Source organism: Pelodiscus sinensis, chromosome 4 (genome assembly GCF_049634645.1).
Source record: "Pelodiscus sinensis isolate JC-2024 chromosome 4, ASM4963464v1, whole genome shotgun sequence".
NCBI classification, from domain to species: Eukaryota; Metazoa; Chordata; order Testudines; family Trionychidae; genus Pelodiscus; species Pelodiscus sinensis.
This window is the reverse complement of record NC_134714.1, coordinates 55534803-55678981: the sequence shown is the minus strand read 5'-3', so window position 1 is coordinate 55678981 and position 144179 is coordinate 55534803. Positions and strand designations below refer to the sequence as shown.

Below are 144179 nucleotides of genomic sequence, written 5' to 3'. Positions count from 1 at the left end.
TTGAATTTAAGTCTTCTCAGTCGGTGGGTTATTCCCAGAGACCTTCACAGGCATCCGGCTTTCCAGAATTTGAGCTGATTCAGTCAAACCAGGCAGCTGAAATCAAAGTTGAACTAGAGTCTGGGGACTTTGTTCTTGGCACCAGCAGTAGAAACTCACAGCCATATTTGTGCAGTAAATTGTTGGAAACGGAGCAAAGCCATTATAGTCACTGGTATGATTTTTCTGGGGTTATGGAAAAAAGTGAAGCTATTAAAAGATTTTATCAGTGTAGTGTCTGCTTAAAAACTTTCAAATCACCTTCCAAACTTGAAAGACACTATTTAATGCATGCTGGACAGAAGCCATTTGAATGTTCAGTTTGTGGTAAAACTTTCAGACAGGCCCCACATTTGAAAAGGCATCACCTTACTCACTTTAAAAAGAAATCCTAAAGATAGAATGGCTGCTGGACTTCCATTGAGTGGAATAACAAACACTAGAAGATATTTTGTGTCCAGCAGAAGTGATGGTGTCCAATGACATTTTTTTTAAATCTAAACCTTCAGGATTACATAATTATGAACTGGTTTACAACAGATTAACATAAGTAGTCACTTTCCATAAACCAGTCAGAGATGACCTGAAGGAAGGTTAATGTACTGTTTTTAGACTGTCTACTTAAAAAATGCTTGTGATAAATAGGGGTTGATGTTTGAAAATTTTCAGCAATGTTTTTTTGTGAATACATGTAGTTACTGCGTAAAAGTATTTTGGCAATCTGTAGTGCAATATAAATCACGTGCTTAAAAGTTGTGCCTCTTCCCCATCCAGAAGAGTTATTTTATGACCATATGCTTTCTGACTGCACCTACCAAAAAGCAAATGTAAAAGGACTGTCCTTGACACACTTCACTTTGTCTCCATGTATGTTGAAAGTATAAGATGAATACTGTGCCTGATGAGTACTAGATCTTGCATCTACTTTACCTTGTCTATTCCCAGCAAGTGAATATAAGAGGAAAAAGAAAGGAGTTGGAAGAGGAAAAAGTGGAGGAGAAAGCGTGGGGGAGGGATGAATAATTTCCACAACAGTAACATGTGGTTAACAAAGATGATATTTACCTACTTTAAGATCTATGGATGAAGACTGCTATGTAAGAGCTAGGTATTTTATTGAACATATGCACATAAAAATAGTGAAAAGTTTGTTTCTGAATCAGCACCATCCTCTTAACTTGATTTGACTATTCCAGTCTTACTCCCTGCCTCTTCTAGCTTTTTTGGAACAATCTAAACAGTACTCAGAGTGTTTTTAAATCAAGAGTAGTGAATGAGGCTCTTAATTAATCCGCAAATGTAGTCTCCCTCCCCTCCCCGCCTTTTCATATAATGATGACATTAATGCATCCCCTTCCCACTCAGACACTTTATATATATTTCCTCTGAAAGGCCAAAATTCTGAGTAACAGCCTCCTTGTTTCCTGGTATTGAGCACTACACAAATTAAGGAAATATTCCTTAGGATGGGATAAGGTGATAACTGACAAACAACGTTGTCAGGAAGTCATTCCTTTATAATGTGAAATAATGGGACTGTAAATGACTACTAGCTCCTATGAAATAAATTCATTTTTGTATTCATGAAAGCTGTAGTTAACAGTATTACATTTTCTTGTGGTATATGCTCACTTTTCTCCTTGTGTTGAAAGAATGGGTGAGCAAAAATACTTTGGACATTCTGGGAAAAGAGACTCTGGGAACTTGTAGATAAAGAATTTTTTTTTCCTCAGAAAAACTTCCTGCTAAGTTTGTCTTTGTTTAACTTCTGAATGTTTGAACCCTAAATTTTCCAACTATTCCAAATAATAGAAAATTGGTGAGAAAGTAGATCCAGATTTATGTAAATGAACTTTGACTTATATTTGTAGTCTTTGAAGTGATTAAGTTAAAAACTATATAATATTTTATCTGAATGAAGCAAGAATTTCCTCTTATCTTGAGATTGTCTGTCCCTGCGAGGGTGCATCTAGACGGCAGGGTTTTTTTTCGGAAAAACAGCAGTTTTTCCAGAAAAACTTCACTTACATCCACACTGCTATTGAGTTCTTTCGAAAGAAAATCAAAAGAACAAAGGGTTTTTTCTGACATTGGTAAACCTCATTCTACTAGGAAGAATGATTTTTCCTAAAGAACTCTTTCGGAAAAAGGCGTCTATGGACAGGGAAGAGGGAGTTCTTTCGAAAGAAGAGGAAAGAAGAAAAAGCACTAGTACCCTAGTGGCTACTCCATCCATAGTAATCACAGCTTAAATGTGAGATAGTATCTACACTGAATGGATATTATCTTTTGAAAAAGCAGATCTTTTTTTTTATGTGTTTTGGCACTGTGGACATTCTCCTTCGGAAGAAGTTTTTTTGGAAAGTCTCTTCTGGAAAAGCTTCTTCTGAAAGAAGCCTGCAGTCTAGATGTACCCTGAGGGGAAGTAAAACTAGAAAAATGGTGTTTCTGGTATGATCTCAGACTTGGCTATTGATTATATTTTTAGACATATTTCCCCCTTGTCTCCCATCTCTCTCCCCCCTCATTCTTTCAGATTGTTCATATTGAAAGACAGAATACTGTAAAAAAAAAAAAAAAGTGCTTTGGAGGTGTGCTGTGGGGCTCTTTTGAAATACCTGTAACAAAACTTTTTATTTATGTAGTACGTACTTTTGTTATGCATTTCATTTGAAGACTCTAGAGGTTTGAAGACCAACTGTCTGAAACTTGACAAGGAGAAGGTAAAAGATTAGATTTCACAGTAACTAACATACTGCTGCATGTTAGAATAAATAGGATTGTTTCTGAAACCATTTTTATGCTTTACAAAAGAAATAAACTTTTCAATATATATTTAAAAAGAAACAGACTTCTCATGTTTTAAAGTTTTGAGAGTCACTCACATTAATGACCTGAAACAAGGTTAAGTTAGAGAGTGTTGCTGTTAAATGAATCCAACTTGAGGGTGAGTTTAGGGAATACAACCATGATAACTTCTTAATCTTCTTGTACAGACCTAAGCACACTAATGGAATATACAAAAGAAAATTGTAATAACTATTATACAGACACCGATACCAGTATTCTATTTTATACCAGATATTTTATTTTCCCCATACATCAGTGTGTTTAAATATTATGAAGAGACAGTCTCATCCCTCCAAATGAAAGTATCATTCACTTAGGCTGTGTCCAGACTCAGGGGTTTTTTCGGGAAAAGTAGCCTTTTTCCGAAAAAACTTCCCCTGCGTCCAGACTCAAGCCGCGTTCTTTCGAAATTAAATCGAAAGAACGCGGCTTTTCTTTCGATGGCGGTAAACCTCATTTCACGAGGAAGAACGCCTTCTTTCGAAAGTTCCTCTTTCGAAAGAAGGCGTTCTTCAATGTAAATAGGGCTTCTTCGAAAGAGAGCATCCAGACTCACTGGATGCTTTCTTTCGAAAAAGCAAGCCGCTTTTTCAAAAGTTCAACGTGCAGTCTAGACGCTCTCTTTCGAAAGAGGCTCTTTCGAAAGTATCTTTCGAAAGAGCTTCTTTCGAAAGAGGCTTGCAGTCTAGACATAGCCCCACTGTAAGTAAGATTCTTGCCCCAACACAGTTAAAGTTTTTCTTCCCTTTTCAAATTCTGCATATGTGATCTGTAGTCACTGGACAATTCTTTGTCCAAATTTGAGATGATGCGAATGAGCTGATTTTTATGGGAATGGTGTTCAGAAAAATGGGTATTTAATCATGTTTTGAAACGTGGATGCTTTTTTTGCTGTGCCTTATGTAAAAAAATAGCTTTTCTTAGTTTCGATAGAGATTTGAAAGATCTTGGAAGGACTTAATGCACAAACCCAGTTTTGAGATCAGGAAAGGCATATTTGTAAGTTATTTTTGCAAGTATAGAATAATTGTTAGGGCTCTAGGGAACATTTTAAAAAGGCACGCAGAGATTTTTCCCTTGCTTTAGTGGGAATTTTATTCACCTCAAATTAGTGATGAAGACTCAGAGACTGATTTTTCTCTCTTCTCTTGTACCAGTGGTATTTCATGAACCCTCAGAGGAATTATGCAGTGGAGTAAAATGGAGGATCAGACTTCTAAAACTGAACTGGAAAAATTTAAGTGTGAAAAATTGGCTGTTTTGAAGACAATGGCAACATTCCTATAAGGCCAGGATTTTGCCTTTTATCTCTAGGTGTTGCAAAACTAGCCTTCAGAGTGGCAACTTAGGTCCAGGAATATTAACTGCATTTCCATTCATGGTGATCCAGGAAGTTTTTAAATTTAACCTTCATTCTAGGCTTTGTAATGATTGCTCAGTTTAACTTTTGTTTCTACAGGTGATGTTATCCTACCATTAACGGATGACAGGTGTACAGTTGATGTGAATTACTAGCTGTACCCAGTAGCAGTCCCATCTGAAGGAGTGTTCTAGAGTAGGAACAAGTAGGCAAACTTATAGGATGATAGATTCTGCAGGCTTTATGCTGCCAGGAAAACCAGGAGAGGAGCCAGGATGCTTTTAGGGAAGCAGAGAACAATGTCTGCTATTTAAAAAATGCTTAATCATACTTCATATTGCTCATCAATATGCCATGGACATTTCGCATCATGCTTCATGGCAAATTCAAGCCCTAGTCATTGAAGTCTCTTTAGGAGCATTGCCATTCTCCTCTAGTTCCATGAACGGCGAGCTGGTCTAATAGTAATAAGCTGCTAGCATTCAAGCAATTATTTTAAAAATAGCTAAATGAAAGGAAATTGTAAACAGGCAAACAATCAAACAATGGGTCTTTAACCTTAGAGTTGAGTTACGCCCCCAGGTACCTAGAAAATTGAATGTTCAGTTTTGAGACATATACTTCAGGACTAATGATGTAGCACAAGTAGAGAAAAGAAGGAAAAACATATTTTGAAAATAATACAGAAAAAAGTGTGTCATTTCAATTAAATGGATCTTGGCTTGTTTGTGGACTAGCAGCAAATGCATTACTGTGGATAAATACATTGAATCTTTAGGCTGGAGAGGCAGAATGACACTGTAGTCTGGTATTTCGGGCACCCAGCAGGGAGTTTAGAGAACCACAGTCCTGTCTCCCTGCTTCATTGACTGTTATCCTTGATGGAAACAGCTTCAGTTGTTTGAGGGATTGAGGGAGCCCTGTTTCAGAATATCCTATAGCTCAATGGTTAGATCACATTCCTGAAGAGGTAAGAAACCTTTGTTCAAATCCTTTCTCTCCCTCAGATTGAGCCAGGGAGGAAATTGAACCAAAGTCTTCCACATCCCAAGTGATGTTCTAATAACTAGAATAAAAGCTATAAGAGGGGCACCACTGGAAACAGCTCCTCCTCCAGTTATATCTTGAATGGGACTAGATCCAGTGGGTAACCTCTGAGTAGGCCTACCAGATAAGACCCTGCACAGCAGAGATGTAGGCAATGACTGAGTTCAGGCACTAAAGGGTTAGGTGGCAGCTGAGTGGGAGTTTTGTGGATCACAGTGGAGCCTAAACTTGGGACTTACAGAGTCTAGGCAATTAAGTACCTCAGTAAATCTGGACCAAATCCAAAACTCACTGAAGTTAATATGACTTTAAATTTCAAACTGGGAGTTCTGTTCTAATACTCAATTACTGTGGCTTCTTTCTACAATATATGTAAACCTCTGTAAATCTTAACCCTGCCCCTTTTACATGCTTCAGTAATCCTTACATGAGCACAGTGGGACTGCTGTCATCAGGAAAGACTGTAGGATAGCTCCCTGTAATAGTCCCTTGTAGTAATGTGTCTTTAATGTTCAAAATGGCTGGGTCTACTAAACTATAAAGAGGCTCGTGTTCATATTAGTTTCACAGGAGTTTGGGGGATTTTTAAATGGTGAGTTATAACTTAATAGACTTATTTTATGCTTTGCTGGCTCTGGGTAATGTATGTCTGAGAGGCAGTCATTATAAGGAAAATTGAATTACAAAGTGACTTTTTTTATTACCAGCTACATTATTTCCCCCAGTCTGAATGGATAAATTGTACTGTCTTATGTGATAACTATGCAATAATTTTTCTCTAGCAACTTTGAATAGTGCATTTTGTTTTTCTAATAAAATTTTAAACTTATAGTTTGCATAATGAAGGATTAATATGTTATAGTATCTTGAGCCAAGAAACTTGAGTGTCCCAGTAAATGCTTCCTTACGTAAAAATCTCAGAGTTAACCTGATCCTGTCACTGTCAACCCTGAGTCCCCATGTCCCTGCTAACCCTGCCCTGTATCTCCCACCATTACAGTTTTGTTCCCTTTCAAAGATCTGTGAATACAATAATCCTGAGCTATGTATTTCCAAGATTACAAAATATCCTTCCACCCACAAACTTGATTCTCCTTGTGTATCCCACTCCTCATCTGTATACTAGGGATGTAAAATACTGTTTAAAATGTTAACCGGTTAAATTGTGTTTAACTGGTTAATTGGCCTGATGCGCTGCACCAAGGGCAGGGCTGTTCCAGCCCAGCCAGGTGCCAGTTAACCAGTTATCCCCAGTAAGCATGCCAGTAAGACAATGCTTACTGGGTAACTGGTTAACTCTTTATATCTCTACTGCATACCTTCCTCTTTCCAGTCCTTTCCTGTCTACCATGATTTTGCTAATGCACCTAATTCTGATCTGTAGACACCCACCAGTTGTTTCCACATCTGGTGTCCCATTAGTGCCTAACACACCTGTAGCTTGATCCAAATTCCACTGAAATCAATCAACTCTGATGGATTTGGATTCACCTACAGTCTTGATCTGCAGGCCCTTATCATTCCAGTCTTGGACCTTTTGAGCAGAGACCAAATGTTTGTGTTGTTCACAGCTGAATTTTGTGATGCACAGAAACTAGTGTGAGAGCCTTAAATTCCATTTTACTTTGAACATATGGGAATGATCCCACAAACACCATTGAATATAGTGTTGTGAGTCCCAGTATTACCCTGTTTAGTAGTATGTGCACTGTTGGGTCAAATTAAAATAGAAATCCATTGTGCCTTCTAGCCCCAAAAAGTTTGTTATTTTTTAGTCAACTTTTTAGCATGAAGCAAGTCGATATTACAATTTTTGTAGGGTGCTTTAGTACATCTCAGTTTATCTGGGCAATTTTATTTGTAGTACTATACATTATCTTTTTTCTTTATATTCTGGGTCTTAATTATGACACCTGTGAAAGTGAAGAAAACAATATCTTAAAAATTCCTTCTGATTTAGTGCAGTGATTCTAAAAGTATGGTCTGCGCACCCCTGGGCATCTAGAGACTATGTTTAAGGGGACTGAAAGGCATAACTTGGCTCAGTCAGTTTTCAGTCTAACAATATATACAGAAAATAGATTTCTAAAGCAATCCATATCACCAGTTTAGATTTGTTAGGAGCCCACAAATGAAAAAAAAAAAGTGCATGTGATAGTGGTGAAATTAGCAGAAGGAAAAGGAGTGAATTATTAATTTAATTTAACCAATTTAACCAATAATTCCCCATGTGGTACTGTATCAAAAGCCTTACTAAAGTCGAGGTAGATTTTTTAAGAAAGGGAAAAAAGAGACCCGGGTAACTATAGGCCTGTTAGTTTGACATCTGTAGTATGTAAGATCCTGGAAAAAATTTTGAAGGAGAAAGTAGTTAGAGACATTGAGGCTAATGGCAATTGGGACAAATTACAACATGGTTTTACAAAAGGTAGATCGTGCCAAACCAACCTGATCTTACATACTACAGATGTCAAACTAACAGGCCTATAGTTACCCGGGTCTCTTTTTTCCCTTTCTTAAAAATCGGAACTATATTAGCAATTCTCCAGTCAAATGGTACAACCCGAGTTTAGAGATTTATTAAAAATTTTTGCTAATGGACTTGCAAGTTCATGTGCCAGTTCCTTTAATATTCTTGGATGAAGATTATTTGGGCCCCCCAATTTACTCCCATTAAGCTGTTCAAGTTTGGCTTTTACCTCGGATATGGTAATATCTACCTCCTTATCCTTAGTCCCATTTGTTAACTTACCATTATCCCTAAGCTCTTCATTTGCCTCATTAAAGACTGAAGCAAAGTATTTGTTCAAATATTGGGCCATTCCTAGATTATCCTTAACCTCCACTCCATCCTTAGTAATTAGTGGTCCTACTTCTTCTTTTTTTGTTTTTTTCCTATTTATATGGCTATAAAACCTTTTACTATTGGTTTTAATTTCCTTTGCAAAGTCCAACTCTACCTGACTTTTAGCCTTTGTCACTTTATCCCTACATGCTCTAACCTCAATAAGGTAGCTTTCTTTACTGATCCCTCCCATTTTCCACTCCTTATATGCTTTCTGCTTTTTCTTAATGACCTCTCTGAGATTATTGCTCATCCAGCTTGGTCTAACACACCTGCCTATAAATTTTTTCCCTTTTCTAGGGATACAGGCTTCTGACAGCTTCTGCAACTTTAACTTAAAATAATTCCAGGCCTCCTCCACTTTAAGATCCATAATTTCTTTAGTCCAATCAACTTCCCTAATGAATTTCCTTAATTTACTAAAGTTAGCCCCTTTGAAATCAAAAAACCTAGTCTCAGATTCATTTTTGTTTATCCTTCCATTTAATTTAAACTGAATTAGCTCATGGTTAAATTGGAAAAGATAGGGATTAATATGAAAGTTGAGAGGTGGATAAGCAACTGGTTAAAGGGGAGACTACAGCCGGTCATACTGAAAGGTGAACTGTCAGGTTGGAGGAAGGTTACTAGTGGAGTTCCTCAGGAATCAGTTTTGGGGCCAATTTTATTTAATCTTTTTATTGCTGATCTTGGCACCAAAAGTGGAAGTGTCCTAATAAAATTTGCGGATGACACAAAGTTGGGAGCTATTACCAATTCAGAAAAGGATCGGGATATCATACAGGAAGATCTGGATGATCTTGTAAATTGGAGTGATAGCAATAGGATGAAATTTAATAGTGAGAAGTGTAAGGTTATGCATTTAGGGATTAATAACAAGAATTTTAGTTATAAGCTGGGGACACATCAGTTGGAAGTAACGGAGGACGAGAAGGACCTCAGAGTCCTGGTTGATTATAGAATGACTATGAGCCGCCATTGTGACATGGCCGTGAAAAAGGCTAATATGATCTTGGGATGTATTAGGCGAGGTATTTCCAGTAGGGATAAGGAGGTGTTAGTGCCATTATACAAGGCATTGGTGAGACCCCATTTGGAATACTGTGTGCAGTTCTGGTCTCCCATGTTTAAGAAGGATGAATTCAAACTGGAACAGGTACAAAGAAGGGCCACTAGGATGATCCGAGGAATGGAAAACCTGTCTTATGAAAGGAGACTCAAGGAGCTTGGCTTGTTTACTTTAACCAAAAGAAGGCTGAGGGGGGACATGATTGCACTTTTTAAATATATTAGAGGGATAAATACCAGGGAGGGAGAGGAATTATTTAAGTTTAATACCAATGTGGACACAAGAACAAATGGATATAAGCTGGCTAGTAGGAAGTTTAGACTTGAGATTAGACGAAGGTTTCTAACCATTAGAGGGGTGAAGCTCTGGAACGGCCTTCCAAGGGAAGTAGTAGGGGCAAAAGATCTATCTGGTTTCAAGATTAAACTAGATGGGTTTATGAAGGGGATGGTTTGATGAGATAACATGATCTTGATAACTAATTGACCATTCATTATCAGTGGGAAATAGGTCAATGGAGGGATGATAGGAGTTACTATAGAGAATTTTCTGGGTGTCTGGCTGATGAGTCTTGCCCACATGCTCAGGGTTTAGCTGATCACCATATTTGGGGTCGGGAAGGAATTTTCCTCCAGGGTAGATTGGCAGAGGCCCTGGAGGTTTTTCGCCTTCCTCTGTAGCATGGAGTACAGATCACAGCTAGAGGATTCTCTTCATCTTGGGGTCTTCAAAGTATTTGAAGGCTTCAATAGCTGAGATATAGGTGAGAGGATTATTCTAGGAGGGGTGGGTGAGATTTTGTGGCCTGCACTGTGCAGGGGGTCAGACTAGATGATCATAATGGTCCCTTCTGACCTTAAAGTCTATGAGTCTATGAATTTGGTTGTTTGCACTATTTTAATTTTTAGCCTAGTAGAAGACAATTTTCCTGAATGAAAAGTAAGTATAAAGACACCAACTCAAAATATTTTTGCAAGTGTCACTGTTTCTCATAAAATTCCTTTTCTTTTGCATTTATAATTCTATTAAAAACTTCTCTACCACATCTAAAGTCTGAATAATATAGACAGTGTCCAGTGACCTCACTTTAACCAAAGCTTAAGTAACCAATTGCTTGAATTGAAAGAGCTTGGGGTGTGTGTGTGTGTCTGTCTTTCTGTCAAACTCCAGGTGGGGCTGTTTGGAAATCCTGCAGATAGCTCTCTGAGGCAAGTGAGGGCCTCACTTTTGTTACAGACCTCACTTTTGTACCCAGAATTTGTTCTAGCTACCATGGGCAAAGTGGTATTGTATGATATACTTCAGTCACTGCTTCATTTTTCTATATGGATATGGCTAGACTGCAAGGATCTATCGGAAAAAGATACGCAAAATGCATTCTGCATTTTGCATATCTTTTTCCGATACTTTTGTTGGAAGAGGCTTTTCCAAAATTTGGCTCTTCTAGACTGGGCCAAATTTCAGAAGAACTCCCTCTTTCAAAACCTCTTTTCTTCCTCGTGGAATGAGGAATATGGGGGCTTTCGAAAGAGCGCATTTGCACTTCTGCAACAACAAAAAAATAAGTCGAAGAGCAAACATGTTCCCTGGACATGGCGGATTTTTTTTGGAACCCGCCCCCCCCCCCCACAGTCTAGCCGTACCCTATGACCTGTCTTCCTTTCTGTAATAGCTGGCAGGGGCCAAGATTGTAAAGCTACTTTTCAAATAACTTTGTGAATAGCCTCATCTTTCCATAGTTTTTCACTGTATTACTGGAAGTGTATGCGTATGATTTCTTGAGAGTGTGTTCTTTGCAATAAAGGCCCTATATATCTGCATGAAACAAATGTATGCCTGTATTTTTTCAGCGAGAAATCTTTAAGCGATGGGAATTGTATTTAGAAAGGGACCAGTTTGATAATACTGTAGTGTTAGAGTAGTTTGAGAAAGCAAGTGTAGGATGTTAAATGACATTTAATGATTTTATTTGGCTGTGTGGTATATCTACAGGTTCCAGCCCTGCAGATGAAACGTGGATGTTTATGATGCCAAGTGATGGATTTTTGTTTGTTTGTTCACAGTTTGCTTTTTTTTTTAAATATAAAAAGTACACATAAACATTGTATTGTAAATGAATGTTCAGGTTCCAAAATCAAACACTCAGAAGTTAAGTAATGCCTGAAGTAAGGCTGCCTATGAAAATTTAATTGAGCCCTCGTGTGCGTATGAATTGTGATACTCATCAATTATATGGTCACATTTTTTCCACATGATCCATGTTTCGTTCAATTGTACTATAGAAATTGCTACTTTAATGAGCAGCTTTTCAATATTTTGTTTTTCATTGTTCAGTGCATGGTCCTGTGCCTGGTTTACTGTACACTACTAAAACCCTGCTCTGAGTAGAGAATTAATTTCCCCATGGGCATTTCTATGTCACTCAGGGCTATTGTATTGGAATGATTCAAAACTATTAATTTATTTATTTATTTTCACACACCCCGATGAGATGAGATGGTATTAGCCCCATTTTACAGATGGGAGACTGAGTCTTTGACAGAGTGAATTCTCACTTGGGGGGAGGGGTAAAATTGAGGTGTGGGTCGGGGACAAGCTTATTAAAATCCAAGCAGTTGTAAGTGGTCCAGCTGGCCTCAATCAACCATAATCTGTTTAGGGACTGCTGGGACTAGCAGAGATCTAGAATATATATAAAATAGACCCAGTTTATTTTGACAGGATGCATGAAAAGAGAAATTTTAAAAGTTGTGCTTCCTAATAGATGATATAATGAAAGCTGGGAGTGCAAGGTTAGCAAGTACCCTAAAAAAGTTAAAGTGAAGCTGAGGAGCAGGGTGCCAGGTTCTTGAAAAAGAAAGTGCTGAACCAGCCAGTGTTTAGGCATAGGTTGGGCCTTTCCTCTTTTCAAAGGTGCCTTTGAATTTGAACTTTGGCTTCCTGAGAAAAAGGACATACAGAACTTATAGAATCATGGACTAAAAGTAAAAGTTGTGAAGAGTATCTGTACTGCTACTTTTTTTGGGAGGGGGTGTATTCTCCTCATTTTCCAGGTCATCCTGATAGACAATACAATGATGATAAAGAGTCTAAGTCAATGGTGCACAAGTAGAGTAGCTGCAGGTTGTCCTTAGTCTAGCTGGCTACTAGACTCACTTGAGTAATAGTAAGGACTGGCAACTATAAAGCCCACAGCAGAACGTGTGTATGCATGTGTGTGTGTGTGTGCTTGTGTTTTATAAGTATAGCAATTAGATTTTCTTGATTTAAAAAAAACTACTGTATATTGGTAGGCATTTTACTTCCAAGATTTTTTTTTAAAGTGTGCATGCATATGTGATCGGCTTGTCCTCTTGAATATTATCACAGATGGAGTTCCCTTCTACTGTAGAGCTTCTCAAGGGAATGCTCTTCAAAGAACTTATGTCCATGTCTAATTGCGAACAAGATCGAGCTAGAAGCCTACTTTAAAGAGCGCAAGTTTCCTGGCCCCTGCTGTCTTGCGTCAGGTAAAGGATACTAAACAGATGGCATAAGCTGAAACTCATTGAAAATCAGTTTGACAAACATTCACTATCCATTTTTTTCTGAAATTTGAGAATTAAGAAATTAAAAATGGGATCCAGATGAATTACCATATAAAGATGAGCATAGCAGTTAGGTGATTTTTGACTACACTTCATAATTCTTTAGTCTCTTGTGCACTATGAAAACATGACTATTACAAGAAAGCACCTTGTACTATTGTAAGTAACATACCATGGAGGAAAACACTTTTGATAGTTCATATTTCTTTGGCACCCCTAAGGATTTCTGTTGCTGCCACTGAAGGATTATGGTATTTTAAAAACTGAAACAAAAACTACCAATGTTTATACAACAGATAAGCCAATTTATTTGGCTGGAATTGGTGTCTGCAGGTTGTGTGTTCCCACATCTTCTTTTAGTTGTTGTTGCTTTGAAAATACACTTATCCCAGAAGTCTCTTGATTGCTGTGTAGAAAATATTTTTTTTGCTTCTACTTCTTCCTTGCAAACATTATTCAGGTAAACATTTTTAATTACTCCCCCCATCCCACCCCATACTTTATTTTAAATGAACTGAAACCAGATGACTTGTAAGTGTTTTTTAAAATAAATTGTTTACACTATAATATCTTTATGCCACATTATTATCTGTGCACTGAGATGGGAAATATATGCTTTCCCCAAGTTAGTCTTATAAAATGATATTCCACAGATCTTCAGTGAATTGCTGAAAACCATTTTCAGCACTCTGAATTAGAGGACTGCCAAGTCCATTTGATGAGGTTAAGTCACTTGCAAGAGGTATGTATTCTGCATGTATTTGTTTTAACTGAAAATGGCAGACATGCCAATTCCTACCCATACACCTACTATTGCACTATATCTATATACATTTGTGTCCATAATTCATTGTATCTTTCCATTTCTCTGACACCACAATTACTGCATAATGCACTTGAAAAAGTGTTATATCAGGGTGATTATCAGTTAGGCATCATTCTGTATAGCCATATTTTACTTGGATGTGCATTAAAAACTCATGTCATCTAACCTCATTGGTTCTATTTTATATGTACTGTATGTCATTAAAGACTTCCTTGTGCAGGCTTTCCATAGCACTGATAACAGCATAGGAGAGATGCTGCTGCCACTGGGCTGATACTCCTAAAAGGCAGAGAAGCAGATAGATAGAGCCTGGACTGTGGAATCCACCCCAATAAGCTGCTCAGTACAGAAGGGGAAGCAAACTTCAAGAAAAAAGCCCCCAATGAGCCAAAGGTGGAGGGCTCATTTGTGACCCTCAGAGTTGCAGTTCTGTCCCTAATTTCCTCCTGGAATAGTAGAGCTTCGCTCTCTCATTTACTTGGTATTGCATTTAAATAATCGCCGCTTCATTTTCCTATGTCTGGTAGCCTAATCTACATGCCTCTGGTGACAGAGGCATGTAGTCTAGACGTACCCTAAATGTGAATAGGCTCACTATTTGGCTCTGTATTCCAAATTTTGTTGTACAATCGAAGTCAAATTAGGAATCTTACATTATTATTGTGCATTACCATAACAGCTAGGTGTCCTACTATATTTCCAGATCTGTTGGGCTGTGTCTACACAGCAACATTATTTTGAAATAACTGGAGTTAGTTCAAAATAACCTAGTCCACGTCTCTACAGCAGGCAGTTATTTCGAAATAATGTCAAAATACTGTCAAGCTGGAGGACTTCTTACTCCAGCTTCTGTAACCATCATTGTACAAGGAGTAAGGGAAGTCGGAGGAAGAGGGCTCTATTTAGAAATAAGTGCTGTGCAGACGCTTTCAATTTTGAAGTAAGCTGTTTTGAAATAAGCTACGCAATTGATGTAGCTTAATTTGCGTAGCTTACTTGGAGTTAAGCCCTGATGTGTAGATGCACACTGAGGGTGTGTCTAAACTACATGACTCCATTGATGGAGCCATGTAGATTAGGCTGATCATCAAAGGGAAATGAAGCCGTGATTTAAATAATCGTGGCTTCATTTAAATTTAAATGGCTGCCGCGCTGAGCCGACAAACAGCTGATCAGCTGTTTGTTGGCTCGGCGTGCTAGTCTGGACGCTCCCGCGCCGACCTGAAAGCCCTTTATCGACCTCCCCGTTATGCCTCATAGGATGAGGTTTATTTAAATCGCGGCTTCATTTCCCTTTGCCGAACAAACAAATCTATATGGCTCCGTCGATGGAGCCATGTAGTTTAGACATACCCTGAGAAACAGAAGATGAGGCTTATTAAATGGCTGATGGTGCATCTCACAGGTTACGTCTACATTGCCCAGTCTTGTGCAAGAACGTATGCAAATGAATGTGCAGTTATATGCAAATTTGCATACTTAATAAGCTGCCATTTTTGCGCAAGGGGCTTTTGCACAAGAAGGAGCAGTGTAGACTGCTCCTACTTGCGCAAAAGCCCGTTGCCCTAAAAAGGCGGCTCATTAAGTATTCAAATAAAGTGTGGCAATATTCATCGCAAGGCAAAGAAATAACTCACTTCTAAAGGATAATTCTGGCTCTGAGGTACAGTAGTATGTGGTAATATAAAATGAACAGGTAGGACTGAAATTTAAATAAATGAAGTGATATGATTTAAAAAAAAAGTTTAAGAACATTAGGAAATTTAAAGTTATAGCTTCACCATGAGTTTAAATTGCTCACACACAATTCATGTGTCATCACTTGAAATATTTATTCACTTTAGAGGTGAATTTAATCTCAGTTTTACATCAAGCATCTTATTTACATCTATATCTTATTATTTTATATTTTACATTACAAATGCAAGAATCAAGAAACAGACTTAAAATTTTAATTGTACTATACCATTTAATATCACAACCTTTTAAGATGCCAGCACACTTAGTTTTATTCTGAACTTAGTGTTGATGTATTGAAATTTTTTTAAATGTACCATTTAATACTACAGTAATTAACGCAAAATAGTGTACAGTATATATAATACAAGGTTCAAAGGGGTAGCCGTGTTAGTCTGTAACTCAAAAAACTTTAAAAAATAACAAATAATCTGGCAGTAACTTAGAGCCTAACAAAAAATGTAGATGGTATCATGAGCTTTCATGGGCACAACCCACTTCTTCAGATGAATGGAGCTTAAAGGGTCCAAGTTCCAAATAAACCAATGAAGAGGGAAAGGAGAGGGGAAAAAATGGGATAAGAATAGTCAATTAGAGTTTCCATGCTAAATGAAGCTGATAGAGAGGGTTCTAAGTGTTCTTAAGTACATGGTATTTGGCCTTTTATATCATTAGGATGTGGCATGCAGGTGGTAATCTAGTTAAGGTCTTTGTTTAAACCTCTGTTGTAGGTATCAAACTTGTAAATGAAATTATACTCTGCAGCTTCCATTTCAAGCTTTTTTTTTTAAATTGGCTTGCAATAATATGGTGACGTTGTGATCTATTAGTGAGTGCCTGGGCAAGTTAAAATGTTTCCCAACAGGTTTCTGTGTGTTATCTTTGTGAATATCTGATTTGTGTCAATTAATCCTTTCTTGTAGAGACTGGCCAGTTTGGTCAATATACACGGTAGGGGGTCATTGCTGGCACAGATCACATTGGTGGATGTGCAGTTATATGAGCCTTTGATGTGGTGGTTTATATGGTTAGGTCCTATGATGATGTTGCTTGTATAGATGTGTGGACAGTTGGTGTAGACATACCCTCAGTGTGTGGGTTACACAAAAGAGTTTTGTCAGAAAAACGGCTGTTTTTCCAACAAAACCTGCATTACATCCACACTGCAATCACATTCTTCTGAAAGTAAATCGAAAGAACAGAGGGTTTTTTCTGGCATCGGTAATCCTCTTTCTATGAGGAAGAATGCCTTTTCAGAAAGAACTCTTTCAGAAAAAGGCGTGTGTGAACGGGGAGGAGGGTGGTGGTTTTTTTGAAAGAAGAGGCCTCCAGGAAATAACATAGGTTCCCTGGTGGACACTCCATCCAAATTAATCAGAACTCTATAGTTCCTGTCTCCTGGCCCCTCTTAAAGCTGCAGGCACCCTGGACAACCTTGTGGTAGGAAGCCAGCCTGAGAACAGCACCTCATTGCATGGCTCTCACTGCCACAGGCCTTGCCACCCATGGCAGAGCTTCAAGCCCCCCGCAATCTTTCTGGCCACCCAGGGGGATCAAGAAGCAGGCATCGTCCTGGTCCAGAGCAGAGATCCTGTCCCTCCTTGGGCTGTGGGGCAAGGAGGACACCTTGCAGGATCTCTGCTCCAAGCAGCAAAAAGCTGACATCTATGAGTGCATGGCCAAGTCCCTGGCGGAACGCGAACACCCACCCCAGACCTTGGAACAGGTCCAGAGTAAGGTCAAAGCACTCCATCAGGGATACATCCAGGCCAGAGAATGCAGTTTGCGCTGAGGGGCAGGACCCCACACCTGCCCCTATTACCAGGAACTGCACCATTTCCTGGGAGGTGGGGAAACATCTTCCTCACTGGTCGTTGTGGACTCCAGCCTCCTGACCCCGTCGTCGCCTGGCTGGAGGTCATGGTGGAGGAGGAGCAGGACGACCAGGGCCAGCGACAGAAGGACAAGGAGGAGACCGAGACCATGACCCTGTCCCTGGAGCCGGTACTGGTCAGACAGAACATCTCCAAGGTCTCTTTGGATGCCAGGGACGTATCTTCAGGTGAGTGATCTCAGTTTGTCACATACACAAGCCGGAGGAGGCAGGCACAGAGAGAGAGGTGTGCGATTGTCACTCGGGCTGGACATCGTGCTGTGATCTGCGCACATGCAACCACGTTCAGTGTTAGTATGCGGCACACGGACGCAGCAAACAGCCTCATAGCACGGGTGGGATCCTGCTGCCATGCTCATGGGAGGTCACAGATGTCCTGTCATGGCTGGAAGCAGGCTAGCCTCAAGGGCATGGCACGACCCCGGACACACCGAGGAGTGCCGCACACAGCACATGGGCATGCCTGCACGTGCGAGGCACCACCTGCTCCCGCGGGCAGCATTGCAAGCCGCAGGTATGTGTGCAGACACCAGGAAGGGCCAGGCTGCTCCCAATGCTGAGTGGCGGAAACATGCATGGGACCTGCTCATGCAGCGGTGTAATAACGTGTTGTCATGTTGTGCATGATGGCACACTCGCTTGCTACCGCTGTTCCTGGCTTCCACCCTCCTTCCCCCCTGCTCATACCCTCTCTGCCTGCCCCCCATGCAGTGCCTCTGCTCCCTCCCCAGGTGATGCTCATGTTCCCTCCCCAAGTGATGCCCATGCCTCCTCCTTCTTCCCCCACCCCCCGCCCTCACCATTCCTGACCCTGCTCCAGCCTTCCCTCCTGCCTAACCTCTTGTGTTCCCTGGACCCACCCAACCCAAACAAGGTCCCTTCACCCGAGGTCTTGCCACCCCTCCCCCTCCGGGTTATGAATCCCCTTCCCCCTGCCCATCTTTTTTTATTGTAATATAAATACAGACTTCATTTTTTTGGAAACAACACAGGTGTTTTTATTGAGATGTCAGGGAAGGGGCAAAGGGAGGGGTTGTGGTGGGGAAGGGATAGGGCAGCAAGCCTGAGGCCCCTATTGGGGAAGCCCTGGGGAGAGTTACTGGGGTTCTTGAGAGAACCTCTCCCTCAGGACCTCCCGGATGCACACCGCAACCTGATGGACCTGACAGATGGCAGCTGTCCACGACTGCTTGAAGGCTCACCTCTTGCGGCCGGCATCTGCCCCCCCACACCAGGAGAAAGGCCTCCCCCTTCCTCTCCATAATGTTGTGGAGGACACAAAATGCTGTGACCACCTTGGAGATGTTGTGCTCCCCCATGTCCAGGTGGATCAGCAGGCATCTGAACCACGCCTTCAGGCACCCAAAGGCGCACTCAACTTGTATTTGGGCCTGGCTGAGGTGGGCATTAATTTGGTCCCTAATAAGGTCTGGGTGGCCTGTGTACAGCTTCATTAGCCATGGCATCAGGGGATAAACCACATCCCCCATGATGCACAGCGGCATCTGCATGTCCCCAGTGGCAAGTTCACAGCAGGGGAAGAATCTGCCCACCTCCAGCTTCCCATACAGGCTAGAGTTTCTGAAGCTACAATCATCATTGCCTTGCCTGACCACCCAACAAAAATGTCCATGAAATGTCCACAGTGGTTGACCAGGGCCTGCAACACCATTGAGAAGTAGCCCTTGTGATTTATGGATTTGGTTGCTCAATGCTCTGGTGCACGGATCAGTATGTGGGTCCCGTCAATAGCTCCACTACAGTTCGGGAACCCCAAAGCAGCAAATCCGGCCACGATTGGGTCCTGATCTCCCACCCCTACTCCATCCTCCAAAGCCCTCAACCCCCCTTTCCAGATGGTCCCTCTTTTTCAGAACTACTCTTCCCCCAAGGACTGCAGCCCGTGAGTGCCTTACCTCCATGTGCACTTCCTCACACCAAACTGGTTGCCCACCAACTGGTAGCTGTCAGGGGTGACGAGCTTCCACAGAGCGATTGCTACCCAGTTCTCCAGGGGGATGGTGGGCTGCAGGTGGGTGTCGCATCTCTGGAGGGTGGGGGCAAGCTAGACACATAACTCCAAAAAGGTGGCCTTCCACATGGATGTTTTGGAGCCACTGCTGGTTGTTCCACTGCTCCATGACCAGCCGGTCCCACAAGTTGGAACTGGTGTTGAGCCTCCAGAAATGCCTCTCCACAGTGGGTTGTGGTTGCCAGGGTGTAGCTCCCACACTCAGGAAGAGGGTCCCCAGAATGACTTTGGGATCAAGCTTGGACAGGACCAAGAAGGCAGCTGGCACAAAGTACTGCAAAAACTTCAGCATGATCGTGTGGGGTCATCACATGCCCTGGGGCAGCTCCAGCTCCATGGCACAAAGGAAAAAGCTGTGGCATCTACAAAAGCAGGGCAACCACAGCAGGAACTGTGAGAGCTTTGCTGTCGCTGGGAGAGATAGGCAAGCACGCAGCAGAAGCAGAGAAACGGCTGTCCGGAGGAGGGGTTCCTTTAAGCGCATGTCTCTGCAAGGCTCCAGCAACAACATTCAGAAGCAACTAGTGATCTAAAGGCCTGGTTGAAGTGGTTCTGGGTGGCCTTTTATGTGAGAGAGTGTCTAATCAGTGTGGATGCTCTCTTTCAAAAAAAGCGCATTGCTTTTTCCATACGCTTTTGTATGTGGACGCTCTCTTTCAGAAGAAGCCTGCAGTCTAGACTGCACACTAGACCCGAGTATGGGTCACTGTCTCATGGAGTGGCACTTAGACCATGTACCATGATAGATAAGAACAAAGGAGCTCTATAGCCTAAGCTGGGAGCCAGCTAGCTTTATTGCTCAAGCTGTAAAGGCTCCTACACTAAGCTCTGGAGGTTTCAGGTTCATATCTGCCTGGTGGTGGTTACATTGGTACTGGTCTTGATTGCAGGGGTCAGTTCCTGGATGAGGTATATTGTGTGGTTAGTGAAAAGGATTTGTTTTAGGTTAAGGGGTTGTCTGTAGGTGAGGATTGGCCTGTTCCTCAACACCTGTAAGAGTGAAGGGTCATTTTTCAGGATAGGTTGTAGATTGTTGATAATGCATGGGAAGGGTTTAATTCAGGGGCTGTAAGTGATGACAAGTGGTGTCTATTGTTTTCTTTTGGGGGCCTATATTGAAGAAGCTGATGTTTGGTTACAAGATATATTTACTCTGAAGGCAAAGAGTTGGCAGTTCCTGGGCCATTTCTGTGCTATGAATTCCTAATCAGCTGGAAACTATCTTCTATCCAATCCTGCACAGCCACAGCTGTGCTTTGCTTTGTCATCATCACAGCTGTACCTGCATAACTGAGATGAAAAACTGTTTTTACTGTAGAGCTTGTAAAAGTACTTCTCTATTGTAGTATTACTGTTTTCCTCCTCTGAAAGAGGTCTGTTGGTATATCAGACTCTATTTGTCCCAACAGAAGTTTGAACTGGGGATACATCATCTTCCTAAACATTTTAGTAATGTGCATCTGTCTGTTCATCCATCTGAGTTGGTTTATTCAAGAACTCCTAAATGGTAAGAGCTATGACCACTAAATTTGGTGTGCAGCTTCCTCTTATCATAACCTAAAGCACAAGGTCAGGGGTTAGTTGGCTCAGGATAATGCGATGTGCATGGAATTTGATTTTTTTCTCATAAAATGGAAAGGGTGGGGTCTGATAGGAGGGAGTTATACTTCAGAATGACCACAGGGGAGCAGCAAGGCACCAGAGATGGGGAGAGCTATAACTGCATTGGGTCAGCAGAGCAGAGGGATGGAGAAAGGGAAAACTATCTACTATATATTTCAGAGAGTTTATCTGTGTGTCTGTCTGTTCCCCAGCTGTGAGACATGCATCCCTCCCCTAGCTGTGCCCGCTGCAGCTGCAGTGGCCATGGACAGGCACTTTTCATCTTGCCCCAGTATGCTGCGATGAGAGAGTGTGTTGGGATTATCCTCTTTCCTTGAGGCAGCCTGCATACTGAACCTCTCACACCCCCAACTCCACCCAGAAAAATGATTTAAATGAAAAAAAAAAACAAAACTCATTTGACTTAACACCAGGTAAATTTTCTAGTAGTGCAATAAATATGAGCCTTTACAGTGTGAACTGAACTACTGGGTCTTAGTTGGCTGCTATTGCTGACTCATTAAGATTCTTACATTATCTACTCAGTGGGATGGTAGTGGGGGCAAAGGTGAGTGTGATTTACACTGCCAGTTCTCACAGAAGAAAATGAATCACTTATACAAGAAAATTGCTGTTTTGAAATAAGCTAGAGGCCACTGAGCTCTCCTGTTTCTCTCCCTCACAGGTGTTATCACTAGCTTCTAGGCTCATTGCTCTTGAGGGGTGAAGGGTGAGGTGCTGTCCACATCTCCCTTGTTGCCACTGTCCCTTGGGCACTTTTTGCTTATTGCTCATACTTTGGCCTCTGGAGTTTTGTGATGGGGTTCAGGGGCGATTCTAGGACCTGCTCCCAATGCCAGGATTGGAGCAAGGAGGAGCCTGGGCTGTGCTGCATAACAGGAGTACTCTGTCTCTGCTGCACTCCTTCCTGGCTCCCACAGCAGCACAGGCTACCAGTTCATTGCAAAAGTCTCAGAGGGGTAGCCTGTCACTCTGTCACTTTTTTAAAACAACCAGCAGGCCTGCGGCATCTTAGCGAAGACTAACAAATACATTGCACCGTGCGCTGTCCTGGGTAAAACCCACTTCACCAGATGAAAATACAAACAAACCAGGACTATGTAGCACTTTAAAGACTAACAAGATGGTTTATTAGGTGATGAGCTTTCGTGGGCCAGACCCACTTCCTCAGATCAAATAGTGGAAGAAAATTGTCACAACCATATATACCAAAGGATACAATTAAAAAAAAGTGAACACATATGAAAAGGATAAATCAAATTTCAGAACAGAAGAGGGATGGGGGGGGGGGGAAGGTAAATGTCTGTGAGCTAATGATATTAGAGGTGATAATTGGGGAAGCTATCTTTGTAATGGATAAGATAATGTCTTTGTTTAAACTTAGGCGTAAAGTGTCGAATTTAAGCATGAATGTCAGTTCAGAGGATTCTATTTCAAGTGTGGTCTTAAAAGGTCTTTGAAGCAGGATGCAGGTAATCAAGTTGTTAAGACAATGTCCCTTCTGGTTGAAATGGCAAGCAACTGTTTTTTCTTTGTGATCCTGTCTAATATCTGTTTTGTGGGCACTGATTCTTTGGCGAAGTGTCTGAGACGTTTGTCCAATGTACATAGCAGATGGACACTTTCGGCACATCATAGCATAGATTATATTTCTGGATGAGCAGGAATATGTATTCTTGATCTTATAACTCACTTGGTTAGGTCCAATGATGGTATCAGCAGAGTGAATATGTGGACAAAGCTGGCAACATGGTTTGTCGCAAGGGAAGGTACCAGGGTACACCCTGCTTCAAAGACCTTTTAAGACCACACTTGAAAGAGAATCCTCTGAACTGACATTCATGCTTAAATTCGACACTTTGCACCTAAGTCGTCCGTCCCCCCCCCCCCCCCCGCATCCCCCTCCTGTTCTGCAATGTGATTTGTCCTTTTCATATGTGTTCATTTTTTTAAATTGTATCCTTTGGTATATATGGTTGTGCCAATTTTCTTCCACTGTTTGATCTGAGGAAGTGGGTCTGGCCCACGAAAGCTCATCATCTAATAAACCATCTTGTTAGTCTTTAAAGTGCTGCATTGTCCTGGTTTTTGTTTCGGCTACACCAGACTAACACGGCTACATCTCTATCACTATTCGTCAGATGAGTTACACTGAGCGCCCAGCAAGGGGCGCAGCCAACCACTGTCTCCCAGTAAGAGACGCTCTAGCAACACGCGTCCAGTCTCTCTGACCTCGTCGGTCGGCCTCTCTAGTCGCGGCGATTGGAAGATCCAGACGCCAGTTCCGCTTCCGTTTTTTGCCCAAACTTCCGCTAGTTTGACTCAAGGGGCTGGTGCGGCTGAAGTCAGCGGGAACTACTGAGGCGCTGGGTGGGAGAGTCCATTGTGGGGGGCGGTGGGGGTGAACGGAACAGACCAATCGTGCGAGAGCGGTTACAGCCGGGTGCGCGCGCCGCTGGGACCTCTCACAGCCTCGGCATGGCGGCGGCGGCAGCTTCTTCCCAGCCTAAGAAGATCGTGGCGCCTACCGTGGCGCAGATCAACGCGGAGTTCGTGACTCAGGTGAGGGCGGGGGATCTACCCTCTCCAGCCCGTTCTGCGGCCGAGCGCCGTGGGGTGGGTGGGAGCCGTTCGCTGCCCCGCCCGCGCCCGCCGAGGTTGGTGCTTAACGGCCCCCGGCTAGAGAGCCCCGCCCCCTCCCAGTGCCCGGTGTAAGCGCGGCCCCGCCCCTTGGCCTTGTCAATCTCGTCCCGTTGGGCTTCTGGCGTTGGCGGCATCCCTGGGCAGCGCCCTGCTCTGGTGCATCAAGCCTGGCGCCGAATAGTGCCCTGCCTTGTCCGCGTGTCCATCTGCGCTCCCCGAGCGCCCGCCCGCGGGCCCCGGAATCCCAGGCTCCCCGACGTGCCCTGGCCGAGTCTGAGTGCACGCTGCTCAGCGCGGGCTGGCCTGGGGTCTTGAATCGCCTTCTGTGTATCGAAGCTGTGAGAACATAAGAAGGGTCATGCTGCGTCAGACCATCTCGTCCAGTATCCTGTCTGCAGACAGGCCAATGCCAGGTGCCCCAGAGAAAGTGAACAGAATAGGGAGGCATCACGGAGTTGCCTGGCTCTTGGGTTATTGTTACAAGCACAAGGGCTAAAATTCTGTTCGTCAGGTGAAAGCTTTACTTATTTCTGCGTATTGAGTCTTATAAGGGCAGCATTGTAGTTCTGCTATGTTGGCATAGGTGCTTACTAGAGTGATGGAAAGGGTTTTCCATCACTGTAATAAATCTACCTATGGATGTTAACTATAGTTTAATTGACTAATCAAATAGTCAATGGAATTTCCATTGACTACTCAATTAGTCTGGTGGGGGGACACTCTCGCTGTGGTGCTGTGCTTTAAATGTAGTAAGAGCCCACCAGGCTTTTACTACATTTAAAGCATAAAGTCGCAATGTCCCAGGGTGAGCAGAAGCCGATGCTGGCTTAAAAGCCCATTCCCACCAGCACCATCTCTGCGGGGTCCAGGGAAGCAGGGGGATAGTGGGGACTGGGCGCAAGCTGAGAATCAGCTGATTCTCCTGATCAGAAGCATAGCAATGGGGACCCTGTGCGAGCTGGGAATCAGTTGTCCCAGCTCGTGCAGGGTCACCTCTGCTGTGCATCAGCCTTTTAAATGTATTAAGAGCCATTTAGGCTCTTAATACATTTAAAAGGTATAGTCACAGTGGGGTTACCTTCTATGGCTCCCTTGCTTATCCATCCGACTAATCAATTAGTTGATTAAACAAGATTTAACATCCCTAGCTGGAACTGTTCAGTCCTGGCTTGCACTGTCCTGGGAGCTAACGCCAGAGTGGGTTACACTGCAGTAGCTCTTAGGACAGCACAAACTGGGACTGAACAGTCCTAGTTTGTGCTGCCCACAGGATGCAGTGGCTCTGAACTTTAAATGTAGGAAGAGCCTGCTGAGTTTGTAGGATATTTAAAGTTCAGAGTTGCAGCAGAGTTAGCTTCCTGGTTTGCACCACCCGTGGAACCCTGAGGCTCTGCACTTTTTAAAAGTAGTAAGAGCCCAGCAGCCTCTTACTACATTTAAAGCGTAGAGTTGAGGTGGACTTAGCTCCCGGGGGTGGCTCACATTGCCCCTGGGACCTTGTGGCTCTGCCTCCCCTGCCCCCCTCCTGCACCACGGAGATTGTTGTGGGGGGAAGCCAGCTTTTAAGCAGTGGGGAGTGGGAGAAGCGAGTAGTCAACTGCTTGACTAGTCGCTTACATCCCTAAATCTAGCCCATTAAAAGTCATAATTTGCCCATTGTTGCAGCAGTGTCTACACCGGGATTACATCAGTTTTAACTGTCTTTTTCATACCCCTGACTGACTTAGTTGGGTTAACCTAAGTTTTGATTGCAGTTTTTAACTCAGGAGATATTCACAAAACATGTATCAGAAGCTGTCTGTTTATTGTAGGCAAGTGGATTTTTCACATTCTTGTTGCATTAGTATATGCTACTGTACAAGATCTCTGACAATCAGTAATATATCCTCTGATTTGTGAAAAAAATTGTAATGGTACAAAATAAGCAAAGCATAACTGGCTGAAGCTTCAGTATAATTGCAATATATCATGAAATAGGTGGGTTGTGAGGGTTTTTGTGTGAATTTCTGCTCCACTCTGTCAAATGTATTCTCCCTTGCTTCACTCAGAATGAAGCTTGCTCAATGATGACCATGTATCCTGTAGCATCATTATCTCATTAACTTTGCTGAGTCAGGGGATGGGGAGTAGTGAGGAGGTGCTAGGTCTTCAGCAGAAATCCCTTTCCCTTCTCTGAACATCCACACATCTCTGAAATTTCTCAAGTGGTCTTAGAATAGCTGTTTGGGAGGAGGCTCATGATGTATGCATGCATTGTGGGGAGCCCACCTGCCCTTTCTTTCTCACCATCAAGATGATTTAGGAGAAACATGTAGTCCTCAAGTGCAAGAGCTTTTTTTCCCCCCAGCTTGGGCCTTTCCACAACATCTGTGATGGAATGCATGACTTAGCATCATTTTTCGAGGTATAATATGATTAGGTTAGTTAGGAGATTAAATTTAGTGAGCATGTGGAATAAAAACATAGTGCACTATAAAATAGACACACTGTAGTTACCACTCTTCATGTATTTTCTTCATATATTTTATGAAAATACTTTTTTCTTACAGTTGGCAAATAAATACTGGGCTCCACATGTGAAGAAAAAATTACCTTTTGATTTAAAGGTAAACACTTGGATTATTACTTGCATTGATATTAATAGATGTAATAGAGTTAAGGATGCTTATAAAATACTTGGCTAATAGCATATAAGAATGTTTTTTTGTTTTAGGTTTTCAAGAAAATGGAAAACCCAGTAAAATATACTAGATAACCAATGTCGATACTCTATCTTTTGTTGCTATCTCTTGAAAATTTCCCAAAACAGCTTAGTTAACTTATCATGGTAATATTTCTGATTTTATTGGCAAATTCACTTGCATGTTCATACAGCTCCAATCTTTCAAATGCACACGCTTAATGTTGTGTAGGATTAGGAAGTGGTACTAAACCCATTTATTCATGTTTCAGTATTATCACTCATATCACAGCAGAATTTTCTGAGGATTTTTCAATCCATTGCTAACTTTGCATACACAGCAGCTTACCTAATAGTTATCTATATAGTACATCAACTGTTCCTTCAACATGTTGAAGCACTGCAATTTTCTACGTATCAGCAATGTTAGTTTTTTATGTAAGGCTACTTGTGTAAAGTTAAATATGCGTGTTTGCAGGATCAGGCATTGTAGAGCATCCATAACTACTTGTGGGGGATTATATGCCATAAAATATATGTGCACAATATTTTTTAGTTCTGAAAAATTCTGCAAATTATTTTATTTGTTAAAATAACCAATATAAAGTTCCTGCTGTGAGCCTTGTACAACTGGGGCTGTGAGTGGGCAGGAAAATCACAAATTCTGCTGTGTGACACGGGGAGGGGTAAAATTCTATGGGGAGAATATCAGTTCTGTGTAAATTCTGCATTACACAGTGGTGCAGAATTCCAGCAGCAGTAATCCAAACCAACTTCGGTTCTGTGTACCCAATAACTCTAGGTGAATAAGTGGATCTAATTTCGGTAGATTACACAATAACATTTCTCGGGCTTTAGCTATGATTTTGTCTGCATTATAAATAAATTGAAACTGAACTGTTATTAGCTCATGTATCTGTTATAATTGTATAATAGATGACTCCTTAATGTTCTGGATGTTTTGATGCATCGAATTATCTTTGATGCATCAAATTATCTCCATCTGTAAAATTCTTTCCTACTTCAAAATGATGTTGTGGGGACACATGCGGTGAAAGATTGTGAAACTTTAAGATTCACCAATGAAATGCATTATGTAAAACATTGGTATATATTATTAGCATTACACAATTAAATTTAGAAATATGTGCTCAGGAGTGCTAACATTTTAAATACTCTTTGTCAACATGACTAGCAGTGTCTGATATCTATGGAAGCTTTTAAGCCGGCTCCCTCCAGCACCGGCTCATGTTCCTCCTCCTCCCTTTGCTGTTTTTCACAGTGGCAGCAAGGCTGGGAGGAGTGAGTAGTCAGTACTCCAGTCAACTACTCAATAAGCTTTTGCTTATAAATGTATAATTATGAACTATTACAGGTAGCTTCTGTGTGCTTTGCAGGGATAGCCCTAACATTCAATCTTGTTTAAAGGAAGCAAAAATAATGAAAAATACAATGTGTGGTTGCTGCATGAAGTTCTGTAGGGACAGTATTGTCTAGCATACAAATCATGTGTATGTTTACACTACTTGAAAAAAATCTTAAAGGGGTCTGAATTTTTGAGGGCAATTCTGCAATACTTTTTGAACATCAGTCCTCTTTAAAATATCTCAGGATCTGTGAATGGAAAATGCAATAAGAATACAAGTTATTATTGATGTAATTGAGGACTCACAAATGTTAAATGCATAGCATCTAGTGAATGGCATTTCTGATTTTAGAAACCTTAATGCCTGGAATATAAAATGAATACAACAAAAGTATTAACTCTTAATTAATACAATTTTTAAATATCATTTGCAATAGGTTATTGAAGAAGTGTATGCAAAAGAAATTGTCAAATCAAGGTCAGTACAATGTTGCTCCTTTATTATTCAGAACATGCTGAATACATATATCCATGTTGATTTAAAGTACAGGCAGTCCCCGGGTTATGTACAAGATAGGGACTGTAGGTTTGTTTTTAAGTTGAATCTGTATGTAAGTTGGAACTGGCGTCCAGATTCAGCCGCTGCTGAAACTGATCAGTTTCAACAGTGGCTGAATCTGGACGCCAGTTCTGACTTACATACAGATTCAACTTAAGAACCCCAGGCATCCCCAAGTCAGCTGCTGCTGAAACTGATCAGCGGCTGATTCCAGGAAGCCCGGGGCAGGGGCTTCCTGTAGTCAGCCACTGGTCATTTTCAGCAGCTGCTGACTTGGGGACACCTGGGGCAGAGCAGCTGGGGTGCTGCTTGGTTGGTCCAGTGGCGCCCAGAGCGGCGCTACGGGACCAACCGGCAGCACCCCAGCTGCTGTACCACAGGCGTCCGGAGCAAAGCCGCGGAGCACGGGGGCAGCAGGACAACCCAGACGCGCCGTGGCTATCCTGCTGCCCTCGGGCTCCGTGGCTTTGCTCTGCTTTGCTCCCCGTCCCCCTAGTCTGCAGACCAGGGGGACAGGGAGCAAAGCGGCGGAACACGCGGGCAGCGGGACAGCCCAGACGCGCCATGGCTATCCTGCTGCCCTCGGGCTCCGCGGCTTTGCTCTGCTCCCCCTCCCCCTGGTCTGCAGACCAGGAGGAGGAGGAGGGGGAGCAGAGCAGAGCAAAGCCACGGAGCACGCGGCCAGCTCAGACGCGTCTGGGCTGTCAGCTGGCCGCGTGTTCCGACGCTTTGCTTCCTCTCCCTGGTCTGCTGGAGACCAGGGAGAGGAAGGGCCCCGTTCGTAACTGCGGATCCGACATAAGTCGGATCCGCGTAACTCGGGGACTGCCTGTAGTTTAATAATATGAATGTTAAAAAATGATTGAAAAGTGTATTAATAGTCATTGGTCGATTTATGTGATTTCAGAGATTAAAGGCAAGCTTTCTTTATATCTACATTTCTTTAAGCATGATCTAACTAAGGTCCGATATAGTGAATAAATCGTACTCTGCATTCCATTCTCTGTTACCTTCATGTGATTTGTAGCATAAGGTGGTCTTTGTAGCAATTGTTAATTTTAGCCCCACCCCCACTTGGTTCCCATTTAATGGGGAAATGAATCTCTCCTTACTACCCTCTGCTCTTCCTGCAATTTATTCTTGTTTGAGATTTGTAAAGGAGCTGTCAGTGAGGGAGAACTCATTTTCTGGTTGTTTCATTTTCTTAGTTTATGAATAACTGTTTGCTAAAGAGAATGTATCATGTTCACAAACAATTGAACATATTCTAATGAGCATTAATGTTAAATAGAGAAGAGGATGAGGCAAAGCATTGTGTAAGGTTAACAACATTTCATGGCTGCATCCAGAGAGGAGGGAGCAGCAGCTAATAATATCCTTGAAGAATAATAGAGCCTTATAACATAACATCTTGGAGATCTCAGATTTTAAAACCTGGAACATGAATGCCTGATGTATAGTTACTTTATTTTTATCCCCTTTATCTATAAATTAACCAAAATCATTTGGATTAAAAATGACCACTTCTAGTTTTTTATTACAATGAATTCATGAGTTATTTCTTAAAAATCTAATCCATTACCTTTGAAAAATAGTTACCCAAGTTAATTTGGAATCCATGTAGCTGTCATTGCAAAGCAATGTCTGAAAGAAGTTGCACAGAAATTTTAGAAGAGAACAATATGTAAAGGGAAAGCTTTGCACTTCTTTTTCTGAGTCATCTACAAATAAGTATGAAAGGTATTATTTTTTCTGTTTCACTTTTTCTCCTTTTTTCCTTTTTAGATTTGCCATTAGGAAGATAATGCTTCTTGAATTTAGGTAAGTTTTAGAAAGAAATAAAAATTAGCTCTCTGTAATAACTGGTGAAAATAAAGGTGAGATGAAAGCTGATTTACTTTGCTGTAAGGCAGTATACTTCATCTGTTCCCACCTGCTGTGTGCTGCAGTTTAGGGACAGTAGCATGATTTGTTCACCAGGCAGGAGCTACAAATCTGATATTTAAAAATGGGTAAGAAAGTCTGCTTTATTGTTTCAAGTTCATTGTGATGGATTTAAATATAGACCACAGAAAAATTAAAAGTATGAAATGCCAACATTAATTGTAATTAATGTTTTATTTCACTGAGATTTCTCTAGCTCACCCACTGGGGAGGTAGCATGAAGTGGCACTTCACCAACACTAAACAGTCTCTTCACCATTGTGAATCACAAGTGTTTTTTATCCCTTTTTTTGCTAATGAGTGATGAAGGGAAGGAATGTAATGTACAAATGCAGCCATTTATTGGAAAAGTAGGATAAACTTAGAAACAAAATGGTCATTTTTTAAATGTTGGCATTTTCTCCTTTTTTTTTTCCTTTTTATATAGGAAAGTAAAATTCTGGTTTTGAATGGGATTTTTAAGTAGCTTCTTACTTCATTTCCAGCTGGTATAGATATCCTTATAAAGAGAGTTTCTGTAGCATTCACTATTCCAATAACCCCATTCTTTAAATTGTGTTAGAGATTCTTCATGCTGATACTGCACAGTATATACTTTCCATTATTTCCCTAAACCCCATGTCTTTTCTCTCTCTCTTCCCTCCCCCCCCCCTTCCACTCCACAACCCTATCAGAGCCTCAGTCTTTTTTCCATTTTCATATTTTTTCCATTTTCATATTTCCCTGTCCCTGGGGCCACATCAACTATCATTCTATCAATTGAGGATGACTATAAGCATCTTTGCAAGAAGCAGAAAATATTCAAATAATGGAGAGAATTTCTGAGAGGTGACGTGAGGTCACTTACCTTTAGGGACACTCTCCATACCCTGTACCCAATCGTGCAAACTGTCCATATGTGCAGCTTCTAACCAGTTATTCCGGGAGGACTTGCAGGATCAGTTGTCCATTTTTAGACTGGCCATGTACAATTTGTCCTTGGAATACAAGTCCGTTTGGTCAAAGAAGTTGTTTCTAAGGCACAGCTCTTGGTGTGCAGGACTGTATATACTAGTGGTCCCCAACACGGTGCCCACGGGTTCCATGGCGCCCGCGGGGGCATTTGTGTGCGCCCGCCAAGTGCTCGGGGCTGGCCTGGCCCCGGGCACATGGCGCATGGTGAGTACCGGCCCCGGGAGCGCCGCGGATTGGCCGCCCGCGCTCAGGGCGTGTGACGCTTGAGGGGGGAGGGGAGCGCCGGCCCCAGGCGCGCGGCTATGGGGGGGCCCCGCACTCTGGTGCCCAGCAGGCGAACGGCCCCCCTGGCGCCCGGCAACCTAAAATGTTTGGGGACCTCTGGTATATACTTATGATACAAAATTGGGGTGTTTTTTGGTGTTCTTTATAACTATTGGTATAGTTCAGCTTGTATCAGTGGCTAGCCTGAAGTTTATTTTCAGATGGATAAGTATTTGTTTATGAAATATTTGTAATGTTTGGGAGGAAAAATTACACATATACACTCATCTTTATATGTAAGTAAATGCTGCCTAAAATAATAAAAATATAAGAATGCAAAAATAGTTGTTAATTGCAAATTAAGTAAGCAGCATTCCTTTATTAAAACCATTCTATTGCAAACTGTTATATTTCAAAGCTTATTTATTTTTGATAAAGGGCTTTAGTGTACCTATAAATTATAAGCAAGGTATGGATTTGTGAAGTTGAAGACCACACTGTACCATATTAATTGGAGGGTTTTTAATTGTAAAGGTGTTAAATTGTAATTGACTAATCGAATAGTTGATGCATTTTGCATTGACTATTTGATTAGTCAGTAGGGCGCCTCTGCCTTTGCAGTGTGATACTTCAAAGGCAAAAGCACTGTGTGGAGCCCAGGGTCAGCAGGGGACTCCCCCACTGACCCTGGCCTCTATGTGGTGCTGCTGCTTTGAAACGCTGTGTGGAGTCCGGCATTGGGCTCCCGGTGGCATTTCGAAGCAGCGGTGTTTCAAAGTGGCAGCGCCACGTGGAATCTACAATCAGCTGGGGACTCCCCTGCTGAAACTGAGCTCCATGTGGTGGTGCCGCTTTGAAACACCATGTGCAGCCTAGGGACACCCCAACTGGCCCGGGCTCCATGTGGCACTGCTGCTTTGAAGTACCCCTTCTCTTCCCCCTCTTTCCCCCCCTTGTTGCCTCTCTCTGATAAAGGCAGCAAGGGCAGGGGAAGCAACTAGTCCTTAACATTCCTAGAAAATACCTAATTTGATATCCTTTTAAAATGCAAAAGTTAGAGCTCTGTTTCATGTTTAATTTTTAGTGGTTTGAATCTATTTGTGGAATTTTTGTAATTAGTACTATTAATGGTTTTACTTAAGTACTTAATTTGGGCTCATGTCCTATCCTCTCAAAGAAAAGCCTGGGGGTCTCAAATACTCTGTCCTCCATTCAGTTCACTATGCCACATTTCCTTGTATGCTTCCCTCAGGAGTGAAGGATTCAGCAGATTGGATATTGCCTATTTTGTAGTACTCTGTCTTGGCTACCATCAAGAATAGAGACCTGTTTTTGTCAGAAGTGACCCTGATTCATCTCTCTTGACTGACATCTATTTTTAGAGTTGTTTTAAAGTAGAAGGCTTTAGCCTATCCGTAAGGAAGGAAAAAACAACCTCCCAGATAAGACTTTACAAAAAAACCAAGCATATCAATACTTTCCCTATTCCTCTTGAGTCCAGTTGTCATACACACCACGGGGGCGGGCTTGCAGTCTTTGAAAGGAAGTTGGAGAAAGTAAGGTCAAATCATGGCACTAAGAAGGTTTGATTATTATTCTGGACTCAGCCACTGTGATCCTGGGAAAATCACTTAACTATTCTATGACTGTTTCCCGTCTGTAAAACTAGGATAATTATACTTACCATGTTTTAATGTATATAACCTGCAGGTTATGCAAAGTTTTACAAACCTCCCCTTCTCCCCCCACCCCCATGGCTATCAGTAAAAAAAATACAGGTTTTTTTTTTTTTTACTGAAAGTACAGGAAGACAAGACTGACTCTTATTTGATAAAAGTAGCATATTTTAATTTAATAATTAAGGCAGTTATGTTAAAATACATTAAAATACATTCTTTTACTGTGCAACTAGTAATAGAATAAATATATGGTAAAACTATTTAAAAAAAAAAAGCCATCTTCGCATTGTCATAAAATACATAAGATCATTCACTCTGATCTCTAGAATCAGCGCCAGCAGCATCCTCCTCAGCATCTGAGTTTTCAGAACCATCAAAACTTTCATCGTAGTCACGGTCCACAAAAAACATCCATAAAATCCATAGCCAAGGCTAGGTAAGCTTCAGTGACAGTTGAGGTCTGTGGTTTGTTGAATCACTGCCATAGTCGGATTCAGAGTGAGAAGAGTCAACATCGGGAAGAATGTCACATTTACGGAACCCATTGCGAGTAGTAGCTGGTTTTATTCTGTCCCAAGTAGCCAAAACCCATCTGCAAACTTCCAGTTGCACGGTGCAGTGAATTTGTTCCTCATTTGTCATCCAATTGTCCCATTCCTCTCGGACGAAGCACTTGAACGGGTGGTTGACAGCCACATCAAGTGGCTGCAACTTGCCCGGTCAGCCCACCTGGAATTATGGCAATATGTGCACCCACAAAGTTTATATGTTTCTGAACTGAAGTTTCTTTGTGGGCGGCCAAGGAATCTAAAACCAGCAGAGATTTTGGATTCAAAAAACTACGTTTTTGTGCACGAAAGCAGCTGTCTGTCCACATCTTCATAACATCTGTGTTCATCCAGGCCTTTTTGTTACAAGCCACACAAATGCCAGCCGCAGTTTCTCTCTAGGCATTGTTACCCTCTTAAAAATCACTATAGGTTTTAATTTATCACCATTTGCCGTGCATGCCAACACTACAGTAAAACAGGTGCGTTCATGACCGGTGGTTGGTACACAGACTGTTTTTGTTCCAGTTTCCGCAACAGACCGAGTAGGGGGTATATCAAATGACATGGGCACCTCATCTATGTAAATAATGTTGCTTGGTTTCAAGCCCAGCTGGTGAATTTCTTTATGTACAAAAGTTTTTAAAATCATCCATTTTCTTTTCCCATTTGTCGGGAAGCTGTTGGCCAGGAGATGTCCGTGCGTGAACTGACAGTTTCTCCACATAAATTTGTACACCCAATTTCTCGAGCCCCCCCTTAAAATAATAGATTTTCTGCTCCATAGCCGTTAGTCGAGCTTTGAGTTGTATGGCTACTGTTGACACCACCCGTTTGCTCTCTCTCTGTGTACGAACCCACTTCAACAAGTTTTCTTCCAGATTTGGCCACTTGACTTTCTTTCCGCATCGCACTCTTTTCCTAGGGTGTAATTGTTCAAGTTCTGCTTCTTCCTTTCTCTACTCCCGAACAGACTTTTTGTTCACAGAGTATTTTCTCCCTGCTGCTCGGTTTCCATTGTCCTTTGCATATGTCACAACACGCAATTTAAAATCGGATGTGTAGAGTTTGCGCTTAGGCATGTTTAAAAAGTTTAAAGTACTTTTTAAAAATTCAGTACAAGTTAAAACTACTAAAGGAATACATGGATAGTAAAATAGTGTGGTTCAAAGGGGTTATATGCCAGCGATAAGGTTTCTAGCATACTTACTACTCATCGTCATCAGCTTCGGCTCATTAACACTTCATTACTGTTCATTAACAGTACATGCGGGGGGGGGGGTATGTAAGACTATTTTTATTCAGTCAGGAAAAACTGTGGGTTATACATGGGTGCAGGTAATACTCGTGTGCGGGTTATATACGCTAATTTACGGTACCTACTTCACAAGGCATAATGTGAGGCTAAATCCATTAATATTTGTGTGATGCTCAGGTGTTGTTGAATTAGAATTGCTGTAAATAAATAAAAATGGGCTCGTGGAGTTTTTGTGGGTTCTGCAGTTGCAAAGTCAAACAATTTAGGTTTTGGGATCTTATTCAGTCTAATATGTTAATTATTTTAGATTGCTTGCCATGTGGAATTACGCTACAGGCAGTCCCTGGGTTACATACAAGATAGGGACTATAGGTTTGTTCTTAAGTTGAATTTGTATGTAAGTTGGAACTGGTACATATTGTAGGGGAAACTCTAGCCAAACATTTCTCCAGAGTTCAGTTTTATTCTCCTATACCTCACTTCCCTCAGTCCTTTATTCTCAAGCTGAGGTGTCTGCTGAGAAAAGCCGCTCCGCGTCTCCCTGGTCTGCTGGTGGGGGCGCTAGCTTTGCAACTCCCTCGTCTGCTGGGAGGAAGCAGCTAGTGCGGGGTTGCCCCACCCCGTTTGTAAGTAGGGATCTGATGTGTAAGTTGGATCCATGTAACCCGGGGACTGCCTGTATTTTGTTTCCTTTGTAGAGCAGTTATATGTATAATCTATTCTGATGCTTAATCATTTTCTGTTATCAAGTAAAATATATAAATAATATTTTTCATAAAGTGTAGTGCTATGCCATAGCGTATTCTGTCATGAGAGAAAGTTGGCATTTATATCCGAGTACTAGAGAAGATGTCTGAAGCATTCATCATATGCAGGAGATTGAGTTATTCTATTCTATTGGCAAATCAACATGCAATATTGTCCGTCTTACAGTATGGTGCTGTGAGCACCTAAGGCATATAAAAACTCTTTAATCAACAGTCTTCCAACTGAGGATAGTTGATCTTTCTTCATAGGTTGTGCCCATCCAATACGTTTTTGCTGCAATGACCTAGATTAGATGTAACTTCAAGAACTACTCACAAGTTGTACAGATGGATTTTAAAAAAATCTGTAGATAATTATGCTTCCCCCCCCCCCCCCCCCAGATAAGTGACAGAGTAGGTGGGTTGTGGAAACTAATGAACTATTTCTCTTCGCAGCCAGTACCTTGAAAATTACCTGTGGATGAATTATTCTCTAGAGGTGTCCAGTAAGGCGTATTTAATGTCAATCTGCTGTATGGTGAATGAGAAGTTCAGAGAAAACGTACCTGCATGGGAGGTAACCAATTTCAGTTGCAGTTGGCATTGACTTTGATCTACAAGTTACAGCTTTCACACTGTGCCCATTTAAATTGATGGAAGGTAGCAGAGCTTACAATGTTGAAAGTAAAAGGTGGATTTTCTAGGTTGTCTGCTAGAGCACTTTAAACACTTGCAAGTTCTTTTTTGAGAAAAGCAGTGGATAGGTAAATGATTTCTTTTCATAGGGATTTCTCCTTTGAAATGAAATCATTTGTTCTGCTGTGTAATACCTTTGCATTTCAGATATCTTTCTCTCACTCCCTCTCTCCGGAATTCGGTGAAGGTTTATTTTCTGGTAGTAGGAAAAAATGCTGAGAGGAAATTACATTTGTGTATGTCGAAATGTGTCACTGAAAGTAAGATGACTATTTTATTGGTCAGTTTCTTGTTTTAAATCTTAAGTATATTTTTGTAACTTATAAACTGAAAATGTTTTATGTATAATATACTTATTAACTAGTACAGAATATCATTTCTAAAGTAAACCTCTTATTTTTAAACATATATAATATAAAAAATAAAAGCAGGTATCAGTATAATTCAGATTAAAATATAATATGCAAACCTTAGAGCAGAGCCATACATCCCACCTAATATAATTTGCTGATTTAAAAAATTTTTTTAAAAATTAGTGATCACCATTAAATGTAAACATTTACCATGTTTTTTTTTTTTTAAACAGAACACTAATCTTATTTTACCTTACTGCTTTCTAAATATAGGCGATAGTACTGTAGTCAGTAGTGTATTAGTTTACTTTTCAATAGTGCCCATGGTATTGATCTTACAAGAGAAAGGGAAAGGAATTACTTTGATGTTAGTGAAACATGTTGGATGAATAACCTGGAAGAGTGAAACTGTTTGCCTGAGTCTCTGGAGTTTCTGAATCATGAGAAATGACAGGTGCAAGCCTCTTCACACTTTTCTATCCATTCACTTGAACCTGGAGGGCATTTGCTTTTCTTTGCTGAGATTGTTGATAAGAGTGCCCCATTATAGCTTTATGGAGGTAGGAGTTAGAGCAAGACTGCTACCATTTCCCTGACCAGCACACAGCTGTCAGTTTTTTAAAGTCGGAATCTACTTGTTTCCCTGATACTGCCTGGCCCTGGGCACAGATTACAGTGGTGGTGATGGGCGTAGGAGCCGATTTAACTGGTACCAGTTGGTAATAGTCCCTCAGGAACATCTTCTAGCTGAGCCTAACTAGAACATGAAGCACTCCCACAAGGTTCTGACATACTTTGTCCCCAGCACACCATCTGTGCCAGATCCTGTGCTCTGCCCTGTGAACTCCCTCGCAGCATGGGAATTCTGGAAAAGTTGCATCTGGCCAATCTCTGCTCCATTTGTTTTGTGTGACAAGCATAAACTGATCAAAATAGGGCAGAGAACCAGCACAGTTTTTCATGTGTGGATTTTGTTGAGACCTTGTTCAAAATTGTGGGTTTTTTTTTAATAGACCGTAAATAGTTTTGACTGGAACTAATTGAAAATACAACTTTCCCTTGTATTCCTAGACATTCAAAAAGAAGCCAGAACACTTTCCTTTCTTTTTCAAATGTATATTGGAAGCATCATTAGATGAGAGTGACAGTGAACTGTCACTACATGAACAGACAGTTCTCCTGCTCTTCCTTGATCACTGTTTCAACAGTTTGGTAAGTTGTACTGAACATGTTGGAATATTTTTCATATGCCTGTATTGTTGCAGTTGAGAGCTATTTGATATTGGCATAGAAAGTACGCTTATTAAGTTTGCAGATGATACCAAGCTGGGAGGGGTTGCAACTGCTCTGGAGGATAGGGTCATAATTCAAAACAATCTGGACAAATTGGAGAAATGGTCTGAGGTAAACAGGATGAAGTTTAATGAAGACAAATGCAAAGTGCTCCACTTAGGAAGGAACAGTCAGTTTCTCACCTACAGAATGGGAAGCGACTGTCTAGGAAGGAGTACGGCAGAAAGGGATCTAGGGGTGATAGTGGACCACAAGCTGAATATGAGTCAGCAGTGTAATGCTGTTGCAACAAAAGCAAACATGATTCTGGGATGCATTAACAGGTGTGTTGTGAGCAAGACACGAGAAGTCATTCTTCCGCTCTACTCTGCACTGGTTAGGCCTCAGTTGGAGTATTGTGTCCAGTTCTGGGCACCGCATTTCAAGAAAGATGTGGAGAAATTGGAGAGGGTCCAGAGAAGAGCAACAAGAATGATTAAAGGTCTAGAGAACATGACTTATGAAGGAAGGCTGAAAGAATTGGGTTTGTTTAGTTTAGAAAAGAAGATTGAGGGGGGACATGATAGCAGTTTTCAGGTATCTAAAAGGGTGTCATGAGGATGAGGGAGAAAACGTGTTCATGTTGTCCTCTGAGGGTAGAACAAGAAGCAATGGCCTTAAACTGCAGCAAGGGACATTAGGAAAAAGTTCTTAACTCAGGGTAGTCAAACGCTGGAATAATTTGCTCAGGGAGGTTGTGGAATCTCTATCTCTGGAGATACTTAAGAGTAGGTTAGATAAATGTCTATCAGGGATGGTCTAGACAGTATTTGGTCCTGCCATGAGGGCAGGGTACTGGACTCGATGACCTCTTGAGGTCCCTTCCAGTCCTAGTAGTCTATGATGCTATGATTTACAGTAAACTTCTGATAATCCAGCACCTTTAGGACCCAGGGGGTGCTGGATTATCAAATATGTCGGACTATCGGAAGGGGGGGCTATGAGGGGTCTGGGGTGGGGTGGGGGGGATTCCACCCCAGACCCCTCATAGCCCCCCCTTCCGATAGTCCGGCTCTGCCCCAGGCATCCCTGATTCAGCCGCTGCTGAAACTGACCAGCAGCGGCTGAATCGGGGACTCCTGGGGCAGAGCAGCTGGAGTGCTGCCGGGTTGGTCCCAGCAGCGCCGCACCTCGGGGCTGCGGGATCAACTTGGCAGCACCCCAGCTGCTCTGTCCCAGGTGTACCCAAGACAGCTGCTGCTGAAACTGACCAGCAGCTGATTCCAGGAAGCCGGGACAGAGCAGCTCTGCCTCAGGCTTCCTGGAGTCAGCTGCTGGTCATTTTCAGCAGCGGCTGAATCGGGGACAGCTGGGGTGCTGCCGGGTTGGCCCCGCAGCCCCGAGGGGCAGCGCTACGCGACCTACCCAGCAGCACTCCAGCTGCTCTACCCCCGGCTTCTCCGATTCAGCCGCTGGTCAGTTTTAGCAGCGGTTGAATTGCAGAAGCTGGAGGCAGAGCAGCTCCCATGGTCCGGCTGCCCGGAGCACTTCCGGGTTCCTGATGGTGCCGGACCATCAGGAGTGCGGGACCATCAGATACCAGACCATCGGAGTTTTACTGTAATTGGTGGGTCCGTTAAATAGGACATACATTGAAATTCCTGTTTTGGGAGTTGGGTGCAACAGGGAATGCTATGGTAATTGCTGTGTGGTCCTTGTATACTCTTCTATTTTCTTCTCTCTCCTGCAAACTACTGACTGTTCTGCTGTAGGGGCAGGCATGCAAGGGGATACAGTGTCTTTTCTCAAAGTTGAGGGGGGGCACTTATTGCTGAAATAAATGGAATGAATACTAAATAAGACTTAAAAGGGCAGAAGACTATTAAGCTGAATCTTAAGTTCAGTTTTATTTAAAACTGTATATTTTATTGGGAAATGTACTTTTATATTTGTGTCTTTTTAAGAACTGGTTGGAAAACTTCTGGGTAAATGGTGTTTTGATGAAACAGAGAAAAGAGGTTTTTTATTATAGTATTGCAGCACTAATAGTTGGCTTTAAATAGTAACCACAAAAGTATGTGTTTAGTTTCTAGCACACATGGTATAAAACTATAGAATGCGGCTTGGATATTAAAACACAAATTGTTCACAAGTCAGAATATACAAAATAGTCAGTAGCATTTTTCTTATTTTGTCTATTTGTAAATTTCAGTTATTGTGGAAATTACTTTGAGTGGGTGATGTGAATTTAGCAAAATAAACTTTTACTGATGAAATATGAAATCATTCCAAGCCTACATGTATTGCTAGAGGTGCTGTAGAAATACAGCAAAATATACTTTGTCTCCCAAAGAAGTTACAGTATAATTAACACAGGATCTAAGAAGTGGCTGTAATGATTAGAGATGTCAACTCATAGATGACTACTTAATTAACCGGTAAGCCTGGGCTTATCAGCTAATCTTGTCGACTGAACACACTTCTCCTCCTGCTGCCTCTGTATCAGAGGCCGCAAGTGGAGGGAGCAGGAGCCGGTGCCTGTGGGGACCTGGCTTAAAAGCCGGCTCCCCACAAGCACCAGATCTGCTTGCCCCCCAGCCTCCACACTGCCGTCTCTGAGAGAGAACATGAAGGGTGATGAGGGGCAGGTGGGAGTCGATATACATAGGAAGTTGGCTTTCAAGCTGGCTCTTCGTGTGTGCCGACTCTGTGGACCCGCCTGCTCCCTTCCCCCTTGCTGCCTCCTACAGAGACAGTGGGAGGAGGGCAGGCAAGAGCTGGTGCTAGGAGGAGCTGGCTTAAAAGCCAGTTCCCCCCAGCACCAACTTTGCAGTGCTGTCTGCTCCCCCAGTTTTTAAATTGGCTCAACTCGTGGACCAGCTTCCAACTGCCACCCATGCTGCTGCCTCTGATAGAGAGGCAACAGAATAGGGTGGATATGGGTTCCCCAGGAGTGGGGTCAGGAGTGCATTGGCTGCCAGCTATTATGCTGAATAGTCGTATTATTGCTAAAATGTGATGCGGTTACACAACTATTCAGTTACACACTATCTAACATTCCTAGTAGTGATCAAAAGGAATTGTAGAAAATGGTTAAGAGAAATAGTAATAGAAACAGGTTTACATTGACAAGATATGTGCATAACTAGCTTCTTTCAGCAGTGTGCAGAGGTCATGCATGGAATCTGTCTGAGATTCTGCGCTGCATCTATGGGCCAGATCTGGTGGCTTGGCAGGCTGGATCTGGCCTGCAGAGGGTATTTTGTCTAGGCCTGGTGAAATCTTCTTAATCTAGAATAGTATGTGTATATTTTTTTTTATGTGAAGGGTAGAGCCCATAGTATCTATGGACATAAAGATGTTAGATAGGATTATGCTTGCAAGATAATATTTCTGTAAACAGATCTTAAATGTTCTAAGTTGCTATCTCTGTTTAATTCCTTGTAACAGGAAGTGGATTTGATCAGGGGTCAGGTGCAGCAGCTCATCTCCCTGCCAATGTGGATGGGCCTACAGCCTGTAAGTATTTTATTTAATTAAAAAAAGGGGGTGGGGGCAAAACAACCTTACAAGAGTGCACAAGTTACAATAGAAGACATGTATTTTAAAATCATATGCAGTACTTTCCAAAAGGAACATCTTCATTTTTGCTAAAACTCTTCCTTTTTACTTGACCTACAACATCTTCTTGCAAACCTCAGTCTTCTAGGTTGTAGGAGTAGCAATTATTGCAATTAAGGTTTCCTAATACAGTAGACTTCTGATAATCTGGCACCTTTGGGACCTAGGTGGTCCCGGACTATCGGATATGCTGGAGTATTGAGAGGTACTCCGACAGGGGGCTGTGACGGGTCTGCTGGGACCCACATGGCTGGCCGGGGAACGGCATGGCGAGGGGCGAACCCTCTGCCGTTTTGTAAGCCCTGCGCTGCCACTGAGAGTTTCCCGGAGGGGAGTGGGCTTCCCACCCCCCCCCAGAGTGAAGTAGTTATCACCGAACGGGGGTAAGGAGCTCTGCAGGACCAACCCGGCAGCACCCCAGCTGCTCTGCTCTGCAGCTTCCCCAAGTCCACCGCTTGTCAGTTTCAGCAGCGGCAGCAGTGGACTTGGGGAAGCGGTGCGGAGCAGAGCAGCTGGGGTGCTGCCTGGCGCCGAGCAGGGGGGTGAGGGACGGCGCTGCGGGATAAGGACAAACTGGAAGGGTTGGAGCGGAAAGGGTCAGGCTTCAGGGGGCTGGATGGAGGCTGGAGGCAGAAAGGTCAATAAGCATAATGTACTAGATACACTGTCCTTAGAACCCAGGATTACTGAATCTCAGTATTCCCCTGCTGCCAGCAAGTAGCCCTGAAACACACTGGCAAAGTGTGTACCCAGTCTTTCTGCAGTGGATGGTTCATACAGACAGTGACAACCTAAGTGGTACTATTCTGTGCTCTGGGTCCATGTTGGAATTAATGAGCTTCCACATGATGAAATTTCTCTTTACAGTTCGCATTTTTGTTTAAAGCCTAAGAAATTTAATGCACAAGCACCCTTTATGTAATTGAAAAGTGAGCAATTCAGAAGTTAGGAAATGTCTGAAGGTGGCCCATAAAATTTTAATTTGATTCCCTTCTTGTGTATGAATTATGGTTGTCTGATCAGATACTATTTATTCACAGGGGAAACCTTATTTATGGCATTTCTTAACTTTTGAATGCTGACAGTGTTGACTTTGCAATCATAATGTTTTTCAGTTAAATTAATGTGTTGAATGAATTGATATGTAACAATCTCGTCTTCTGAGATAAATTCAGTATTAACTAAAATCTTTTGGGGCTGTCAAAATGAGTTATTTCTAATTATTATGGCTAATGATAGTATGATCATTAATTCACTTTTATGTTCTTGTCTGCTTCTCTTCTTAGAGTTGATTCATGCACAGCTTAACTTTAAAGACGTTCTAGTACATTATGTCTCTTGTAATTATTAGTCTCTGATGGCTTATACATGACCTATTTTTTAAGCATTCCCAAAAATAAAATATTGTTTTACTTTGGGGTTTAAAAAATTGTTTTTAGACACAATGAAAGGTAATATACAACAAAGTATGCTGTGTTGTTTTTTCTTAATACAAACAATTGAAAATAATCCCACACAAAGAAGGAAATTCATTAAACAAGACATTGCTTCTGGTTATTCATTCCTAAACCAAAAAGATTCTGTGGACTTCACTGCTACAGATCTTTTGATGAAATCGATTAAAAATAACCAGTTTTTCAGGGAGTGTTTTGATAGCAAGTTTTTTTTGTTACCATTATTTTCTAAAAATGTTTTATATTAGTTCATGAATATTGGAAGATGATTTTCTTCCAAAGACTCTCAGCAGGCTGTCTAGATGTGGCTAATCGGTGCAATGTATCTCTACCATGGAGTGTTATAATCTTGGTTGTATGGGATACTTGTTGAGAATAGATTTGGGGAAAATTGATCACATTATTGGAGCTCTGGTTTTAGATTTTGTGTGTGTGTGTGTGTGTGTGTGTGTGTGTGTGTGTGTGTGTGTGTGTACGCGCGCATGGTGCTACACATTTTTGTTTTCCTTTCCAAAAATGCTAGCTAGACTTTTATCCTTTAGAATAGAAGAGAGTTCATAATTGTTCTTGGTGTCTGAATACTATTTCACCTTTTCAGGCACGTCTGGAACAAGAACTGAAAAAGACATCAAAGCTTAGAAAATTTTGGAATCTGATCAAGAAGAATGATGAGAAAATGGATGAAAAGACACGAATGCAGTATGTTATAGAAACAGGTTTTTTTCATATTAAATTCAAAGCATGTAATATGTTGCTAGTGGTCCAGTTAGCATTCCTGATACACATTTGTTAGAACTGAATAGGTCTGAGTTTCAGAAATCAGCATCATAGCTGAAGTTGTTTCTGGGTACAGCATTGTAGAACAGTATTCCAGCAGATTATCCTATGTAAAATACTTAATAGGGATTATTTATTGAGTCATCACCAATTAATCAACAGTTGAACTAGATCTTAAAAAAACCTGATAAAAGCCAAAAAAGAACATTTAACATTCCATAGAGTTGATGTATAAATGTTTCCTCTTTTCCAGACTTTATAGATGAAGTATTTATTGCTTACAATTAATGGTTTGTTTTGAGGAAATGTATCTTACACCACAATATTAACTCTTCAAAATGCATTCTGCTGTGTGTTGATGAGTAAGATGAAACAGGCATCTGTGATAAATCAATAATTACCTGATTTGACTCAGTGGTTAAGTGGTAATCGATGAGTCACTTCTTTGCAGTAAAGGTACAAATGTTGGCTGTGCTAACAGGTAAGACACCAAAAAATGATTGTTGACAAAAAAAATCTTGGCTTGACAGTTGCTATTTAAAAATTATCATTTTTAAACAGTTCCAGTAAAAGAAACTTACACAGGCTATAAACTGCATTTCATTTAGAACCTCTTGTGCTAATAATGAGGGTAATATATTTTCAGTCTGCATTTATGAAATATTAATAGTTTGATCTTATGTTTGATTTTAGGGCATATCGAGAGAGAAGATTTCTTTCACAGCTAATCCAGAAATTTATCGGTGTACTAAAATCAATACCCCCTTTAGGTAACGTGTGTGTGTGTGTGTGTGTGCGCGCGCGTGTGTGTGTGTATATATATATATTTTTTTGAAGGAGTCATTGGAAGCTCTTAGGGTGCTGAACAAGCACGGGGCATTTATGTGTGCCTGCCGAATGATGTGGGCCAGCCCCACCCCTGGCGCGCGGCGCATGCTGGTACCGACCCCTGGTGCATGGGCAGCCCTTGTCCTGGGTGCGCAGCACATGCGCGATGCCGGCCCCGGGTGTGCAGTGCATGGGCGGCCCCGCCTCCGGGCGTGTGGCACATGCGTGGCGTGAGAGCAGCCCTGCCCCCGGGCGCCTGGCAGCCCCAAAAGGTTGGGGACCACTGTATTAAGCTAATACAGATTAAATGCTAAGAAATGTAGCCACATTGGTTCCCAGACATTAGATGAAAGAGGGTGAGCGAGGTAATAAAGATGTTAGCACATCCATCATATCTCTCTAAGGCCAAGTCTACACTAAAAGAGAAAGTCAAATTAAGATATGCAACACCAGCTACATAATTTCCATGTGGTCTCCACAGCAGAAGTCTGACTCTTCCTTCCCTCCTTGCAAGGAGCAGGATTACCAGTGCTAAGGGAGAGGGAGGGTCTTTGAGTTCGATTTAGTGGGTCTTTAATAGACCTGCTAAATCGACCTCCAGAAGGTCAATTTCAGTAGTGTCAATTTTCCCTGTAGTAAAGATATGGCCCAAAAATATTAATGTTATTGGCTAACGGCCATGCTCCTGTGGGAGCTTCAGCTTTTTAGCTTGTGTCTAAATGTGATACACTTTTAATTTTTGAGGTGTGGTGAGAAAATTATGTTGGGAAATACATGATAAATTGCAGGGATTTTTTGTTTTCTGTGCCTAGGTCCTGTTTCCATGGACAAAGTTCATTATTGCGAAAGATTCATCGAACTCATGATAGATTTAGAGGTAAGATAATTGTAATTATACTGCTTGTTTACTTCTAACTGTACACAAACTACTCCAGATGGAAATGGGTTCGTTCTCCATGTTTGGAGAAAATTCTCTCATGTTTTATGACGAAATCTGGCTGTAAAAACTGTAGTGAGTGTTATTTGGTGCACTGACACAGATCTGCCAAACTAGACCTCTTTACGTAATAATCCATGATTTGCACCTGTGAAGTATACTGACTGTTTAAAATGGGATAAACTTCAAGATTACAAACAGTGGCTTTGCCTGCCTATAGTTAAAGGTTTGCCCCATGGCAGCTGCACAGCAAACTGACCATTGCTGACTGTAAGAGGGACAAATTCAGTGTGGGCAAGTCCAGAACTTAAACTGCTCAGAACAATTAGACATTGTTTGGAGCAGAGGCAATAATTCTGGAAAATGAGAATGTTCAAAGATTTGGATCCATTAGAAGAATTGTGCTGTTAATGTACAATTGACCAATTTTAAACCTTTTGGATTGCCCAAAGCAGTTCCAAGAGCACAGGTTTTTAAAGTCATTTTCTAGTTACCCACAATTTCTTAATTGAAAAAAAAAAAAAAAAAAAACCTGTGTGAAATGCTGTCTAACAGGACTTGAAAACCAGTGTGAAGTTTGCAAGCATTGATTTAGAAACTTCAGCCTGCAATTGATGTGTGCAACCAATGAGTTTTTGGATAGGTAATGACTGCATCTGTTGACACCTTGATTGAATGATGATTTCATTAAACTTCAGTGGTCATGGCATTAGAAGGAGCTATTTGCTTGTCCTTCTAGGTATGAGTAAAGAATAGTCATGGGGTGAAATTTCGGTACTACTGAAGTCAATGGAAATTTTATAGTTGATTGACTTGACCTCAATATTTGCTATGTTCGTGGCAAGCTTGACAGGAAGAGAAAAATACTGCATTGTCAGAGAATCTTTGAGATGAGATTACAATTGGCTTAGTTTCCTTCACTAATCATACAGGTTGAACCTCACTTAACCAGGACTCTTTCTGGCAACATCTGTGGTCTGGCATGACCACGGATGCTCCTGGAAGAGAGAACCCCAGAGCAGGAGGGCCAGCAGCTGGGAGCCCTGTGAGTCTGGTGGCAGTGGGGCTGCAGCAGCCAAGGCAGTGGTTGTGCCAATACAGCCTGGGTGGTGGTGGAGCGCTATCTGGGCTGCCTGCGGCCTGGCAGCGGAGCTGGGACCATGGCTGCCCAGGAGGGAAAGCCTGGCTCGGACCGCGTCTGCCCAGGCAGCAGCAGGGTCATAATATTCTGGGCAGCTGCAGCAGATCTGCCGCTGTTCGGATGGTGGCATCCCAAGAGGGGAAACCTGCCATGGCCATGGCAGCCTGGTAGAAGCAGTGTGGCTGGCCACGTCCCACCCAGTAAGTAGCGGAGCTGGGGGTGGAGCTGGCCATCAGGCAGCCTGGCTGACCCAAAGGAACCAGCAGTGGGGAAGGGCAGTGGGCTGAAGAGCTGATGTCCAGGGACCTCCCATTGTCCAGCAAATTCCCTCATTTGGGACCTATCGGGTCCAGAGGATGCTGGACCAGGGAGGTCCAACCTGTAGTAGGAAAGCATATTGATATTTCTGGGACACAGTACATGCTGCTAAATAGTTACACTGGTGTTAACAAATTCTGGTTACTAACAGTATTTTTCTGGGAACCAGCCCATTATTGACTTAATGGGATTAGGATATTGGCAACAGCATGTCACTTTTTTGAGAACTATGGAAGATAGGACCTACTGCAGGCAGATGTGTAGGGCTGTATCCAGGGAAGGAAGCACTGGATGTACCTTCTGTGGCTGCAGCCCCTCAATCCTGCCTGCTCTTGGGGTTACACAGGAAGTAAGTGTCTAGGAAGCCTGTACGTTTCTTAAATTTTTAGTTGTACAGTAAAACTCCAATTGTTCGGCATCCAGTGGTCTGGCACTCCCGATAGTCCGGCACCAACTGGAACCCGAAAGTGCTCCAGCCAGCCGGACAATTGGAGCTGCCCAGCCGCTGGCTTGCAAGCGGCAGAGGAGAGGGGGCATGAGGCAGGCAGCTGTTTAAGACCCGGGGGGAGGGTGTTGGCAGGGAACGGCACGGCGAGGGGTGAACTCTCCGCTGTGTTACGGGGAGGCGGTGGAAGCCCCGCACAGTTGGCTTGCAAGTGGGAAAACCCAGCCGCCAGCTTGTAAGCGGCGGCCGTGGAGAGCTGCCTGTGTCTTGCCCCCTCGCCACTGCTGTCGCTTGCAAGCCGGCGGCTAGGTTTCCCCACTTGCAAGCCAGCTGCGTGGGGCTTCCACCACCTCCCCGCAACACAGCGGAGGGTTTGCCCCTCGCTGCTCCGTTCCCTGCCAGGCCCCCCCCATGCAGTGTGGGTCCCGGCAGACCCGTCACAGCACCCTGCCGGAGTACCTCCCAATACTCTGGCATATCCAATAATCCAGCAACCCCTGGGTCCCAAGGGTGCCAGATTATCAGAAGTCTATTGTACTGACAAGTTTCATGTCTCTGTTAGTTCATGAATAGTGGGTTTATTTTAGTTACTTCATTATCATTAAACTCTGTAGAGTTAGTGCCTATGAGTTATTACTGACTGCAGTGAGATACTGTTTCCTCTCTTCCCCCTTCCCCTCACTCCGTTCCCATTACTTAGTGGTGGAGACTACATTCTGACTGTTTAAATTCTATCTGTATTTTCAATTGAGTATGGTTTTCTTGATTTCTTGTCCTCAACTGTTACATAAGATATGCTGTTAAACAGCTGCAATATTTTATATCTGTTTTTCAGTAGTGGGGATGAAGTTATTTCCTTCCTTCCCATATGTCACGAAAGTTTAAAAAGGCTTAAATATAGTTGCATATAGATTGCATTCATTCTACTCATTTGAATGGGAGTTAGCACAGATGAATTGCATTCTCAGATAGATGTCTTTGGGAGGATTCTTTTATGTAAATAACCATTATTAGCTATTTATGCAGCACTAAATCCTGACCCGCCATCTAAAAATAGGAAGATATATATGGAAAGCCATGGGTTTCGAAACCATATATGCTAAGACTATTAATAATGCAAAATTATTCATTCTAGGCCCTGCTTCCCACAAGGCGCTGGTTTAATACTGTATTAGATGACTCCCACCTTGTTGTTCATTGCTACTTGTCTAACCTTGCTAAAAGGGAGAAGGAGGGTCATCTCTTCTGCCAGGTGAGTTTTGATGCTTCTGAAGAAAGCTCTGAAGCAGCTCAAAATATTTACTGCATCTTCTAGTGTGGTGTTCTTTGCTGAAAATGGTTACTTTGTGACACGTTTTGAGTGGAAATAAACTAAAAAATTGGATTACTATTAAGTAAGTGCTATGCATAAATATATTTTAAATCCTCACAACATTACTTTTTCATTACCTACGTATGTGTGTACTTGTAGCCTTGTCTCTCTGTTTGAGCAGCTTTTAAAATTGTATACCCAACATTCACCTAGCAGTGTGTCCTATCACAGATATAACAGAAGTCAGTAGCTTAAATCTTTCCGTCTATTTGACCTCAGATTTTTTTTCAGCCCTTCCCAGAAGCTATAGGAAGTGAATGGTGTATATATCATTTTAGACAATGGATTGGTGTCAGCTGACTAGGATGAGGGCAATTCTGGCCTAGCAGCAGGAGCCAAAGCCATGGGTAAAACTGGAAGGGAGAAACTGGGTTCCAGAGACAAGAGTTGAACTGACGTCCGTAATCAGCAGCAGGAGCTAAGGGTGTCAGGTCAGAAATTGGACTGAGCAGGCAGGGAGGGTTTTAAGATGGGCAGAACAGCAGGCACAGTGGTGGGTATGAACATGGAGAAGCTAGCAAGCTGCTGCCGCTGGCTTAAGATTCAGCCTGCTGATTCCTGATAGTTGGGGAGTGAATTCCAAAACTGACTGGGTTTCATGAACATCCTATTAAATTTGACATTAAAATCACATTATTCCAAGTACTTACCTTCCTTTTCTTTCTGTGTTCCGACAAAATCTTTGCAAAAACTTAAAAATCAACAAGTAGTCTAGGAGCACCTTAAAGACTAATAAAACATGTAGATGGTATCCTGAGCTTTCGTGGGCACAACCCGCTTTTTCAGATGAATGGTGTTAATATTTCACAAATTGGTAATTGTTAATGTTTTACACCCTTTGAAAGCTGGGAAAAAGAACATTTCTAAATGCAATACTATAGCAGCTATTAAAATCAAGTCCAACTTGAATTGAAAAAGGAACTTGGTAACCAGAATGATTTGACCTTTTTTCTGCTCAGGTCTGCCTCTGTGTGGAGGCCTGTCAAAGCTAGAAAGGGTTTAGTCCTCTTGATTTGTTTTGAGGACCAGTTTTTGTAGCAATTGTTCTGAACCATTCATAAGGGAGTGAACTTTGATATTTTCCTTTTTATTAGGATTGCACCCGGATGTATCCAGATATAGCTTCTCTGTTGATAGGAGGAGCTTTGCCCCTAGATATGCAATATAGAGTTTGCATTCTTTTTAAAGAAAGGTGCCTTCTGTGATCAAAACAGGCTAACTAGTAATCTGTTAGCATATAGCATTACAGTTCATGAATCAGGCTTCTGCATCTATGCAGTGTGCCAGTGGTTTCAAGAAGTCCATGCTTATTTTAATCTAATTTAATTTTCTTTACTAAATGGGTGGTTAAGATCTTAGTGCAGCATTTAAAAATTACAGTACTTCTGCTTTTTTCATTGTGCCTCTCTTGAAGCATATCCTACCAGATTATGGTACCTCCTCACTTCATTGACAGGTGACTAAGTTTTTCGTTTATCTTTTTAAGTCGTTATGCATTTATTGCAGACATTAGAACTTCACTTTATATACTTGAAGTTATTTATTATTATGATGGTCTCTGAAACTTTATTTCATGGCTATTAGACTAAATTCCCTATTATTAGTCTCTATGTTAACTTTTGGCAGCTTCTTAGAGAATTTTCTTGATTAAAAACCTGATCAACAAAGCCTGAAGTTGAGATGTTGATTTCCATTTTTCTTTGTGCATGTTTTATATGGCAGTTGTGAATCCCATTTTCATATACTACTAATGTGCATGTATCTTGTTTCAGCTTTTAGACATGCTTAAATTCTACACTGGTTTTGAAATTAATGACCAGACTGGGAACGCTTTGACAGAAAATGAGATGACTACAATTCACTATGATAGAATTACTTCTTTACAGGTATGCAAAAAATGGGTTTCACTTTTAATATCTTTTTTAAAATATAATTTGCAAGTAAGGTGGTGATTCTGGTCTTTATAAAAGGAAACAGCTTGTTTTTCCTACTGTATTGAAGGGAATGGTGCTAATTTTTCAGTTCCTTTCTCTGCATATCTTTGCTCAGAAATATATTGAACTCCAAATAACACACACTTCAAACTGCATGAGCAAATTAAAGAGCGTAACCTAACTCAAGTGTCAGTCACAATTAATAAGCCTATTGTCACTTCAGCAGAACACCACCACCTCCTGTTTTGATCTTATCAACTCATTAGCTAGGAAAGATAAGTCTACATAAGGCTTACTTGTGTGGGAAATCCAGGGTTCAGGAAGAAGTGTTGTTGGTTATACAATAGACGGCACTTTTCCTCAGAATTAGTACAGGCAATCCCCTGGTTACGTCAGTTGGACCCCTAGTTACGAACGGGAGGGAGGGTCCCCGGTAGTGTGGGGTGCCTCCCCCACTGTTGCTGCCTCCGGCGGCACGGGAGGCGCTTCCCCCCAGCAGACCAGGGAGACGCGGAGCAGCTTTTCTCGCCGCGGAGGACGCGGGCGGCGGGATCGTTGAGACGCGCCGTGGTCCTGCCGCCCGCGTCCTCTGCGGCGAGAAAAGCCGCTCCGCGACTCCCTGGTCTGCTGGGGCGGGGGCGCAGCTAGTGCGCCCCCCCCTTCTCCAGCAGACCAGGCTTTTCTCACCGACGCCTGGGGTAGAGCAGCTGGGGGGCTGTCGAGTTGGTCCCACAGCGCCGAGGTGCGGCACTACTGTACCAACCCGGCAGCACCCCAGCTGCTCTGCCCCAGGCATCCCCAAGTCAGCCGCTGCTGAAACTGACCAGCTGCTGACTACAGGAAGCCCGAGGCAGAGCTGCTCTGCCCCAGGCTTTCTGGAATCAGCTGCTGGTCAGTTTCAGCAGCAGCTGACTTGGGGACACTTGGGGCAGAGCAGCTGGAGTGCTGCCAGGTTGGTCCAGTAGCGCCGAGGAGCGGCGCTACCAGACCAACCCGGCAGCAGTCCAGCTGCTCTGCCCCAGGCGTGTCCGATTCAGTCGCTGCTGGTCAGTTTCAACAGCGGCTGAATCTGGACGCTTGGGACAGAGCAGCTGGGGCACTGCCAGGGGACCAACCTGGCAGCACCCCAGCTGCTCTACCCCAGATGTCCCCAATTCAGCTGCTGCTGAAACTGATCAGCAGCTGATTCCAGGAAGCCCGGGGTAAAGCAGCTCTGCCTCGGGCTTCCTGTAGTCAGCTGCTGGTCAGTTTCAGGAGCGGCTGAATCGGGGACACCTGGGGTACAATATGTAAAAGTTCCGACTTACATACAAATTCAACTTAAGAACAAACCTCCAGTCCCTATCTTGTACGTAACCCGGGGACTGCCTGTACTCAGTATATATTTTGATAGTACCTACTGCTAATAACACTTTTAGATGAGATATAAACCAAGTCCTGACTATCTGTGGTCATTTTGGGACTTTTCACAAGAGCGCTATGCATGTTTCACATGGTTGGGGTTACTATGTAAAGGTCAGTTTAACCTCTCCTTACATTTTTGGGGGGATTTTCTAGAGAGCTGCTTTTGCGCATTTCCCAGAACTATACGATTTTGCTCTTTCAAGTGTGGCAGCAGTGGATACTCGTGTTTCGTTGGAAAAGCTGTGCGGACCCCTTAGGTAAGCCTTAAATATAGAAATTCAGTTCCTCTGTTTCAAGTCTTCCAGCTTTTTTATGTATATTGTGTACATGTGTAATGCTGTAATGAAAATGTGTCACATTGCAAATTGACTCCTGGTTGGGAAAAGGCATTTGAAATTGAGACTCTTGGGTTTTGCTTCTGATTTTCTGGATGTGCTTTAGTTTATTCCTTTTGTGGAAGTGAATACATAAACACCTTGCCCCATTTGGGTAAGATGAAATGAGTTTCATCTCTGGATGGAGTGAAAGGAACACCATCCATTTGAAATCTAGTCTTTTTTTTAAAAATAGAAAAGTTAATATTTTTGTAACTTTGTGCCCTCAAGTCATCTTGCCATTTTTTGTGACATTACCATAGCTGACATTTTGAAAATGTTTTCCTTTCGTTATTGCTATATAAAAGGCCCACATAAATCACTGGGGATATGTCTACACTACCCTCCTAGTTCGAACTAGGAGGGTAATGTAGGCATACTGCACTTGCAAATGAAGCCCGGGATTTGAATTTCCCGGGCTTCATTTGCATAAGCGGGGAGCCGCCATTTTTAAAACCCCGCTGGTTCAAACCCCGTGCAGCGCGGCTACACGGGGCACGAACTAGGTAGTTCGAACTAGGCTTCCTAGTTCGAACTACCGTTACTCCTCGTGAAATGAGGAGTAACGGTAGTTCGAACTAGGAAACCTAGTTCGAACTACCTAGTTCGTGCCCCGTGTAGCCACGCTGCACGGGGTTCGAACCAGCGGGGTTTTAAAAATGGCGGCTCCCCGCTTATGCAAATGAAGCCCGGGAAATTCAAATCCCGGGCTTCATTTGCAAGTGCGGTATGCCTACATTACCCCGCTAGTTCGAACTAGCGGGGTAGTGTAGACGTACCCTGGGTTAATTTGAGCCACTCTTTTGCCAAAAATTCTAATCTTAGTTACAGTTCAAATATTTTCATAGAAGTAACATTGTGTATGTTTGTTATAGTTACAGTAGTCATTTTGTAAGTCAGTGCTTCCCAATTTTATTTGGCCACGGAACCCTTTTCAGCTTGAAAGAATTTCCAGCAACCCCTAGGGTTGCTAGGGGTAAAATATGTTGAGCCCAAAAAAAAAAAAAAAAAAAAGTCCCACCACAAAAAGGCTCTGTCTCTTTATGAGGGGGCCGGGGAGTGCTGAGTTCTCATGGAACCCTTACTTTGGGAAACACTGTTGTAAGTTGACTGGATGTCCCTTTGTCTGCTGTTGTAACAATTCTTAATGCAGTTCTGGGATCTCTTATACCGAAGGATAGGTTAAACTGCTTTTTGTCTGTCTGGTCATATTCTTAGTTTTCTTACTATTTAGTCTTAATAATACTACCAAAACAATAACAGTAGCAGTGAATATAATCCCCCTCCTCAAAGCACCTTCTCTTGAATAGTTGTTTGTTAGAATTAGTTTTCTACTAGTCAGATATAATAGACTAATCCCGAAAAATTTAGACCTTATCTAGACGGGCATTTAAACATGTCATATTTGCATGTAATGTGTGCTAAAACATTTTAAAAGTCTAATGTGGATAGGTACTCAGCTTTTAATACATTAGCTCTACACTGGACCGCTGTAGACCACTTCAGAAAATATTAAAGGCAGTGTATATTATCTGTTCAAATCTCTCTCTCTCATATATTTATGTTTCTAGTTTTTGTATGTGAATTCTTTCTGAATATTTGAGCTGTATCTGTCATTATTTGTTAGTCACTTTCTATAATGTTATAAATGCTGTGCTCATCACCTCTAGGCAATTACTAGATAAAGTAATTAAATAAAAACTTTGCTTAACTTTTAAGTTTCTTTAGAGGTTTTTTTTGTTTTTTTGCAATAGTTTTACAGATCAGGTTACACAAACAAGTCTTTTTTTTTAAAAAGTTTTCATAAAAGCTGTTAAAAAATTCACCCAGTGACTCTTGTATTCTCCTCTCTCCCCTCTCAACATTATGCAGCCCAAACACACTCCACCGGGTGGCATCATACCTCTGCTTGTTACCAGCTCTACCTGAAGGGGAAGATACAAGCTATGACAAAGAATTTCTTCTGGAATTATTGGTAAATCCCACACACGATCATCTGTGTGTTTTTTCTTGCAGGAATGATTGTGTTCACTTTTTCATACTGAATAAAATCACAGCAATTGCAGTTCTACAGCTGCCAGCCACATGATGGCTTTCACACTTAGGAGTGCCTTATGAACTACAGCAGTATGATGACTGAGTTAATAGGAAACAAATGTGAATTCAAATGTAATAATTAATGACTAAATTTTAAACAGGGAAAAGGATGACATGAAATATAGCTCGTCTGTGAAAATTGTAGTGTATCTAAATCAGTGAGGGGCAACCTAAACTAGTGAGTAGGCTGGTTGAGTGTTCCTCCTTCATCTCAGTGGGCCACAAGATTGTCGTAATCAAGACAGTCTCCTGGAAAAGGGTAGTTTTAGATTTTCAGTTGGATGCAGAGGGAGCAAGCACGTGGCTCTCAGTGTTACACATATATTTCACATGCCATTTCTATAATTGCATGTCACTGTTGTAAAATCTGTAAGAAAAGAACTACATGGACAAAAATCAGCAGGATCTTGCAGTCCTGTGTGTGGGCAACAGTTTAAAAAAAAAAGTCTTGTGGGCCACACACACAACCCCAATAGGCCATGGGATGCCTACCACTGGTCTAAACAGTGGCAGCTTTAGAAGACTGTTAGCAGTGTCTCATCAGCAGTTGCTTAAATTCCACATATCAAAGTTGTTACAGCATGTGTAGAAGTTTGCATGAATCCTTAGTTATTTATACCAGTTTAAAAATATATTTAGATTGTGATATTTTTCCGTGCTGTCTAGAGGGATTTAAACCTTGAATTCCCATAAAATTTAAGTGAGAATTTATAATATTGGAATATTTTCTTGGTGTTTGTGTGAGCAGTTTGAAGTCAGATAGTGGAGTGATCCTGCTGTCAGTGTGAGGTATCCTCAAACAGGATGCCGTGGTGTCAGATTTTTTTGTATAGGGTCTTGATAGTGATATTTATTGCTGAGTATGAAATATCAGCCTTAACTACTCTAAACAAACATTGGAGTTCAGAAAAATATAGTGAAACTTTGTTTCTTCTTCAGTTTAAATTATAACCTTGCTACGGAACCTTTTTTGAGCAGTTTTCTAAAACTTCTTTTTAATAGGGGAAGAGAACCTTTCCTCTCCTGTCTTGTCAGGACACTGAAATTACAGGCAGTCCCCGGGTTACGTACAAGATAGGGACTGTAGGTTTGTTCTTAAGTTGAATCTGTATGTAAGTCGGAACTGGCGTCCAGATTCAGCCGCTGTTGAAACTGATGAGTTGAAACAGCGGCTGAATCTGGACGCCAGTTCTGACTTACATACAGATTCAACTTAAGAACCCCAGGCATCCCCAAGTCAGCTGCTGCTGAAACTGATCAGCGGCTGATTCCAGGAAGCCCGGGGCAGAGGCTTCCTGTAGTCAGCCATTGGTCAGTTTCAGCAGCGGCTGACTTGGGGACGCCTGGGGCAGAGCAGCTGGGGTGCTGCTGGGGGTTGGTCCAGTAGCGCTGCCGCTGGACCAACCCAGCAGCACCCAAGCTGCTCTGCCCCAGGCGTCCTGATTCAACCGCTGCTGAAACTGACCAGCAGTGGCTGAATCGGGACGCCTGGGGCAGAGCAGCTGGGGTGCTGCTGGGTTGGTCCAGTAGCGCCCAGAGCGGCGCTACGGGACCAACCGGCAGCGCCCCAGCTGCTGTACCACAGGCGTCCAGAGCAAAGCCACGGAGCAGGGGGCCAGCGGGACAGCCGAGACGCGCCGTGGCTGTCCTGCTGCCCTCGGGCTCCGCTCTGCTTTGCTCCCTGTCCCCCTGGTCTCCAGACCAGGGGGACGGGGAGCAAAGCAGAGCAAAGCCGCGGAGCACACGGGCAGCGGACAGCCCAGACGTGTCTGGGCTGTCTGCTGCCCGCGTGTTCCGCCGCTTTGCTTCCTCTCCCTGGTCTGCTGGAGACCAGGGAGAGGGCCCCGTTCGTAACTGCGGATCCGACTTAAGTCGGATCTGTGTAGCTCGGGGACTGCCTGTATAGTGGGAGACTGCAGTATTAAAATCTGTGTTTGAACTATTTATGATATGATACTACTGAGATGCATGCTAACTTCTCTGTGATAATCATGTAGATTGATTTGTGTTTGATAATGCATCATCGAATATCAGCTGTGCTCTCCAAAAACCTGATCCAAAAGCCCTTTTAAGTGAGTGGGACTTTGGGACAGATCCTTGATTAATGTATTATTAAATAGGCTTAGTTTTCAGAGGTGTAAACCTGACCACTAAAATTACACCTGAAGTTGTTTGTCATATTAGTAAAATGGGACTTGTTTCATTGTTTTTAATTTAAGTTTTTGAGATTAAATATTCTGCTAACACAGTTGGGGCTATTTTAGGATTTTCTTCAATGTACAAACAAGATTGATTCATTAAAGAAAAATAAAACACATACCCAGCAATAAATTTGTGATGTCTTAAGGTGCTTTATCATTTCAGTTTGTTGTGCTTATTGATGATATGATCTTTTTAGTGTTTACTTCCTAGATAACCATCTTATAAATTATTTGTCATTTGTGTAGATAAAATTTGTCTTGATTAGGCTTTGGTATAAATGTACACTTTTGCTTTCCTAGGTGTCTCGTCATGCACGTCGAATATCTCAGATTCAGCAGCTTAACCAGATGCCTCTGTATCCCACAGAGAAGATTATTTGGGATGAAAATATTGTCCCAACTGAGTACTATTCTGGAGAAGGTAGGTATCTTCAAATATATTTGGATTACTTTAAACTTCTTAATTCAAAGGACTTATAGTTAATTCTATTTCATTAATAACCATTCCATAGCCTCTAATTCTGGGCAATATTTACTTTTGGCTACTTGAATGCCTTTTAACTTTCAGAAATAAAATCAGTTTTTATAAGCATTTTGAACTGAAGTGCATAAATTTTGATCAGTAATGAGTGTCTTCATTACCAATTAGATAAGCATAGATTAAAAAGAATAATCAAAGCTTGGGGTAAGTAATAAAACTATCTAATTTACTCTATGTATAAGCACAGAAAAACACATTAATACTGTTTGCCTCCTAGAAGTGAAATGTAGAGAGTTTGAAAGAAAAATGACTCGTATCAGAGTTTTACAGAAAGCAGGAAGTGAAGTCTTTTGAATGCCTTTAAAATAACTTTGTATTTTTCAAAATAAAAGTCAGTGTAGTGTGGTGAGGTTTTGTCACTTACAGTTTAAACTGTAAATCCCAAACTCTAATACATATCCTGACAACTAATATCTGTACAATACATCTGCTTATGCTTAATTTTGGGTATTAATTTTAAATGTGTTTGCCAGTAATTGTTTGTCAATTAATCAATGTATATAATGTTAAGGATAAAAGTGCTTATCTACATTAATCACAGAATGTCCCACTGGGCAATTCAGGATGGAATCCATAGTCTTTGTGGCAGTCAGGTGCCATAATAATGTTTAGGGAAAACATGGAATTTCTAATGTCAGCTTAATCTGTTTCTTTATTGCCACAGATCTGTTCCTGATGTCAGCTAAGTAATTCCATAAAGCTCTGCCACTGCTAGTGCTGTAGGAAATGTAGAGCCACTCTCTTCCATGATTGAGAATTAATCAGTCAGGGAAGATGTTTAAATTCTCTGAACCAAAATTGTTTTCTTTTAAATCTGATTTTTTTTTTTTATTTTAAAGCAAACAAAGCATTCTACTTTTAATAGCAATCTGGATATTCTTTGTAAATGAGCACACACACAGCAGAATAATAACGTATACTTACAACAGCCCTAATATTATGGTTTTTTGTTTTCTAACATGACTGAGATTCTGCAGAGTAACAGGTTCCTTTTTCCTTACCACAATGGTATCTGGAAACTGCAGTGTTAACTTGATCACTCTAATCTCTCCTGGAAAGTAATACTTGACCTGCTTGAAAATCAAATTTTCTTCTTAATCAGGCAAACAATCTGGCTGCATTCCAGAACAGGCAACATTCTTAACCCAAGGGCACAAGACCATCCAGTTATGCAGTTTCCTCCCCCATACTCACATCGGTGGAAAGTGTTTCTTTGAAACAGTCTGTTCCAGAGAATTACTTTAGTTAGGAAATACATATTTGTGTTTGTGCACACCTTCATATACATTTTTGTGTACTGTTAGGTCTGGTGGATTCTGTCACAACAGAGAGGTTTTGCACATGACAGTTCTGTTTCTGTGGGTGGAGAGGCAGTGTGTACTAAGGATGTTAAAGACTAGTTGACTATCCGATGATAAAATGCGCCTGCGTTGAGCCCAGAGTTAGCGGGACTTCCTGCTGGCTCCAGGCTGCATGCGGAGTTCCAGCTTTGAAATGCGAAAGAACCCCCCACTGAGGCTCTTGTACATTTCAAAGGAGGAATGTGGAAGTGCCTATCAAATAGTTCATGGAAATTCAATCAATGACTTGATTAGTAAATTAATCAATATTTAACATCCTTAGTGTATACATGAGTTGTTGCACACAAATGGAGAATACCTTTGAAAATTAAGCTTAAAAAATTACCTCTGTTCTTGAAGTGAAGTAGTGATATGGAAGAGAATAGCTACAGTAACATTGCCAGCAGAATGTAGATCATTAGTTAAGGCCATGAGTGCTGCTTCTCGTAATAGTGAGTCTGTAGAAATCCTGGTTTTAATGGTGCCCTTTTCTTTGTGAAACTTCCATTTATACCTATTAGTAAATGGGATTTTTTACTGATACACAACAAAAATGGACAGTTTTATTTTCAGAATAGTGAACTGAAATCAGTGTTTGAAAGAAACTGCCTTTGGTCCTATGTGATTATTCATTTCTGATCGACTAGTTTCATAGTTTCACATTGCAAAATGTTAATATTGTATGCTGTGCTGAATTGCAATCAGCCCTTTATATAATTTGTCTAACTGCATGCACATGCAGAACTATGTTAAACTTAACATCTTTAAGGTTGCAAAGGCCAGTACTCCAAAGTGGGAAATGATAGGATCTAGGCTTGTCTGTTCTTTCTTAATTCTAGGATTTTCTAATTTCTGAGTGCTTGAGTGGGATTTTTTTTATATGCAGTTTCCTAGGTTTTAAAAACAAACTGAACAACCAGAAATACCATCTGTCACAGTTCAGGGCCTGTATTTCAGTTGCACCTGTATTTGTTCTCAGTGGTCCAGCAAGTACACACCCTCCTTAGCCATCCTTTCTTATGTGTGGAAACACACTTTCTGCTGCCTTTGGATTGAGGTGTTTCCAGGCTGCACAGTTGCCTGCTTTCATTTTTATTCCCAGCACAGATAGCTTTCCTAGGGACATCTTCTCACTTTGGTTATCAAGTGTAACCATGACAGTTATAAATTACCACACAGTGTTTCCTATGCATCTCTACTTTATTCTTAACATAAAAAGGGTTATAGAGAAATCATTAAAAACAATAAAAGAATATACACGTTGGCTTATAAGCTTACCAGAGTTCACCCTAATATGCATTTTAGCAGGAGCAGTTTTTCAGCCCCTACCCAACAGAATTTTTTGTAGTCATAAGTTCATCATGGCTATAGTTCATACAAGCAGTCGATTGTGTGAGATCAGAATAGACCCAGTCCTCCTAATCCCATTCTAAGGATTGGGGCCATCCATGAACCAGGCTCCCTGCACATTTTCTGGATCAGGAAGAAGGCCGTGAGCCAGTTTTAAACAACTATATCTATCCAAAACCTCTGTCTCTCTGTCTCTCTCACTGGAGCATATAGTTTGAACTAGTATGCATAGCTCTCTAGAGTGCTCCAAAGGGTTGATAACAGAAGAAGTACATTAGCATTCCTCCACTTTCTATTCGAGAAGGTACATGCAGTGCTGCAATCACGCATACACAGTTGCATTATTAATGGAATGTACCCCAAAGGTATTTAATCCTATTCAGTATGGTTGAGTTTAATTAAATAAAGCTATTTTTTCAGGGTATTACAGGATATTGTCTCTGTGCCTACCGCCTGCCCCCCCCCCCATCCTCCTCTGCTCAAGCAGTTAATTGGTTAAACATTATGTTTAATTGATTAAATGGGGTTTTACATCCCTAATGTGGACTGACCCTAGAGTGTGTCTGGATACTTTGTCAGTAGATTTCACAGAAGATTGCAACCAGCAGATGATGATGAGACTAAAATCTTGGGTTTCATTCCAGGCTCTGGAAATGGATATGCTGAACTGGGCACAGACTCTTTGGCCCATTCTTCCTGACATTTTATCTATCTATAGCTTCATGGAATAGAAATATGTTCTATCCATTTACTTTATTGGCAGTGAATCTCTGTGCTTGTGGAAGCCAACATGTGGTGTATGCCAGAAAGATTTCAAGGATAATATTGCATGTTACAAGAGGTTTTCATGCTTTCACAGTTCATAAACAAAGGTGTGAAACTAGGACAGTAGTCAAGTGAAAGTATTAAATGTGCAAAGATCTTTTTAGCATATTTACCATTTTTTCTCCTAGAAAAGTCTAGGTTTTTTAAAAAGACAGTGTGAGGGTTTTACCAGTTTAATATTTTTCCCCAGAAGTTTGGCTTTTTTGGGACATAAAAGGTTTTCATGGGGGAAGCGGATGGGGCTCTTTCAGATGGTGATATGGAAGATGTTGCTGCTTATGGACTGAAATCTACTCCTTTCTTCAGCCTCTTTCTTTAGCACAACCTTGTTTGCTTGCAGTGTGCAGGAGGGGAGTGAGAAGCAAAGAACTGGGTTCTGGCAGCTTAGGTAGTGTTTCTCAACCAGTGGTACGAGTACCCTTAGGGGTACTCGAGAGAAATCTGAGGAGTATGTCAGCACAACTGAAATTTGGAGAAAACTGAATTTTTGTTGTAAGTTTTACAGCGTTTTGTTATTTTTGTACTTTTTACACCCAAAGATTTCATCGCCTGCCCGGCTACAATTACGTTGTTTAAACAAATGTGTTGCCATGGTAGAAAAAATGTTTGTGTCTGAAAACTGTAGGTATTGGGGATATTTTTTTTAAAGGGGTACTTTATAAAAAAAGGTTGAGAAACACTGGCTTAGATGACCTGACCACTACATCCAGGGGAAGACTTTCTCAGCTGTCCTTTGGTGCATACCTGCTCGCCCTGCTCCTCTCTTGGTGGATGGTTTTGTTTACCAATCTTCTCCCGTTTTTTAAACAAAGCCTGATAATTTCCTAGGAAGCTAAAATTCAAAACCAAAGGCGTTCTAATTGAGCAGCATGTTAGAACTTGAGTTGCAGAGCAACTCTAGTATTCCCATAATGTAGACTGAAAATACAACTCTTTATTTTGGAGAGGCAGGGTGAGTGAGGTAGTAACTTTTATTGGACCAGACTTTTTTGTTGGTAAGAGAAATGAGCTTTCAAACTATGCATCACTTTTCTTGAGGTCTGAGAAGTACTTTGAATGTCACAACTAAACACGAATGTCACAGCTAAACACAAAGTCAGTCAGATAGTACGCACATATTCTAATGGACTATTCAAGGTGAAATGGACTATTAGTCTGGGACTAAAAGGGCTACAACACTGATGCTCTTTATTCTGGGTATTCTGTGCCCAATTTTTAACACACTTCGATCTTCCTCCATTGGTTGGGCATAATTAAAACTATTCACTTGAAGTTTCCTAGGAATGATTTTATGCCAAGGTGGAAAGATTTGAAAATTTTGAGCTAATTGGACAGGGAATTTGAGAGAACATGGTTCAATGAATGTAGAAATTTTGCCTCTAGAACATTTTCCGTGTGTGCGCGCGCGAGAGAGAGGTGGTAGGTGTGTGTGTGTGTGTGTGTGTGTGTGTGTGAGAGTGAGAGAGTTTGGGTTGTTGGGGTTTTTTTTGGGGGGGGTCCCATCGTAGCTCCACTGCCTTGGCTTAGATTAAATACTTTTTGGAGTTTTTAATCTCCAAACCTGGCACCATTAATACTTGGGGGGGTTGTTGCTGTCATTATTTAGCCAGTTAAAACAATTTTCTGCATAAAATACCATCTCTGTAGTTCCATGTGCCTCAGTATGGATAGCTACAGTGCTGGAAATATAAGATACAGAATGAGGGGGGCCAGGTGGGAGGTGTGGTTTTTAGTTGAAACAAATGAGAAGGGACAGCACTAAGGATGTTAAGTATCAATTAATTTACTAGTACTAAAGATGTTAAGTATCAATTCATTTTCATTGACTACTCAACTAGTCATTAAGGAAGGACACTTTGAGCACTCACTTCCGGCTCAGGCTGCATCTGAGCACAACTCCTGGCTGCTACTCTGCACTCTTAAAGGGACAGAGGGGCGCCAGCGTGCAAAGATGCTGGCTTATTCTCTGCTCCCCCGCTGGGTATCGGGACAACCCTCGTGGTGCCCCTCTGCATTTTTTTAAAGGGATGCAGGAGTGGCAGCTGGCACCCCCTCCTCACACTGCTCCTCTGCATTTTTAAAGGGACACAGCAGTGGCAGTCGTCTTATACTGAGACAGACAAGTGGACAGGCTGCTGCTGCTGTGTGCCTTTAAAAATGCAGAAGGGCAGTGTGAGGTGAGTTGGGGAGAGGGGGGTAGCTGACGCTGCTGCTTCCCCTTTAAAAATGCGGGGGGGGGGGGCAACATGAGGATTGTCCTGAGACCTGGTGGGTGACCAGAGAATGAGCCAGCGTCTTTGCACACTGGCTCCCCTCTGTCCCTTTAAGAGTGTGGATGAGGGGGCAGAGTGATCAAGTAGTTGATAAACTCCTGCTTATCGGGTAGCACTATTGGGTAGTCGACTACTTGACTACTCCTTCACATCTATAGACAGCACAGAGTGATGGGACCAGTATGGGCAGTACTTACCTCAGAGATAAATTATCTTTTCCTGTTCCTACTACTGTGCCCTCTTCATAGCTCCATCAACAAAAGTGTATTGGTGGGAGGTGGAAATAGAATAATACAACAAATGTTCATAAATAAAGAACCTTTACTTTGTTCCTATATCACTATTACTATGATGTATCCAAAATTAGCACCCTATCCTCAAACAATGTGTTCTTTTACTATATTACTGATAGGAAAATTAAAGGCAACCTTCAGGTTTATTTCTTCTGCTCCATAATGACTAGAGAAGGATGGAGAACATGAGGATTTTTTTTTCATTTTTCTCCCTTTCTGGTGTATCATCTTGTCTGCTTTTATGAGAGGTGTTTTTGTAAGTGTTTGGCGATGGTTATTGTGAGCACTATATAGTGAACGAATGATGATACAGAATCTTTGGATAAAGCAGCTCTTTGTTAAATGTTGTTTCTTCATCAGAAATAAAGATATCAACTTAATAATAGTAATTAAAAATCCTCCCTTCCTCTTTCAGTTGTTCAGGCTTTATCCTTAGCTCTAGTTTTCTAGTTATCAGTCTTAAAGCCTAGAAAAGCTTAAGTACTAATGTAAAAACAAGCAGAATCAGCCTGACTCTCAATTTTTTATTTGTTTTTTTTTTTGGTTTCTAGTAAAGAAACCACCTAACTTGTCCCATGAAGTGCATCATTTCTACATCAGAAACTTTTTTTAGAGAATTGTCCTATATGGTTGTTCTTAATGTGGTCATCTGTAGTGAAGTAAGACAAGTCTCTTTTTACCAATAACTGAAAATAGTTTGCCGTAGCAGTGCAAAGATAAGTGCCTTTGTATGTAACTGTAGTACCTAAAAGCGACAGTCAACAAACTAAAATAGCACTTGAAGGTGATTTGTAAAGGGATGTGTGGCCTTTGTGCTCCCCTTGTTGTTATATGTAGAAGAAAGTAACTCTTTTGTCATGATAGGAGAAGAATTAAAGCATGATGATGGAATTGCATATAATGTTTATGAATATGTGAAACCAGTGAATTTGTTAGAGTAACAGAAGAACTAATGTTTTCATTTTCTTAGGCTGCCTCGCTCTTCCTAAACTGAATTTACAGTTTCTGACTCTACACGACTACCTTCTACGGAATTTCAACCTCTTCCGCTTAGAGTCTACATATGAGATCAGACAGGATATTGAGGATAGTGTCAGCAGGATGAAACCTTGGTAATATTTCTGTACTAACTAAAACAAACCTAACACCACACTTTCAGAAGTGGGTAAAGATTTTTTTGGGGTTAAATAAATAGTGATGTCTGCATTATAAAGTGTATATGTTCATCTAAATAGCAGCCGATTGTATCCACTTTTTATAGGAAGGTATAGATGTGGTGTTCCATAATCTCTTCTAAAATACTGTTCTGTGCAAGATTAACTTTCTAATAATATTATGAAAATATATTCTGGGTATGGTTGCCCATGAAGATTGGTTGTGACCACTGTGTAACATTAAGACATTTTTCTTAAGTTTTAACTGCAAATTTCACTTTATCAGCTATTGTTCTGATTTATTATTTGCATCTTTACTATGGATTAAGGATGGTAAATTGCAGTTTTCTGGCTAATCGTGTAGTCGATACAAATTTTATCGACTACATGATAAGTTAAGGGCCGCTTAAATTATTCAACAGTTTAAAGAAAATCTGAATGCAGCAATGGTTAATGTCTTGAACACCCCCCCCCCCTTTTTTTTTTTTTTTAAGGCAATCAGAATATGGAGGCATTGTGTTTGGTGGATGGGCTCGAATGGCACAACCCATTGTGTCTTTCACTGTGGTAGAAGTGGCAAAACCCAATATTGGTGAAAACTGGCCAATGCGAGTACGAGCAGACGTTACAATTCATTTGAATGTAAGAGATCACATCAAAGATGAATGGCAAGGTACTCATTACTGACACAAAAATGAACTTTTGATACCCATCGTGGATACTCTCAGAATTTGGCATAAATATAGAGCTGTTAAAGTACCCTGACCCTAGTCAGTATTATGGTGCAGAAATAGCTATACTGCTGTTGAGGTTGGTATACAAGGTTTGGTTTTAACAGGAGATTTTAAACTTTTATATTGCAAAAATCCAATACTCAATATTTTTATGGTGCTTTGAAAATAAATTGATAGAGGAAAAAAATAAGTGTTTAAAAAATTCTTCTGTTCAATGGCTCTCCTCTTCCTTTCCCGATCATGTCACTTTTTCATACTCTTTTGCAAGAAATCTAAAATATTTGTTGTGCTAATCTCTAGAATATTAGTTATAGATAGATTGTGTCTCTAGAGAACCTTTTTTGTCAATAATGGAAATTTATTTGCACCAAGTGGAATTTGCCAAATTTGACACTAAATCTGATGTATCACAAATGTACTTTTGTATACAAATAAACATGTCTGTCCTCATGTAAACCATATAACCTAGGAAAACATTCCTTGAGCTGGCAAAGAATGTACCAAGAATTAAAATCTTACCTCTGATGCTGTGAAATTCTCATACAGTTCTCTAAAACCATCAACCCCAACCTAGAAAATAGTTAGGGAACAGCCACTGAATGCTTTACTCTTACTACCTACAAAAAAGGGATGGTTGGAGGCTGATCACATGATGGATCTTGGATGTTTAAATAGATACACCAAGCAAATAAGTTTTTTCCATGATCTCCTCCCTGAATCCATTCCTCTATATTGTGATGAGTTGTCAGCAGTTTTCACTGAAGTTGGGACTTCTGGACATAAAAATGTGATCCTCTATGGCCCAAGCTGAAAGAACTCATTGTTAGTTCAGTCAGCAGTAGTCTAATAAACTGTCTTCTGTGAAATGACAGCCATTCTCTATCTCGGCAGGGCAGAAAGGAACTGTTCCTAACCAGTCTTCCATTCTCTTTATTATGGCTCATGTACTTAGCTTTAAATAGTCAGGTCTCTTCCTCATCAGTATGGGGTAAAGCGCCACTACAATTTCAGGCTTTCACATACCATTACAGGATTCTACAATAATCTTTCACCCTTAGAGGGTTCTTTTTTGAAGAACCTACTTCATGTTTTTCATCCTGTTCAGAAGCTGTCTCCTTTCTATATACCTGACGTGATACGCATCAAAGTAACAAACACAATTATAAGCTATCATCAGAACATACTCATGGTTTTTTGTTTTTTTTTTAAGCTGAGTGATTATTGCATAAGCCTCTGAATATGAAGTGTGTCGTCATGACACCAACCCATGCACTGTTCTGTTTTGTCTGCTCTAGTAGATAGTCGAACTACACAAACCAAGGAAATTTGGACCCGGCATGAATACTTTGGACAGAGGTGTCAATAAACTACACCATCTGGCCAACTTAGCTATGGTGACAAACCCCCCTCTGTAGATACTGTTAGACAAATGCTTTTGTCATGTATTTAATGTCATTTTGGTGATTACTATGCTCAATTACTATGCTGCCAGAAACATGTCTCATAAGAACGGCCGTACTGGGTCAGACAAAAGGTCCATCTAGCCGACTATCCTGTCTACCGACAGTGGCCAACACCAGGTACCCCAGAGAGGGTGGACCGAAGACAGTGATCAAGTGATTTGTATCCTGCCATCCCTCTCCAGCCTCTGACAAACAGAGGCCAAGGACACCATTTTATCCCCTGGCTAATAGCCTTGTCTGGACCTAACCTCCATGAAATTATCTAGCTTCTCTTGGCATATGCTATATCTAGACAAGGCTTGGCTGTCATTTTTGCAGAGGTAGTAGTTGGAAATCTGTTTATTTGCATCTCACTAGTAACTGATCTACAGCTGTGTATTGACATTGACTCACCTAAATTCACCAAACTGAGTGAGTGGGCAACAAAATGGCAAATGAAATTTAACGTGGATAAGTGTAAAGTAATGCACACTGGGAAAAATAACCACAACTATACGTACAGCATGATGGGGGCTAATTTGGCTACAACAAATCAGGAAAGAGATCTTGGAGTTATCGTGGATAGTACTCTGAAAACTTCCACACAAGTGTGCAGTGGTGGTCAAAAAGGCAAATAGGATGCTAGGAATTATTAAGAAAGGGATAGAAAATAAGACCCAGAATATCTTACTGCCCCTGTATAAAACTGTGGTACACCCACATCTTGAATACTGTGTACAGATATGGTCTCCTCACCTCAAAAAAGATATTTTGGCCTTGGAAAGGGTTGAGAAAAGGGAAACTAAAATGATTAGGGGTTTGGAACGGGTCCCATATGAAGAGAGGTTAAAGCCACTGGGACTTTTCAGTTTAGAAAAGAGGAGGCTAAGGGGGGGATATGATAAAGGTCTATAAAATCATGAGTGGTGTAGAGAGGGTCGATAAAGAAAAGTTATTTATTAGTTCCCTAAATAGAAGAACTAGAAGACACCAAATGAAATTAATGGGTAGCAGGTTTAAAACTAATACAATAAAAGTTCTTCTTTACGCAGTGCGTAGTCAACCTGTGGAACTCCTTGCCAGAGGAGGCTGTGAAGGCTAGGACTATAACAGAGTTTAAAGAGAAGCTAGATAATTTCATGGAGGTTAGGTCCATAAAAGGCTATTAGCCAAGGGAATAGAAATGGCGTCCCTGGCCTCTGTTTGTCAGAGGCTGGAGAAGGATGGCAGGAGACAAATCGCTGGATCATTGTCTTTGGTCCACCCTCTCTGGGGCACCTGGTGCTGGCCACTGTCAGCAGACAGGCTACTGGGCTAGATGGACCTTTGGTCTGACCCAGTACGACCGTTCTTATGACTCTGAAAAGGGACTAGGTCTCCAAAATAAAAATTACCTATACCAGTACTGTTGGAATGATATAAAAAGTAAGGCTACCCATTAATCATGGGTATTTTTAGTAAAAGTCATGGACAGGTCACAGGCATTAAACAAAAAATTCATGGATCTTGACATGTTTATGGTACTATATACCTCTAACTAAAACTTGGGTGCTCTGCTGGTGGAGAGAGAGAGAATTTGGCAGGATTGTCAGGCTCCCTCTGCGTGGCTTCTCAGAATCAGCAACATGTCCTTCAGCTTCTGGGTGGAGGCAGACCAAGAGGAGCTCTATGCACTGCTCCCACCCTGAGCACTAGGAACAGCACCCAGTGGGAGCTGCAGAGGCAGGATGCAGCGCAGCCTGGCTATGCCTCTGCCTAGGAGCCATGGGATGTATTTGGGGAGCCCCCTGAGGTAAGCGTCTCCCAGAGCCCTCCTCACCCCCTCGCCTGCTCTAAGCCTGGGGTTGAAGCTCCACTGCTATTGGGGGACACGGTGTCCTGAAACTGTCCCAGCAGCAGCTACCTAGGGGCTACCTAAATTGCTTAGGCAGCTTCTGGGTTAACTGTGCTAGTTGTTGCAGAATCCACTGAGGTCATTAGAGGTAATGGAATTCATGACCTTTGTGACAGATTTGCAACCTGAAGGAAAAGAGAGTGTCTGCAGTACATGAAAGTCTGCCTTTAGTGTGTGTTTGTTAAAAACTTACCATATTTATTTTATATTGTATGATTAACTTTAAATGGATATCAAGATGGACAACCGCATTAGTCAGTTTGAAAAAAAAATCCTCCAATACTCTGAGGAAATTAATAGTTGTACAATTTTTATTCTGGAGGGCTCTAAAGTGAAAACTACTCAACTGGATAGGCGCCTGACAGCAAGCCCAATATGCTGAATATTACATTTGCATATCTTCTGTGTTATACTGTGATTCCATTTCCTTTTGTTAGCAAGCAGACTATTGCTTGTACAAAAACAGAGCAGACAAGTAGTGCAGAGAGATAGTGTGACCTACATGCTTGTAGTCACCTTTCCACTGAAAATATAAAATGAATCAGATTTGCTCCACAACTTTAAAGGAAACAGACATTGACTTGGTTAAAGCCAGTGTTTTTCCGGTTGTGCTTTTTAATACTGTCAGGAATTGCCAGCTGGCACAGTATATCCTAGGCTTCCTAGTGCAATATCAGTAGGCAACACTTTGTGCTTGGGGAATTGCACTTGAATTGACCTTGTTGGCAAGCTGCATAGAAGCAATTATTCATATTCTGCAGTGACATTGACTGATAATCCTTAAATTCAGTTAGAGTGAGACCTGTTAAATATGCTAGAGTTGGATAGTTTGTTGATTTTTAGACGGACATGTAGTACGAATGCTAAATGCAGAACATGCATTGAATTGATAGCAATAGATGTAATTTTTGGATTGTGATATGAGTTTAAGTCCCAGCTCAGATCAGATTGTGTAACATAGTAACTTCTCAGTAGTATTTATTAATAGAAATTTCCGTGTTAGGTTTATTGTTGTCTTATGGGAAAGAAGGCAAGATACCTTATGCGCAGTACAATAACAATAAAGACTCCTGCGGCGCCCTAGAGACCAACAGATTTATTAGGGCATAAGCTTTCATAGGAAAAACTCAGTTCATTAGATGAATTGGAGTGGAACTTACAGAAGCAAGGGTATAGATATACAGTAAACTTCCGATAATCCGGCACCTTTAGGACCCAGGGGGTGCTGGATTATCAGATTTGCTGGACTATCGGAAGCGGGGACTATAAGGAGTCTGGGGTGGGGGGGATGCCACCCCAGATCCCTCATAGCCCCCACTTCCGATAGTCCGGCTTTGCCCCAGGCGTCCCTGATTCAGCCGCTGCTGGTCAGTTTCAGCAGTGGCTGACTTGGGGATACCTGGGGCAGAGCAGCTGGGGTGCTGCTGGGTTGGTCCCGCAGCGCCACTCCTCGGCACTACTGGACCAACCTGGCAGCACCCCAGCTGCTCTGCCCCAGGTGTCCCCAAGTCAGCCGCCGCTGATACTGATCAGCGGCTGACTCCAGGAAGCCCGAGGCAGAGTTGCTCTGCCCTGGGCTTCCTGGAGTCAGCCGTTGGTCAGTTTCAACAGTGGCTAAATCCAGATTCCTGGGACAGAGCAGCTGGGGTGCTGCTGGGTTGATCAGTTTCAGCAGCGGCTGAATCGGGGAAGCCGGGGGCAGAGCAGCTCCAATGGTCCAGCTGCTCGGAGCACTTCCGGGTTCCTGATGGTGCCAGACCATCAGGAGTGCCGGACCAACAGATGCCGTACTATCGGAGTTTTACTGTATTTGGAATTGATCCTGCTTTGGACAGGGGGCTGGACTTGATGACCTCCTGAGGTCTCTTCCAGCCCTAGGATTCTATGATATTAGGAAGAAGTTGCTTGTGTTAATGAAGCTTATCAAGTCAGTGTAGAAGTGGGTCATTTACAGCATTTGGTGAGGAGATATGAATATCTAGAGAGGTGAAATTGCCTTTGTAATTAGGGATGTTAAATATCAGTTAATTGAATAGTTGATTAACCTCATGAATTCTTATTGGTTACTCAACTATTCTGTAGGCTGTGGGGGTGGGGCCAGCAGCCAGTGCACTCCAGCCCCGCTCCCAAGGAGCCCCCTGCCACTCTGTGCTGCTGCCTCTGTTTTAGAGGCAGCAGTGTGGGGTTCCAGGTGGGAGCTCATCCAAGAAGGGATCCAGTTCAAAACCCAGCTCCTCTCACTGACTGGCTACCTGCCAGCCTGCGCTGCTGCCTCTAATATAGAGGTAGCAGTGCAGGGTGGCAGTAGCCTCTGTCTGGTGGGGAGAAGAGAGTCAGAGCTCCAGGACCTGGCATGAGCTGGAACCTAGCTAGGCTGCGTGCCTGCCTGGCTTCTAAAACACTTTAAATTCAGAGCCACAGTGGGGTTAGGTCCCAGACCTGGTGTGAGCTAGGCTGCTGGCCAGCCCTGCTAAAAATTTACAGGCGGGGTGGGGGGGAATGCATGTACTCTTATAGAATTAACCTATTTATTTTTGCTTATCAGTTAATATAGTACACTATTACATCCCTATTTGTAATGCAGTCTCTAAGTGTCATAGGACTCCTCCTTTTTGCAGATACAGACTAACACAGCTATCCCTCTGAGGGTATGTACAGTATGGTAAGATAACTATAAAGGTTTTACTGTTTCAAACATTTCTGATTTGTTATTGACTCTCAGTGCCATCAGGGCAGACGATGGACCAAAGTACTTTCTGAAAAAGCAGTGTATTTGATATATGCTGGACAGTTGATAGGTTTGTTCTGGGAACTCAGAAGTACCCTGAATCTGCATTCTGCAGGCCCGGTCTTTCTCTTTCCTGGTGTCTCTATAAATCGATCAATCTTTTACATCTTCTCTGAAAAGTGATTCATTCTGACTATTTGTCTAAACTTCTTCTGCTCCTCTCTTTGCTGCTTACCTTTTTTTCCATTTCCATATTGTTTAAGCAGAATCTTTCCAGAAGGCAAGTTTAAAGATAATTATGTATTCTAGCCTAATTGTAGGATCAAAACATTTAAAAAAATTGATTCTGTATCCTCTACGTGTAAGACCTATTCCCATAGTATGAATTACATTGACCACTGAAAGGATATCATATTGATCTTAGCGAAAAGGTTAAAAAGAAGCTTTCTTGTACACATTTCCTATTGTTTGTTATGGAACAAGCATAGCATCTGCTGGTGAATAAACCAAGTAACTCAATTTTCTCCTGTTTCCAATCAGGTCTGCGCAAACATGATGTTTGTTTTTTAATTACGGTACGTCCAACACAAACTTATGGCACAAAGTTTGATCGAAGGAAACCTTTTGTTGAGCAAACTGGCCTGGTGTATGTCAGGGGATGTGAAATCCAGGGCATGCTGGATGATAAAGGACGTGTCATTGAGGAAGGTATAATTGTTCTTAAACTAAGCTTTTTTTTAAGCTGTTTTTTGTTACCCAAAATGAATACTTTATTGCTTATGTTGATTCAATTTAGGTGTGTGCATGCCCACGTGCAGTGACAGTATCATAGCCAAAGAGGTAAATCTGAGGCGTGATTATTGCTAATTGAAAGCTTTTCCTAATATCCTGCCATGTTGGCTTGCAATACAGTATATTTGTCAGAGACTTTTCCCTTAGTGGAATCCGTGAGATCAACTGTGGGGTTCCTTTGAGTACTGTGTTCATACGTCCATATATTAGATGCCCCAACCTTATACCCCCTCAGTTCCTTTTTACTGCTTGTGACAGTTGGTTAGAGTGCCTTGTCTTGTCTTTAGTGAGATGGTTGCTGAACTCTCACTGAGTACTTCAGCTTTGGTGTGAGATGCACTGCTTTCACGATTTCCCTTTTATGGTGCCGAAGAAATACCAAGAAGATAGCAGCCCTCAGCACCAAAGAACAAGTGGGCTGTGGGCAAAGGGGTTTTGTTGGGCCGTATGCCCATTGTTGGGCTTCATTGGGGTACTCTGAGGTTGTACTTGCCAGCTTGGCCAGGGATTCACCTCCAACCCTAGAAAGTGGCAAAGGTCCCTTTCCTTTCCCAGGGCTTGTAGCAGTAGTGGTGGCCAAAGAGCAAAGTTGACTGGCTCTGCAGGTGTCACACCACGTGACTGTCCTTGCTATACCCCATCACAGAAAGGGGAACCTATAGGAGTGCAGCCTCACAGGAGAGTGAAGCACCTCTTAATTACCAGACTGCAGGAACACATTGTCTCTGTGACCTCAGTCCATGGCTCCTGAGCTCTTCAGCTAAACAGCTCAAGTCCCCAACATGCTTACTAGGCATGTGATCTCCCTGGTCTCTATCATCCCCCTGCCTGGATCTGGGAGACCATGATGCCAGTCCCTTACCTCAGATACCAGCAAACGTTCTGTCACAGATCACCTTGGCCCCAGTCACCCTTCACCAGGTTATCTCCTAGATGTTGGTCACTGTCTTGGAGGGGCCACTTGGAAACATGCCAACCTTGGTACCACTCCTCCAGCAGACATTGCTACTTGCCTTTACGTTGCTGATCACTGTCCAAACTCAGTTGGAAAACCCAGATCTCTCTGGCTCTACCGTGGTTGCTGGAGGGATAGTGGTCTTGATCAGAACAAGAATTAGCATGGCACCCTGACAAGGAAATTCTATGTGGCATGTAATTGCAGCACTAACCGTGGTGCTGTTGCAGTCCCTACCCAGTGGTTTTGGGGAGAGGCAGTAATGCCGGTCTCTCATATTCCCAGCCCTTCCTGGCTGCCTTGGATAAGCCAGCCATGGCACCACTGGCATGGTGGTTAGAAAACCTTACTGAGCTAGATGTAGCACCAGTGCACTGGACCCAGGCACCACAGGAGCCTTCCCTGGACAAGGAGGAGGAGCACACTCTTTGCAAGTGGGATAGGCCCCCTCATCATACCCTAATAAGGCTGTGGCCAGGCCATTCCACTCCAGCAATCCCTAGGATGACTTCAGGGAGCACCAGGCATGCCTTAAATGAGTGGCTGAGAACTTTAAATCTACAGGTTGATTAAGTCACAGAGAAGGCTGATTATCTCTTCAGTGTTATTTTGGCAACCTCCTGGGCTTAGGTTGCACCTGTATACCCAGGTGTCCTTAAAATTGCCAAGGCATCGTGACAAACACCCTTCTCTCTTCTGCCGGCATCTAAGAAGGCAGAAAATGAATACTACATCTCTGTGAACGGATTTGCTATATATGCATCCCCTGCAGTATCACTAGTCATGTCTGCAATAAACTAAAGGATCAGACAGGGTCAAGTTGGTCGCATGCTGAAGAACAAAGAGGCCTAAAGACTTGATGACTTGTTTGGCAGGAAAGTTTATTCAAGGCCCAGCCTACAATTCAGGATCTCTAATCACCCTGGGACACAATAATTTCAGTCGATAGGACTCCCTGAATAAATTGAATCATGCACAGGAGTTCTCTGTGCTGGTGGACAAAGGCCTGTTCATCTCCAGGGAGTCCTTCAAATGGTCAGGGACACCACTGAGTTGGCAGACAGGATGATTGCATTTGCAGTAGACTCCTCTGGGTTGTCCCAAGAGTTGCAGGCCGTGATTCAAGACCTCCCTTTTGAGGGCACTGTGCTTTTAGATTATGGATTTATGGCTGCACGGCCTTAAAGACTCCTGAGCCACCTTCTATTTCCGGGGTCTTTATACTCCGTAACAGTCCAGGAAGCCTTTCCATTCTCTGCCTTCTTCCCCTCAGCAGTCTAACTTTTGGAGAACTTCCTGAGTGGGCTCCTACAGGAGGAGAGTTAAAGACAAGGAGAATAAGGAGCAATACCTATCCTCTTCCCAACTTTCTGCACATCCTGATTTTCCCCATTGCCAAAGAGACCAAAAGTATTTGCTCCCAGCCAGTCTGATAAATCCATCCCTACTCTTCCTCAACTGTCTCTGGCCTTTCTGGTTAACCTGGTCCCTTATCACCTCACCACCATTGGGTGTTCGATTCAGTTTTGTCAGGCTGTATCCTATAGTTTACTGCCATCCATCCATCCCGGTCTCCTTACTGTCCCTCTTCAGGGACCTTCTCAGGACCTCGACAACTTCTTGCACATGTGGACAGTGGAGGAGGTCCCCTGGGACATGGAAGGAAGACGATTCTTCTCCTGTTGCTTCCGAATTCCGAAAACAAAAGGGACCCTCAGATCCATTCTGGACCTGCATTGCCTCAATAAGTCTCTCAAGCAGTTGAACTTTTGAATGATCTCCTTAGCCTCCATCATCATCTGGGAGACTGGTATGCCATCCTCAGTTTAAAGGGATGCTTGTTTTCATAACTGCATCTTAGGACATCAATGTTTCCTTCATTTCATGCTGGTCTAATGGCATTTCCAGTTCACAGCAATGCCATCGGTTTCTCTTTGGCCCAGAAAGTGTTCACAAAATGCATAGCATCTGTGGCTGCTTACCTGCAATTTTGTGGTATCCAAATTTATGCATTCCTCAATGACTGGTTTATATGGGGCTGGTCCCAAGACCACGTGTGGAGGCATCTTGCTCATCTGTTCTAGGGATGTTAAATATCGGTTAATTGAATAGTTGATTAACCTCATGAATTCTTATCCATTACCCAACTATTCTGTAGTCCCTGGGGGTGAGGCTGGCAGCCAGAGCAATTTGGCCCCACTCCCAAGGAGCCACCTGCTACTCCGTGCTGTTGCCTCTGTATCGGAGGCAGCAGCTTGGAGTGCCAGGCGGGAGCTGGTCCGCAAGGAGAGCCAGTTTAAAGACCAGCTTCCCTCATGGACCAGCTACCTGTTGCTCCACCCTGCTGCCTCTGATGGAGGCAGGGGGGATGGCAGGGGCAGGGGGAATGGCAGGGGGCTTTTTGGGATGGCAGAGCAACCCCTGTTCAGGATGGGATCTGAGCTCCTGGACCTGGTGTGAGTTGGAACTGAGCAAGGCTGCTTGCCCATCTGGCTCCTAATATGCTTTAAATGTAGAACAGCTATGGTGGTAGGTCCCAGACCCAGCACAAGCCAAGACTGAGTGGTGCTGCTGATCAGCTTGCTAAAAAACAAAAATGTACTGGCATGGGGGTCGGGGGAGGAGGGGAACAAATGCATGTCTATAGCATTAACCTATAAGCTTTTGCTTATCGGTTAATTGACTACACTGTTACATCCTTAGTCTGCTCTACCTATCACAACCTGGGCTAATAATAAATGAAACAAAGTCAACCTTGACAGTGGAACACCTAGAATTCATTAGCAGTTCTCGACTCCACCCAGGTCAGAGCTTTTCTTTCCTCCTCCAAGCCATAATAGCCGTCATCTCTTGTATGTGAGCCCACCAGCTCATTACTGCCCGCATGTCTCTGACACTATTGGGTCACATAGTTGCATGCACTTGCAGTCCTGCAGTCATGGCTGTTGTCAGCTTTTATGTCCCCAATTGGCACAATCTGGACTGGGAGGTCAGGATTCCAGACAGGTTGCTTTCATTTCTCACTTGAAGGCAAGATCTCACAGTACTATATGAAGGAGTCCTCTTTGCACCTTCGGATATGTCAAGGCTTTTCCTCACTCTGACACTGCGTGTGCAGAAGTTGGGGGCCCGCAAGAGACCTTAAAGTACCCTGCCACTAAAATTTCAGTTAAAAAAATAAACAAACACCCCAAGGTCACAGTTTCCCTAACCTTGATTGGTATGCTGCTACCATCCAAATGCAAAAAACCCTTGGAAGCCAGGAAGATACAATTGGAAATTTCTTCCTGTGGGGTAATACCCCAAGCTCTCTCTACCTCTCTCCCTCAGGAAAGAGTTGAAAACAAACTGAAGCTTCTTAATACGGGGCCTTCAGTCTCAGACACATGCAAAAAGAACATCCTTCCTTCTAGGACACAGGAATCAGATCTTAGACTAAAAAAAAAGGTGATTTTATTACCAAAATAAAGACAGCATATTTGGTTGCTAGGTATTATAGAGCAACTAAAAAAAAGTTTTAAAGCACAGAGAATTGATTCCTGGGGATTTGGTTTCAGTTATAGTGCACAGGGGGGTTTAGCACAAAGGAGTTTAACCAAACTAAAAAAAAATAAAATATCTTGATCACCTCTAACTAACCATTGTTTGTTCACTTACATATCCTTTATTCTAAGGTTCAGTCTTTCCTTAAGCCTGGTTATCGCTGAAAAAATCCATACCTTTTATTCCTGGCTTAGTCCATCGCTCTTCCCATCTACTGATATGAACTAGTGCGCACACAGGAGACCGAAGCAGGCAAAACCTGTTTCATTTAAAAAATGTATCTCTGTCTTCCCACTGGCTTTTCTGGCTCCCTGCCAATACTTCCTAGATACCTACTGTTCTGGGTTTTACCCTTTTGTTACGGTATGTTGGGATGCCTAGAAAAGGGTAGTACCCCTCTCGTCTGTCATAGGATGCATTGATGACGCTTGTCTCTGATGCTTTGGATCTGGGATGGGGAGCTGTCATGGTCATGAGGGATGGCTAACAGCCTGGGGACTAAAGGGTTAATTGTACCCAGCCAGGTAGCAGTCAGCCGATAGAAATGCAGATAGAGATTTTCACACTGAGAAAAAGGAAATCATACTTAGAAATATGCGCTTCAAAGTAAATTAATCTTAATTGTTTCAAAAGTGATAATTTTTCTCCTAAAAAGTGTCTATTAATCTACTTTCAGCACTGTTTTTTGGTTTAATCTAACTTTTTATTTGTGTTTCAAATATGAATAGGACCAGAACCGAAGCCAAAACTTAAAGGAGATTCAAGAACGTTTAGAGTATTTCTGGATCCTAACCAGTATCAACAGGACATGACAAATACAATCCAAAATGGAGTAGAAGATGTCTATGAAACATTCAATATAATCATGAGGAGAAAGCCAAAAGAAAATAATTTTAAGGTATGCTATATTAGAGTTGTTCTTAGTTGTTTCTGAATGTGTTGAGTGGGAAGAGTTGTTGGCACTTAAATACTATGTCATTGACAGAGATTGTTTGATGGGAAAAAGCTGGCCAGAATTCATTTCCCTAAAATTGTTTAACTGCAGTGTTGGTGCTAGATTAAGGAGTTCTGGGTCTGTGTACGTAATAGCAATTGGGATTGCCTTAGAGTATGGGATTGCCTGAGGTTGCAGGGGAGATCAAGTCCAGGGCCCGTCCCCCAGTGGGAAGCTCCTTAGTAGGGTTGGATCCTGCCCTTCAGGATGGGAAGCCCCATGGTGGGGTTATTGGAGGGCTGACCCAGCTCTTGCCCTGCCGAGTTGGCTTGGCTCACCTCTTTGGACTATTGGTTCTTGCCAGAGTGTGTAGCTGGAGCCCTGCCTCCTCCCTGTTCCTGAGTTGTCTTTGTTTGTGGGGATGTTTTTGTTTGGGGCTCTATGGAAGTGCACCAAGTACATGGTTAATCTGGGGGTGGATAGTATATTAAATGCTAAGAAAATCTGTAAAGATGAATCTTAAAAATAATAGATGTTTGAAAATATCTGTCAACTTCTGAAATTAATCTATACACAATTGAGGAGGTTATACTCACTGGAAGTCTGCTGATAAGTTTCTGACTACAAATAGAAAGGTCACACACAATTGGTTCAACTAGAAAACACTACTGAGAGGGAGAGCCCTGCACAGACGCACAATTTATATCCAAGCATATAAAGTAGATACCCCCAGAGCTGCGAGACACTAATGAGTGAGACCAGCAGGGCCATGACCAGTGATCAGGCCAGGAACAGCAAAAGCAAAAGTAGCATCATGTTGGGTTGCCATTTGCAGGATCCAGTGCCTAGCTGTCCCCAGCCCTGCCCACTGGAGAGGGCATTAGGTTCACTGGTGGGTGTCCCTGGTCATGCTAGTGTATAATGGCAGTCAAAAAAGCTGACATTTCAACTGCTGCTGCCGCCCTTTCTGTTAAGATTAAAGAAGCTTCCTGGTATGACTTGAATATTCAAACATCTTCAGATTTGAAAGCAAACAAAGAAAAAAAACAAAACAGAACATTTGGTGTTTATGTATATTCCACTGCCAATGTGTATGGGGCAAATATAAACAAAAAAGACATTGCCATTAAATAGATATGGTGGATTCTTTGTGTGTATGTATACAATCCATGCATTACAAAGTTGAATGAAATTCTAGTTTTTGTAGGGGATTGTAGAACATGATCTGTGAAGCTGCTTAAGAAGGGAAGCAAAAAGGTGCTGCTCTTTTTAATAAGACTGGAAGAATATATCTGAAATGAGACAGTGACTTATATTTTAAAACTATTGCTGACAGCTACAAAATGAAGCACTGAAAAGTCAGAATAGGCCAAAAAAACCCAGCTGCATAAAGTATTACTTATTCATTTTCCTAAATTTCACATTTATTCAGTGAAGCCAAAACAAATAAAATAGTGCTCAGGTTTTCATAAATTGGAGTGCAGATTATCTGTGTGTATTGTATACCTTCTCACCAACTTCAACTAGATAACAGAAAGCAAGGTATGACTCTGGAATGATTAATGTTAATAATGCATCAGGCAGTCAGAAGACAGCTTTATTTTTATGCTGAGCCTGCAGGGGAAAGAGCAGCCAAAAAACTTGGGCAGTATAGTAAATTAAGCAAATATGACAGCAGTAGCAAGTACAAACATAAGGGGATTGCTAGATATGATAGTCAGCACTTCTGTGTGGTAGCTCAGCAGTGTTACCTTTTATGGGATATTTTACAAAATTTACATACACAGATTTGAATAATTCATCTAAGTCATTTAACATTAGGTCCCACCTAACATTAGGGACCCATTTCTAAACTTTTCCATCCAAAAGTGAATAGTGTCATTTAGGACAGGGATGGGCAATAATTTTTAATGGTGGGGAGGGGGAGGGGGAGGAAGAGCATGCCAAGATTTTGGTAAATGGCCAAGGGCCGCACTTCTGTGGAGGAGTGCAGGGCCTGGGAAGGCGGTAGAGAGCTTAGGATAGAGGAATGGGGTATAGGAAGGGGGAGTGGGGTCTGAAAGGGAGTTTGACTGAAGGAGTTAGGTTATCTTGAGTAGAGGCTTGGGGTTCAAGAAGGGATTCTGGCCAGAGGGAGGGATATAAGAGGGAGTACAGGGTCTGGGAGGGAGCAGTGACCTGGAGGAGGTGGGGAGAAGGGTTTGGGGGGTGACATGGGGTAGGTGGTGGAGGGTGGCTCAGGACAGGACGTTTGGGGGAGAGAGGAGGTGGGGTGACAGAGCCAGGCTCTGGCTGGGAGGCACTTACCTAGGCAACTGCCAGCCAGCAGCCCAGTAGGAACCTGAGACCGGCTCCTTACCTATTTGCTGGGCTGGCTGCTCCACGTGGCTCTGCTCCAGTACAGGGAGGAAGAAGGGAGAAAAGGGAGAAGGCTTCACTTGCTGCCCCAGTCTCCAGCACAATTTCTCAGGTATTAGGTGGAAACTAGCCAATGGGAGCTGAGGGATTTTGCTAGGGAGCAGGGACAGCGTGTGAAGCTTTCTGTCCCTCCCCAGTGTCCATAGCAATTAGCAGCCAGTGGTGTGAGCTCCTGTGTAGTAAGGGTGCTGGCAAGGTGGTTGTGGGCCAGATCCAGTGGCTTGGCAGGCCGGATCCATCCTGCTAGCTGCCTCTTGCCCACCCCGATTTAGAAGGATAATCTAAGATATTTCTGTGTTGTAATCAGTTGTGCTGCTTCTGAGAAATAAGATCTTACTAACCCACACAATCTATTCCCTTTTACCCCCATCATTCAGCATCACCATCTCCTAGATGTGACATGACATTTGTTTTCTGTTTTTGGCTTATGCCAGAAGTTTGGGGAAGCATCTAGGGCATCAGGTACTGGTATCTCTGTGAAATCATGAATCTAAACTAGTCCTTAACTTTACAAACTTTTCTAATTTGCCTTTGAATTTTTTGTCCTTCTGATATCATGGATTATTAAAGTTGAGGGAAATTAAATAAGAATTATAAATGGATTTACTCCTAGTATGCATTTAAGTTGCCAGTTCAGCTGGAAAACTTGTCATTTATACCCAAAATGAAATTTCAGACATTTTCTGCTGATTTGTGCTTCTCAGTTGGCTTAACCCTGTGAATGTTTGTAGTGTGTGCATTGTATGCACACAGATGACACTCAGGAGGGTGGAAAGCTTTACACAGCTCATCTGATTTTGCTTATTAGTTGACTGATTTTAGATGAATAACTTTTTAGAGATTCTGGTACTAGACTGTTAAGTGAGTTTGAAAAAAAGAATCATCCTGAAGGATCCACACTTCTAGTATCTGAACAGTGCTCAAATACAAAGTGACACAGTTCCTCAGCTTAATGGAAATGCTGAATAGGAAGTTTCAGTAGTTTCTAAATAGAACAGATAGTATAAAATAATGCTATTACATCCTTGTGTTCCCAGTTTATTCCTGGCCTATAACTTGCAAAAAATTATTTTGAGATAATTTTTTTTTTGTTTCTTTGCATTTTTTTCTGGTTCTGACACCTTTTCCAATCATAAGGATTATGGAATAAGAACTTTCTGGCAATTTTGATGATGATGCTTGAGGCAGTATAAAACACAGCATGCCCATCTGTAGATAACAGTGTATTTGCTTTGCAGCACTGAGAACAGTGCTATTATTAGCAAATTCAGCATCCTGATCAAACACACAGGATATACATTTACAGCATCAAAGTGCCACTTTTAAAGAATCACACTTTTGACTGCTCTGGTACTTCGCTGTTGATGATTGGTGGCATTATGCAGACACCATTGTGAACCAAACAATCCAGTTTCTTTTGAGCTAAATTAGTTCTCACTGATGGGATATATCATAGTTAGACTGTTTAGCTTGAAGAACACTGACATTTTGTTGAACTGGCTGTGAAAATATAGCAATTGATTCAATCTAACCAAGCACCTGTCTGAGGAAAAAACTTTTTTCCTCTGGAACACACTGGGATATGGGGTAGTTCAGAGAGATATTAATCTTTAGTATGTTGCATTGTGATGATAAAATATGTTACTTCTACTAATTCATCTATTTTGTCACTGTCAGGCTGTTCTGGAGACTATTCGGAATCTGATGAACACAGACTGTGTGGTTCCTGATTGGTTGCATGACATCATCCTTGGATATGGAGACCCAAGCAGTGCTCATTATTCGAAAATGCCAAATCAGATTGTGTCTCTGGATTTTAATGACACCTTTCTCTCCATTGATCATTTAAAAGCCAGTTTTCCTGGATATAACATAAAAGTAACTGTTGACAATCCAGCTCTACAGAAACCCCCTTTCAGGTGATCCAAGAATCTTAGATGTACTTGGTTTTGTACTGTCTGAACACTTAATTCTCAACTTAAACTATCCTATCAATCTAATTTCAGTTTTATTTCTAAAATGTACCCTAGTGAAGTTGGTACTTGAAAACTAGACTATAAGTCCTTTTTAGTTCAGTGACTCAAGTGTGGGTTTTTTTGACTGAGAGTATAGTTCATAAAAGTTGCTATTGTAATTTATTATAAATACTGTAATATTCCAGTGGCATCCAGAAGCCAAAATTAAGATCAGGATATCATGTGCTGCACTCTATACAAGTGCATATGAAAACATTACCCTAATCCAACCTATTGGCAATCTATAGGAAAAAATGATATAAGAATGGTGAGGGTACAATCAGTGTATACAGCCTCTCTCCGACTTATGAACCGGTTATGGACCAAGCAATTGGTCGTAACTCGGTTTGTTCATAAGTTGGACCCCATTGAGTTACATGTGACCGCTTTTCGTAAGTGCGGATCGCATTCGTAACTCGAGGTCCGCCATTTATGACAGTTTCGGTCGTAACTGTGAATGGTCTTAAGTCAACCGTTTGCAACTCAGGGACCGGTTGTATACAGCTTTTACATTTGACATTTTTTCTATCATAAATACAAAAAACATCAACTGTTCCTGTCTGTCAACCTAGCCATCATTTAATTAGCTAACTCAGTGGTCCCCAACCTTTAGAGGCTCCCGGGCGCCCGGGGGCGGGGCCGCGCATCCGGGAGCACGCCAGGGGACTGGGATGCCCTTGCACCCGGTGCCGGCATGTGCCCTAGGGCCAGGGCTGGGGCCGGCCGAGTGCCTTGCGCCCGGGGCCGGCGCTGCCGCCTGAGCCGCGTGCCTGGGGCTGGCACCGGCGCCGCCCGAGCGCCGCGCACCCGGCGCCGGTGCGTGTCGCGCGCCTGGGGCCGGCACCTCCCGTGTGCCGCGGGCGGGGCTGGCCCAGGTTGTCGGCGGGCGCACACAAATGTCCCGGCGGGCGCCATGGCGCCTGCGGGCACCGCGTTGGGGACCACTGAGCTAACTGGTGTAGCAGACTTGTTTTGAGTGTAATGAAGTGTGTGATAGACAGTGCCTTATGGATCTGTAGTGGGCAATGTAGAAGAAGGCACCAAGACTAATTTATTTGTATTGTGGTTGTGGCTGGGGGCCTCAGTCAAGGATTCAGGACCCCATTGTGCTAAGCACTGTGTATACACAAAGATCATCCTAGGCTCAAAGATTTTACAATCTAAGTATAAATTGATGGAATAAGTTGTGGGGGGGGGGGGCGGGGGGAGGAGAAGGGAGGTATGATATCATAATGGGACAATATATGGGTGAGACACTATATATACCAAGTAGGTGAGGTACAAGGTGATATGTCCTAACATCAAGAAATTGCATTCTGTAGTTTCATTACAATAAATCCCAACCTGCCATATAATCTTTATTTTGATTTCTTTTGAGAAATGAATTGTAAGAATACCCTGTCTTTAGTGGAATATAAATTATTAAAGATTTTCCAAATACTGCTTCATCTATAGCATCTGATGATGTAATTCCCACACACAGAGAATGAGAGCACGTTTTGCCTGTCATGGACTTTTCCTTTGATTTACACAGCCCATGCCGCAAAATGAAGCCTTTCACCTTAATGTATTACCTCATTATTGTAAAGATATTTCTTATTAATATGCTGTATTATGAAGAAATGTCTAGCACAATACAGTATTAAATGGAATTGGAGGATGCAGGAGCTCTTCATTCTAAGGTTATAAAAATAATGTAGATATTCTGCAAAGGAAACACGGCTACAAGGAGCAGGATCACCATTGTTTACAAGAGTCCATTGCTTCTGTTTTGCAAAGTGTCTATTTTCTAGCATTAATTTATATTTTCTCCCACCTTCATCTCTGCTCCCCCATTCATTCTGTGGTATTCCATGCTCCTCACTTTACTCTTTGTTCATCTTATCTCTTTTTTTCAATTTTCTACCTTCTGCTTCGTGCCTTCTGGCTAGAACTCTTTCTCTGTTCTCATTTGCCATGAATACTTTCCATTTACCTCTGTAATTCTCCTTAAACGAGTCCCTTTTGTGCGTCATCAATAATTGCACATTTTCTCTCTCCTGACTTGTCCTATTGTCTTGATTGAAGTTGGCTGAAACTTGGGTTTTGTTTCAGGGGAAGTTTTGGTATTTCCAGTTTTGTTTACATTTGGAATCAAAGCAAAATTACCTGGTGTGTGTGTGTGTGTGTGTGTGTGTGTTTTTTTTTTTGGCAAATCAGAGATCCCTGAAAAAATGGTTTTGGAAACACCAAAATACTGTGTTCTGAGAACAACTGTGTGACAGGAACGTTAATTAATTTCCTAGTTGCTACTTCCTGTGTAGGAGTCATGAAATTTACAAGATTGTCAATTTCATTCTTTTGGCACTTTCATGCTCCTTGCTTAAGTTAGAGCTTCAAGAGTCCCTGTTGAGGAGCCAGGAGCTTGTAACCTAGAAGTTTTAGGACTGGCTCCCAAGGTCTGGGGCAGCACTGCCATGTGGACTGCCTAGTGTTGGGGAGACTCTAAGGTTTTCAAATTTCCGGGCCAACTGGCAGCACAGTTTGTCCTACTCCAAATGGAGAGATTTGCTAAGAAATTCCAGTGAATAAGCTTTTTCCAACCCACTCCAGTTTTGAGTTTTGTCTTTGGAATAAGGAATGGCTTACATGGCATTCTACATGCATAAATAATTGGATGGTGCTCTAAAAATGAATATGAAAGACTATTTGAACTACTTGTGAAGGAAATAAAGTTAAAACTTTAGTATATGTTGCAGGATAACTTTCCCGGTAAGGGGAGGAAAAGGGAAGAAACGGAAGGAAGAGGAAGAGAACGAAGAAAAGACTGAAGAAGCTAAAACATTAATTGTTGAACCTCATGTTATTCCCAACAGGGGACCATATCCATACAATCAACCCAAACGGTAATATTGTTGTAACTTTGTGTCTATGCAAACACCTAAGTAATTCTGTGTCTGGGAGACTTTGTTGTAGGTTGCAGTTGATTTGGTTACATAATCTGGGTAAACTTTTTACTTGTTTCTTTGTTTCAGTAGGTAGAAGAAGTGAATTAAACTAGACTGAATTAAGTCTGATTTAACTCTAAATGAGTGTCCACAAGAGTTCAATATAGCTTAACTGATCTACTTTTCTTAGTGTCCTATGTAGATAGTCCCTTAAGAAAACCTTTTTATGTTTTCTGCATTTATTGAATCTATTTTTGTTCGTTTCAGCAATACTATTCAGTTTACTCACACTCAGATTGAGGCTATACGTGCAGGAATGCAACCTGGACTAACTATGGTAAGGATAATAATTGAGTTGTTACCATATTTCTTGTTGAAAATTATTCTGTTTAAGTTTAGGATAGGTTCTCTGAAGTGCAGGTACCTTCAGTTTTCTATGTCTGCTATGATTGTGTTTTGTGTTTTCTTCCTAGCATCAGATACAGGGAAACACCCAATAATAGCCTCTCCTTCAAAAAGCAAATAAACAAACAAACCCTCTGAATAAGATTCTGTCCTGTGTTCCAGTAGTTGGGGATTTATTTCTGGATCGTTAAATTGACATGCGTTTGTGTATTGGATGTGGGGAGACTGCTAATTTTAGAGTACAGTGATTTAGTGCTGAATTTGTTTTGATTGTATTTACAGTAGTTGTAATGCCTTGGTCCTGATGAAGTATCCACTTTTTCTTCACTTCAATGAGCTTCATTTTAGGCCCCTCTAGAAAAATTTCATATATATATATACAGAGGCAGCAGTGTGGGGTGACAGGCAGGAGCCAGCTGCCACCCCATACCTGGCTCCTGCAAGTGGCTTCTGGGCACTGGCTCCTGCAAGTGGCACCCCAAAACCTATATTGCAGTGCCAACAGTACAGATATATCAGATACGGAGGCGACAGCTAGCTCCCTGACTCGCCAGGTGCTGGCATGGAACCTTTACGATTAACTGATAAGCTTACACTTTTGCATCTCCAATAGGGATGTAAAAGTGTAAGCTTATCAGTTAATCGTAAAGGTTCTATGCCAGCACCTGGCATCAGTCACACTGTTCTTTATGCTCTTGGTTTGAAGCATGAGAACAACTCCTCTGCATGGACAGACCAGTGAATATTATTTACTAAAAGTCTCTGGACTCAGACTCCTGGTGCTACATGTGGAATACAAATAGGGACCATAAAGACCCTCCAGTTACAGTTAAGTTCATTTTTATGGACTGATATTGCAGTCCTTACTCATATGAGGAGGCCCATTAACATCAGTGGGGCTACTCACTTGAGTAAAAGCTGTAGGATTGGTTAACAAACTTAGTTTTCAGTAAGACTAATTAGAACCTTGCAAATAATAATAAATAAATGACCTATAAGGAGTATCTGCTGTTCCCGAGGGGTTATTTTAAAATGAAAGAAGACATTTTCCATGTCGGATTGTTTTTGGAAACAGTAAAATTCACTAGTGATAAGTGATTAAAAACTGCTTAGTTAATTTTTTTGGAACAAGTCCATTTATTTGAACTGCTGGTTTTTAATAATTATAGTGTTTTGCTAAGAATACCCACATTTGTATATTGGAGTCTTATACCAGTATTCCTTACTTGTCAGCTAGAAAGATGACTAGTAAATTAAAATCTTTATTGCCATTTTGTAATATGTAATCAACACACAAAATACTAGGGGGGAAACTCTAGGTGATGTAGCTCTTTGTTTTAATCTTGTTTTTTTTAATCTAGTGGTATGTACTGTTAATTAATATAATTTAATCTTTGATGAATCAGAATAACTTTCCATATAAGCACAATGTATTATGAAGTGCCATCTGCATATTTTTATTGGAAGGCTTTTTGGTATAAATTGTAGTACCTGATAATGTTTAGTTCCACCAGTCCATCAGCAAAAGAATAAACTACTGGGAGAAATTGTTTAAAGTTTTGTCTAAAGTTTTTTACTAATCTCTTATTTTCATCTTAAAGATATCTTCTCTGATTTAGGAGAACATTCTCTTAGACCAAATAGGAAAAGTGACACTTAAAAATGAGCATTTAATAAATGACAAGCCTCTTGACATTTTTACTTGCTTGTGCTAACAAAGTTTTTTGTTGTTGTTTTTGACAACTGTTTGACTCTCTCTTTCCAGTTCACTGTACAATGTGAACCCATATTTTCATTCCAATTAAAATAAATAAGATGAACCATTGTGGAGTGCATTTTGTATATTTATGGTAATGATGAAACAAGAGACAGGACTATGCAGCACTTTAAAGACTAACAAGACGGTTTATTAGGTGATGAGCTTTCAAGGGCCCAGACCGTCTTGTTAGTCTTTAAAGTGCTGCATAGTCCTGTCTTTGGTTTCAGCAAGACCAGACTAACATGGCTACATCTCTGTTACTATGATAATGATGTAATCTGTTGTCTTTGCTTGAGGAATCCAATTGATATGTTGATAGAGCTACTTGTCTGAAGGAGGCAAGCAGGACTTGGCCCATATTGGTTGAAATGTCATGTTGGTTCTCGTGACATTCCGATCTAATGTATGTTGTGTTTCATAACTCATTTCAAAATACTACACTTTGAGATTGCTCATAACATTTAAAAACCTTGTTCAGGTTGGATTTTTGCTCATATTTAAAATGTTAGGCAAAGAGAAAGTTAGGGGTGAATCTGATGGCTTCAGGAAACAAATGTGAACTAGATATGAATTTAACCATAGAATTCCTCCAGAATATTCCAGGCATTAGTACTCTCTAGTTCAAGGATAGTATTTGGCAGGTATCCGATATTTGGGTATATATGGTAAACTAAAAAAATATATTGGTGACAAATGCGAACATAGGAACTTGGATAACTGTTTTTAAATACATGTTTCAAAAAGTGATGATATTAAGGGTAATGCAGCTACATCAGTAGTAACTAAACACAAATAAAAAGTGAAATACTGCATTTATAATTAATAGCATGGAATGAAATATAATGCTTGGCATTTTAAAAACAAAACTGTTAAGATGAAGAATTGCAACTGAGATACAGAGGTGTAATGTATTTAGTATATAAAATTCTGTGCCGTTTCTTATCAAAATATTAATCTCTGATATATTTATGTCACCTGGGCCAGTCTTGGATTTTTGTAGGTTGCAAATTAAAAGTGCCAAACCTATTAATCTGATCCATATCTCCTTTCTCATCCATGGTATTTAAGTCTTTGCTCTTTCTGTGGTTGCCCCATGTTCCACTAGTGTTTTGTCTATTTGGTCAGGTATATTCCCATTGCCTGGAACTCTGCATTAGCACAGGGCTACATTTTCCACCGTATTTTTGCATTTCTGACTGGAGTCCACAGAAACAAGTAACGGATTACACACAGTTGACAATAAATGGAGCAATTTAGAGGAGAATTTTGGTTATCAGCTTCCTAAGACCGTGCTATGTGAAAATGAAGATGCTTATCGAACCATTATGTTCTGCCCAACTTGTAATTTCTTTTAATTCTTCCAATAGGATGGTTGTATGTTGCAAATTATTGCTTATCTATACTTTCATTTTGTAGGTAGTGGGTCCACCTGGTACTGGTAAAACTGATGTAGCTGTTCAGATAATATCCAATCTCTATCATAACTTCCCAGAACAGAGAACCCTGATAGTTACACATTCCAACCAGGTAAATGAACAACTTCTGTATGATGCTTTCTTATACTGCCCTATTTTTGTGGCTTCAATAGTACAGTTATTTCCATTGATATGGACTTGAACAGGTTTGTGTGGAGTTTTAAGCCTAATAAAAACAGATTAGGAAGTTACGGTGGAAGTAAAATTTAAAACGTTCTGAAGTGTGTTATCAGATGCATTTTCTGTTTAAGACATTTAAACGATTAGGGTGGAATCCAAAAAGTTACATATTGTTCACATATTAAACATACGGGACTGTTCTGCTTCTGCTATTCCTGAAATATCTTTTATAGCTCTAGTCTCCGTATTTGGGCTTCAAATTGGCACTTAACTCTGAATCACCATTCTAGTCCATCTTCCTTTGACAAGACAGATATTGTGGTTTTGGAGATATCAGGCAAGTTGCACTAGCGTTACTAAATATAAAATACATCTAGCTACACTGGTGCAAACACAAATATAGACACACTTAAATCAGTTTAGTTCTTTCTTGAGTCAGTTTAGGTTAATTTGTGCAAACTAAACTCATTTAAATGTGTCTATATTAAGGTTTGCACTGTGTGACTAGATTAATTTAGTTACAGATGTGCAACTTTTTTGATAGAATACAGGCCTAGAACACCTGTGTCTTGTCTATCACATACAGACCAGATACAGCACCTCCCTACGTCCACCATCTCCTCACAGGCCTTTGAGACCTAATTTCATTTTCCTATGATTATGTAATCAAGACATCTAATTGAATAGATGAGGGAAAACATCTTTCAAATACGATCAGGAGAACCTACCACTAGAATAGTCCAGATATTTGCCTTTAATCCCATGCGTGCGCGCTCGCACTTTAAGTTGGGGAAGAGGAAGCTGCATGCCAGATTTGGCGATCCTAGCTCTTACTGTTTAGGAGTTCTTGAATAAGCAGACACGCAGACAGACACACAGATAGACACAAGCCTCTAAAATATGTATAGATGTAGATAGGTCATTGACCATAGACTATACTGTACATGCTTGCATTTCTTACCATTTTCTTAGTGTCAGCAAGTGTCCTTAGTCCATACTTAGCAGCCTCCTCTCACTTCAGGAAATATAGAACTGCCAATTCTGCTTGCCCTTTACTCAGTTTAGTCATTAGGCCATGCAACAGCATCATAATTGGGGGAGTTCAGCCACGTTTAGTGCATACTTCCCAATCTCGCTAAGTAATTTTCTCTATATTCCACTGTGATAGTTTCCCCCCCACCCCCCCACCTCCATGTGCCACCTGGAACTTTATCACTGAGCTTCCTGACCCACCAGGCTAGGCCTCCTCTCACACTGTACTTCTGTGAGAAACTGCCCAGCCCTCCAGCCTGCACTCTTACAACCATACATACAGGTAGGACACACAGCTGCAGCTACATGCAGGTGATCTGACCAGCCCCTGCATAGGAAGGCTCCAGGTAGGGTGCTTTCCAGCTGCTTAGGCAAATACACCCTCTGCGAGTGTAAACCCAAAATTATGCTATCTTGTGCTTCACAGAGAAATGTACAATGTAAGCTCATAAAACTCACCCGCTCTCTCAATGTGGAGAAGAATACGCAAAAGCCTTTTGCCTGAGCTAAGATTCCTGAGCACTGGTTTATATCTGTGGTGTCCCAACATGCTAGCTCCTAACCACATGTGGCTATTTGTCTGGTTGCGTGTGGCTAGTTCACTATAGCAGTAGCCACCATAGTGGCCACTGCTTCAGAACTGGTTGGACACCATGGGTTTTAGATGAAGCAAAACCAAGTTTCATTACTACAGAAGAGAGATTTTAAGTGATTAGATATGATAGCAAACGGACCAAAGCAGATTACTTAGCAAATAAACAAAAATGCAAATTAAGTTTAATATTTATGCTAAATATTTGAGAGAGTGTATGGGTCTGTATGTTAGTTCGTCTGCCTGAGTCTGTTGAAGAACTCCTCCTAAACAGTAAGAGTGAGGACCACCAAATTCAGTATACAGCTTCCTCTTATCATAATTTAAACCAAGGTAAGAGTTTGGATGTGCTAGAAATATGGGATGTTCCTGGAATGGGATTGCTTCTCCTAAAACCATACAGAAAAAGAGATAATCACCAGGCAGGTGGAAGAGGCTCTCACCACTCTTCTTTTGATTGGCTACAGTCTATACAGGCTGTATTGGTACAATGGCTTCTTTCTTCAAACTAAAGCAATCCTGCTTTTGATAAAACAAGGTGTGATGTGAGAGGTAAGTCTTAGGGACTTCATTACATGCATATAGATAGGTTAGTGTTTGCAAACATGTATACAGGGATTCCTTTTAGTTATCAATGAAATGAAGCCATACCTGAAATGAAAGCCTATAAGCAGCACTACTCCTCCACTGTTTGACAGAAAGCAAAGTGTATCCTATCCAATTGAAACTACAGGGGAATTTTAAGAAAGCAGCATTGAATTATGCAGTTATAACTTATCTCATTTGACAGATATACTGGGTAGTTTTTTTCCAGATTATCTGGTACAATCCATGTACAATAAATGTTGAATGAACAAAATTTGATGTCTCATTTATTCATGTTTTATTGCTTTTAGATCAAATAGTAATTGGATGTAGTACTTGAACAGTTTTGTAAGTTGATCACCAATTTTTTAAAGCAAAAGCTTGAATATTGGTGAATGCTGTTTTTAATTAATATGTATCTAGAGCATATAAAGGCATCACTATAAGTGAACTGCCTACTTTTCTATCTCCAGATTAAGTGTTACCTTCATGTTTCCTTTGGTTCTAGTTTGTAGCCAAATAGGCATTCTTTTCTAGAATGTTTGTCAGTAAATCTTCAGTTTTACCTGCAAAATCCTCTGAACTTCTGAAAACTATCTTTCCCATTTCTTATCAATCTTTAGGCCTTGAACCAGCTGTTTGAGAAAATCATGGCGTTAGACATTGATGAACGCCATCTCCTTCGTCTGGGTCATGGAGAGGAAGAATTGGAAACAGAAAAAGATTTCAGCAGGTGAGCTGATGGGCAAGAGGACAGTGCTAATGATAAGCTAATTTAGGCAAGCATGACAAATGTATATTTAAACTCCTCATATATGTTGCTAATAAACAGATGGCAGTTTCTTCCCAGTCCTAAAGAACCAGCCTCAGTCCCAGGCCTATTTACAGTTTAGCTCTTACCCACAAGAGCACGCTGGGCCAATTCATTAGCATCTAAAATCTAAAGATTTATTAATAAAAGAAAGAAAAGGTTGAGAGTAAGATTGTTACAGCGAATACATTTAGCAGAGATGTTACAGACTGCTAGCTGAGAAGTCTCTGGTGTGCATCCTGTACTAGGATGGGTCAGCAGTCCTTTCTGGCTCTCTGTCCCTAGCAAGGATGCATCTGGAATCAGGAGTAAGACTGAAGACCAGATGGAGATGCTCTCATGGGATTTTTATATTCCTGGTGTCTCCCAAATTGGAGCTAGATACATGATTAAGTGACCTCTCTGTGTTTCACATGCAAGCAGCCATGCAGCACTGGATAGTCTGCAGGCTTCCAGATGCATTTCTTGGGTGTGTATTGGCCACTCTGAGAGCCATTGTCCATGAACCAGTGCTAGTTAGCACAGCCATTCAGTGAACTGTCATTCCTCACAATAGGTAGTCCAGGCCTATTGCTCCCTTCAAGACAGAGAACATTTACGGTACAAGTACAGAGACCATATTCATAACTTCACATACAAACATCATACAAGTACATGCGTAGCATAAATAGACTCAGTAGAGCATAAGCTTTCATTTGACACCTCACATGGCCCACTTGGTACAGAATCTGGGACAAACACCACCCATGGGTGCAACAGTGATCTGTCTGCTCACTTAAAAATCCAATAACGTGGCACATGTAGGAACCAGTATTTGGAAATACTAGCATGACTAAATATAAGTTTGAGAGTTGTCTCTCTGACTTCACTGGGAGTACACATGTTGACAAATGTAGGATCAGAGCCTTGCATTGGAAAATAAATGAACAGAACAAGTACTGGATTAATTTGGCAATATCTTAACTTGCTTCACCCACCTTCTGTTTTTCATATCTGGAGAGCAACATGAATACTGTAACACTTCAAACAAATATTAACATCCAGTATTTTATACAATATGTATACATTTCCCCTTCAAAATAATCCAAGATTGTTGACGTTCAGGTCTTGCTGCAAGGATAGCATCACTTAATTTAGGCTACATTTGGACTGCAGCTCTTTTCTGAGATACCGGAAAAGCTATGCTGCATCCAAGAAATGTCTGCTTTTTTTGAAAAAAATTTCAGAAAAGCGGACACACTCTTTCACCATCCCTGTAAACCTTGTTTTACGAGGAAGGGAGGTGTTGAAAGAGGAATTTTTTCCGAAATTTGGCGCTGTGTAGACAACAAATTTCAGAAAAGCCTCTTTTGAAAGAAAAGCAGAAAAATATGCAAATTATGGTTCGCAATTTGCATATCTTTTTCCGACTTGTCTTTGTAGTGTAAACATAGCCTTGCTGTGTTGGGCAGGCAAGAAGCATTTGGGGCCAAGAGCAGCTGATATTTTTCTCTGACTGATTACTTTCTGGTATTTGGGCTGTTTTTGAGTGTATTCTTCATACCGGTACAGTTGTCTCTTTAACATATGAAAGGTGGTTTTAGCTGTGTGTTTGCTTTTTTACATATTAATTAAACAAATCTGGGCATGTGACATGGACTATGATGAATAACATTTTCTTTAGTGAAACATTTTTCTTTAGTGAAAAATCTGGTTGTAGTCACTTGTAACTCTGGAAGTTGGATTTTTATGGTTAGTTCTCCAGAAAGCATATTTGATTATGGCTACTGGAAAAGTAATTTGGTTGCTTCAGTTGTAAAAGAGTCCTCTTTTCAGTTCTGTAATTTACAGAATTCATATTTCCTGCTTCCGTTACAATTATTTCTATTTTCTTATTTCTTTAAAAAACAGGGAGAGTTCTAGGAAATTCCATTTTTTTTTAATTATGAGAGAAACTTGCATATTTACATGTTTTGTTAGTGGCTTTAATTGTCTTTCAAAATTAGCCTTTCTCACATTCAAAAATTATCTTTTAACGGCACATATATGGAAAATTCATTAAGCTCAGTAAGGCTATGTCTACCCAGCAGCATTATTTCTGAGTAACTGATGTTATGCCAAAATAACGAAGTCTACGTCTACACACAAACAGTTTTATTGACATAATGTCAAAAAAATGTCGAGCTGGAGGACTTCTTATTCTGACTCCATGTAGCCCTTATTGTACGAGGAGTAAGGAAAGTCGGAGGAAGAGTACTCTTTCTCAGACTTCCTGCTGTGTAGATAGCTTATTCTGCTTTTGGCGATATTTCAGCTTAAGCTACGCTATTGACATAGCTCAAGTTGCATAGTTCATCTCGTCATTAGTCCTGCTGTGTAGATTTGCCCTAACATAATTTTGATTTGACTTTTAAGGAGTATCGTCAGTATAAGTAGGAGGGAGGAGAAAGAGTTAAAATAGCGGTACATACTATTCTCACGCCTGACTTTTTCTATGCCACTTAAGATTTTTAGTTACATATTCTCATTTTGTTGAATGTTTTTCTCTCACATTGTTGTGTGAAAGACTTAAACAAGTTGGGAAACCTGACTGTGCAAAGGAAACAGTTCTGGATTTGAATCGGGTGAGATGAACATTCTTGTCATAGGCAGAAGATATCCCCCTCTCATCCCTTCCATTGGGCCCAATCACCTGGGGTGCAGTTATCAGAGGATGGAGACAGGTCTCTAAGAATGATGTCCCATCCTTTCAGGAATATGAGAGGATAACTTCATTAACATTTGAGATGCTCTGATTCTGTGGGGATGAGGGCATAGAAGTATTATCTAGATATATAAAAATAGTGGGCGCGTAGCAGTTTTTTGTTCTGTTTTTGTTAGTAACTAACAAAGACTAGTGCTTGTTCTGTATAGTTATTTTTGTGACATCCCGGTGTTGGCATTCAGCACAATTAATTTCAGCTGAGAGAGAAACTCAGAATACATAATTATTTGTATCACATTGTATCCATTCTGTAGGTATGGAAGAGTTAATTATGTCCTCGCTCGAAGATTAGAGCTTCTACGAGAGGTTGGACGATTACAAGAGAGCCTGGGAGTCCCAGGAGATGTTTCTTATACTTGTGAAACAGCTGGTCACTTCTTCTTATACCAAGTAAGAGATGAAATATTTTTCCAAATAGCAGATTTGGACCTTATTAGGTTATGAAACATAATGTGAATATTGGAGTGAATTTCTTAGAACTGAGTCTAAAAAAATCGTTTTGTTTGGGGGGCTCAAAATGCAAACAGCAACTGAAGCTATAATTATAATGTTACTTGTTTGTGTTGCTATTTGTTTTTAACTCTGCCTGATGACTCATAAATTGAAAGGCCAGAATTCGTGCTTCTTTTTTATATAACTATTGGCAAAGTTTCTGATTTGGATTTTCTTCTTTAGATATGACAATCTCAGCAAGTTTCTTCGTGCTGTTGATAATGGATATTAGAGCAGTCATTTACTTTTGATTTTAAGAAAACAAAGGATATATACAATAACTGGAAATTCACTTTACATTTGATTTTTATGGTAGAATACAGCAACAAAATAGTAACTTATCTGTTTCAGAGACAGCTTAATTTTACTAAAGAAATTCAGTTCTCTTCTTTGAATATATTTGTAAAATATTTTAATGAAATTATGTGAAAAACAAATATACCTGTGATTTCATGCAGATATGTTCTAAATAAAAATAGGTATCATAAGGTTTAATAAAGCATTTTGAATAAAAAGTGTACAGGCAGTCCCCGAGTTACGCGGATCCGACTTAATCTCCAGCAGACCAGGGAGAGGAAGCAAAGCAGTGGAGCGTCTGGGCTGTCCGCTGCCCGCGTGCTCCGCGGCTTTGCTCTGCTTTGCTCCCCGTCTCCCTGGTCTGCAGACCAGGGGGATGGGGAGCAAAGCGACGGAACACGTGGGCAGCGGACAGCCCAGACGCGTCTGGGCTGTCCGCTGCCCGTGTGCTCCGCGGGTTTGCTCTGCTTTGCTCCCCGTTCCCCTGACCAGGGAGACGGGGAGCAAAGCAGAGCAAAGCCGCGGAGCCCGAGGGCAGCAGGACAGCCACGGCGCGTCTGGGCTGTCCCGTTGACCCCGTGCTCCGCGGCTTTGCTCCGGACGCCCGTGGTACAGCAGCTGGGGCGCTGCCGGTTGGTCCCGTAGCGCTGCTCTGGGCGCTACTGGACCAACCCGGCAGCACCCCAGCTGCTCTGCCCCAGGCGTCCTGATTCAGCCACTGTTGGTCAGTTTCAGCAGTGGCTGAATCAGGACGCCTGGGGCAGAGCAGCTTGGGTGCTGCTGGGTTGGTCCAGTAGCGCCTAGGAGCGGCTGCGCTACTGGACCAACCCAGCAGCACCCCAGCTGCTCTGCCCCAGGCGTCCCCAAGTCAGCCGCTGCAGAAACTGACCAGCGGCTGACTACAGGAAGCCCCTGCCCCGGGCTTCCTGGAATCAGCCGCTGATCAGTTTCAGCAGCAGCTGACTTGGGGATGCCTGGGGTTCTTAAGTTGAATCTGTATGTAAGTCAGAACTGGCGTCCAGATTCAGCCGCTGTTGAAACTGATCAGTTTCAGCAGCGGCTGAATCTGGACGCCAGTTCCAACTTAGGGACTGTAGGTTTGTTCTTAAGTTGAATCTGTATGTAAGTCGGAACTGGTACATATTGTAGGGGAAACTCTAGCCAAACATTTCTCCAGAGCTCAGTTTTATTCTCCCACACCTCACTTCCCTCAGTCCTTTATTCTCAAGCTGAGGTGTCTACTGAGAAAAGCCGCTTCGCGTCTCCCTCGTCTGCTGGGGGGAAGCAGCTAGTGCGGGGTTGCCTCACCCTGTTTGTAAGTAGGGATCCGATGTAAGTCGGATCCATGTAACCCGGGGACTGCCTGTATACACCAATATGATACCTTTGTTCGCTGCAGGTCATGTCTCGTTGGGAAGAATATATTAGCAAAGTGAAAGTTAAAGGTGGCAAGCTTCCTGATGTTGTGGATGTCTCTAGTTTCTTCCCTTTTCGCCAGTACTTTGCAAATGCCCCTCAGCCAATTTTTAAAGGCAAATCTTATGAAGAGGACATGGAAATTGCTGAAGGGTGTTTTAGACACATTAAGAAAATATTCACTCAACTTGAGGTAAGATTTGTAACATTTCAATTTACTGGATTTTTTTTAAGTATGTATTTGAGGGGACATTTTTAAAAAAGGAAATAAATAGAAATATATAGACAGGCAGTTCTCAACCAGAAGTGTGCATACCTCTGGGGATATGTAGAGATCTTCCAGTGGGTAGATCAGTTCATCTAGATATTTGCCTAGTTTTACAACAGGCTTCATAAAAAGCACAAGCCAGTACAAACGAACATTTTATTCAGACAATTACTTTTAATACTGCACAGTATATAATATACTGTACACTGAAATGTATGAACAATATTCATATTCAGATTTATTTATAATTGTATGTTAAAATGAGCAAGTAGGCAATTTTTAAGTAATATTTTGATGTGACACTTGTATTTTTATGTCTGATTTTGTAAGAAAGTAGGTTTTAAATGAACTGAAACTTCGAGTTGTGCTCTCCAAATCTGACTACTCAACAGGGTGCGGTACTCGAGAAGGATTAAGAGCCACTGATCTAATCTGTGTCTTTGTTGGATTTAAAACTATATGGGCCTAATTTCCTAATCTCTAAATTTGATCCTATGAAACAATAAAAAACAGTCTCAAATAAAGAGGGAACCGTTGAAAGCAAGTTATTTCTGAAGAATGAGTCTTCAAACTATTAGGCAATGTGTTTGTATTTCAATTTTGTGGGTGTATTTGTATAGGTCCTATTTGAAATTTTGTTTATATTTCACAGCTGTGTATTGCTAGAGATAAGAAATTAATCCACTGTGAAGTTATTGTTGGCTAGTACTTTTTACCTATATCTTTTTTGATAGCTTTTGAGTCCATAATTCTGTTGTAAGCAATATCATTTTGAATTCTTGTTCTTGAGAGAATGCTTTTTTGCCTTTCTGTAGGAATTCAGGGCATTTGAACTCCTCCGCAGTGGCCTGGATAGATCCAAATACCTCTTGGTAAAAGAAGCAAAGATCATTGCAATGACTTGTACTCATGCAGCCTTGAAACGACATGACCTCGTTGAATTAGGCTTTAAGGTAATGATTCCAATAATGGCAATATGCTAATCTAAAATATTTTCCTGCATTAAGTTTTCTATATTGTAAGCATAGACCACTACATCGTATTGATTTACTGCCATTTTTTATATGTTAAATTACCCAATTTTTCTTTTTTACTGGAAAGTAACGAACATAAGAACAAGCTCAGATCTTGAGTATTGAAAACTGTGAAGATGTCAATTTGAATATTGCTTGCATATGTCAGTGTGCTCTTTGTCAGAGTCATGATTTGTTTGTTTATTCCATACATGTATTTTTTTGAAGAAATCATAAATTTCTGTAGTAATAGACTGTGATCAATTGTAGTGATGTGATTGCATGCAAAGATAAAAGCAGATAAAAAACTGAAATAAACAAGACCCTCTTGACATGTTGCTTTGCTAAATAATGAACAATTTGAAGAAGAGGATCCTGTAGCAACACTTGCTTTTTCCATTCTGGAGTGCCAGTGTCTGCTGCATTTTCACTTAAGTTTGGTCAGCGCACGGTGTTTATCCTGGTATAGCTATTTCAGTTAGAGATACAATACATTATAGATCAAAATTGTTTCACTTTAAAAATGTTAGTTTGATTTTGGTGTTTGGTCCTTCTTCCAAGGCAGGCAAAACTATTTGGAGATGGGACAGGGTAGGTTTGTCCTTTCCACCTCCAAACTAAATGTGGCTACTATGTAAGTAATGGATTGGAGCAGGATAAAGAGAAGAAATACAGTTGCTTGTCTCCCTGGTGAATATGTCTTGAGCAGCAACTGCTGCCCCTCCTCCTGCCATGGATCTTCAGATGTGTGAATGGGAAGGAAGAGCTTAGGGCTTACTCCTAAAACGTAAAAGTAAAGGAGGAAATAGGAGCCTAAAGCAAAATAAATTGCAAACTTAATGGAACAGGATTGGTCTTCAGTTTATTCTGTCAGTGGTAAAAGCCACAGTTTCTTCTGAAAAGGAAGAATAAGTAGGCATACAGTTCATTTTGCACTTATGGACCCTGTGTACTGAGTACTGAGGGGCATTGTAGGTTGATGCCGATAATGAGATATTTTAGTTGCAGAAGAATACTGGTGGACTTTATTTAGGTTCTAATGGAAATTTGCCTTCATATTCACAGATGCTTCTCAGACATAAAAGAAATGTTTCTGGTACTTTGTAACACGTCTGTGAAAAGTTAATTTCAGTTGTCTATAAATATGGTTCTGAAATAACTTCTTCCCATCATAAATGTACTGCTGTTTCTGTTTTTTATGTTTATGGATCAGAAGTTTTAATTTCTCTCTTCTCTCTCAGTATGATAACATCTTAATGGAAGAGTCTGCTCAGATTCTGGAGATAGAAACTTTCATACCTCTCCTCTTGCAGGTGAAAATTTCATTGTAAAGTAAATTATTCCTCTCTCAAATCTTGACCAGTATGACTGAAAGTGTGGTATGCATTCATGAGACTAGTATTTGCTTGTAACGTTTTAAATGATTTTGGCATTATGGGTTTATCGGTTTCATCCTCAAAAGAGGGCCTGTTACTGAAAGTTCCAGAGTACCTGCAGTTTCCATTGAAGTAGCAGGAGTTGGGGAAGAATTGGCACTTTTAAGATCAGGCCCTTAGTTCATAAACTCTGCATTATGAGTAGAGCTCTGTGTGTCTCATATTGTTCAGAGATTACATGACTGTCCGTGACTTCTGTAGCAGTCAGTGTAGCTGATCCCGGGGTTCTAAATAGGGTTCTAAGCGCTCCAAAATAGTCATGCACATTCAGGATTCTCTTGAAATTTGCTGTACCTCATAGGATCCAGGGGAAACTTATTGATCCAGATTTGGAGTCATTTGAACAAGGGATTTCTGGAATGCAACCACCTCCTCTTTCCCTCCCCCATCAGCTGCTTAAGAAATCACCTGATTTTTCTCTCTGCACACATCAGAGGTTCAAACTATACTTCACATTCTCTACAGCTTGATTACAGCCACTCAGGAATGATCTCAGCTAATGCACAGATCCCACTGCTCCCTTGGGGAAAGCCACATTGTAAAAGTTAAGGGCAAAGTTTGTAACTCAAAGTTGGCACGAGTTAAACTGACATGGCAAAGAGTGAAATGTACGAGGTCTTTAACAGCTAGAGAAGTTGGGACACTCAGTTGATACAGTGTGGTCATTGAAGCTGAGCAGTACCTGTGTACTGAGAATTCAGACTCTGCTCATTGCAGCTTTCTGCAAATGAGTCTTGTGTGTTCCTAGCTCTTTGCCTGGTTTCTGCAGGGTTTCCTTTTGGAATCTTTGTACTCAGACCAAACTTTCTGGTTTAAGAACAGTGTTGTAAAGTTCTATTAAAATCTACATGCAACTTTCGATTTTAATTTAGAAATAGTCATGGAAATTAGCATTAATTTAAATGGAGGAAAGATAAGTCTCCAGTGTGCATTTAACCTAATGTAATCACAAGTTTACCCTATTCCTGAGCAATGGAAACAAAAGAACAGTGAACAAACGAAGTAAACAAAGGAAAGCATCTTGCTGAGTTACTTGGTCCAAGGGTTGCTGATATACAGCCCTCTTACAAACAGAACACGTTACATTTTCAGATTCCTGTAACTGTTTTGGTGCAGAGCTAGGGAAAATAAGGGCTCAGAGAAGCAAGAATTTATGTTTTGGGGGCTGAGAGATTGAAGTATAGAGTTGGGAGGGTGCAGTGTGGGGCCTTTGTCCCTTTGCCAGCTTTTGCTACTTAGGGCTGTGCTCTGGCATAGTTACTAAGGGTGTGCCTACACTGCACCTGGAGCTCAAAATAAGCTATGCAATTTGAGCTACGGAACTTGCGTAGTATATTTTGAGTTAATTTTGAAATTTGGCGCTGTCTACACAGCACTTATTTCGAAAAAAAATGCTATTCCAAAACTTTCCTTACTCCTCGTGGAAAGAGGTTTACAAAGATGTTGAAATAGAGAGTCCGTTATTTTTCGAAATAATGAGCACCCTCAAAAGATGCGGAATAGCTGGCTCCCCACACTTACTGGTTCCCGCCTGCCACCTGGTGCCGCTGCCATTGAATCATGCTTATTGGTTATCTGTTTGCACAGCTAAGCTCTTACATCCCTAGTTTACAGTTGAATGTAATTTAAAAACAAATTATATTAAATATTGAAAAATAGTGCTTACAACAAAGATAATATAACCTTTATTAGAATTATTTAATTCTATATGATAACCCAGGTTAATTCTGCAATTAAATTGTGTTAATTTAGAACCCTCAAGATGGTTTCAGCCGACTGAAACGATGGATTATGATTGGTGACCATCATCAGTTACCACCTGTCATTAAGAATATGGCTTTTCAAAAATACTCCAACATGGAACAATCTCTTTTTACACGTTTTGTTCGAGTGGGGGTGCCAACTGTTGATTTGGATGCTCAAGGAAGAGCAAGAGCAAGGTAAGATGAAGGAAAAAAGAGAGGAGGTCTTATTCACAAGTAACAGGTCAAAAACATATGGCTTTGAATAACTGCGTCCTTAAATAGTAAGGCCAGATTGGATCTGATGTTATCCTTTTAACAGCTAGTAGAGGTGGAAGTATCTTTCTAAGGAGCTGGTTCATTGCCCAAATTTTTAAGAACATTGAAATCAGACTCTAGATTCTGCTACCACTCTCTTGCAGGGCAGCCCAAGACGTTACACCAATCCATTACATGTCTCAGCATTAAATAGCATCATAAACACAGGCCCATCCAAGTTGCCTATTCTTGATGGTAACAAAGTTCCCTCGAGTAGCATGACTACTCTTGCTACTGCAAACCAATAATTAGGGCAATTTTTCCTACCTTGGATCTGTACATAGTACTGTATGATTTCATTGTCCAGCTTTGTTTCCATTTTATAAATGGTAAAAACTAGATGAGGGTCTGAAATCTCTGCTCTCAGAAGACACTAGCCTTACTGCATCTTCCACAGGATCAACACTGTAATTTTTCCAGAGTCATTTGTATCCAAGATTGGTACCCCATAGGAAATAATTCTGCCTTATTAATAACGATAATACCTAGCTTGTATGTAGTGCTTTCCATCAGTAGCTCTCTGAAGTGCTTTATATAGGAGGTCAGCCTTGTCTGCATTTTATGGATGGAGAAGCTGATAGAGGTGAAGTCATTTGCCCAAGATCACCTAGCACGCACTTGGCAAAGCCAAAATAGAACCTAAATTGCATTCCATTATCCTATCCACTAGTCGTTCATTTTATTCAGACTTAATATCCAAAAGGAAAAGCATATAAATAGTTAAAATATATGATGTTGGCATCTATCCATATAGGAAAACATTTTTTTTAATTGTCATATCTGTGTCTGAAGCATCTAAATTGTTCTTGGCTAGGTGGATCAAGTTCTATGAGCAGCGTATTCAGCTATGGATAAACCGATCCCAGAGGGAATAAGAGCCCACTCAGCTCATTCATTGTAATGTCTTAGCCAGAAAGGGCATCAGCCACCATAAAGGAAATCTGTAAAGCTGCCACTTGGTCATCTATCAACACTCTTATAAAAGCCCCACAGGCTTGACCTGCATTCCTTTGCAGAAACATCCTTTGGCAGGAAGCTACCTAGCAGTGTTCCCAAAATAGATTAATTTTAGAGGAGGAATTCTTCTTCTGTCCCATTTCTTTCTTCCTACCTATTTTCTTTATTGCGGTTTGTCCCAACTGTTTCTGACTGGGAGGAGTAGTTAGAATCCAGAATTAGAACATAGTTTCCTTATTTCTGAGGCTGGCTTCTCAGTCTGCCCCATCAGAAATATGCTTTCCAATTCTCTATATGACGGTATTTTCAAGGCCCCCAACTGTCATCATTAAATTATATTTAATCTACTCATAATTCAGTGTTTTCATGTGGCTCTATGTAAAGGCATATTTGTCTATGGGTATGAATATACTCAATCTAATTTCCTCTAGTATTTGCAGTAAGATAGAAAACACTTAAAAAACACTTTTGAACATTCTGCTTTAAGTAACCTCTCAAAGAATGCACAGGCAGACTGTCAGAGAACAGAAAGTTAAGCTCTGGGTCTCTTGAATGTCTGACTAGTGCCCTAACCTTTGTATCATCCTTTCTTCTGGAACCAACCTCTTCCATGTGAAAAAAAAAAAAATCTAAGTGATTTACATTTTGCAGCTCATTGACTTTAATTGGGACTTAAGCTCCTAAATGTCCATCATTTCTGAAAAATTCTTTTGAAAAGTTTACTACTATGGGAATGTCAGATCCTCACATCACTCTTTACCAGAAGATCTTGGTAAGATATGTCCAGGTTCTGCTGCCCTTCATCTGAGGGAAGGGAGAATTGCAGCTCAGATTACAACCATGTGTTGTGATAACACTATTCTCATTCTCCAAATGCTTTGCCATCTTCCTCCCATTAAGCTGAGTAGTGAGACCGCATATTTCCTACTGTGGAAACAGAAGCAAAAAACTTTTAAAATACCAGGCACCATTTATGTAGCAACGTATAGTAATGAGGAAGATGAAAGAAGAATTATATCTATCTGGTTTGCATGTCACTTTTAAGAAATATTTTTCATCTGTGACAGGAAGGAATTCAAATTCCTCTTACTATTTTGTTTTGTTTTATTTCGTTTGAAAGCTTGTGTAACCTCTACAATTGGCGTTATAAGAATCTGGGTAACCTGCCTCATGTGCAACTTCTACCAGAGTTTAGAACTGCAAACGCTGGATTTCTCTATGATTTCCAGCTTATAAATGTAGAAGATTTCCATGGTGTGGGAGAGTCTGAACCCAATCCTTATTTCTATCAGGTAAGAAAAAAGATTCAGTGTTATATTAGAAATAAAGCATTGAGCCTCATTAAACCTGAAAAAAAAACAAAGATAGAATATTGATTTTTTTTTTGTCAACTGAAGTTGAAGTAAGTTTTCAGAGCATTACAGTATTTTTTATATTTTTGCATATAAAAAAAAATTCAGCTTTTAGTGGTGATAATAATTCTTATTATAAAGCTATGATCTCGATCTTTTAATAATCGTAAGGATTATTGTACGGGGAACAGGTGTTTGCCTCTCACACTGAATAATGATTTTTCTTGACTTCCTTTCCATTCTCCAAAAGTAGAAGTGAACATTACTTTTTTTCCTTGTTTGCATATTTTGTTGCAAATAAATAGTTTTTTGGACTAGTGACAGTTATAGCCAGTTATCCTGTTCATCTGCTTCAGCATTTAAATACCTGGCAGAGTTTTATGTCCTTGGAAATGGAGGATTTGTTTTGAGGTCCACGTCCAGACTGGGAGAGTCACTGTTTTTATTGATCTGCATATAGTGTTCCAAAAAATGGTTTCACAAGGATCAAATTGAACTATGTGTATATTGTGTGCATGGATGTATATATTTTAACACAGTATTGTATAATACTTTGTATAACATGCTCAAGTATAACTACCATCAAAGCAAGCATTAAAAAAAACTATGAAATTCACAGTTCAATTATGTCACATGCGTAGTAGCCAGCAACCAGTTTTAGATAAAGCACAGTCTTCAATCTGACCTCATTAATGATGTGTTCATTCTCCATCACAGTGAAAATCTAATGTCCCACACCTTACGTTCTGTTCCTTTGTTAGATAACGCTTTCTTGTAAAAACTGTGGTACAGATATACAAAAATACGAACTGATGTTACAGTTTTTATTGTGAAAGTCTTGGATATAATTTACACAGTTAAGGATTTTCATGATTGTGTATGAAGATTTTATTTTTGTATCTTGTAATTTTGTAAGGGGTATAAAGATGTTTGTAGATTATGGCTGTGTTATAATGAATGTATCACTGCTATAACACCATCCTTATTTTTTATTCATAAGGACATCAGTTGTTCTGTAGTATTTGGAAGCCATAATACTAAAAAAGATGGGATTTTCAAACATCATCAGCATTATACTAGTTTTGCCACCAATAAAATCAGTGGGAATTTTACAAGTGGCTCTAGTAGGATTGCTAAGCACTGTTGAAAAATCTCAACCTTAAAATTTATTCAGAACTATGATAAGTAATTAGGGGTAATTAATTAGAGGTTCTGTGGTTTTGAGGCTGTATAAATAAGAATTGTAACTTTGCATTATCTCCTGTTAGGTGGAAAGCCTATTTACACACATCTTATTAGCATTGCGCTTTTTATGTAAATATTTTCTTTGTCTGTTCATGTCACACCAATAGTAACAGAAGAATTTTTATTCAATTTATATATTTTAATTGTCCAGCACATCAGCCATTGTAACCACAGAAACATTAGTTAGCAATATATGTGGACTTGGATTTTCAGCAATCCCTTTATTCATGAGGAGCCTAAATAGATGAATGAAACCTAAGGCTATCGGGTTCATACCTCTTTTTCCTATAATTTGCTTATTTTCCAGTGCTTTGGTTTATTTCAGACATGGGTCTTCTGAGCACCAGAATGCTTCTGTTAGGTTCAACTTACTCCTGAAATTGGCAGCACAAATGAGCCACCTAACATTTTATTTTCCTTTTTAAAATGCAGAATCTTGGTGAAGCAGAGTATGTTGTGGCACTCTTCATGTATATGTGCCTGCTTGGTTACCCTCCAGACAAGATAAGTATTCTGACAACCTATAATGGACAAAAGCACCTAATCCGGGATGTCATTAATCAGCGTTGTGGAAATAACCCAATTATAGGCCGACCAAACAAGGTAATTTTCAAAATAACCAAATACTTATTATCATTCTCTGACTTTTTAGAATTATAAGTTACAAAAGAGTATAACCATGTAATTTCACCAATATCTACACAGTGAGTTCTTTCTTTGAGTCCAGATGTTCTGTTCACTGGAATGCTTTGGATAGACCACTGTTCTGAAGGTGTTACTCAACAGTACCTTCATCCTTTCATTTTTATTTGTTTGGACTCTTGGATAGGCTATATTAAATAGATGAAAGATGGTACTCCCAGATTGAAAACTATAAGGATAAATTAATTGGCTGACGGTGTTACATAATAGGAGGACCATAATTTATTAACAAAAGGCCTTTCCAGAGTATTGATGCCCATTAGGTGAAATATCTATTAAAAATCCTAATTAACGAAATACTAACATAATGGTAGGAGTTTGTGCAGGGTTTTAGGCTATAATAATTGAGCTTTTTATTTATTAAGTGGTGATGCTATTTCAAAATCTGTTAGTATTATTATCCCAATGTTAGATGGTTGAACAGATCATGTATATACAGGTTGGAGAGGAAATTTGGTACTGCAAATAAAAAGTAAGAGGGGCAAGTGTTGGATCAGGTGTTTAGCAATTGTTGCTGCACAATTGGAATATCACTTAGTTAGTGGGAGCAACTGAGTGACTGTGAACTTTAAATGGCAGAGAACTGTTTTTCCTCATATAGTTTTGATAGCAGACTAAATATAAAAACATAGATTCAGCCTTGAATATGAAGGTTTGTTGTTTCTGGCACAGTAAACACCAAGGATAGCTGAAAGCCTGATTTTATGGGTGTCACGTTAGAACTAGCATTCCAACATTTAAGAATTCATCAATGAATGTCAAAGGTGTTCAACTCTTAATTTTTTTGGAAATTGTAAATACTCATCTCATCTCTAAATCAGAGTTAGCTGCAAATACTGTTGATAATGTTCTGTGATTTTTGTTTTGAATACTTTCATAGTCTTCAAGCTACTTCAGTCTCTCCAGTAAAAAAAAGTTGTTTTGTGTTCATCATAGTCCCAGCCCGTAAAGGTTGATGTTTTTCAGGCACTAGTTAGAAATAAACCATAAAAAAAAAGAGATTCCCCTCGTCCCAAGTCATCTCAACCTTCAGCATAAATTCAGCATTAAACTTTTTGATACTGGGGGCCAGTTTGCATCTAGTAAATTCCAAATTATTCTTAAAACCTTTGGAAATACAATTTTTTTAGAAGATACAGTAGATTAATTCATTTTAATTTCTTTCTTTTTACCTTTTAGGTGACAACTGTAGACAGATTTCAAGGTCAACAAAATGATTATATTATCCTTTCATTAGTGCGAACCAAAGCTGTCGGTCACCTTAGGTATGTAAAATATATCTTCACAAATGCATTAAAATGTGTAATTCACTTTGCCTAATTTTACCACAGAAGAGTTTCTGGTAATGTGTCCATATTACGTGTATAATAAATTGTACAGGTTGAAACTTTTAACCGGGACTCTCTGGTCCAGCAACCAGACCACAATGTTCCAGGACCAGAGTGTCCCAGTGGAGGGCTTGCACTTGGAAGCCTTGCAAGTTGGCTGGGCAGCGGGGCTTCCTGGCAGGGCTGCAGGAGCCTCACGTGCAGCAGAGGGAGCCTGGCACAGAGGCTGTGAGGCTGCCTGGAGAGGCAGCAGGAGCCAGGCTCTGCAGCAGGAACCCAGTGTGGTACTGAGAGCTCAGTGTGTGAAGGCAGTGAGGCTGCTGGGAGCTGCAGCAGGAGCCTGATGCACACACAGATGGCAGGGCTGCCTGGCGCAGTAGTAGGAGCCCAGCGAACAGAGGCAGCAGGGCTGCCTGGTAGTGCATCAGGGGCTGACAGGGCAGCGGGACCAGCAAGAGTGGGGAGCGAACTGGGAGGCGAACAGCAAGAAGGGGGAGCGCAGTGGTCGGGCCAGGGATGGAGGGGACTGGCGGCTGGGGGGCTGGAAATGACCACCTCTAATCCGGCAAAATCCCTCATCCGGAACCGGTCAGGTTCCTAGGTTGCCAGGAGGTCCAACCTATAGTAACAAAGGTTAGTGTGTCTTATCAGATTATTTCCTGATAGCTACAGATTTCCTAATACTATATATCTCAGGGTTGGGCAAAATACGGCCCATGGTAGCCTCAGACAGGCTCCTTGCCTGCCCCACTCCCACAAGGTGCTCAGAAAAGTCCGCAACTAGGCTATATGCCACCTGTAACCCCAGGGGAGACTTCACGTGCTGCCCCTCCCCCCAGCTCAATGTCACAGCTCCCACTGGGAGGTTATGACCAATGGGAGCTGGCTGTTTGAAAAATAGGCAGCATATGAAGTACTCCTCTCCCTCCTTCCCTTCGGTTCACAGCATTCAAAGCAGCACACGTGGATCCTGCAGCTGAATATGTGAGTGGTCTGTGGGAATATGGAAGGCAGAGAGGCTGCTTGTGGGACCTGCTGGGCTTCTGGTCAGGAGCCACCCAAATAAGTGTCTCCTGGCCAGGGCCTGCTTCTGACAACCTGGCCCCTCTTTGCCCCCCCCCCCCCCAGCCCTCTGCTCCCCCCCCCAATGTAACCCAGTCCCTCTGAACCCCTGCTCCTGCACCCAAATTCTACACCCCAATCTCCTGCCTCAAGCCACAACTTCCTTCTGTCCTCGGTCACAACCCAAACTTCTACCCCTTACACCTCCTCCTCCACCCTGATCCCTTCTCCCAAGCTCCCTTCTGGACTTAACCTCCATCCCAGAGCCCACACCTTCTCCTTTAATACCCTAGAAGAGTGTAGTTCTTGACCACTTACCAAGTTCTTGGAGAGTGGCCCCCATGAAAAATTATTGCCCACCCCATGTATATGCCTTTTATGTGTGGCTATGAGATTAACATTTTATGAAGACATTTCTGTGGCAAACAAAGCACTATAGGTAGTAAAAAGACCATAATGTATTTGATGTTGTTTCCTGAAGGGATGTCAGACGTCTAGTGGTTGCTATGTCAAGAGCCCGGCTTGGGCTTTATATCTTTGCAAGAGTATCCCTCTTCCAGAACTGCTTTGAGCTAACTCCAGCTTTCAGTCAACTCACAGCTCGACCCCTTCAACTGCATGTAATTCCCACCGAGTATTTTCCAACAATCAGACAGGTAAGCACATCCGTTCTAAATTGTATTACATAGAATAGTGTATTAGCAGTCCACATTCTTCACTGAGGCATAAATAAGAGGCAGGACTGCAATGCTTCCTCGTTATAGACAAATGCCTTTCGGATGATTATGGCTCAGGAATTTACTATTTTGTGGTAGCTGTCATTAATTGAATTGTTTTTTACATTTTAGTTATAGGCACAATTTTTATCAGTTGTGCATGTCTTCTCACTGAGCTTTGCTTGTGCAACACTGTGAATCTACAGTATAGTTCATTTTACATTAAATGCTTACATACAGTGAGTAAAGAATGTTGTATATTTTGTTCCTGCAAAATATATCTTTCTCTCAATGCATAGAGAACCCTCCATTACATTTTTAGAAGTTTCTTATCTGGATAAGAAGCTAGTCCCCTTTCCTCCATACAGTCTTGTTTAAAAAACATTTAATTTCACGTCTGTGCTTTTGCATGTCTTCCCTAACATGGGAAAAGCACCTTTCTCTAGATCCATTGTGATGTTCACATTCAGTAATACAGAAACTTTTCTTCTTTTCCCCCCTAGAATGGAGAAAGGCCTTCTCACCAAGTACATGTTATAAAGAACATGCCTCTGATGGCTAATTTTGTGTACAATATGTATATGCACACGATACAGAGTACACGCCACTACAGACAGGTAAGTAGACTTAGACATTTTGGAAAGCATTCATTTGAAATGTAATTTGCTCTAAAAAAAATAACCTATTAGGGGGATGCCTTTTGAGATGAGTAGGCTAAAATTTGATGTAGCTCCTCTTATTAGTTTCCGTATTCTGGGTAGCTTTTTAGATCAGTGAGGCCAGGAGGAAGTGATTCCTCTCTGTTTAGAAAAGTTTCCTGCAATGCAAGCACTCAAAACTCCCTTTGAATTAACAGATATGTATGAGTGCAATGGCTAGAAACAAAATGATGGAAAGGAATCTGATTTTATTACTGACAAAAGGTATTTGGAAGAAAGAGCAAGAAATTGTTCATGTTTAAAAAGCAAACACACAAAAAATATCACTAAAGTACTGAAAGACCCCCAAGAGTATCAATTCAGCAGTGACTGGGCAAAACAGTTGGAAGTTGCCGTAGGAGGACTAAAGAAGTAAAATTTACCATTTCTGAGCAGCAGCTTCTCTCTCTTTTTTTTTTAAAAAAAAAAACCAGTTGTGTAAAGTATGTAGGAGAGAGAATACAATGAAGTACTGTATAGTTAACAAGCTACTTACAAGTTAAGCTTTCCCACATAAAGAACGGCTTGTGGAAAATGGAACCAATCAGCAGCAGACCAAAAAGACTACAAATGGGGTTTTGATGAGCTGAAGACTGCGTATGGCCCACAGTGTGGTCATGAGTCTCTGCTGTGGAAGGACTGTAAACAAATTCTGAAAAGATGGGCTGAACACATTAAGGTTCTGAATTGCCAGTTCACCACAATCCGTATCAGCACTAAGAATATAACCAGTAAGGTTTTCCTTAACCGTTAAATGCTATAGACGATACGTATTTCCTCCCCTGTCCTTCCTTCCAGTAAATTTTTTAGCCGGCTGGCCAGCAGCCCAGCTTAGTCCTGGTTAGGGATGTTAAATATAGTTTAATCAACTAATCGACTAGTCAATGGATTTTTCGTTGGATAGCCAATTAGTCAATAAGCAGGGGAGCTGCAGTGGGGTTACGTCCTGATTCTGACAGCTAATCCCATTGTGGCTCTGCCTTTTAAATGTATTAAGAGCCTATTGGGGAGACAGTGCTGGGGCGGGGGACTGGCTTTTAAGCTGGCTACCCCTAGCACCGGCTCCTGCTCCCCCTCTTTCTCTCCTCTGCCTCTGGAAAACTTCAGTGTTGTCTTTTGGAATGAACACACTGCCAGGCTGCAAAACAAAAATTGAAATTTACTGATCTGTGCCATTGACTGAGATACGTGGACTATCAACAACGTGTAAAGTACTTGGGCCAGTCCCACCTGTGATGTATACAGTGGATATTGGGAATTAAATAGCAAGATTTGGTTTCAAATATCAAAGTCCTTGAGTGCTGCAATATCACAGGCATTGAAGCTTTTATAATAATTCAGTGAGGCTGGTGAAGTCGTGTGGTTAGCATATCAGATAGTAGAATACTGAAGAGCGTTTATTATGGGGAATGGCAGACTGGAACTCGTTTTAGGAGCAAACCAAGAATAAGTGACTGACTAGCTCATCCATCACTCAGTGGAAGACTCCATTATTATACAGTATGTGATCACTATTTTTAAAAATAAACAGTTGAAATAATACAAATCTTGGTTTAAAGGAAAATAGAATGTACACATCCTGGCCTGGACTATGCTAGACCAGGCACATCAGTTAAGTTATGCCTTCAAGCTACACCAAATGCATAGCTGGGTTTGGCTTGCCTTATGCTGAGCCACTGCAATGTCTACCCTGCAGGAGGTTGACTGTCAGCTTCCCTTACTCCTCACAGAATGAGGAATACAGGACACCGGCAGGGCCTGCCCTCAGCATTCAATTTGGGAGTCTACAATAGACCTGCTGGATCAAACGCTAGAAGATTGACCGCAAGAGGGTCGCTGTTCGCCATAGTGTAGACAAGCCCCCTGTGGTTTGGAGTTTGTCTCCTAGTTACTCTTACTCTTCTAATATCACCACACTCTCATTTGAGGCAGACCAGCCCACTCCTTTTCTCCACAACCATTTATCTGACTATCTCCCACAACTACCCAAAACCTGTGTAAGCGTGTCTTTCTGTCTCCTGTTATGTGGCAATGGTGGGGTTCTTCAGTTCCATATGGAGGAGTAGAGAGATGGTTCAACATTTATGCAGAGTCAGAGTTTGCTAGTAGTCAATTAGGGAGAAGAATCTAAGTATTGATTAACAGCCATCACAGTAATCAGTGAACACTAATTTTTGCAAACATTTCTCTGCCTCATTCCCTGTTTTTATCTCTCCCTCCACATTTATTAACCTACTGCTTATTGTCTTAAATTGTAGTTTGTGAGCTCTCTGGGACAGGAACTGTCTTTATGCTAATTTGGAGAGTGGGGGCTTTGATCATTGACTAGGGTCCTTTGCTGCTACAGCAGTCAAAATAATAAAAATAATCATTAAGTAGTGTTACATGCGAGAAACAGTTGTGTGTGATATCAGGCACAAATGATATTTTACACTTGCATAACTCTTGACACCTAAGGCTGCGTCTAGACTGGCCGCAAGTATTTGCGCAAGAACACTGACTTTCTACTGTACAAAATCAGTGGTTCTTGCGCAAATACTCCTACGCTCCAGCTCAGGGATAAGCTCTCTTGCGCAAGTATTCTTGCGTAAGAAGGCCAGTATAGACCGCCAAGTTAATTTCTTGCGCAAGAAAGCGTCTACACTGGCACGGATGCTTTTGTGCAAAAGCAAATCTTTTGCGCAAGGGCACATGCTAGTATAGACGCTGTCTTGCGCAAATACTTTTAACGGAAAAACTTTTCCGTTAAAAGTATTTGCGCAAAATCATAAGAACATAAGAACAGCCGTACTGAGTCACACCAAGGGTCCTTCTAGCCCAGTATCCTGTCTGCCGACAGTGGCTGGCACCAGGTGCCCCAGAGAGGGTGGACTGAAGACAATGATCAAGTGGTTTGTCTCCTGCCATCTCTCTCCAGCCTCTGACAAACAGAGGTCAAGGACACCATTTTATCCCCTGGCTAATAGCCTTTTATAGACCTAACCTCCATGAAATTATCTAGCTTCTCTTTAAACTCTATTATAGTCCTAGCCTTCACAGCCTCCTCTGGCAAGGAGTTCCACAGGTTGACTACACGCTGTGTGAAGAAGAACTTTCTTTAATTAGTTTTAAACCTGCTACCCATTAATTTCATTTGGTGTCCTCTAGTTCTTCTATTTAGGGAACTAATAAATAACTTTTATTTTATCGGCCCTCTCCACACCACTCATGATTTTATAGACCTCTATCATATCCCCCCTCAGTCTCCTCTTTTCTAAACTGAAAAGTCCCAGTCGCTTTAACCTCTCCTCATATGGGACCCGTTCCAAACCCCTAATCATTTTAATTGCCCTTTTCTGAACCCTTTCCAAGGACAGAATATCTCTTTTGAGGTGAGGAGACCACATCTGTACACAATATTCAAGATGTGGGTGTACCATAGTTTTTTACAGGGGCAGTAAGATATTCTGGGTCTTATTTTCTATCCCTTTCTTAATAATTCCTAGCATCCTATTTGCCTTTTTGACTGCCGCTGCACACTGCGTGGAAGTGTTCAGAGAACTGTGCACGATAACTCCAAGATCTCTTTCCTGATTTGTTGTAGCCAAATTAGCCCCCGTCATACTGTACGTATAGTTGGGGTTATTTTTCTCGATGTGCATTACTTTACACTTATCCACATTAAATTTCATTTGCCATTTTGTTGCCCAATCACTCAGTTTGGTGAGATCTTGTTGGAGTCCCTCACAGTCTGCTTCTGGCTTGACTATCCTAAACAGTTTGGTATCATCTGCAAACTTTACCACCCCACTGCTTACCCCTTTCTCCAGATCATTTATGAATAAGTTGAAAAGGATTGGTCCCAGGACTGACCCTTGGGGGGCACCACTAGTTACCCCTCTCCAATCTGAAAATTTACCATTTATTCCTACCCTTTGTTTCCTGTCTTTTAACCAGTTCTCAATCCAAGAAAGGACCTTCCCTCTTATCCCATGGCCATGTAATTTACACAAGAGCCTTTGGTGAGGGACCTTGTCAAAGACTTTCTGAAAATCCAAGTATACTATATCTACTGGATCCCCCTTATTCGCATGTTTGTTAACCCCTTCAAAGAACTCTAATAGATTAGTAAGACAGGATTTCCCTTTACAGAAACCATGTTGACTTTTATCCAACAAATTATGTTCTTCTACGTGCTTCACAATTTTATTCTTTACTATTGTTTTGACTAATGTGCCCGGTACTGAAGTTAGACTTACCGGTCTGTAATTGCCAGGATTGCCTCAAGAGCCCTTTTTAAATATTGGTGTCACGTTGGCTACCTTCCAGTCATTAGGTACGGAAGCCGATTTAAAGGATAGGTTACAAACCACAGATAATAGCTCAGCAATTTCCCATTTGAGTTCTTTTAGAACCCTTGGATGAATGCCATCCGGTCCCGGAGATTTGTTAACATTAAGTTTTTCTATTTGTTCCAAAACCTCCTCTAATGACACTTCAATCCGGGACAGTTCCTCAGATTCATCACCCACAAAGGACGGTGCAGATTCAGGAATCTCCCCAACGTCCTCAGCCGTGAAGACTGAAGCAAAGAAATCATTTAGTTTCTCCGCAATGGCTTTATCGTCCTTGATTGCTCCTTTTATAGCTCGATCATCTAGGGGACCCACAGGTTTTTTTAACAGGCTTCCTGCTTCTAATGTACTTAAAAAACATTTTGTTATTTCTTCTTGAGTTTTTGGCTAGCTGTTCCTCAAAATCTTTTTTTGCTTTTCTTATTACATTTTTACACTTGATTTTACAGTGTTTATGTTCCTTTCTATTTATCTCACTAGGATTGGACTTCCACTTCTTAAAAGATACCTTTTTGTCCCTCACTGCTTTTTACATGGTGGTTAAGCCACGGTGACACTTTTTTAGGTCTCTTGCTATGTTTTTTAATTTGGGGTATACATGCCAGTCTAGATGCAGCCCAAGAGTGTAAAAGAACTTACAAATGCATTCATAATTTTGCTAGCATCTGATTACTGTTACTAGCTTCTAAAACTAACTCATTACTAGCTAACACTAGCAGTGCAGCTACTTGTTCCCTGCTGTGACAGTGAGTCATGTTGTCCTTGCAGGAAAAATGGAGTCAAAAGTTAGAAGAAAAAAAAAAACCAAATATACAGATTTTTAGAAAGCATTGTATTGTTCATAATCCTTTTTAATACAAGAAGTAATTTTTAATTTTATATCAATCCATTCTTACAAAAAAGAAGTGAGGCAGTAATCCCATGAGGCAAAACAGGAATGGCTGCGTTATAGGAGTCCCAGCTTATATCTGCCATCAAGAAGCATATCTTTAGTAAGGAAAACAGAATTAGTTTGAGAGATTTATTTTTTCATGTGCCCATGATCAGTATTATGAAGAGCGCTATGATATCTTCTGAGTTCATAAGATTATTTTTCTGTCTCCATAATTAGCCTTAATGACAGTTATGTATAGATTTCTCCATGGTTGTCATAAACGTGTAACACCAATGTCAGCTAATTGTAGATAAGATTTCAGTGTAATTTAATACTTAATTTATAGTGTGAAAGGAAACTCCCTTTAGGCAACCATAAGTAAACAGTGCTTTTTTGAAGCTTTGTCTGTGTTTTGGGTTCATTTAAAGCCATTCTCTAGATTTCCAAAAACTATCTATCATGTAGCTGAATCATACATTCACATGTCTTGTCAACCTGGAATTTTGCCCTGTATTCAGCATTCTTTTTCAGCTGACTATCTTCAGTTTTCTCTGCCAGGTATGCATAGTGTAGTTAATATTACTGCTCTTAATGCTGTCCATCTGTGGACAAAAACACTTTGTATATATTAAATAATTAATCTTCACAATACTGCTGTGCTGGAGTATGTGGTTACCTAAGGATTGCTTTTGGGTTCCCGGAGCAGCTGACTGAGAGAGAAATCACCTTGGGGGAGGCCTGGGGATGCTCTGGCCAGTGGCTCCAGCCCTGGGTTGAAATCAGCGGCTAGTCCGAACTGGCTGGGGATGTGGTGAAGCTGCTCCCTGTCCCTCTCCAAACCGCAGGCATATGGACCCCTCCTGTAATTAGACCCCCTTCATGAGCCTCACTGTCCAGCACCCAGATCCCCCCTCCTCCCATGATCTTCCTCTCCTAAAACCTCACTCTGCCAAGCCTCACCCTCTCCTGCATCCAGACCTCTGCCGAGTGTCTTTCCCCTACATCTGGACCTCACCTAATCGTGTGCTCCCCACTAAGCCTCCCCTAATTGTGCACTAGTCTATTGAGCCACCTCTACCTAGACTGCCCACTTCTGAGCCTCACCCACCCTACATCCAGACCCCCTTGCTGAGACCCAATCACCTTCACCTGGTCCCTCCCCGCAGGGTCCCACTTACCATGAAGCAGGAAACCCCTAGTAAGTCCCTATTCTTACAGTTCCCCCCCATCCAATTCCTGAGCTGCCCACACCCAGAACCCTCTAAACCCTGGATCCCCCCACACTGTATCCCCCTCGCTTGCTATCTTGATGCTCCTGGTGCAGATGAGCCAGGTGCTCGGGTGTTTTGAGGGCAGATCTGTCCCTTGCACTCTGTCTGTAGCTTCAGAACCGAGTCTGTGTCTTGATGGGGAAGATTGCAGGGTGATTGCCCACCTCCATATAGCCAGTGGACTATGCTGGCGTCTCCACATTTATTTACTGACAAATATGCAACATTTTAAAATGTGTGCAGAATTCCCTCAGGCCTACTTATTCTTCTTTTTATAGATAAATACTGTTAGCCCTTTTTTTGGTCCTCAGGTGTATCTCTCATCTATCTAGGAGTTCTCAGAGATACTCACTTAGTATCTCTAAGAGCTTTTCAGCCAGTTCCTTGAGTATTCTAGAATATATTTTATCAGGCTTTGCTGACTAAAAGACATCTACGTTTGAGAAGTAATTCTTGGGGTTTTTTTTCCGATTTTAGCCTCCATTTCTCTACCACTTTTGCAATGATGTTCACTATGTTAGTCCCAGTTACGAATAACTTTTGGGAGAAAAACTGAAGAAAAAAGGCATTTTCTTCATCACTGCATTTTCTCTTGTTGTCTTTTCCTCATTTTTTTAATGAACCTACACTGTCCCTAGTCATCCTCTTGCTTTTCTTATATTTGTAAAATGCTTTCTTGTTACCCTTTATAGCACTTCCACCCCTGTAGATAATATAGTTTAATTTCCTTTTGGCCTTTCCAATTTTGTCCAAACATGCATGTAATTTTTTTATATTCATCCTTTGTAATTTGACTTACTTTCCACTTCTTGAAGGACTCTTTTGAGTTTCAGTAATTTAAGATTTCTTGATTAAGTCAAGATAGTTCCTGTCTCTTCTGCACATTGTTACAGTTTGTGCTCGTGTCCTTGTGTCCTTAACAATGTCTCTCTAAAAAACTGCTGACTCTCTTGAACTGTTCTTTCCCTTACACTTGCTTCCTATGGGATCTTAGTAATCAATTCTGTTTGTTGACGTTTGCCTTCTTGAAGTTCATTATTTGTATTCTGCTGTTTTCCTTCCTACTATTCCTTCAAATCATGAATTCTGTCATTTCATGATTGTTTCTACCCAAGCTGCCTTCCACCAACAGATTCTCTGTTCCTGTTTGTCAGAATTGAATCCACAATAGATTCTCCCTTAGTTGTTTTCTCCACCCTCTGTAATTAAGAAGTTAGCTCCAATGTATTCCATAAATGTTTTTGGATAATCGCTGCTCTGCAGCATTATTTCCCCAACAGATGTCTGGGTAGTTTAAGTCCCCTATCAACCACCAAATCCTGTGTTTTGGATGATTTTGTTCAAAAAATTTCTATTCTCCTTCTTCCTAGTTAAATGGTCTCTGGTAGACCACTGTATGACACAACTCATTTTTTTTAACCCTTTTATCCTTACCCTTTTTTTCATAGGATTCAGTTAATTTGGAATGCATGAACTGGTAAGACCTGAGTGTGTGCTAAATTCATTTTCAATCATATCTCTAATGGGGTTGCATTAAGGATGTCAAATACCGACTAATTGACTAGTTCAGTGTTTCTCAAACTGTGCTCTGCAGAGTCCCAGGACTCTGCGAGACCTCTCCAGGGGTCTGGAGAGCCTTCAAAAGCATACTTGAGAATCACCTCAAACTGACGCAATTAACACCCAAACATGCAAAGGGCTCCGGAGCCCAAAAAGTTTGAGAACCGCTGGACTAGTTGATGCATTTTGCATCAACTATTTGATTAGTCAATAGGGCGCCTCCGCCTTTGAACTTTTAAAGGCAAAAGTGACATCTGGAGCCTGGGGTCAGTTGGGGACTCCCCCACTGACCCTGGGATCTGTGCTGTGCTGCTGGCATCAGGCTCCTCGCGGCGTTTCAAAGCAGCAGCACCGCATGGAGCCCAGGATCAGTTGGGGTTCCATGCAGCACTGCTGCTTTGAAATACTGTGTGTAGCCTGACGCTGGGCTCCCCATGGCATTTCAAAGTAGCCGTGCCGCACGGAGCCCGGGGTCTTTGGGGGAGTCCGCAGCTGATCCCAGGCTCCACATGGCACTGCCGCTTTGAAACGCTGCCTGTAGCCTGGAAACCCCACAGCTGGTCCCAGGCTGCACACAGTATTTCAAAGCAGAAGCGCTGCATGGAGCCCAGGGTCTTGGCACCAGCCTTCAAGCGGTGCTGCCACTTTGAAGTACACTCTTCTCTTCTCCACCCCCTTGCTTCCTCTTTGTGATAGGTAGCAAGGGAGGGAAGCAACTAGTCGACTAGCTTGTTGTCTATCCGAGACACATTTACTTATTGTGTAGTCGACTAGTTCTTCACCTCTTTAGGTTGCATTAATTGTTCACTAATGTTCAGAAACAGTGAATACTTGTGAATGTAAGGAAGACAGAAATTTAAGTCTTTAGTGGTTAGTATTTCTGCTTTTATGCAAAAATGATTAAAAGTGTTTAGGTCTTAGATCTAAGGTGAGTAATTTGAGCTAAAAGAGAAAGAAGTATTCAAGGCTTATAAAACTTGAAATTATGTTTGTGTATTGAACAATCTTCCTCTTTTTTTATATTGGCAGGATTTATTGCCCCCACCAGCCCTGGTTGAAGACAGTGAAACAGTTCAAACTCAGGAAGCAGAAGTGGAAGTTGAAACCAAAAGCACACCAGTAGTGGAGAGCAAAGAGACAATGAAAGAAGAGGACGAGGCAATGGAGGAAGAGCAAGTGAACGTGGCAGAAGAAGAAGGAATGAAAGCGGCAGAAGAGGAAGAGCCTAGGAAAATGCCAGAGCATCCAGGAAGAGATAGTGATAGTGAAGACAGTGAAGTTGAGACTGAGACTGAAAAGTGATCTTTACCCTCAATAAGTTTTGAGCACAGACTGGAGACAATGACAGAGCCAAAAAATAACTTGGACCTTGTTAACAGCGGCTGTGTATTGTGACCTGTTCTGCATGATTTTCACTGAATATTTCAGGGGACAAATTTAATAATTAGTTTGTAGAGTTAAATGTTAATGAGAACTGAATTCTTATCAGTTTCAATGATTTGTACTTATTCGTAGTAAATAGCAAGTGCGTTTCTTTTATGACTGACTTAGTAAAAATGTTTTTATACATGGTTTTTAATTGCTTCATTGATTCAATCATCAAACTTCTAGTGCTGGTGTGGGGAATTTTTTCCCTACCAGGAGCAACTGATCACCAGAAAAAAGCAGTTGCAGGCCACACGCAGCCCTGCAGAGCAAGGAAGGTGGCTCTGGGCTTCCCCTAAGTTTTGGGATTACATTTGCCAACTTTCCCAAATGGATGCCATCGCTGCAAATGGCAGCAGCATCTGGATCATCCAATCAGGAAAGCTGGCAACCCTGTAATTGGCATAGGGTCAAAAATAAAGGAAAGGGGCTGCAGGCTGGGGCAGAGACGGGTGAGAGCTCCAACTGTGGATGCAGGCTCTGGGGTGAGGTTGGGGGTGCAGGAGGAGGCTCTGAGTACAGGAGCGAGTTCCAGGTGGGAAGTTGGAGTAGGGGTGTGGTGTCTGGGTTGGGAGTTTGGCTGCAGGAGGGGGATCTGGCTGAGCTATGGGGTTGGGGTCTTGGGTTTGGAAGGATGGTAGGGTACAGGAGGGACCTAAGGCCTGGGATTAGGGGGTTGGAGTACAAGAGAGGGTATAGAGAGCTTAACTTCGGCAGCTCCCAGATTTGAAAGTGGCTGGCATGTGTCCCTACGGTCCCTAAGGGCAGGCAGGCAGCTCCGCACTTTACCTTTGCCTGCAGACACTACCCCCACAGCTCCTGTTACTCACGGCTCCCGGTCAATGAGAGCTATGGGAGTGGCACTTTGCGGGCAAAGGCAGCAGATGGAGCTTCCCTGATCGCCATGAGCCAGCACTCACAGCTCCAGTCCTGTAGTGGGCCACCACAGGCTGGATGAAATTAAGCAGGGGGATGGATTTGGGCTGCTAATGGGAGGTTCCCCGCCCCTGTTCTAGTGATTTTAATTAAACATCTTCCATCCCTCTTAATGTTCATTTCTCCCTAATGCTTTTATAAAGCAGGGATGTTAACTAACGTGTATTTGTGTAAATGTGTAATTGCTGGATTTTTAGCACTTACATGTTTACATGCCAGGGGGCAGGAGGAAGGAGGCAGCTGGTGCTTGTGGGGTGCTGACTTTTATAGAGGCAGCAGCACGGGGAGTTCACTTGAAAACTGGCTCTCCCTGAACACCAGCTCCCTCCTACCCCTTGCGCTGCTGCCTCTGTGGGAGGCTCCATGGTAGCTGACACATGCTGCGAGCCAGCTTAAAAACCAGAGCTCCATGTGTACCAGCTCCCTCTGCCCTTCTGTGCTGCTGCCTCAGAGGCAGCAGCGTGTTTGGGGAAGGAAGGGGGCAGGCAGCTCCATGGGAGCCGAGCCAGCAAGCGCAGGGTGTCAGCTTGAAAGCCAGCTTCCTGCATGTATAGGCTCCCACCTGCCCTCACCCCCTGCACTGCTGCCTATCAGAGGGGGCGTTGTGGGGGCACTGGCTCCGTGGTCACTGGCTCCCGCCTTTCCTTGCTGTAGTCATTAAGATTAACTGATGAGCCCAGACTTATTGATTAAGCATGTAAATGACTACACGCTAACATGACTATTATAAAGTGTACAATGCTCAGGTTTGGAACTACACTGCTTATGTGTCTATGCAGATATGTTGGTATGGGTCATAATTCAGTTAATCTACACTGCCAAAGGCCTCCCTTCTGGTAACCAGAGCATTTAACACCAATCAGATCCCTTATCCTAAATTCTAAATTAATTCAAAAGATTATGCTTGTTACTGAGACTCTGGGGTAACAAAGGGTGTCCATCCATTGTTTTTACCAGCAAGAAAAAAAAGTCCATATTATTTTCTGCTAGGGGAGGGATGAATGGTGTACAGTTTCATAAACTAACAGGCATATGTGTAATCAGGGATGAATAGTACAAAGGCATTGAGGCAACATGACCAGCTCAGCTGTGGGTCGTCTTTGCTTTCCATCCTCTTTTCTATAAATATGAGTGCCTGTAGAGCTATGCTACATGTGAAGACTCTTCTTCATCTGCACTTGTGCTGCTGTGTCCAGAGCCTTGCTAGACCCTGAAAGTATCAATGTAGATTTGCTCCTAAAATGTGGGAAGAGTTGTGAAGCAGATAGTCATTGGATGGGACAGTTTAATTGTAACTGTTTAGCCCACTGTTGTAGAACATGGGAGCCAAAAAAGCAGAGATTATATTTTGGATGCTACAAATCATGTCAAACCAATCTGATAGCTTTCTTTGATAGGATAACGAGTCTTGTGGATAAGGGAGAAGCAGTGGATGTGGCATATCTAGACTTTGGTAAGGCATTTGCTACGGTCTCGCATGATATTCTTATCAATAAACTAGGCAAATACAACTTATATGGGGCTACTATAAGGTGGGTGCATAACTGGCTAGATAACTGTACTCAGAGAGTAGTTATTAATGGTTCACAATCCTGCTGGAAAGGTATAACAAGTGGGGTTCTGCAGGGGTCTGTTTTGGGACCAGCTCTGTTCAATATCTTCATCAACGATTTAGATATTGGCATAGAAAGTACGCTTATTAAGTTTGCAGATGATACCAAGCTGGGAGGGGTTGCGACTGCTCTGGAGGATAGGGTCATTATTCAAAATGATCTGGACAAATTGGAGAAATGGTCTGAGGTAAACAGGATGAAGTTTAATAAAGACAAATGCAAAGTGCTCCACTTAGAAAGGAACAATCAGTTTCACACATACAGAATGGGAATCGACTGTCTAGGAAGGAGTACGGCAGAAAGGGATCTATGGGTGATAGTGGACCACAAGCTGAATATGAGTCAGCAGTGTGATGCTGTTGCAAAAAAAGCAAACATGATTCTGGGATGCATTAACAGGTGTGTTGTGAGCAAGACATGAGAAGTCATTCTTCCGCTCTACTCTGTGCTGGTTGGGCCTCAGTTGGAGTATTGTGTCCAGTTCTGGGCACCACATTTCAAGAAAGATGTGGAGAAATTGGAGAGGGTCCAGAGAAGAGCAACAAGAATGATTAAAGGTCTAGAGAACATGACTTATGAAAGAAGGCTGAAAGAATTGGGTTTGTTTAGTTTAGAAAAGAGAAGATTGAGGGAGGACATAACAGTTTTCAGGTATCTAAAAGGGTGTCATGAGGAGGGAGAAAACTTGTTCATCTTGGCTTCTGAAAATAGAACGAGAAGCAATGGGCTTAAACTGCAGCAAGGGAGGTTTAGGTTGGACATTAGGAAAAAGTTCCTAACTGTCAGGGTAGTCAAATACTGGAATAAATTGCCCAAGGAGGTTGTGGAATCTCCATCTCTGGAGATATTTAAGAGTAGGTTAGATAAATGTCTATCAGGGATGGTCTAGACAGTATTTGGTCCTGCCATGAGGGCAGGGGACTGGACTCGATGACCTCTCGAGGTCCCTTCGTCCTAGTATTCTAAGATTCTGTGAGATCAGACTGATGCAGATTTATAGTGATAAATTTATAAATATAGAAAGATATTTAACAAACCTACTGAAATTGTCTAGTGTGATTAATGTACTACTTATTTGTGTAATTACTAAAAGAACAAAGGCACAGAACAAGTTACCTTAAGTCAGGGGACTCTGCTCTGTTCGTTTTTACATATTCATATGAGGTCTTAGTATTTTTTAAAAAATCCACCTTTTTTTCCACCCGTTTGGGGATAATGAAAAAACTGCAGTTTTCATCAAGTGATTTTTCTGTATCATAGCATTTCCTTCAGTTTATGACTAATGGGCTACTCATGGGACTTTGAGGCAGTTCAGCCAAGTTCTTAGGAAACTAGAATAAGTTATTCTTTGACAGTTGAGGCGCAAACTTTTTGCCATTCTTGCTCACAGCTCTGAATCTTGCTCCACTACATGACAGGGTTCCAAATCAGATCAGTGGGACCGGGCAAAAGAACAGAGCAGCAGTGTTGACAGGCAATCTACAAAGGGATGAAGAGCTCCCCAATTCCTGAGGTTAAGTCTATTAAATTTGCTTAATCCCACCCCATGTAGAATAGCAGCTCAAGCTCAACCAAGTGTTAGCATGGGCCCATAAGTAGGGAAGGAAGTGAGTATCCTAACCTCCACCCTCCCCTATGGATCAATCTCTGGTGTCTTCTGAGGAAAAAAAAATCCTGATACCTACCCTCAGATACTGTGCCAGTGAAAAGTATCTGCAATGTTTTGATGATGGGAGAATAGGTTTAAAAAATTCAGATGGAAAATCATATAAAGGTCATCAGTATCACTGTCAATACTCCCTGTGAGAGATAAAGGAAGCCGACCCTATTGTGTTTATCAACTGTGAATTCTAATTACCACAATCAACTGTTAATGAACTCCTGTTATATGTTGAGAGACACTTCAGCATCCTACTATGCAAAGTTTGCACCTCCCTATGTGAAGAGCACTTATTTTTAGATGGATGGTAATTAGGGTCATAGAGTGTGTTTTAACTGCTGTAAGGGAAAAGGGATGGGAGTGTGATATAGCAGCATTAAGAATTTATTATTTCTGACCTTAGCCTTGGGGTTGGTTGGTTTGGTTTTGTGGGGTTTTTTAAGAGTAATTTCAGCAGCAATGCTTATTTCTTCTTTAAGTGATGGTCCCACATGTGAGTGCACTTTGTAGTAGTGTCCAGTGAGCTACATTTGCATCAGCCCAGTGGCGCATCTGAGGCTTTGTGCGGATTGATGCCACTCCAGTTCTCTCTTAATGCCTCCTGGCCAGAATCAGAACCCATGTTCTTCGGTGCTCTTAGCTTGCTAAGAGAACTCTGTCCATTCCTTTTTTCTTCAGTTGTATGTAGCTACCCAGTTGCTGGGTTTTTCTGTTGGATTTTTTTTCCTCCTGTAGGCATCCCCCCCATTGTCTCCTGCCCTTCCAAGGACGATGCCCCAACAAGCCAGCTCGAAGAGCTATGTTTTGTGCCCATGTTCCTTGGGTGTGAATGTCAAGCTCCAACACTGCCTGTATTGCCTCAGCAAAGTTGTCATTTGCTGCTCTGCAGCCACTTGTTCCTTCCACACACTCGGAAAGCCAGAGAACTTCACCACTTGAACAATCTGAAGGAGGAGGCTATGCAGCCACATCTGCAATCAAACCTGGGACTGATGGAGCTACCAGAACAGTGCCTGTCACCACTGGTGAGCACCTCCCCAGTTCCTTCCTGTTTGTCGGCACCCACAGTGCCACTGCAACCCCAGCAGCACTGTGTGTATTAGAAGCGCAGCCATGGGCATAAGGGACCATGTCTAAATGCAGCATTACATCCCTGAGCCATGCTGGGTTGGGTGAGAAATCACACGCTGACTCATCCACCTGTCTCATAAGAGGCTCTGCATGGACCATAAGTCAAAGCTCCACTGCAAACTGCCAGTGCTGTGTCCATCCAGGTCTGAGAGTCCATCACCTTCACTTCTGGGGCCACTGATAGTGTTGGGCTGCTCTGGAATCTCCCACCTGATTCTGTGAATGTTGTGCTACCTGTTTTTCTGGCTGCCTATGGCCAAGCTGATGCTGACATACGCTGACTCCCCTCAGCACTCTGATTGCCCAGCTTCCACCTTCCTCTGATGAACCTCTACTTCTCTTGAGGCAGTGTCCTGCCCCACTGTGCCTCACACTGATGACACTACTGGTGCTAATGACCCTGCCTCTCCCAGTCATGTTCTTGGTGTGAGTTTGAGTGGTTTTCCGAACCAGGCATCTCTTTCTCTCTGCACACTCTTATAGCCTGGAGCCTGAGCACCAGCTGCCCTACCCATCCAAATATGAATTTACAGCTGATGTGTGATGCCATTGATGTCCAGAGACCTGTCTGCTTGGCCTTATTGGACAGCTTGAAACTCTTGCTGGATTGCGAGGCACTGCCACTTTACTCACCATCCCCCGCCTGCACCACTCCTCCTTCCATTTCCAATTAATTGCAGGACATTCCTGTAACACCTGCACTGCCAGTACCACTGGGCCCTACTGGGCTCTTGTCAACCCCAGACAGTGCTGTCATTCCACCTATCCTTTCCTCTCCGGAAGACCACGTACAATACTATGACTTGCTCCAGCACAAGTGGGGGAAGTCCAGAATATACAAACCAGTTCCTGGACATTCTGCAAATGCCAGGGCCCTCCTAATCCATGAGACTCCCACCAGAAACATACTGAGCACCACTACTTCATCTCATCTAACAATACAGAGTTCCTGTTTACTCATTCTGCCTGCACCGAGGTCACTTGTTGTCTTCATCATGCAGTGACCAAATGTGCCTGATAGCAATACCTCTGGACCACAACTCTGCTCCCCAGACCAGGTAGGGAAGAAAATGGTCTGTTACCAATTACCAGACCATCTTGACAAAATATAATTTTCTCTCCCACTTAAAGCTGATGGAATTCCAGGCCTTCCTCCCGGCTGAGAAGCAGCATGATTCGATCCCTTGTGCAGTCTGCCCAAGCAGCCATTTTGACTCTCCGCTTGAGACGTGTGAAGCATCTCCCATCTCTCCTACAGTGCCTCAGGGCATCTTTAGGAGCCATCTTTCCCAGTTTACCCGCAACTGAGGCATAATCATCACTGACTGATAGCTAATGGATGTTGTCTGACAGAGGTACCTGATACAGTTCCTCCTATTTCCCACTTGTCATCCACACCTTGGTGGCTGTTGAGATCCTTCCTGCCACAATCTCCTCTGAGAAAAAGTGCACAAATTCCTCTTGAAAGGTGTCTCATAGAATACATCCCCCACAGTTACCAGAGCTGTAGATTTTATTCCCCTTATTTCTTTGTGCCATAAAAGGGGATGGCTACTGCCCCATTCTGGACTGCTGGTTACTGAACAAATTCATATGCAAATTCCAGTTCTGGATGGTCACACACTCTTATTCTCCTATCCCACCTATGTGGAGCCTGGTTCATAGCTCTCAGTGTGAAGGAAGTCTACTTCCATATGCACAACCACCGAGTTAATTGGAAGATCCTCTGCTTTATGGTGGGACACTTATTATTGGTTCTGGATCCTTCCCTTTGGGATTGCAACTTGCATGTTTACAAAGGTCTTCATCATCAGCACGGCCCACGTGTGATGTTTTGGCCACTGTTTCCTTATTCTAACAACTGATTCTTCATTGCACCATCACATACCACCACCTCTGCCCTTCATGATCACCTTTTTGGCTTGTTGACATAGAGCCATGGGCACATGTCACCAGGTTTGCCTTTCTTGTGGATGTACCATGGCATGACATTTGTAAGGCATTTACATGGTCCTACATCCATACTTTATACACTCCCAATGCTGTGCCCCACTAGTGGTGGCAGATGCAGCAGTTGGCCATAGAATCATAGAATACTACGACTGGAAGGGACCTCAAGAGGTCATCTAGTCCAGTCCCCTCTCTCATGGCGGGACCAAGTACTGTCGAGACCATTGCCATGCTGTCCCACAGGCAGTGACTTCTTGCATGTCCTTGGCACCTACATCTACAGTGAGCACTGTATTCTCCCACATCTGGAATCCATATAGGGACCATCACTCAGAGAAGAAGGTAATTAGAGGTTCTTTGAGATGTGTGGTCCCTATTTACATTCCAATGCCTTTTCTCCGTCTGCGGACTCCATCATTTTGTTGCACAGGGAACGCCACAACAATTAATTTATTCTAATTGAAATGAATTTAAGCTCGCCCTGACTATCTGGTTATTATATTTCAGAAACGAGATGCGCCCGAGACCATATCTATCACCGGTGGAGTTCCAAAAGAATAGACAGACACTCAATTTGGGGCCAAACCATATATTGTAAACAAATTTAGGTAGCATACACAGAAATTGAACAACTATTGGCAAACCAACCCTAACCCAAGAACAAAAGGAGATAGAAAAGTCCCTCAAACAATAGGTATATACTTTACAATTGCTCAGTTGGTTGATACTACAGCCGTTGCTCACGACCTCTACACCTTGGCTAATAGAAAGCTGCAATGGAGGAACGGTGAGGAGATCCCTCGAACTCTATTCCCAGGCCTTAAGACACTTGTCCGTCTTAAGAGCCTCGGCTCCTCGGGTAGCAGTCATGCACAGGAATCATGGAAAAGCGACTGTTCAGCATGCTCGCAGTAATCCACAGGCAATAATGATGTTGGTCTAGCCACCACTACTCCTGGCCTAATACCCCAATGCAGGAATACACGACATGCAGGTGGCCACAGAAATAGCCAGCTAGATAAACACTTGCTGCTAACTCTCGATAACAATGGATCAATCAACCTCTCACTCATACTAACAAGACAGACACCACGTGATCCAGTTGGTACGAACCCACAGAAGGAACAAACCCAATGAACAAATCTGATCCTTCCAGACGCAAAGGGTTATATTGCCTCAAAGGTGGGAAAAACTGTAGTGGGCTGAGTGCTCTTAATGGTGACGCGTACACACAGGTTACCTTGGAGTGGTGTGCAGATCTGAGGTGCCTAGTGCATAATGGGTGGTGTGCATAACCTTGCAGGGTCGTGTGCACTCTGTTGGGAGGGGTGCACACAGACTTGTACCAAGTGCAAAGCGTAAATTAGGCGGGAAACTGAGGCAGAAAGAATGACCTTTGCCTCTCACCTAACATGGCACCCATTATGACTCCATTTTGTATTTGCCTCACAATATTATCATTCCATTACACATTTCAAAAGCCATGGTAACAATTTGCTGGTGAGAGAAACCTGGAGCAGTGTCAACCCACATGACCTCTTAAAGTGTTAGGTGCACCATGCAGCCAACACATGTGAGGGTCAACAAACACTATTACAAATAGTTCCAGCTCTGACAGACAGCATGCATGCACACATACCTATGTCTGGAATCCAAATAGGGTCTCCCATCTCAAATAATTTCCAATTACAGTAAGCAACTGCTCTATCCTATTGAACAATATTAGACCATGTTTTCTAAAATGAGACATAACACATACATTTGGGATGATGATTTGGGTAGGGAGAGCGGTCCTTAAAAATCATCTGCTTTAGCTGAAGACACATGCAAGAAAACAGAGACAGGAGTCTTAGGAGAATGCTCATGTTGTGGGGTCTGTTCATCTCTGTCCTCTGAGTATGGGGTGATAACCATGAGGCTACTGCATCATTTTACTTGCATTGTGCCCAGCAAGCCAATCGCCTAGCCTAGTGGCTAGAGTCAAAGTTAATACATATATATCACAGGGCAAAGTAGCCCACTGGCCAGAGTCAATATATATTAACTCCTATTCTCAGGGCAGAATTGTTAAACATCAGCCCCTATTTGCAGGGCAGTGCAGCCCAATGGCCAAAGTCAGTATTCTTCAGTGCCTACTTGTAGGGCAGTGCAGCCAATTGGCCAGCATCAATACGCAGAAGCCTCTAACCTCAGGGAAATGTGGCTTAGTGGCCAGAACCCTGGGACAGGATGGAAGTGTGTGTGGGAGTGACCTATAGCCCAACCAATTGCAGAATGGCCTGCCCCAGGATCAGTGGGGAATTCCTGTAAAACACTCTGACTCACTCGAGCAGAAGATACAACTCACATACTCTTCCTGGATCACTTCCTACTGGTCCTCTTGCTGGGGGATGTCACTGGAGTCTGGGAGCTCCTCTTCCAGTGTCAACTGTGCGCTCTCATGGATGTCTGGGGGGGTCACGGTGCCTTTCTGTGCATCGGAGTCTCCAGCACCATGGTCCAGGTTCCAGGCTGATCTGCAGCATGGGCTGACACGGCACATTGTTCCTCCTCAACAGTCTGCCCAGACGGAGCTGGGCTACTCCCTTTTATTCTGTGGTTGTTGGAATGTGCCCAGCCATGTCAGGAGAGTGGGGCTTCCACAGCTAAGAGCACTGGCTTAGCTGTCTTTCCACCCCATCACAACTTAGTTGTCAAGGAGTTTTCCTTTTGCACGTGTACTGGCTACTGTTTGGAAATATGAATTGGTGTTGTCTGGGCAATGTTTTTATTCAATATATGTAAGGGTGTGTGAGCTGGGACAAAATATAAAAATAACTGTAAATCCTGATATTGGCTGAAGTATTTATACCCTTTTAGTGAAGAACTACCCTGAGGAAAGGAAGGGCCTGATTGAGACAAAGACCCTACTAAGTAGTAAAAGTTTGTTCATTTTGCATGGCAACAATTTTTAGTGAGCCCATTCAAGTGTCTGAGGTCCAGATTCTCAGCAGTAGTCAGGTGCTTTGTTCCCACTGGAATCAATACAATGTAGGTACCTACATATCTTTTGAGGCTCTGGCTCCAGTCTCATTTGTAAGTTATTTTTAAAATATTTTTTTTGTAACCACAGTTTTGTATTTAAAAGAGAATGGCTCTGGTCAGCAAGGATGTATGACAGAAATTATTACTATCTTTTATGATTCTGCAATTGTTTATAAATGAAGAGAATATGCCTATGCCTAGCACCCTTGCAAAAAAGATTGACTTTCAGTTTTCTCAGTTCAGTTGTCTTGGTGTGTTACCTTAAAGGAGAACATTACATGCATGCCTTGTGGTGACTGTTAAAGACATTCCTTAGCATGATAATCCTACTGACAAGCATGAGTGTGATGTGCATCTATCTAAATTTGTATAATGCTCTCCTCACCATGGCATTTCAGCATGTAACAAGGGAAATTTAGAGTGGGTGGGGCACATCGTATTCCGCCTGATCTTTAGTCAAAACAGAAAACTCACTGGGACTGCTCCAGCCATTGTAATTTAGTAGTTGTGAGGTGATCAGTTCAGGATCAGAGGAAAGAAAAATGTCTTTTCCCAGCTGCTGTGTGTGTAAACTTGGCTCAGTTGATGACTGAGCTCTTTGTATCTACCATGCTGCTTCAGTTCACATTTTGAAAACTGCCATGTCCTGTCACAGAAATCACTGAGCCAGTGTAACCTGAAGGAAGTACAAGGCTAAAATTAAAATAACCTGTGCTGTGCCTTCTCCCCTCCTGTTTAGAAGTGAAGTCATAGACTGATGTGGTGCCTTTAGCCTGATTACCCCTCCTCCTGATCTCCTTAGACTCACTCGTAGGTACCAAATGATCCAAACATAATTCAGATTCTGTTAGTGTATGTTCTCATTTGCAAACTGATTTAATCTCCACTGAGCACAGAGGCTTCTAAAGCACTAGATCCTAATCTTTCGCCTGCACACCACACACAGCTCAGACTTCAGGGGTGGGCCCTGTCCTAAAGTGCTCCCTACTCCCACAATGTTCACCCACTGGCGTTCTGTCAGCCTGAACTATGTAATGAGAGGCGGCATCGAGGACAGCTGCTGCTGCTGACTTCTCTCTCAGTCCCGTATACAGTGCCCTACTATAAAATTCTGAGCTGAATCAAGTAAGATATTACTGATGCAAAATTAGGAAGAGGATGCTAATGGCTCTCTATTATTGTATGAAATAAATTATATACTCTGTGTTTATACCCATTACTTATGGGGAGACAGGTTGTAACACCAGAATTAAAGTCTGAAGTAAGCTTCCTAGATCAGTGGTTCCCAACCGCTGGGCCATGGACCACTGGCTGCCAGGCCATGGCACACTGCAGCACGGCGGGTGTCACACTAAGACACAGCAGCAGCAGGTAGGGGCTCTGGGAGTTGGGGCCCAGCAGGGGCTGCAGTGTGGTGGGTGTTGCGCTAGGACCCAGGAGCAGGAGCTGGGGGAAATGATCCCCAGCTCAGGCCGGACAGCAGGAAGTGACCTGCATATGCTGCTCACAGAGACTCTGGAGTAAGGGGGTGCTGCCACCAGCCCTGCCCATTCTTCCCCTTGGAACCTGGGCTGCAGCCATGAGGGGGGGGGATTTCCAGTAGGGCCAGTCCTGCTACTCCCCAGAGCTTCTCCCAGGGCAGTGCCCCTAGTCTGGCTAGGGCCCTGGCCAGCTGCTGCCCCAGGGTGAGCAGAACTTGGGCAGGTAAGACACCCTCTTTCTCTCTCCCAGCTCCCTGGGAGCAGTAAAATAGTTTATATCCTTTTAGTGAAGAACCACCACCATGTCTGCAGGCTTCTGAGTTCCCACTGGAGGTCCAGCAGGCTTTACAAGACCTGCCATTCTAAGCCAAAGCGGTGTCTTCTGAGCAAAGACTCTAGACTTCCTGGTTGCCCTTGAGTCTGTAAGTAGGGATGTTAGTGTGTAGTCATTTACATGATTAAGTGATAAGCCTGGACTTGTCATTTGTCTTACTGACTACACACACTTTCCTCCTTACTGCAGGGTTGGGACAACATGATCCTCTGGCTCCAGCATGGCTGTGCAGGCATTGGCTCATAGCCTTGCTAAATGGAAGAGACAATCTGGTGTCAGCAGAGACATATCCCCTGCTGCAAGCACAGTGCCTCTCATATTGGAATAACTCTTTCAATTACAAACCCAGGGATTAGCACCATCTTCATTAAAGTCCACATTGTGGCTATTTTAGCCTTTCCCCCGGGCCACTTGGAGCATTGTTTGTTATCTCATGGTGGCCTGTTTCCGTAAAGGTTTGGACAGCCTCTCTTCCCTTATTCCCCTCTGCCTATACCCCTATGGGACTTTATCTTGGTTCTTACTAAGCTCATGGGCCTTGAGATAAGGTACAACTAAGACCATATCCTGCCTTCTTACCTAAGGGGGTCACACAGTTTCACCAGGGGCAGGAGATTTTGTTCCCACTCTTTTTAACCCCAAACCACACACAAATGCTTGACAACAAGTGTTGCACACTCTTGATGTGCACAGAGCTCTGGCTTTCTAAATTGAGCTCACAAGGTCACTTAGGAAATCTACCCAGCTTTTTGTAGCAATAACGGACTGGATGAAGGGCCTCCTGGTCTCATCACAGCACATTTCTTCCTAAATATTGGATTGTATCTGAACCTGTTATGAGTTGGCTAAAATCCCACTGCCTGCAGTCACGGCTCTCTCTGCCAAAGCGCAGGCTTCTTCCACCACGCTTTTAGCCCAGGTCTCAGTTCAGGAAATCTGTAGGGCTGCAACCTGGTTTTTGGTGCACATGTTCACTGCTCATTATGCCATCGAACAGCAAACTAGATAGAGCGGAGACAGCAATTGGCAGAGTCATATGCCAGTCAGTGATTCCTAACTCTGAACCCACCTCTGAGGTGTAGCTGTCTGGGAGTTGCCTTATTGGAATCTATGTGAACAAAGCTCTCAAAGAAGAAAAGACAGTTACATGTTTCTCAGAATTGGTTTCTTTGAGAGATGTTGTTTATGTTCATTCCAATGCCCATCCTTCTTCCCTCTGTCGGAGGAGCTGGCCAGCAGGAACTGAGGGAGGGCTCAGGGTGGCAGTATATAAAGGCAGCCATAGCGGTGCCACTCTAGGGGGCTCTACAAGTGACCTTGATGGGTGCTGTTAGGGGACAAACATCCGATGCTTGTGCACAGCTGATTGGAAAGTACATGAACAACACATCTTGAAGAACACTGTTACGAGACAGTCTTAACATTTGGAAAAAGCTGTTTTGGGGTCATTCTGGAAAGCTGAGGCCTCAGTATCCTAGGAGTCTTTCAATTAAAGTTCTAATTTCCTAATGCTGCAATTTTTTCTTTTTCCTCATCTTTGAAGGAGGCATGTCCTGCAAATTCCAAACTGGATTTGTTTTGGTGGACTTGCTCTGAATTGGTGCCTTTACATGTTTTAGGAAAGTCATGAGAGGGAATTACAAAGGATATAAAGATACAAGCAACTACTTCTGTAGTGCAATTATACCTGTTTAAATATGTTTGCAGTAAAAAAGGTATGTCTTATAAATACATATGCTATGTATGGCCTGGGTGAGATGAGCAGTGGCATGGAGGAGTGAGCCAAAGCTCAGGGACTCCAGAGTGGAAGAGGAGAAAACTATAGGAGGAGAGAGCATCTCAGACCACAACTCCAGTGCATCACAGGGAGAGAGGAGATGACTCTAAACCCAGAACTGCTGGTTCTCCACCATTATTGCAAAATTCACGGGCATGCTGTAGTCGGCAAGAATATGTCTCAAGTCCGACACTGGTTTCCCAAAGTACAAAGGATGCCACACAGGTATCTGTCAAATACAAGTAGTTTATTTCTTGACAGCTAACAGCTGTGCCCCATAAATGGAAGAACAATATAACAAAGTAGTGGCATATCTTACGTCCCTTCCTGCAAGCCTGGGACTCTGGGTAGGCTGCAGACGAAGTGGGAGGTTCTCAGCTTTCGAGGCACCGGTACTCAAAGCCCATCGGTGAGGTCCGATTTGCTAGACTCTGAGGCAACCTTAAATACAGTTTTCCTGCCCTGTTTGGCAGTTTGGAAATTTTCAGGGCTTACTCATTAGTGCTTAGCTGTTAGTTATCGATCTGGTTCTGATTTGGATCTTTTTGTCCTTTGGCCCTGTTTACATGATCAGTACATTAGAGTAAACAGAATTGTTTGTGTTCTTGTGCTTTACCCTTATCTTTACTTGTTCTTGCTATACTGGCAACAATGCTTATCTTACGTGGCGTATGTTCCCAAAGACTTGCTTCTGGCTCATCTGATATAGGGAAAAGGAAAAGAGGGGAAAGAATGCAGGTCTCACCACCCCTAAACTATCACGTACAAAGTTCTTCCACAATTGACCACTACAATGCCAATTTAAGTGCTTTAAAGGAGGGCTGTCAATCAAAGTGAACTCAAGGAATTAATGCAAAACAAGTTAAATATATAAAAAGTCACAATTAATCACAGTTGTAATCAAACTATTACATAATATAATATAGGAAATAGTTCATTAGAGTAAGTCTAAGAAGTATGATCAATAGGAGAGGGCTACCTGCTGGAATCTTGACAAATAGCATTTATTTGTTGTAAGCAAATCCAAAGTAGCAAACCAAATTCAATTGAACTTTATTTGGTTAAGAAATAAGTATTGACAACAAAGGTATACAATGAAAGTCCCTTGGCAGCTACAGAAATGCTGTCATATGTGTCTTCTCCTAACAAAAGAAACAAGTAAACAAAAGTAGAATCATAGAATCATAGAACTGGAAGAGACCTCAGAAGGTCATCAAGTCCAGCCCCCTGCTCTAGGCAGGACCAATTCCAACTAAATCAACCCGGCCAGGGCTCTGTCAAGCTGAGACTTAAACACCTCTAGGGATGGAGACTCCACTACTTCCCTAGGTAACCCATTCCAGTGTTTCACCACCCTCCTAGTGAAATAGTTTTTCCTAATATCCAACCTGGACCTCTCCCACCACAACTTGAGACCGTTGCTCCTTGTTCTGCCATCTGTCACTACTGAGAACAGCCTCTCTCCATCCTCTTAGCAGCCTTCAACTTCCTGAAGGGAGGTTCCAATCAAATCCCCCCTCACTCTTCGCTTCTGCAGACTAAACAGACCCAAGTCCCTCAGCCTCTCCTCATAAGTCATATGCTCCAGTCCCCTAATCATTTTGGTTGCCCTCCGCTGGACCCTCTCCAATGCGTCCACATCCTTTTTGTAGTGGGGGGCCCAGAACTGGACACAATACTCCAGATGCGGCCTCACCAAAGCTGAATAAAGGGGAATGATGACATCTCATTCCTCATGCTGGACCCAGCGGGTAGTGATCAATGGCTCGATGTCAGGATGGCGGTCGGTTTCTAGCGGAGTGCCCCAAGGTTCGGTTCTAGGACCGGTTTTGTTCAATATCTTTATTAATGATCTGGATGAGGGGATGGATTGCACCCTCAGCAAGTTTGTGGATGACGCTAAGCTGTGGGGAGAGGTAGATACGCTTAAGGGCAGAGATAGGGTACAGAATGACTTAGACAAATTGGAGGATTGGGCCACAAGAAATCTGATGAGGTTCAACTAGGACAAGTGTAAAGTCCTGCACTTGGGACGGAAGAATCCCAAGCATAGTTACAAGCTGGGGACCAACCGGTTAAGTAGTAGTTCTGCAGAAAAGGACCTGGGGGTTACAGTGGATGAGAAGCTAGATATGAGTCAACAGTGTGCCCTTGTAGCCAAGAAGGCTAATGGCATATTAGGTTGCATTAAGAGGAGCATTGCCAGCAGATCCAGAGATGTCATCATTCCCAAAAATCTGAAATGTATCAGAGGAATTTGGAAATGTTTCAAGTGGATGGTACAACTGATACAACCACAACAACATTCTATTGGGGCCTTGAAGTACCCCTCTCCAGTTTTACATTGCTTCCATCACTTGTCTTCTCCATGCTATAGTAGTTTCCCTTGGGCACTACTACTGCCAGGACTGTCCATCACAATGAAGCAAAACTTTTCTGGATCTCAGTTGTGATAATAAATACCTAGAGGACCTGACAAAGGACCCTGCCTATCTCATAGGAACACAAGACATACAAGCAAACCGATGCCTTCTGGACCTTAACCCTGTTTTCTGCTATAACCTACAATCCCATCCATATATTTATTAAACTCCATATTGAGTTCCCCATGGATTTTTTTCCCCTTTTCCCCTCTCCCTGAAGTTTAGAGACTGTATAAGAGACTGTTTATTGAACTGAAATGCTGCTGCCAGAATCATTACTGAGAACTGTAGGTCAGATTCTCAGTTCTGAGCAGATCCCCTTTCATGGCTCTGTGGCATGAGAGACGTATCGCTGCTATAAAAAGGCAGCTGGAATTTTCCCTTTTCTAGGGGAATCTCTGGCTGGCATAGCAGGCTTTACACAACTCCCCCATACACAGGGAAGTACTAGCTGCATAATGGAGTTTCTGTCTAGCCTACATAGAATGTTAGATTCCAAGGACAGAAGGGACCATTGTGATAATCCAATCTGACCTCCTGTATTACACAGACCAAAGAACTTCCCTGAAATGATTCCTTTTGAATCAGAGCATGTCCTAAAACAACCTTGATGTAAAAAATTGCTAGTGATGATGAACCCACCACAACTGTTGGTAAATTATTCTTAGTTAAATACCCTCAGTATTAAAATGTTATGACTTATTTCCAATCTAAATTTGTCTAACTTTGATTTTCAACTATTGGAACATATTATATGTTTTTCTGCTACACCGAAGAACCCATTAACAGCTATTTGTTGGTGAGTGATCAAATCACCCTCTAACCTGTTTGTTACACTAAATAAATTGAGATCCTTGAATTTATCACCAGAAGACATGTTTTTTAATCCTGTGAGTACTCTTGTTGGTCATCACTCAACCCTTTCCAATTTATCAACATCTTTCTTGAACTGGTCACACCAGCGTCAAGCATAAAGGTGAAATAATTTCTCTGGTTATGTCCCAGGATCTTATTAGCTCTCATATTCAGCTGATTATCCACCATGATCCCTAAATCTTTTTCAGAGTCATTGATTCCCAGGGTAGAGTCCTCCATCTTGTAAGTATGACCTACCTTCTTTGTTCTTAGATGTATTCGTTTACATTTAGCTGTGTTAAAATGCATACTATTTGCTTGTGCCCAACTTACCAAGAGATCCATATCACTCTCTGTCAGTGATCTGTTTTCTTCATTATTTATCACTCCCTCAATATTTGTGTCACACAAATTTTGAGTGATAAGTGAGGGCAGCTGGAGTTGAACTGGCTTCTATCTGCCTTAGGACCCCTTCGGGTGTTAATGTATTTAAGTTTATTTCCCTCTTTTTGCCTTTCTTCTACATTCCCTCTCTCCCCCCACTCAGCCATTATGATAACTTATTCATATTTTATTTGAATTGTTCTTTTATTACTGTTGCCTCCTTTAGTTACAGTGCCTGACTACGTCTAGACTGGCATGATTTTCCACAAATGCTTTTAACGGAAAAGTTTTTCCGTTAAAAGCATTTGCAGAAAAGAGCATCTAGATTGGCACGGACACTTTTCCGCAAAAGCACTTTTTACGGAAAAGCATCCGTGCCAATCTAGACGCGGTTTTGCACAAGAAAGCCCTGATCGCCATTTTCGCCATCGGGGATTTTTTGTGCAAAACAATACCGCGTTGTCTACACTGGCCCTCTTGTGCAAAAGCATTTGCACAAGAGGGCTTTTGCCCAAACGGGAGAAGCATAGTATTTCCGCAAGAACACTGACAATCTTACATGAGATCGTCAGCATTCTTGAGGAAATTCAAGCTGCCAGTGTAGACAGCTGGCGAAAAAAACTTGCCAGTCCGGACGCAGCCCCTCTGTTTATTTACCGAACTGTTTTTATGGATTTCTTTCACCCTAGATATGGGCATATTTGAAGAATAACTGCCACAGGGTGGCAGTTGGAAGGGTCTGCACAAGCTGCCAGATGAACCAAGCCCTGCCAGGGTGGGTGTGGAAGAAGACATGAAAGATTAAAAGCTGGGGGTTTTCTGCTTACATTTCCATCCCAGCTGACTCTGAATTGGCAACAGTGAATTACTAGTTGTCCACAGCTGGGCCCACCCCTCTTACCTACTCCCTCAGGGAAGCAGAGGGTCTGGGTCCTCTCTCCATAGGGTAAGACAGGTTCTTTGGCGCCTGCTGAGGCAGCCCCACATCCACATGGAGCCAGGGACGCTTGCCACTCTGGTGATTATGTGCATCTGACTGGAGCCCCCTCTGCCATGCCCTGCAGCTGCCATTCCTGATCCTCTCCTGAAGGGTGGTAGGGAGAGGTTCTTTAGCTTGGTGCTTATGCAGGGCTGGGGTAGGTACACAGCTCTGACATCCCCAAGATGGGGTCTGTGAATGACAGGGACCCAAAAGAAGGGGCAAGGGCAGAAGAGGTAGGGCAACAAATCACAAGGATGTGTGAGCATGGACCGTGTGTGCAGTTCTTAAATGACCAGTGGCAAATATTTTCCCTCCTGTTTATACTGTTGTTTAAGCTCATCTGCTCTCTGTTGCCCACTAGAAACAGTGGCCTGTTTGTGATGTCACATTGGTTACTGTGGGTGTGTTAATGTTTTGATACACTTCTGTTAGATGATGTCAGCAAGTTGCATAAGGGAGGACAAAGGCTTTTTGTTAAGCTCCTGGTGTTATTCGACTTGCTTATTTTCTTGTGCTTCAGCGAATGCCTAGAAGAGTACGTCTGGTCATTTAAAAGACCACAGAAATATATACGTTTTAAAGGTAAGTTTTTCTACTGCTATGTTACTCGTAGTCAAACAAAATACTTAACCTTTCTGTGACAAAGGGCAATATAAATTAAGTTAGGAAAACAGTGCCCTCTTATACATCCCAGCTACTTATATGATAAATATGTTGGTGTATTTGTTTCTTACTAATTTAACCACAGAATCCTAGAAATTAGAACTAAAAAAGGGCCTATAGACTCTTGCCCAGTAGTTGTTATCAGGACAGGATAATAACCTATCGTACACACCATGTTATAGTTGTGCTTTAAATGTCTTGAGCAACAGAATGTCTCTTGGGACATTGTTGCCCATCCTGACTCATCTAACTGTCAAGAAGTTTATTCTGGTAGCCATCCTAAATTTTTCTGATTTCATCCCATCATTTATTACCTGCAGTGGAACCTCACAATTATGAACACCTGGGAAATAGAGGTTTTTACATTACTATTGCTCTTTTTAAAGTTTACAGCTGAATATTGACCTAATACAGCTTTGAAACTTTACTATGCAGCAGAAACATGCTTCTTTCCCTTTTTTGTAGTTTGTTTAGTTTGTTTAATGTACAGTATGTACTGTATTTGCCCTCTTTTTTGCTGCCTGATTGTGTATTTCCACTTCCAAATGAAGTGTGTGAGTTGACTGGTCAGTTTATAAGCATGGTGTTTGTGTCTCTGAGATTCTACTGTGCTTTGTTGTTTGTTGTCTTTTTAACAATGCCTATTACCATAGCATCTCACTTAGAAAAAACAATTTAAATCAGTAATATTGTAGTATCTATCTACAATGATACTTCATTAAAAAGGACAGTGTCAGTTCATGATGGCTAATTATTCTACCATTTTGCAATTCTAAGTCAATTCTCTCTATCCTTGGTGTTACCCATTAATAAATATATGAAGTGGTTAATCACAGTTTGTTTAATCTTCTGAAAACCAAGCAGTTCTTTTAACTTTTCCTCATTAAGTCAATAATCCCAGCACCATAGCCATTTTTGTTAGTATTAATTGAACTGTTTCCAAACAACCTACATTTTTTCTGTTGCTGAGGTGCCCAGGGCTGAATGCAATGCAGAACAGAATGCAGTATTCCAGACATAGTCAGTTTATTTTGTTCATTAACTCTTTCAACACTATCCTGATTCTGTTGTTTTAGATTCCTTAGGTGGAGCTTGGTCCAGTCTTCAGTTTTTTTTGGAGTAAGGTGACAATTTGAAATTCTGGTTAAAGGTAGCAATTTTTAAAAATATATTTTGTATTATAATTCATATATGACAAGTGATATTACTTTATTGATGCATGGATTTCACACTTTAAAATGATTATTTATATAGTGCCATCGGTGTGGGCAATTAATATTTAGAGATAATTACAAAATAGTACATCTCTACCCCATGGAATTTACTGCTTGAAGGCCCAAATCTTCATGTGTGTAGTCCCAACCCAATGGGATTATGTACATGAATAAGGATTCCTCATGAAATTTGTGTAATTCATGATAGGAAGGACAGTTTTCTGGTTAGTGCACTGGACTGGGAAACAAGAGATTTTAGTTGATCTCTTGGCTCCACCTTTATTGATATGAGCTTGGTCAAGACCTTTATTGTTCTATGCCTTTTATATATTCCCGGGACAGAGACTCTCTCTTATTCAGTGTTTTTACAGTTCAACACAATGTGACTGTCATCTCATGGTAAGTCTGTAGCTGCTACTGTGTTACAAATAATAAATATATCTGCATGAAAAAACCACATTGCCATTCCACAAGAAATACTAGCTTTTGACATTTTGTTTTTGTTTTGAATCAGAAGAAAATGTTGAAATTTCAAAATTTGTCTCGGAAAATTTCTTAAAAATATAACTTTAAAGCATTTCATTTAGAGTTGAAATTTAATATAAAATCTGAAATATGTTATATCAAAATGTTATTATCTAAACATCAAAATGAAATGCATCAAAGAGATAGTAAAAAAACTCAAACACTTTTACGTTATCAAAGCTAGACATTTCAACCATATTGAAATGAAACAAGAAAGTCAAAATAATTCATTTTGACATTTGTCTGCTGAAAGTTTTGTTCAAATCAACACATTCCAATAAAGCATTTTGATTTTGGCACAACTACATTTTCCACTTAAAAATTAATCTGAAAATTCTTTCACCAGCTTTAATGCTAATTCCCCTCAATATGGACTATGTGAACATGGAATTAATATTGAAAATACATCAGAAATTTGGGGTAAAAATAAATTACATTGTAATTGTCCCAAAAGCTTGCATTTTAAATGTAGGAAATTAAAAATTAAACTTCAATCCAAATGTGTTAAAGTACAAACTTGAACAGTTAAGGCACTCCAAAATCCTTAACTCTATCCTGTAATGACACTTTCCAAAAGCATGTGATTATGATTAAGGTATTTTAATGTTTGTGATCCCAAATTAGATTAGATTTTGAAAGATGCATTCTTTTTTTTCTTTTCTCCTCATGGTGCCACCACAGCGCAGAGTTAAGTCATCTGGGTGCTCTGTCTGTGCATTTCCACATTTTAACATATTTGAATTAAAGTATAACACAAACACGGTTCGAAGAAAATCTTTTGGGGGGAGAGAGAACTTTTATGAGGAATCCTTTATGTATCCCATAGGAACATAAAAGTGACAATCACCACCAAATAGCAACTGGAGCACCAGTGTAGCATCAAGATGCATTTGGGGTTGTGTAAGATTGTAAGATGTAAATTCTTAATGTTTTCCCAGTCTACTGGAAGAAATAACAAGACAAAAATAAAGGGCCCTGACAGCTCACAACATATCTTAAGTTTCAGTTGGGAGGGTGGCTCTGGCCTGTTGGTCTGTTGTGTTGTCAAAGAAATCACATATGCCCATTGTTGGGTTCCCAGAGGAAGTGGCAGGGAAAGAAAGGGTCCCTCAGGTACTGAGACTGAGCAGAGTTGGTTTTAATTGTGTACATACTGTATCTCGCAAGCCAGTCAGTAAGCAGAAGGAACTGATCTCATTTAGCATTACCCATTGGTGCCCTGAGACGTTATGTGCACCCTCAAAGGGCCTGTGCATAAAACCTGGGTTACTTTATACTATTTCCATCATATGGGCTTCCTGCCTTACTAATCTTCATTGTGATCTTTATCTGGAGTCACATTTCTGGGCTGGGAGACTGTGGTTCTAATACTGCTTTTTGTTTTACCCAGAGACTTGAGAACTGTATTGCCTTGGATTGTTTTGTAAAATATACGAGTTAGATTTGTTTTGCAGAAACAACCTTTTTTTTTTCTGAATAGGATTTTTTTTCTTAGAGAAAAATGTGTATAAATATATCTGTTAACAGAATCTGTCTAAATTAATCCCTATTTTCTAACTCTCACTAGGTTCAAGATGGCAGATTGCAACTGTGTAATGTGGGGAATATTTTGGCTCATTGTGCTGGTGTTTTTAGGTTGGCCCTTAAGCATAATCTTGGGTGCCCTCTATGGGTTCCTCTCCCCTCTCACTACCTTAATAGGACTGGATGACTTCAGTGAAGCACTTCTGAGAGGAGTAAATCTGGGGAGGCAGTGTGCTAAGAATGTACAAAATGGAAAGCCCCTCTGCTGAGCAATGAAGACAGAATTGCAACTGACAAGCTTTTTACTGTGTGCTGTACTGGATTTCACAGAGTTATTTTGTTAACCTTAAAATATTTGCATTTCTGTACAAAAGTTGTTTGGTTTTTCAATAATGTATAAATGGCACTTGATAATCTCTGAAAGAAACTATAGCAATGCTGGTGTTTGTCTTTTAAAACCACTCTTCCTGTTTTCACAAAGAGAAATGGTGCTGTCTTCGTTTATTTGTGTATGTGGGTTGAAAGGAGAGCGAACCAGAACTGAAACTCCAGAGCAGTACCTCAAATTCATGTGAGGAATAAGGACCACAGTTCTCAAAACTTGGGTCCAAACTGGGAGCACCCACATTTGAAAACATTGTCCCAGAACTCAAATCAGTCTAATAGGAGTAATCAAAAGATGCTCAGATTTGGAAAGATGGGAATTTGTGTTTGAACCCTATTTTGGGGAAGGTTTGGCTCCTGAATTATACTTTGCCTCATTATAAAATATGTGCAAGTTAGATTCTGGTCAGATCACTGTTTCTTTTTAAGTATTTATTCATTCATATGTATATTTAAATGGATGCAGAGCTTAATTGTTTATAGTAGCCATTAGCTTTCTTTCCTCTTTACCATTTTGTTTAATTTACTAGGAGTATTCATGATGGCAACTTTGTCTGAAAGTTCATTATGCTGAAATATTAATTTGAAGTATATTCATAAATAGTTCTCATAAATACAAACACTGAAGTTTCTTTTGCTTTGCCATTTTATTATTTTATGATACACTAAACCATGACATTGTCCAACCAGTTGTCAAGAAACTTTAAAGACATGCTAAAAATTATAGAAACCAAGTGTTTTATAAGTTTTCATTCTTTCTTTATATAGCCTATCTTTGCTGCATTTCTCTTCTCAAATTTTTTTTTAAGTAAACATTTGTATGGAAAATTCTTTGGGTTTATAAGAACTTATTTGATCCTGTGAAGCACACATTAGTTGGGTGATACTGAATGTATAGCCATTATATGGCAGAGTGAAATTGGCTATATGCTTACCTGTGTATTTGCAGTAATTGCTTAGATATTTTGCCTGGAAAGGAATTGGAGGGAACTTAACTGATTCTGACACAGGGTCTGGGACTAAGAGGGCCAATTTTCTGATGCAACATGGCAAATTCATTGTATCTAGCAAAGAAAAGGTCTTGTTTCCTCAAAACAATGTGAGTCTTTCCAATCTGTAATGGCTGTTCAGTAGGTTCAGGGACACAAAGCGAAAAGAACAGGAAGAGAGTCCTGAAAGACAGAAATTTCAGTTGTGGATCTGTTCATGAAATATGGCTCATAGCAATTGTGTCTTCAACATCTTAAGCAGTTTCACTCCTGAGTGTAGATCGTTTCATGTTTTTAATAACTGTAAGGCCTATACAACCTATTTTTTTTAGAAAATAGATGTGGTGGTCCAGTTACAGTTAGGATAAGAGCCATAAATCTGAATTTTCTGAGTTCTGGATATTTGCAGACTTAGCTGTGAAGTTTCATTGACTTGTTGTTTGCACTAGCTTTTAGTGAAAACAATTAAACTATGACTTATTCTTATCATTCATTAGAGTGCAGCTAGCTGTGCTGCATGTATTTAAGGTTGCCCAGTCCTTCCTCTTACAATATCCTCATTTCAATTGCTTATAACTGTCAGTCTGTAACTCTTTATGCTTAAAATGTTGGAGCTGGAAGTCCTCTTCAGGCTGGGAATTATATGAAATAGAGGGGGAGAGACAGATTGCACAAAGACCTGGAAGAGAGAACTGGATAAGGAAACTGAGGATAACGGGGAAAAGGAACTGGGATTGGTTCAACAAGGAGATTGGGACTGAGAAGATACTGGGATCTTAGTGTGCAGATTTGGTCTGCTTAAGCAAGGGGACTGGGACTGGGGAGAAAAGCCTCAGGAATGGAAACTGGGTAGGTGAGACTTGATAATGAGCTGGGAGCGGGTAGAGGCAGGAGTAGAACAGAGACAGATTGGAGAGGGTAGGACAAAAGGGGTCAAACTTGGGAAAAATTGTCAGAACAGTTTGTTCCCATGAGAGCAACTTTCCTCCTGGAATGGAACCCAAGATTCCTTAGCCTCATCTTTCTTCTGCACCCAGCAAATATCTCTGGAAGCCAAGTGTATGATTCATCCCTGTCCAGTGCTTATTTACTGTAGATGACAGCCTACTACAGGTTGGACCTCCCTGGTCCGGAACCCTCAGGACCTGAGCTTTGCCGAACCAGGGAAATTGCCAGATCAGGGGAGGTCAGTGCTCCCCTTCTGGCTGCCCAGCTTCTGAGTTCCTCTCCTTGGGGCTCCCTGCCCTGCCACTCAACAGGTCTCCCCACCCTGCTGCCCACATGCTTCCCCAGGGTCTCCTGGGGTTCCCAGCTGAGACCATCTAGCCATTGCAGGTCCTGCTGCCATGGGGTGCTCCCCGGAGTTTCCG

The 144179-nt window shown here is 41.7% G+C and overlaps 2 protein-coding genes, 1 long non-coding RNA gene and 1 other non-coding gene across 7 annotated transcripts in view; all 4 read left to right on the top strand.

Annotated features, from left to right (window-relative positions):
• Positions 1-2886, top strand: part of ZNF770 (zinc finger protein 770) — a 10713-nt gene extending 7827 nt beyond the window's left edge. For all 4 annotated transcript variants that reach the window (XM_075927010.1, XM_075927009.1, XM_075927008.1 and 1 more), the window contains exon 2: positions 1-2886. This exon is cut by the window's left edge and continues 1820 nt beyond it. In XM_075927010.1, coding sequence (XP_075783125.1) covers positions 1-434 — 434 coding nt within the window. In that variant the 3' untranslated portion in view covers positions 435-2886.
• Positions 2887-23234: 20348 nt separating this feature from the next.
• Positions 23235-119109, top strand: AQR (aquarius intron-binding spliceosomal factor). Its single transcript, XM_006123267.4, has 35 exons — positions 23235-23471; positions 26102-26158; positions 28036-28076; positions 29943-29978; positions 36007-36127; positions 37671-37811; positions 41322-41390; positions 43545-43645; positions 44417-44493; positions 45364-45428; positions 48528-48644; positions 50537-50650; positions 52256-52359; positions 54349-54451; positions 57075-57195; positions 64367-64508; positions 65045-65223; positions 71889-72056; positions 77367-77536; positions 81668-81909; positions 84744-84890; positions 85200-85269; positions 88513-88623; positions 91524-91633; positions 94709-94844; positions 96643-96852; positions 97743-97880; positions 99182-99253; positions 101129-101316; positions 103514-103685; positions 105423-105593; positions 106872-106957; positions 108564-108738; positions 109302-109415; positions 118565-119109. The coding sequence occupies exons 1-35, from the start codon at positions 23388-23390 to the stop codon at positions 118835-118837; spliced, it is 4425 nt and encodes a 1474-aa protein (XP_006123329.2). The 5' UTR covers positions 23235-23387; the 3' UTR covers positions 118838-119109.
• Positions 72155-72288, top strand: LOC112545830 (U4 spliceosomal RNA). The gene has a single exon (XR_012903775.1). It is a non-coding gene; the product is annotated as a U4 spliceosomal RNA (small nuclear RNA).
• An 18839-nt stretch (positions 119110-137948) lies between the features above and the next one.
• LOC106732020 (uncharacterized) lies at positions 137949-142662 on the top strand. The gene is made up of 3 exons (XR_001368264.3): positions 137949-138092; positions 139250-139323; positions 141480-142662. It is a non-coding gene; the product is annotated as an uncharacterized LOC106732020 (long non-coding RNA).
• Positions 142663-144179: the final 1517 nt, after the last annotated feature.

Bases quoted from the DNA above. Each gene is read 5' to 3' on its own strand.
- AQR (XM_006123267.4), top strand. From the start codon at position 23,388: ATGGCGGCGGCGGCAGCTTCTTCCCAGCCTAAGAAGATCGTGGCGCCT. The intron at 65,224-71,888 runs GTACTCATTACT...GTTTCCAATCAG, and splicing joins CATCAAAGATGAATGGCAAG to GTCTGCGCAAACATGATGTT. The intron at 99,254-101,128 runs GTGAAAATTTCA...GTGTTAATTTAG, and splicing joins TCATACCTCTCCTCTTGCAG to AACCCTCAAGATGGTTTCAG.